The sequence below is a fragment of the Falco biarmicus genome, chromosome 2, assembly GCF_023638135.1.
Source record: "Falco biarmicus isolate bFalBia1 chromosome 2, bFalBia1.pri, whole genome shotgun sequence".
NCBI classification, from domain to species: Eukaryota; Metazoa; Chordata; class Aves; order Falconiformes; family Falconidae; genus Falco; species Falco biarmicus.
The window spans coordinates 31172741-31316400 of record NC_079289.1 but is presented as its reverse complement, the minus strand read 5'-3'; the positions used below and the strand labels follow the sequence as shown (position 1 = coordinate 31316400).

Here is a 143660-nt window from a genome sequence, read left to right as displayed (position 1 = left end):
AATCCCTTCCCACACTTCCCTCATCCTTTTATTGCACCCCATTGCCGGCTAAAGATATAGCTGTCATCTCTTCCCATTTAGACTAGGTCACCTGTCTTTTAAGTGGGTGAGTTCATCTTCTGATCTCCAAAATGCCACTCAGATCTTCACCTGCCTCACAGTAATGCAGCTTCCAGACAGGTTTTCAAATACCTGCAACTGACATCAACTTCTGCCCATGAGATTCAGAAAGAGCAGAACACCAGCCAGAAACAGAGGTGGCTGGCTTAAATTAGCTGTGAGGACTGAGTTCTAAGATGAAGATATAAAGGAAGATTTATTTAGGAACCTACAGGAGCAGAAGTGAAAAAAGCGGTTTCTCTCCTAGCAGTTGGAGATGGATAGAGGTAAAACTCCTTGCGAAAGATGAGTCTTGGGAGAAGTGGGGCAGGCTTTTATTGGCAGCTGGGAAAGCAGTATGATAAACTATTCCAAAAGCAATTAAAGAATGTCTTATGCTCAGCAGCCAAGTAGGATCCCATGGGAGATTCTAAAATCTTACAGACTACTAACAATGCTAGTTCCATGTGAAATGAGGGGCGAGTTCATAGCTATTAAGCTTGGGAAAGCCTATTAAGATCAGTAGTAGCCTGTCCTGTGTGAAGCAGGCCTGACAATTACATGCATGCATCTCTACTTCAGGATTGTGCCGTTTGTTTGGACATTAATAGATCATGCAGAAGCAAACCCTGCTTTTCATTTAAGTGCTGGTAGATTTATGATGTCTGTAGATGAGTTGTTCAAGGGTTGGTGGTGGGGCCAAGTGAGGAGTTATTTCCGTAGTTTTGATCATCCATAAACATAGATACTGAAAGCACATTGAACAGCCATTCTTCATTAGTGACTTAGGTGGATGCTTTCAGGTGGCCAAGAGAGGCCTTTAGAGTCACCTCATCTGCTTCCAAAGTGGATGAAGCCATTCAGCAACATCGTCAGTACAGAATCAGAGACAGCAGCTCAAATTCACACCAAACCTCCCTCCAGTAGATAAATCCTAACTACAGTTCATGTTTACGTGAGTCCTATTTCCTCTTTAGCTCAAACTGCAACATAGTATTGACATGAGATCATTCAAAGCCATGCAGTCGTATCATGCCACCTTGTACTAGATAGGTGGCAGTCAATAAAAATAATCTGCCAAGAGTTCATATGTATCACTGATATTCAGGGCATTTTGAAATTATTCTGGGTGTTTTGCCTGTTAATCTAAGCTTTTTTGTGCCAGGAATTGTCTCTTGTGCCTTGTAAGGACACAGAATGTTGCTCAGATGCAAGCTGCTTGTCAGAATTTCATACGTTATATATATGGCAACACTAGCATGGGAAAATGCTTCGTTAAGAGCCGCTTTGTAGGCATGAACTTGGGCACATAAAGCATATATATGCAAAATGCACTGTGGAATACAGAATATGAAAAGCAACCAGCACAATCTGTCACGTTTTTACAGACCCTGACAACTGTCATTACAGGAAAATAATTTACATGTTGTTTCTCTTAACCTCACCAAATTCCTTTCATAATCCCTCACCTGCCCTGCCCCCACCCCAGTAAGAGATATAGTCATTACAATAGGAGGAAAGGTGGCCAGGCTGGGATCGCACATAATGCTTGTCCCCAGGTGCTTCATAAATCACACATTTAGATTATCTGGTAATAAAGTTGGCAATGAAAAGGATGTTGTAGCAGTGAGTTATAGGCATTTGCAGGTAGTGTGGCAAGGAGTTCACCCCAGGGAACCCTCTTACTCAGTCGTCTGCTGCTTCCTCACAGTATCTCTTGTGCTTCTAATTCTCCCTTGCCTCTGGTTGCTCAGGGCCTGAATCATATACCTTGAAATAAGAGTCACCCTCGTTTCCAAATTCAAGCCTCAAAGACACATGAACAATTAAGATACGTCAAGAAATTAAGGTTCACATTTGCCAAGGGCTGACCTTGTGAAGTGCCAAGCTTTTTTGCCCTCAGTTCAATAGCATGCCTATCCCTGTGTTTAGCTTTAAGCTTTGGACTCTTGCTTGCAATTAAGCACATGTTAAAGCTGTTTGGTAGATTGTGGCCTGAGTATGTAGTACCTGGCAGATTCCAGTCTTGCAGAACAGAGTACTTGGGGACACATTTGTGCTAGGGCTGCACAAATACATTTATTCTAGATGCTGATAACTCTGCCAAGTGGTTCTATACACCTTGCTTTCCAAGCCGTGACATTTTGTCCTGTAAAATACAGTATAGTTCTACTGTTCCTGGAACATTTCCACAAGCATGGAATTGCGTCCAGCATGGATGCAGACAGGATGCTTACGGAATTGTGGGCAGTTGTATGGACTGACTGGGTTGCTGCTGATGCGACCATTCCCCTGTCACAGGAGAATATCCTTCCATTCACCCAACAGCTCAAACTCCCTACACGACCAGTATAGATTATATGTTAGTGCTGGAGATGGCACTATACTGTACACTCCCTGACAGCACTGACTATACTTTTCTGTTAGGTGCAGCTGCAAGTGAAATCAGAGACTCTCATGGGGTATGCCTAAACTCCAGAACCCAGGAGTGACTCCATGGTAGTCCCAAGTCCAGACGCATGCCTCTGGTATGTCAGGGTGAGCCTTGGGTGTGCACCAACCTTTCCTTTTGCCTTACCCACTTCTTCCCACCTTCGTTTTATGGGAAGTAAACTCAGGCTAAAAGACAACCGTGACACATTCTTCCAGACCCCCAAGCAGGGAACATACTGTCAAGTATTCCAGACCTGCATTCTGCATGTAGCCACATGCCCTGTGTTGTTTTAGGGACTTAAGGCCTTCTCTGTTAACTCACACCACCTGTCTTGCAATATGGTTTTTAAAATTTATTTTTCATGAAACATAGGTATTTCATAAACAAGCTTGCTTTTGTCTCTGTGAAAAGGTTATCCTATCCCACTGGGATTTCTGCTTCTCTCAGGCTATCAGATGCCTCACAAAAGTGTCCATGGTTCATTAGGGACCCACATAAAACTCCTGTCTTATGAATTCACACACACACCTTTGGTCTGTCATTTTCCTAGGCAAAGTTGTCTCTGTCTCACCAAAACACACAACCCAGGTACCAAGGTGTGGCCTCACAAGAGAGGACCATGCTAGACTCCGCAGAGATCAGATCCTGACTCCATAACTCTCCTTTTCACCTAGCTCCTCTTCGTGGTCTGAACATAGGTGTCAAGGAAACAAAAAATGCAGAATTTGAAGGAGGGAATAGATCTTTTATAAATAGTAGCCTAATGCTACAGGATTTTGTAAACAAGAGGAGGACTCAAAGCAAGTTTTTAAGATTATTTATGCAAGGAAATAATATAGAAATTCTGTTCTGACATAGGTAGTGAGAAAAAAGATTTCAGATTTGATAAATTCCACTCTTTAAAATCTTTAAACCTTAAAACTTTTGCAAAGAGATTTTAGTTTTTCTTTTTTACATGGTTTTAGTGTCTGTTTGTTGTAGTCCTCATACAAGTATTTGCTGTTAATCCCATGTGCCCAATTACCTCAAGGCTTGTTTTTATCAAAACAGAATGCTGTGATTTGTTTCAACATCTGAACATCAGAGGTAAGTTAGCTGGGGGAGCTGTGCAATGACCCTAGTTTCAGACTGACCTCTGGCAATCCTACTTCCTGGTGGAATAACAACATTAGATGTTCACTTCCAAACACCTGACATGCACTAACTTTCCAGAACTAACAGTATGTAGGAAGGGAATCTAAGACTCATTCAAACCCTGTTGCCTCTATCTTTTGGAGAGATGACAAACTTCTATTAAAAAAAGGAGAACTGAAACAAGTCCTTTCCAATTTGAAGTTTCACACATTTACAGGAATATGCTAACTGAAGTTTGCTGAAAATAAAATGGAAAGTGATGCGGAAGCTAAAGTAACTTCACGTGCTATATCCAAAGCCAGACTGTGAATGGATTTCTTGAAATACCAGATTTTAACTGTAAAAGACCTGTCAGAATGCATCACATGTGAACACAGAAAGACATTGCAGACTGCAGGGAGATTAATATCTTTGATGAGAAAACCAACCCAACTGGCATGCAGAGGAACGCTTGAAGCCTTCTTTGTTATGGCTACAGTAAAATTCCGCATCTATTTTCCTAGAATAACAAAGCATTCATTCTCTCTCCTGTTTGGAGCTGTTGGGCATTTACAGAGTGTTATTAGCAACTGTACAAATGTCTTGTGTTTTGAAAAATCAAAGGAATTAGTGAGTAAGGAGAATGAATACCTTCACTATAGCCCTTACCCTGGATTTGCTTATGCGTTTTGCTTCAAGGAGTCACTAGATAAAAATATGTAATCTATGCTGGAATCAAGGTCTGGCGCCCAAGATCTCTATCTCTCAGGGGAGCACTTCTATAATTAAGGTACAGAGTTGGGTTTCTTATTATTGCTTGTGCTTTTCCTGCCTTTGTGATTCTTCAGTGCTTTTTTGTTCGGTGGTCTCTACTGTGGGAGGGAAGACTCATGCAGCTTAGTCTTCTAGCTCCAGCAGAAGCAGCTGCCCTTTGAGAAGAAGGGAGCTGCAGGTTTGAACACCATCCCTCTGAGGAAAACCCGGATCTCTTTTTATTTGGGTGGATATACAAACCATTACATATTTCTCCGTGGAGGCCATTTTTCAGCAGGACACTTTTGTTCCCCAAGGCAGAAGCTAGTTACTTAAATCTAGAAGTGAATGAAAGGAAGGAGGTCTCAAAATATGTTCCAGTCTCACACATGCAGAAGTCTAAATCTGAGAAAAGGAAGACTCTCAGCTCTCCTTTGCCTTCTCATTTCCCACTGGCTGGTTTCAACAGATGCTGCTCTCCCTTATTCAGAGGTTTTGTTGCTATGAAGAGGATGCACTGCTGCCTAACTCCCTCTCTTCATGGAAGGGGACAGAGATGCCTAAATCAAGGTCATGAATTACAGTCCTTGAGTACCTGCCTAGAGTCAAAATACTCAGCCTAAATCCCTTGTGATCTTCCCCTTTTGTTCCTAGTGCCTAAGCTTGAAAGTATGCCTACGATGCATGTTAAAAAACTAAAAGGTTGTTAAAAAGGCAAAGTGTCTATCTTTCCTTTGTTTACGCCTTCAGCTAAATGTTTGTACCCCTTCCCTTGCATGAGATGGACTTGTGCTGTGGTCCGATTCAGAAAACAGATTCTTGAGGAAGCAAACCACTTTCTGACAGGTTAGATTGTAGCTGGATTAGCTCCCTGAGCTTGGTTTGTCTTCTGGTTCCACTGGCACCAATGCCATGCAAGACATGAGGCCAAAACATGCGGGAAAGGGAGAAATGTGAGTGAGGAGGGAAAGGAACCAGGCAGCAGTAGCCCAAATTTAGAGCAGCTTATGCTGTGCTGGAATCATACTCCAGGGTACAGTTTGGGCTGTTATCAGCCCAGTGGGTTGCCATCATCCATACCTCCTGTAAAATAAATCTGTTTGAACTGCACACTGAGTCCCAAAATAGATTAAATATCACCCACTGTAGGGTTTTGTGATTCAAAAAAAAAAAAAAAAAAAAAGACTTGGCAATGAGCAGGCCCAAGGGTGGGGTTTCATGTGATGCTGAATGCAATTTAACAGCTTGCTGCTGCTGAAAGAGGGTTGCTCTTCTTTTTTTCTCCTGCATTTCCTCCCCCACAGGCACATGCCTCTAATGCTTGCCTTGCACCAACTCCAGCGTTCATCTTGCACTTAGTTTGAGTGGGTCAGTTTGTCTTGCTAACCACATCAGAAAACAAAGCCAGCAAAAAAGTGAGTGGTCCACTGGGCTTAGGAGCTGAATCAGCTTTCTTGATCACCAGGCTTGGTCGGATGAGCATCGCACAGAGCAATCCAGGGAAAGGCCGGTAGGCCCAGCTGGGAGAAGGAGGGTGTGGAGGGAGGTGGGAGTAGGATCACAGCTGGCTGGCAACACCAAGCTGCTAGGTTGGCTCACTTTCCTGCCAAATTGCAGCCCTGCTCTTCTCAGACTTTGCTATCCAAAGCACATTATTAAATGCATGCAATTTCTGTGGCAGAACACTGCCAAACTTCTACTGCTACACATTATGGACCAAATGAATTTCCAGATCCTTGTAGATTCAAGAACTCTTGCTGGCAACTTGGGCAAGTTGTGGAACAGTGCTGCAATGTGCTTCCCCTCCGGGAAATTCTGTTTACTAAGGGAGCAATCTAATTATGTGCTTGAAGCTTTTGGAGAATGTGTATCACCAGCCCCCTGGAGGGGAGCTGCAGTAATCCAGATGCTAGGCTACAATAGTAGGAAATGCTGCGATGAAGCCTGCATGCAGTAGGGAAGAATGACACTTACATGACAAAATACCTACTTGAGAACTTCCTCTCTTTGAGCAGCAGTCTAGGGCTTCCTTTGTTAAGAGGAGTTGACGTTTTGTTTGCTGTCAGGTCACAGTTTTTACAGGCAGCTGTCATAATGGGCATAGCCTCTCTCTGCTAGTATTTCTAAACCAAGAGATTCCCAGATCTGTTTCATAGGTCACAGTTCTGGCCCTTCCCTGTTCTCCAAACAAAACTGATTTCAGTTGACCAAGAGTCAAGCAGGAAGGAGAGCTCTTTTGCCCCTCCGAAAACAGGATCCAGTTTGAGTGATTACGATCTACAAAGTCATCCACATTCCTTGGACAGAAAAACAATTGACTCTGTCCCTGAATCCCAGACACCCAGGCAACAGAATCCACTCAGAGCAGCTGAGACCCACAGTGACTTGGTAGAAGCTGTGGTGGAGACATGGGAACCTTTCTTCCCCTCCCACACAATGAACAACATGAGCTTTCCAACATCCTTTACACTGAAGACAATTTGCTTCAGTGAAAATTCCTCTGTGTGGTATATACACCGAGTTCCTACCAACAGCATCTGTTGTTGCCGAGCTATTGTTGAGTATGTAATGGAGCCATAGGAACCCCGGACTGCAGATTATTCCTTACAAAATCATTCAATTTCTGTCGGTTTATGCAGCCAAGATCTGGAAAAAGGATGTGTGCACTTTCTGACAGGATTTGGGAAGTGCATGTGTTTCAGTAACATGGCCAGGGATTTCTGAAGAGGAGGTGTCCCGGGTTTCTTGATAGGGGCAAAGGAAGCAGATCTGTCATCGGTGATGCAGCAAAGCATCCATGTTTTCATTCAGGAAGGTGGTTGCATTTTCTGGTTTTCCACACTTAGGCCACAGTGTACGTGGTCTTTGCACCCCATTTCAGGATGTGGTTGTGCAAAGGATGATTTGTTGTGGCTGCATTCAGTGCTTGGTGTGGAGCCTGCCTTCTGACAACATGCTTGCCTTAGGCTTGCAGCATGAGTCTTCAGATATGCTTAGCATTAAAATGTGGTTAACTCGGTTTCTAGCCCAGCTGAACTTTTCTAATCAAGGAAGACATTGTGCAGCAAAATCAGACTTCTGTGTTTATTTATTTCTAGCTTCTATGGAAATTACAATGATGCAGTCATGCTCAGAGCATGTGTGTGCTCCTGTGTGTCTGTCTGTCTGTCTGCCCTTTGCAAATAACTCCTAGCCACTCTGAGCCAAGTTTCACTTAAAGCTAGCAGCTTCAGACATACTGAGTCCCTACATGTTTCATGAAAGCAGGCAACTGAATATAGCAGAGGGAAAGCCTACAGCCTTATATGGAAGAAAATGTATACCATCGACCCAAGCCATGTTAGGCATGAAAGAATCTACACAGGAGAGCAATATTCTATGTCCCACCCTCATGAAAAGTTTTAATCAGAGGTAGCAACACCAAAGGATCCCACCATCAGATGAGAATGAGTTGGAAACCAGGTTTCATATGGTTTCATATGTGGTTTCATATGTGGCATATGGAAATACTTGATTACTTGGGAGAGTAAAAAATAAATACTAATTTTGTCTCCCACTCTTGCCTGCTCCCTTGCTTTGCTTCCTTTGCTGCAGGCGTGTAATATAGAACCAGATCCCGTGTGACCAGGAAGTGAGGGTTGATAACTATGCACAGAAGACTTAATTTTAAGAGAATGTTCATGCAACTTATCCTTTGAATTTGAGCAAGGAATATTTTACTTCCCATGGTCTTGTACATCTTTCCCTTAACCCCACATTGGTTAGATCTTAGCAGGCCACTGCATGTTTATGAAGTTAATCTCTGAAATGATAAAATATAGTATCCCCATAGGTGAATTAAAAGGCTTTATTGGAGAGAAACACAATAAAACTGTGCTAGCTTTAAAATTCTGGTAGGCTTCTAGCTACTTTCAACAATCCATACATCTCCTATCTTGTGGTGAGTGCTTTACCTTCCCAAAACTGAATCATTCATACTATCAATTTTCTAAATCAGGACATAGTGAATTACTAACAAAAATATAATATAAATTTCAGTTGCCAAAAGAAATAAAGTAAATGTTATAATGTGCATTTTTGGTGGCTTTTACTGTCTCTCTTTGTCTCAGCCACAGTATGTCAAACCCTTAAGTATGCAAGTAACTCTATGCATGTAAATAACCACCAGATCTTCACAAGTATTTGGAGGTCTGTGGCTTCACAGAACAAATACATGTGAGCATGCAGAGACCGATGTTGTAATAATTGCTAATCATATTGTAGTTTTACATATATAGTGCAACATACTAGCCCTGTACCTTCATTAGTACGAGTTATTCTGTTGACATCAGCACGTTTATTCATGTTAGACAAATGCACTGTCCTCTCTATACCGGTGAAGTACACAGTGAATGTCCCCTGGAACGAGAATTTGAACATCCAGACTATTAAACTGGAAGAGGAATCTCTGGCAAGCGATCTTGCCAGAAAGATCTTATGACACTTGACCTAGGGTGTGCAGCCCTTGCCCACGCAGCTCCTAGCTGTGTGGTAATCAGTCGGGGACCATTCACAGCAAGCGATTTGGAAGCAGCCACCCTGTTTTGGGAGATAAGAGATTTCTGCAAAATAGGTAGTCACAGCGAGCCTCGGTGGGATCATGAGCAGATTTCATTTACTAGCATAGGCACAGACTTAGTATCTTGCAGTTGCTAACATGGATACAGCTAATTTGAATTTGTGAATATAGAAAGAATCTTCTTTAAAGTCTGACTAATTGTTTGCTACTTTGGCTTATCCATTTTGTTCTTTCAAAGATGGTTTTAACATCGGTTCCTCCTTCACCTTGGAGGCCTAGCTGTCAGCATTTCCTGTTTCCACAGCTCACCCTTAAACGAAGGTAGACTCCCTATGCTCCCCTAAGTAGCAGTGATGTCAGACAGTATTGCAGAAACAATGCAGAGCCGGAGAGAAAGGCCTGAACTCATCTTTGGCAGATTTAAAAGCCTGTCATCTCTCAATGCAAGAACAAGCCTGTGTAAGAGAAGATTAGCTCAGAGTGCATTTTACATTAAAATTCAAACACTGTCATAGGAAAAAGATGTTTTTCTTAAGTTTTTTCCCCCCAAAGGAAAACATTCCAGAGCATATACTTTGTTTATTGTTTATTCTGCTTGTGGTAAAAGTCTGTGGAGGAAAAGTGAAAAATAATAAAATACTGTTTAAGCAGGGCAAAAGATGAGTAATTAAAAAGCCAAAATATGCTTTTTATTAGTCATAGATGTATATTAGTCAACAGTTTTAAACATGCTAAAACCTGCTGAGTAATCCTCAATTACTTTTCATTCCCTTTCTTTATTGCTATTTTTTTATATTGTCAAAGCATCTAGAGGCCCAGTCCTGGCTGAGGACTAGGGTCCTCATTTTGTTCACACCAAGGATTTACATTTGATAGGTTTATCTTTCTTTCAAAATGTTTGTTCAACTATGGTTATTACTCAAATGATGCAATACTATGAATATATACTTATGATTACCATAGACAGATGGTCTTGAATCAGTTCACTGTGTTTTGTTGTTTTAATAAATTACACACTTTAACTAAGAGAAATCTCAGCCAGACATTTACCTATCATTTTTCTGATGGCTTCCTTTGCCCTTTTAATTGTAACTGCAGCCATTTCACATTTAGTTGTGCAGAATATCTATATTAACACAACCTTTCATTGGTAATTTTGAAGCTACCTGCAAATCAAGTGCTTACAGACAAACAATTATTCTCTTAGTGCACTTGTTTGATCATGAAAAGAGCTGGTGTCAGCATTCCTTGCTTTGCTGTAAAGTATTATCCCTGTTTTACAGAGGAGGGCAGTAGGAAACACAGTTTAATCCCTAATTTTTGAAAGCTCTTATCAGGCAACTTGTACCCTCTGGGTGTGTCTAAAATTGTGGGACCTGAGACTTTTCAGTTCCCAAAATGTACCCTGACCACATTGTAACTGCATATGGGGATAAGGTTCTGATGTACAGTTTCTTCCCCTTTCCTGCATCCTGGTTTCCACTGGTTTCCTGGAAGGAAATTCAGGTGTATGGGGAAAGAAGGCTCTACAGAGTGCTCCAACTGGTCTCCGTCTGGACAGGCAAAGGATCGCAAGAGTGAGCACAGGGAAGGGGAAGGACAGAGGAGGGACACACTCTGAAACCCGTACATAGTACCCCACACATTGCCTGTCACCTATTATAGTAGATATGTAGGGTGAAAAACTTCCATTAGCGTTGGGGTCTGGGTCAAGGAACTTCCTGGCAAATATAGAACCAGGGCACTTTTAAAAAAAAAAAATAATTCAGTGTTTTTGTCTTATTCCAGAACCATTCTTTCCTTCATTTCTGTTTGTTTGCCACCACAGAACTACCCTGGATACTATGGTATTACAAATTCATATTACAGTTGCAGAATAATACTCTGTGCAATTTAATCTCTCCTTTTTAGAAAGCAACTTGTGATAGTAAATCTGAGAAACCAACAGATTTCCTTCCTATGATCAGTTAATCTATAACCTCTCTCTACAGCCACATTTTCCCTGTCCCTGATACTCACCTATAGATCACGTTTTTTTTCAATTTGTATTTCTGTTATTACTCTTCATCTATGAGAAGTATTTCAGTTTCCCTGCAGCAGACTGGCATTTTTTTCTGGGATGTTTCAAGAGAAGCTGATTTACATCAGGAAATTCCTTCAAGGTGATCCATCCGGGGCAGTGAAAAAGTTTGCATACTCTGTATGTGCTATGTAGGCATACTTTGTTATTTATTTTGTACTTCACACATCACTTTTGGCGCACAAGCATCTCCCCATCATGACCAGTCTTTGCCCTTTTCATGGTAAGTGGGCAACAAACATGTGGTTACCAATTGTGGCATCCCAAGAAAACTGGAGGGAAGAGTCCATCCAAGCTTAATCAATAGTTGGAGACTAAAGGGGGTCCCATGGGTCAAGGCTGGCTTCCAGCTCTGAGAAGTGCTAAGGGACAGAACCAGCCCCCTTCTTTGCCTGGAGATATTGTGAAAGGACTGCTCAGAATGTCCTTCCTTCCTGCACAAGGTTAAATTTTTTTCTGAGTACAAAACCTGTTTATTTTCTGCCATGTCCCAAGTTGGAAATGCAAAACGCTTCATTTACCACAGAGCCACTCAGCATCAAGTCAATGGGTACCATGCAAGAACTTGAAGTGGATTGAATAAAAGCAATTCCAGCAGGGAATTTACTAACACATCCTACTTTTTTGACTGACACTACCCAGATTCAGAGCTAAATATGTGCCTGGTCACAAGACAGGCAAAACACTGCATTTCTGCAAAGGTCCATTTCCCTCTCCCCATCCAGCCTTGATCTCAGCCACAGAGGAAAAAAATGGGATCGCTTCAAAGTGGGGCGTAGTGTGTACTTGCAATACGCTGCCACATTTCCAACCAGCCCATGGCATGGCTCTCATTACATAGCAGATGTGGCTTTTCTTCTTTCTCTCTCCTCCCACCTCCCTCCATCCAACCTCTTTTTTGATCATCAGTTCAACTGATTAGGCCAACAAAAAGCTAGTTCAGGTGTTCTTCAAAGAAGCTACAACAGCCATAACAAATGTATGCACTGAATCTGCTAATGCTGTGGCTCAGTTAGACAGAGGTCTCCGTGCTTTCTGCCCTCACATCTTTCTCCTGGGAAGGGAGAAACATCAGTAAGCTTGTCATCTTACACTATCCCTCAGGTACTTCATTACACTCTTCAAAAAATCCTTTTTGAGAAGAGCTGACAACAGTGTGTAGACTGTCATGCAAGTCTGTCATGATGCCTGCGTTGTTGTCCTGTCTGGTTTGTCTGTTCTAGTCTGTTGTCTCCAGTTTAAAGCTTAACTGCTCAGTCCTGAGACTTAGGGACCTTCTGTTTTGTGTCTGTACAACACATAGCACTGTGGTATCCTGTGTACATTGTTTCATGTTTCTAAAAATGCATGCACTCTGATTGATCCCAATTGCTCTTCTCCACTTCTAATGTTTAATCATATTTTGTGTAATCCTACTCCCACTGCCTAAATGAGTATGAAATTTTACTCAGAGCAGCAAAAACATAGAATCATTTAGGTTGGAAAAGATCATTAGGATCATTAAGTCCAACCATTAACCCAGCACTGCCAAGTCCACCACTAAACCATGTCCCTAAGCACCACATCTATGCATTTTTAAATACCTCCAGGGATGGTGACTCTATCGTGTCCCTGGGCAGCCTGTTCCAATGCTTGACCACCCTTGCAGTGAAGATATTTTTCCTAATATCCAGTCTAAACCTCCCCTGGCACAACTTGAGGCCGTTTCCTCTTGCCCTGTCACTTGTTACCTGGGAGAACAGACCGACCCCCACCTGCCTACACCCCCCTGTCAGGCAGCTGTAGAGAGCGATAAGGTCTCCCTGAGCCTCCTCCTCTCCAGGCCGAACAGCCCCAGTTCCCTCAGCCGCTCCTCACCAGACTTGTGCTCCAGACCCTTCACCAGCTCCGCTGCCCGTCTCTGGACACGCTCCAGCACCTCAGTGTCTGTCTTGCAGTGAGGGGCCCAACACTGAACACAGGATTCGAGGTGTGGCCTCACCAGTGCCCAGTACAGGGGCCGGTCACTGCCCTGGCCCTGCTGGCCACACCGTTCCTGATACAAGCCAGGATGCTACTGGCCCTCCTGGCCGCCTGGGCACACTGCTGGCTCCTGTCCAGCCGGCTCTTGACCAGCACCCCAGGGCCTTTCCCACCGGGCAGCTTCCCAGCCGCTCTGCCCCCAGCCTGTAGCGCTGCCTGGGGTTGCTGTGACCCCATGCAGGACCCGGCACTTCTCCTTGTGGAACCTCATACAATTGGCATCAGCCCATCGGTCCAGCCTGTCCAGATCCCTCTGCAGAGCCTTCCTGCCCCCAAGCAATCAACACTCCCACCCAGTTTGGTGTCATCTGCCAGCTTACTGAGGGTGCACTCGATCCTCTCATCCAGATCATTGATAAAGATATTAAATAGAACTGGCACCAACACAGAACCCTGGGGAGCACCACCTGTGACCGGCCACCAGCTGGATGTGACTCCATTCACTAGCAGGGGTGGGGAACAAAAACTATTTCCTTGGCTTCTCATTAATTTTTAGGGCTATACTGTGTCTCCTCAAGGGCTGCTACCAGGATTTTTGTGCCCTAGGCCTATGAAAGTGCTACAGCCACACTGTAAAAGGCCACTCAAACCTGCCACCACTAAAGATTTCTGCTACTTCACCCCCAAATGGGCAGCCTCTGCCTGTAGCACATACAGGTAGCAAAAGTTCCCAGCCAGATCTGCCTTCCCTGTATCTCTTTCCAAGCATGAATCAGCCAGTTTGAGATGGTACTGGGAGCACAGTCTTGCTCCTGCGCTGGTGCTTCCCGAGGCAGACATGAATCTGTTAGATGAAGTCAGTTGTTACAACCACAGTGTTAAAAAAAGATCCTGTGTCGCTGAGTATTTGGTGGTTGCTCTGTGGTGGAGAGAAAGCTGTCTGAAGCTGTGTAGTTCAGGATGTGTTTTAGTAACAGTGCAAGTATATACCTAAACTTAATATGTTAGACTAGAAAAATATATGAACTGTTGTGTGACAGTAATGCAAAAGAATCTTGAAAAGATACTAACATCTCTACATTGTCAGAGAGACAAAACCGGGGCATACTGGAGTATGGATAGACAGGCCATATGTGCAGGGTTACTAGTGTGGTGGAGTACTGAGAAATTGCTCCCTTCAAACTGTCTTTTCAGCATCTGTTCGTTCTGTTGTCATGTGAATGCACCCTGATAGTGCTGGACAGACTGAACACAACTTGCCATAGCTCATAAAAAATTTCTGTTCAGGCTATGAGCATGTGCTGCCCTAGCAGAGCACATCCTTGCTTACCCTTCTCCAAAGTGACACATGGCTCCTCGGAGGAGATGGACAGCCAGGAGGCAAGTTCATGTTCATGGTGGCTGTGGAAGTGGCTAGGGTTAACTGTCCTGCATGAGGGTCTGTCTGGAACTGTTCCCACCCCAGTGACTGAAAAGCCTTTTGAAGACAGCAGGTCTCTGTCCCCAGTCACCTTAAGGAAATGTGGGGGAATTTACGACAAAGCAAAGGGCCCTCAGAGGAGCCAATTCCTGGAAACATCCAGCTGGACTGGAACCCTGATTTGTCTTGCCTCACTCTATGAATCTGTAAGATTTGTTCCTTATAAAGCCACCTTTCACACTGCACACAAAAACCCTTTCTATGTGACACCTCCCATTTCAGTTTCAGGGTTCCCTCAGTCCCATGTTTCATACCTAAGACATCACATGGTCATTATGTTACCACCTTGCTGGTAGCTCAGTGTCCCTCTTTACCTGCTCTCTACATAAAAAGTACCATGATCACCCCTACCTCCCACCCTCCACAGAGACACACACACCACCGTACCCCAATTTTTCTGCTAGGATCTCAGTTCTCTTCCCACGCCAAAGGCTCTCTGTCCATACCATTTTCCCTTGCCATTTACCCTCCTGTGCAGTGCAAGGATTTTGTCTTCCTCTCATTTTCCTACTCAGAGCTCAGATGACCCTAATTTCCTTACGCTAAGGACTTCATGTTCTTTCTTTCTGTGCTAAGGACTTTTTTTTCTTTTAATTCAGGCTCCTTTCACCTCCTTACCTCCCTACCTCCAGGGCTGGGTTCATACCCATTCCCCCCACTATTGTTATGGGTTTTTTTTCTGTCTGGGAGGGGAATTAATCAAAGTGTGGGTGAGTCCCAGCTGTATTCAAAGGACAAACAAGAAGATGGATGGGCACTGTTATCTTGGAAGCTGTTAATGGAATTTTAGTTCACTATACACTTACACAAAAGTGCCTGAGACTATAGTTTTGATAAATATGTTTTATCAGGGAAAAGCTCTGTGCCCTCTTAATTTTTTTTCTTCCTTCTTCATTATTAACTATTTACTAAAATCAAGGGACTTTTTCCCACTTGTGCCAAGAATACTCCCTGAAACTTGAGCAATAAATGGAAACTGTGTTCAGAAGTTGCTGCTTTAGAGAAGACAAAGGTAGTATGAGGCTGAGTGCAGGGCTCACAAATCAGCCCATAACTTGTACAGAACAGGGGAGAAAACACAGACTCCAGAAAATATGGTAATGTGATTTATTCAAAGATGTTTTCACAGTGAAGAACATCTCTTTAGGCCTCCTAAACCAAAACAAGGCAATAACCCCCATGCATACTGAAAAAAGCATGATATGCCAAAACATGTCTACCCATTTTTCTTAATAAAATACTTATCACTTTCTTCTTAATTTGGGTTTTAAACTAGCATGAAAATTGTCTTAATCTCTGCACTACCAGTCTCATTCAACTGGCTATTTCTCTTGATCTTTTTCCTCTGGTTTATTTATTTTTGGCTCCTCCATCATTCCTGGTTCATATTTATTTGTTTTTGTTCTTGTTTTTCAAATATGGGACCTGCTTCTATTGTCTTTACTCAGGCAATGCTTTATTGAAAGCAAATGGCAGTCTTACTGGGCAAAAGGCAACGGAAATGATCCATGGTTTTCCTATTAGGATCTTGCTTCTGTGGCAAGCTGCATGCTGGTAGAAATAATCACCAATATACAAGTAACCTCAGATTTCATTTCAGACGACCAGTTAAATACTATGTTTCCACTTACAATCTATGTAATGAATTTATGAATGGTTTCCACTCAGAAGGGGCCGGAAGTCTCTCTGAATCTTGGCGTTTCCTTATAAATTACCATGACCTTTATTTTTCCTGCATAATTTATCTCCCTAGTGCAGAGTCTGAGCCATCCTGAATAAGTAGGTAGTCACCTTGCCGCCGCTTGTTTTACCCTGCGTTAGTGCAGTCAATGCACTAACAATGCACTAACAATGTTGGATACAGAGAAGTTCATAGCAACAGACCACAGGGATTTCCTGAGACAGTGGGAAATACTTCTTACATTTCTTTCAGCTTCTTCAGTGTTTCATCCTCATAATCATATCACTACCCCACTAATAAGCCTCAAAAATATAAGGGAAACTCAATTTGTTAGCTTTAAATAATCCTGAAGAGAAAAATGTAGGGGACAGATTGCATGGTACTATTTTTTTTGTCTCTATAATCAGGCAGAAGATGAGGCTTGATGTAGTAAATATCTTTCCACAAATCCATTCAGGATTTGAGAAGGTGGTCTTTTAGTAAATTTTCCTGAAGGAACTTTTAAAACAGGCCAGATAATTAATAATTTAATTATTACCAGATACCTAACTCTCTTTGGCTCAGGGACAATACTTAACAAGCAGTATGCTGCAGCCCACTCCAAATTCTGCTGTTGTTACAACACATGGTTTACACCCTCCCTTCCCTTCCCTTCCCTTCCCTTCCCTTTCCTTCCCTTCCCTTCCCTTCTCCTTTTCTCACCTCATTGTGAGCAATACTGAGAAGTCTGGCTGGGCTGTATGATGTGAACAAGCCACAGACAGGGGATACATGCTTATTGCTCTGCTTTACTAGAATTACCATATCATGAAGGAAACTTCCTTCATGCCAAGCATTCCTGGGGAATCTTTCCTTGTTCTTATTAAGCCAGGTGATCTTATTGAACTTACAGATGGTTTTTAAAATATATAAAATGGGGTGGGCTATTTTACAAGTCTGTAAATTGAGTAGAAAGATAACTAAATGTCCAAGCATCTTAAAAACTTACCTCAAATGCAAGTAGGGATACCTCTGACAACTGCCATGGGACAACTGGTGGATCACATCCTCTGTTACCAGTATTCTCCTGCAGCCCCTCTTAATTCATGTTGCTGCTCTTTCTGTCTTCCAGGACGCTCTGCCTATGAGGAAGACAGAAAAAGAACTGATGAACACAGAGATCTCAGCATCTGGCCCATTCACTCCGTGCCCCCCGCCCCCCATCTTCATTACCAGGCTGACAATGTCAGTTGTTCCAACATTTGAGTGAGGTTTGTATTACATATAAAGCAAAGTGACTGCGCTGCTGCCTGCGAGGAGCCCTGTCACTGCTCCTTCCCTCCCCTTCCTTCCCCACCAGTGAGCTCTGGCTGCTGCCCTGGAGGCAGCTCTAGGGACTGTGCAGCTGAATGGTGCGTGGCTCAGAGCTGGGCCGGTGCAAGCTCATCGACCAAGCAAATGCAGTAATAAAAAAAAAAAAAGAAGCATTTTACTCTCGGGTCCAGTTTATCTAGGACCACACCAAGGCCTGACTTACAGGAAGCAATGGGGGTGCCACTATAGCAGAAGACATGCACAGTTGTCTGAAATTTACTTTCAGGTGATGCTTTAAACAGGCACCGCTGGGTGCAGCCTCTGACTCGTGATGTTCTGATGTTCCTGATGTTCCGAAAGGTTTGTCTTAGGTGTGGCTGAGCAGCAAGCAAAGAAATTAACCCTTCAGCACAAGACATCAAATTTGCTGTCTCCGAGCAGTGTTGTGAGCCAAACACATTGAAACCTGTTTAAACAGGACCAAGCCTTTCAGGCTTTCTGTTGTGTAACTCATGCAACTTTGCAGAAGTTTTATCCGAAAAAGCACAAGTTGCTAGGTAGAACTAATCTTACAGTATCAGGCTGGAAAGGTCAGTTCCTTAGTTTTTTGCCAAATGCTGGTAAGCATAGAAGAGATTTGAAAATCAACAAAGCCAACAGAAGCTTTAGGGAAGGGAAAAAAAAAACCCAAACCAACCTTGACTAATAGAAATTTTGATAAATTTGATAACTGAGAATTTTGTTCCAATCCCACACCACTGACATTCCACCCCCCTGCTTGCTTCAAACCCCCAAAGGAACAGCAAGGATGCTATTTGAATGGCTTGTACCACAAGAGTGCCTAAGGGTACCAGGCTAGCTAGCTGCTGTCAGAAAGCACTGTGCTCACGCTCACACACAGGGTCTATAAAAAGACAATCGCAGGCCCAGAAGAGCCATGAGAACATAGCCAAATACAGCAAATGGGGGGCAAAGGGGTGAAAACAAGGGTGCAGAGCAATGATAAAATGATTTGGACTAGTGACATGAGCAGCCTATCACTTCACCTCAGCAAGAGCTCTCATCTTATCTGCACATCGGCGCACAGGAGTTGGTATCCCGAGTCCCAGGGCTGCAGAGGAACAGTAGAAGTAGGGTCTCACAGTGTGTGGGTCCATCCAGCAGACTCAGTGCTTCAAGTGTGGCTTCGTCTTCTTGTTTGTATTGTCTGCCCCAAGCAAGAGCAATGCTATAGCATTAAGTGCAAATATGTGAGATCCTAGTGATCTGGCTGGGAAGTATGAGATAAGGGCAACCTCACAAATGTGTGGTGACCCAGCTGCCACAGATGTGATTCTTCTGTTGGCCTATGATCACACAAAACTTTAGCAATATTATGGGGTTTGATGGACAGGACAGCTATTTCCATGTGACCCAGAGCCAAAGAAAGTCTGCACCAGTAATGATCTGTAGGACCTGCCATAAAATCTAATGACCAATATGGACAGGGCCAGGTGCCAGCCAGGGAAAGCCTGGAAGGCCAGGTGAGGAAGTCTGCATTTGATGCATCAGGAGACAAAGAACACGTACGAAAAACTCCTGAAGCCTAAACACAGATTTGAGACTATGACTCTCCATGCTAGGATAGATTGTAATGGAGCAAGCTGGATTAATCTCTAACCTCCTAAAGCAGGTGTCCTGGGGTAAATTAACCACCTGCACCCAACAGATCTGGCAGTCTTGGGTGCTAATGGACAAAGCAAAAAGGAGTGATAATAGCAGCTCAATAAAGCCTAAAAAACAAAAGATATTTGCAGCGTGTATTTGATGTGTAAAAAATGGGAAAACAGCATTTATTGGGCCAGTAAGGACAAGGTGGCAGCTGCTAGGATACTAGAGAACAAGGGCCTGCACATATTTTTTATTTCTGTGAACGGAAATGAGGAATGGAAAAGAGCTTAAGGGAAAAGAGAGTGAGCCTTCAAAGTTATTCTGTGCCCTTAGCTTCCCTGAGAATTTTTTCTTTCTGTATCTGATTTAGATTATAAAATCCCTGGGGCGGCAATAGTCTTTAATTTGAGTCTTCTTCACCACTGGTGAAGAATCATTGGTGCTTAATGAGCAAATAAAATGTTGATAAATTAATATAAAGGTTGCCGTTCTGTAGTCTGGCACTTAATAGAACACACCTACTTAGAAGTGAAGTAAAAGCATTTGTATTGAACCTGAGCACAGGATCAGCTTTAAGAGAAGAGCGTGAGAGTCCTTCCACTGCCTTCAAAAGAGGGAGGATCTGGCTCATGTTGCAAACAATTCTTTGAAACTAAAGAGTGTGCAGCTGGGTACTGTACACACAGGTACGTTTCTGCATACTGCATACGGTAATTTCCCACCAGACAAACTACAGACCCAGTCAGGCAAGCTGCTGTGTCTTGGTGGACCCTGGGGTTCCACGTGGGTGCAGAAGCTGGCCATGCAAAGCAGCTTGCTGGATTATGGCATAATTCATTGCTGTGGTGCCACTTACGCACTCTAATGGGCTTTATTCACAGCAGGGATGACTGAGGTGCCGGGAGGCACAAGCCAAGTTGAAATAGATTCGTCAAGCTTATTTCATGCTTTGTTGTAGTGGCTACATTTTAGACAGATTGTGTAAATTATGTTATTTTTAAGATTTAGCTTACAATACTGCCTAGAGACTAATGAAAATTGGGGATTCTGCTGAAATGGTTGGGTCCCAAAATGTGTGAGAACACCGACAGTCTGCAATCCCAACTGCAAGCTAAAGAATGGCAAAAATTTATGTACCATTTAGTTTGCCAACTTCAGCAGGCTCAGGGATATTAATATAGAGGCTGATTAACAGACTCAGATGCCTTTTGATATGTTTTCTTTTCTACTCTATCCAATTTACAACAGTAAGTGTCATCTTTTCACTTCTGCTTTAGCCATCAGGAATTTATGTTGTTTGAGTTGTTACAGGAAAGGTAGATTTGGAGGTAGTAGCAGATTTAACTTGGGACAAAGCTAAAAAAATGCTGCCATGGCCATATTCCGCCATCTAACCAAAACAAACTATCTGGAAAAAATTTCCAAGCTCAACGCATCGAGCAATGGCAAAAAAAATTCCTTTTGCTGATCAACTGCCATTCCTAGTGCAGGGTTTTGTCACTGGAATTATACAGGTAAAAGTACTAGTCTTACCTGTGTACTAACATGTCTAAGATTAAGTCAACTTTTAGTACAAGTTCTTGCAAATTAATTCAGGGATTGCGCAAAAGGGACAGTGTGACAACAAGCTTTTTGTGGGCCATTTGGGTAAGAATCTGGTAGATGAGACTTCTTTCAGGTGGAGCTGAGGGGGCTGTGCGGAGAAGGGGAGGCGGAAGGCAGAACAGGGCAGAGAGGAACAGCCAACCATGGTGTGAAAAGCCTTGAAACAGTGTAAATAGATATCAACTTCCAGCTAAGAAAGGAAGCTGAAGAAATGTCTGTCACAGACACAATTTGTGCTTGTCTCCTCCCTCCCCCTGCCCCAAGAAATGAGAATGATATACAGCTAGAGAGAGATAGACAGATAGGTATAGACATAAAACTGGGAAGAGTGGTTGAGGGAAAAGTAAGACACACCATATCAAAATGTCATGCAGTTAACAAGAAACAAGGATTAGAAGAAACAATTAAAAAATACCATGACACCATATGGAACTTTCCACGTTCAGTTGCATTTAAAAGCTTTATGAAAGAAACGTTAAAAACAACTACATTCTTGTCACCTCAGAATAGTGTCCTCTGTTGGAAGACAGTATCATTATTTAAACCCCCTGCAGTTTTACGTGTTTGAATTCACAGATTGTCTAGTACAGGCGTTAGAAAATTGTGATCCCGGTATAAGAGACAGCATGTAGGCTGATCTTGAATTGTAGATGGGCAAGCAGAGGTACAGCTTGGAGGATCATGGCATTTTAAAAGAAGCATCAGAAAGAGAAAGTGACTCCCAGTTCTGATGGATATAATAGCTATTTTCCACTCAGGGTAAACAAGGAATCAATGAGATGCCCCCTTTTTAGTGTCAGCTGAAACAATGGAAAACGTCTGCCCAAGGACACAAACACACAGATCTAAACAGCATAGGTCATCTGCTCATAGCGGAGGGTCCCGATATCCGATAAACGATGGGGCAGGGGCCTGGAAGAAACGAAGCCTTGTACATGAGACAGAAGGGCCAGAAATGTGAGGGAGAATGAGAAAATTGTCCAGATATAAACTGAGATGCACCTACTTGTCTGAGAAAAAAACAAGGCTGTGGTTTTGAGAGATGTGATGGGCTGATTTGATACTTGTATCTATACAGAAGTGGGGAGGACTTCCCCCCGATTTCCCCCCTCCTCCCCATCCCTGCCTTTGCAAGCCCACTGTTTATACTGGTGCTGGTCCTTATATCTCTGTGAACTGACATAAATCACCAGCCCAGCAGAAAACTAACCCAGAAAAACTTAAATACACATGGGTGATACATGTGGTACAGGCACTGGGTAGGATTGCTAGTGGAAGGAGAGGAGTACAAAGAGTGAGACGAGTGGAAAGTTGAAAGGCAAGAGGAGGAAGAAGATGAAGCAGTATTTCCTTTTGGAGGACGACAGCTATCCAGTTGGCTCAGCTGCCGGTGAAACCACAGCCTGAAAGCAAGCCTGTAGAAGCAAAGCACAGTTTGAAAGCAAGCCGAGAGGTTCTCCTGGTGCTTCTTATTCTGTTCTCTAATAGAAAGAACCCCAAATATCCTAAATTCTTGCTAATCAAAAGGTCTGAACTGGCAACACCATAAGGGTGCTGCTCTAATAGAGCTGCAGTAAGCCGCCATGATTTGTAAACATGATTCAAGAAGCAGACAGAGTATATCTGATCTGGAAAGATAAGAGTGTGTGCTTCCCAGGGAAAGAGTTAGATATACTTTGACACAGATAATAAAATGGCATGCCTTAGCCTTGACTGTCTTTTGCATATCCACCTTTCTGTGAGGAATATCTGAAGATGTCATTAAGGAGAACAAAGCAAAGCAAAACTTTACTGCAGCTTTTGCATGCTAAATATTGTCCTGAATACACAATGCACCTGCACAGATTCCCATTGAAATAGGAGCAGAGGTGTCGCCCATTGCTTTTCTCAATCCAGGAATGGGACAATAAAGTACCACATACAACAAAAAAAAAAAAAAAAAAAAGGAAAAAAAAAGAAAAGAAAAAAAGAAGCCATAGTAGTAGCCTCAGAAACTGTAGTTTATGGTAGCCTTATTGAAGTACTTGATGGTTTTCAAGTAGAATGCTCAAATACTTTTAACGAAAGTTCCTACTAAAGCAAAACCTCCAGGATCATACCAAATATGGTCAGAAAGTGCCTAGTGAAATCTCCATTTCTGTCTTCCTTGGCACCAATGACTTACTATACTTCAGTGAAATATCTGCAAATGATTCAGTTAACTTCTGATGAATTTTAAGGTAGTTAGACTAAATTCTTGGAATACCTGGGGCAATTTGCAGTCTTTGGTGCAAGCTGTACCATCACCTGTTTTGAGATCATGTAAAATTATCATGGTTTGCTTTGTGGACTTTATATCTTTACCAGAAAAAAAATATCCTTTACTTATCCATAGATCTCCGGGTGAAAATACTTTAGGAGGAAAGCATGAATCAGGTTGTTAGCTTTTCTGCCAGTCATTTTAGGTCAACAATTTTAAAGGACACAGATGACCAAGCACACAGCATAAGGACAATTCAGTCATGGTGCCATCTGATACCTTAGAGGGAAAGACCAGATTTTGCCAAAGTCAGCAGAAGAGCACCCGCCGAGCTCAAGGACTGCATTATGCTTGCCAGGTTATCTTACTGAGAGCGACAAAAAAGTTACCCTGCCAAGCTCTTGCCAGGAAATCGACTCTGTCCAGTTGAGTCACCAAAATGAAATCCTCGGAGCAGGCTATAACCGCATCCACAACTCAACTGTGTGCGTCGCAGTTTTACTGAGGAGCACCCTACTCGGCATGGTGCGTTGGGTTCACTTGACTTCTTACACCCACTGTGTCGGAGAGGAAGGGGGCAGGTCACGCCTCCACTGCCCCAGAACTCCTTGTTAAGCCCAAAGGGTTTAAGAGCTGGTGGACTTCACCTTCAGGCTAACTCTATAGGATTTTTGGGATTTTCTTCCTGACTGTAGTGCCCACAAATCTTCTTGTAACAAAACCTATATTAAAACGGCAACGCCAGAAATGCCGATGCTGCACCGAGTGAACCAAACCGCACAGCGCCAGCCTCAGACCCCCGGGGAAGGTGGCACCCCCATGCCCGGCTGCAACGGAGAGCAGGCCCTGCGGCCCGTCAGCCCGCCGCCGAGCCTGGGGGGGACGCGGGCCTGCCCCCCCGGCCTCACCGAGGAGCCGGGCCCGGGGCTGAGGGGGCCGGGCCCCCGCGGGGCTCCCCGCCGAGGCCAGGGCACGGGCACTGGGCCGCTGCAGGCAACGCCGCTCGAGGGCACGGCCAGGCAGCGGCGGCCTGGCGGTCCCCGCGGGGCGCGCAGCCCCGGGCGGCCGGGCGGGGAGCTGCGGGGGGCGGCAGCCCAGCCACCGGCCCCCCTACCGCGCCGGGGCGGGGCGGGCGGAGGGCGAGGCCCCGCCGCCCCCGCCTCCCCCCTTCCCGCCCGCCCTGTCAGGCGCCGCCTCCTCCTCTCCTCCGCCGCTGACAAGGGGCCGGGGGCGGCAGTCGCGGCGAGGCGGCAGCGGCGGGGCGGCAGGGCAGGAGGGAGCGCTCGAAGCTCCGCCGGTTCGGGCTCCTTCTCGTCCTCCTTCTCCTGCGTGCGGGGTGTCGGGTGAGCGGCCATGGTGAAGGTGTCGTTCAACTCCGCGTTGGCGCAGAAGGAGGCGGCGAAGAAGGAGGAGGAGAACAGCCAGGTGCTGATCCTGCCGCCGGACGCCAAGGTGAGGGCGGCGGGGGACCGAGCCGCAGGGGCTGGCCCGGCTGCGCGGCGGCGGCGGGAGCTGCGTTCCGCTCCGCTCGGTTCCGCTGCGCTCCGCTGGGCGGCTCGGCGCTGCCGAGGGGAGGGACGCGCGCTGGGGACGATTTTATTCTTTATGTGCCTCCCCCCCTGCGGCGATGAACCGCGGGCGGGCCAGCAGGGAAAGCTGCGCCGCGGCGTGCCCCGCCGCCCCTCTCGGCTCACGCTTCTAAAATGGCTGACAGGAGAACGAGCTTTATTAAAGCTCCGCTTCTCCCTACTTCGGGGATTTTTTTGGTGGTTTGCTTTTTTTGGGGTTTTTTTTTGGGTTTTTTGGGGGGGGGGTTTAGCCCGACAGCGCTTGGACCGCGTCCAGCTCGGCTTTTAGGGCGCTTTCCTCTCCTTTGAGGCGTCCCGTCCAGACCCGCCGAGCCGCGGCGAGCGGTGGGGGCCGGCCCGGCGAGGGGCTGCCCCGCCGGCCCACCGCGGTTGGGCGGGGGCGCGGGGCCGGGCCGGCGGCGCCGAGCCCGGCCGCCCACCCGGCCCCGCAGCCGGTGCCCGGCCGCTGCCTGGGGGGAGAGGCGGGGACGGCCCGTCGGCGCGCCCGGCTCGGGCGCGGAAGTTGTGTGGCGGGGAGGCGGCGGGGCGCGTCTGCTCCCCGTTCCGCCGTTAGTCCCCGCGGCTGAGTGCGGCGGGCGAGCTGGGGAACGCCAGAGGCTTCAGGGCAGAGAGCGCTTGGCGAGGGTGAAGTCGGAGGTGGGCTTGGCCGTGCCTGTGCCGCAGCGTGTTTGCGGAGCCTGGTGGTTGTCTGTGACGGCGAACTTCGCCTGGAAAACTTGGGCTGGTTTAAATAAAGAAACAAAGAGCTGCGCCCCCGCCCCCGAAACGGCACCCAAAGTCCAGTCGTCGTCGCCTTCCCTCCGCGCCTCGGAACAGCAACGGCTTTTAAAGTTTCTGAAGTGCAAAACCGCCCAGAATGTAAAGTTCTTTGGTTGTGATTTCTGTGCTCCCATAATCAAACCAGTTTTTAATTAAGAGTACCGTAATTTGCTCTAAGCTCTTGGAAAAGAGAATGAAAACTTGAAAAATGGCCAGCTGCACATAAACAGCATGCCTTGCTGTTTTCAGTTGTTTTCACAATCTTTTGTGCATCAGGCTCCTGAATTACCTGACTGGATCTGCAAAAGAGGTAGTGTTAATTAATTTCCTAAATCTTTGTGATTAACTTCTGCATGGGAAGACAATAGCTGTTGAGTTTTTTGGCATGAAATTGTGCCCTGGTGCAGGTTTTCCTCTGATTGTGATGGGGCCAGGTTCTTAACCTGCACAATCCGCTGTCCTTTCAAAGCTAAGGGGGGAACCACAAGATGTTTTCTAGTGATATATTCCTGGCACAGCAGGTGGTTAAATTTCATGCTTCTACTGGTGGTATGGCACTTTACAAAGCTGGGGGCAAAGCTTTTCAGTTCTTAGAACGGTGTGCCACAATAAATGAGATGGTATCATTACTCAAATTGCTTGCAATTACGGGAAATCCGTTAGGTGATCTGTGTGCCTAACTGTTCCTAGTGGGAGTGCCCTTCTCCTGAAGGTAATGGATTCCCTGAGCCCAGCTTGAGCTTTGGAGTTTCTTCCTGACCCTAGTTTTGGTGATTGGTTTGACATTGAGCACGTCAGCAAGACACAGACTACAAGTTCCAGAAAATGGGGTTTTCATACTACCTTGGAATCCAGATCTGCCCTGGATGATGTTTGTTTCCAGATAGCCTACCAATTTTGGCTTGTGTTCCAACTGCTAAACAAACAAAATACATCTGGCTAATTGTACACTGGGGAGCAAATCCTCCTGACCCTGTCCAGATACTAATGGAAGTGTGTTGTTCCACTGTGATTTCCTTAACACAGAGCTGTAAATTCTTGCAGCTGAGGGTAAGATACAGGATCTGCCTTAACTTTGCCCTGGTACTGCTTTCCTTGCCTAGCAGTGGGACTTGCAGACGTTTATTAAGCAGGTCAAAAGGTGGTCTGGTCTCACAGTAGCTACTTCTAAGTTCTTGCACTGTTATCAGGGGATGAACATGCATGAACAAGGCTTAAAACAGTCCTAAAATAGCATGCTAGGAGCGGATGCTCTGTACAGATGAAAATTCCAAAAGCAAATGACTGCTCTTAAGGGACATCGAGCCTTTGACGTTCTCTTTGACACATTTCCGTCTTTTTTTTCAGCAGAACTGCAGACCTTTACCTACCAGTGTGCAGAATTCTCTTGAATAAGCTTTTTTCCAGCTTGCGTGTTTTAGAGTGTAAATAAAAGCAGATCTGAGTACAGTAGCGTCATCTGTAGTTTAGTAGAAAAGGCTATGCAATCTGTGCAGGATTGACAATACTGAAACAGCTCATGTCATGTAGCTGCAGAGGTATTTGAACCTCTGAGTCTGGGAATTTATTCTTAGATCTCAGACAAAAAAAAAATGGAACTGAGGGCCATTGTAAAATACACCTTTGAGAGAAGTGCAAGATATGCCTTTTGACCTTTGCCCTCTTTAATGCAAATGCATTAGAAACAAATCTTTTCCCATCCCTCCACAAGGAACTTCTACTGCCTATGCAGTTCATCGGAGGGAAGGGGAAAAATAAACCACATCTAACAAATGTATGATCCATGTCACTTCATTGCTGGAAAACCCTGAGCCTCAGGTGAGGTTTGAAGGCAATATGAGGATGTATATAGAAGAGTGAATTCCCCTTTCCAGTATCTTTACCAACATTGTATCTGTAGGACAATAAATAGATCTGGATCACAAGTGTGAATTTGAAAAAATATTACAACATCTTATGATGAAAGTCCTGGGAGGCATTCTGGACTGAAGTAAAGGGAAAACTTTAAGAATGGAAGAGGATAGGCAGAATTGCACATTCAGAATTTTATCATCAATCACTTCCAAAGATTTGAGCAAGAGATATTAATTAATAAAGCCCAATACTCTGAAGCATCCAGAAAACAGATTTGTGGAATGAGCTTTTGGACTAGTCCTTTGAACAGCCTCGTTCTGCTGCTTTTCCCAGCACAGTGTTATGAAGACTGCTACTCTGTCTGCCATCGTGGGATTACTGTCAAGCAGATAATCTTCCTAGGGCTTATTAAACAGTGTTTGCGGCCAAAATATGCTGATGATGTGCCACATAAATACTCTGGTCTCAAGCAAAATTTGCCCAGTAACCTCTGATGCAGACACCAATAGGAAATTAATTGGGGAAGGGAGGAGAGGAACATGGGAGAAGAGTACAGGATGTATCAGGGGAACAAGAGCTTAATAAAGCTTTTGCAAAAGGCAATGGTCTTATGCATTGGAGTATGCTACTTAAAAAGGAGTTTAAAAATCAAGAGTGCTAATCCTATCTCAGCATAAATCACCTGTCAGTATTATTGTGTGTTGTGAAACTGGCTTCATACTGTAGGCAGCCATTACAACTCTGCTGCTGCTGTTGGGGTGATACTTCTGTGCCTTAAGTCTTGGCCAAAATACAGAATACTCTTAGTGAAGGTTTTCAGGCAGCATTTAATTTTCCACTTTGCTCATTGTCAGTACAATAGGGTGTTTTATGACCCAGTTTCCCAACAAACAAACCATGTATGGTATTTTAACATTTCTTCCTACAATAGATCTTTGGAGAGCCAAAGATGGTTCTGAGCATAGTTGAAGTTTCCAGACATTTTGCAGAGTCCATTCAATAGATTTAAGTCCTCCCCCAAGCTCTTTGGGCACTCAGTAACTCTCAGGCAGTTGCTCCCTTCTGCTGGGGTAGATGGCAACCTTTTTTTTTTTTTTTTTTTTTTTTTTTCTTGAGGTGCTCAATTCGGCGCATACTTGCCAAATACAGCTTTGCATGCAGAAGCTGTGGATTCACACGTATGTATCATATCTGACCTTTGGGTCTGCAGAGAGTTCAATGTGAAAGTGTAAGTGTTAAGAATTCTGAAAGCAGCAGCTTTCTGTGTTTATTCCTTATGAGAACATTATTACTCTGCACTCTAATCTTACTTTTTTTCAGTTTAGGTTAATCTTTTCTAAAGCATACTAAAATAGGCACTTGTATCAAAGAGTAAGATGGTCCACTTAGGAAATACTGTTGAGCAACTGATGAGCACTATTTTTCAATGTGGAAGAATCCTTAGATTTTGTGTAATTGACCTTAGATATTTCTAATATGAAGGTATTATGTTTACAGTTGCTATACTCTGTATGTGTGTAAAAATATGTAAATACTATATAACATGTGTGCTATATATGTTAGTATACACACTAATAAATCGTGACTTTTTTATTGTTTTGCTGTCAGGGAAGCAGCCTTTCTCACCTCATGGGATATGTCTGCAGATGGAGGCTTTGGGGTTGTTTGGTTTGGTTTTGGTTTCTTTTTTTCTTGGAGGAGCTTCCTTATTCCCTTTATAGCCTTCCTCCACTCAGATTTTCTATAGGCCTTTCATCTGTTGCCGTTGGGGAAGGAGCAGTCTTTGCATTTTCCTGTATTTTCTGTCATGCAAGTGGGTCATTAAACCAGCCAGCTTCTGCTGTCTGTCAGGGGATTCTGGATTAAGGCATGATTGTTTAAAAGAGGACCAGAAGTAAAAAAAAAAATCGTAGCAAACTTAATTCTCTCTCCCTTCTCCTCCCTGACTTTCGCTGAGATTTTAATGCAAAGCCACCAAACCTCAAATGAAAACCCTCCAGTTTCAGAAACAAAGGGTACCCAGGATTCTGTTACTTACTGGGCTTTATGGGTACCTGCAAGCATAAATTCAGGGAAACAAAGCTTATGTAAAGAAGATCTGTGGCAGGTGTTGATGAAGAATTCTTCCTAAGAAAAGAAGCCTTGTGGCTGATGTCACCCCCTGCATCCTTTTACATGGTGAATCTGTGCTACTGGCCAAGTAGTGCAGCTTCCTGAAAATAAGATGGCTGTGGTCTTGAGGCATTTGGCTCCTAAAGCTATTCCATAGAGGTTACTGGTAATTGAGAGGACAATGCTAAAACCCCAAGATCTTTAAAAATTTGTGGTACTCTTCTGAGAATCTCTTACTATTTTGAAGCGAGTTTTGGAATTAGAAAATCCAAAAAGCGATCTGGAAGAGCTTGTGTCATCCTCATCCCCCCAGTGATGGAAATGAACTTGTGGGACAGAGGAGTTCTGTCAGTGATCCCTATCTCATTTCCTTTTCTGTTTCTCATCGCTTCCCAACCTGAATAACAAATACAAAACTTTGGTTGGGAAATACAGCCATTTCACAGAAGAATAATATTTCAAACAGGATGCATTCTACCAGACCTTTGTAATAACTGCTTTGTCAGTTGTTTGTATCATTTGTGGTTTTGGCTGACTGAGCAAGAGCTGGTGTCTGTACATTACAGCTTATATGAATTCAGTGCAGGGATGAACACAGAGACAATGCAAATACTTTATGCAGTTCTAAATAGTTTGTTTTTTCAAATTAACAAATTTATATTTGGCTGAGGCTCCTTGCCCTAAAAAATGTATTTGGAGAATTTTTTGTTTTCCTCAACATTGTCATGTGGAAAACTCTGTAATTAGTTGAAGCTATATACAGTGCAATATCTGGAAAAACTGTCCTGTGCTGTAATGTATAGTTAATGCCATAAATACTTCTCTTGTGTTCACTCCTGTCTTTCTGCGCTACAGTACTCTTCTTTCTGATAAGCTTCAAGAAACTAGTTTGGATATTAACATTGCGTAGTGGTCTGAAGGATACTACTTAAACAGAGGCTGTTGGAACCAAAATTTCTGTTCAGTGGGAAAAGTTAAATTAATTCATTTCTGAAGATGTGGATCAAGATGAAATGCTGAACTTTACAGGAGAGACAAACATTTGAAAGAAAATGTTCCCGGAATCACCAATATTTTCAAGGGAAATGGTTTAGACTCCTTCCATTATAATGAATATTTAATCCAACACATGAATGTCTATTTCCAGAAAAGTTTAATTTCAAAATACAATGTGTATATAGGGTTTTTTCCCTGTTAAGTATTGTAATGAAATGTTTACATTTGCAAATGTAATCTTAACAGTTGTTTTTTTATAGACTCAAATAAATTTTCTCTGTTATTTGGGTGTTTCTTTCCATTTTTTTTATCAGCAATTTAACAAGTTTTGATGCTAATGGTTATTTGAGGGGAGGTATAAGAAGGGTAAGCATACTTGCCTCCAGTAATGTTTTCAGCTAACTCTTCTGCAGTTGCAGTTTTGGAATATTTGTCAGCATTATACATATTTTCTATCCAGTAGCCACTAGCTACAGGCACCACAGAGCTTACATACAAAGAAAATAGTTCTTTCTGTGACTCTCAGGAAATATCTTCGAAAGCAAACACTGAATTTTTAAGTCCTATTAATTTTAAATGTTCTTTATTTTGTGCTTCCAAAACCATAACTACAGCTGGGATAAGTAGTGGTGTGTTCTGTTACTTATTGCATAAGTTCCTTTTTTTATTCCCTGCCACCCCCCGGCTATGATTGACAAAGGTTAGCATTATCTGTTTTTAGTCTCCTGATCCATATGAATTATACAACATTCATTTTCTTACTATTTATGTGCTGCTTTTTATCCTCAGTGGAAATTACTTTGAATCTACAGATGAAAAGCATGCTAATTTATAAAACTCAGATATCTGTCCTAATTTTACAGATGTGGTAAACCAAAGGAATGAGATAATTAATAAGATTGAGCTCTGCAATAAAGTCAGAAATGGTTTTGCAGCAGACATCACGTGGCCTAGGGTTTGGACCACAATGGACGTACAGAGAGACAGTAGCTCCTGAGCGATCCATGCGTCATTTACAAGCAAGGGTCCTTTGTGCAACTGCCGTACGACATTGACCATGAAAAAAAAGTCAAGTAACATTTGCCCAACAGTTATTATAGAGGTCGTGGAAAAAATAAGTAGATGCTTTGCTTGTCCTTTCTGTAGTGTCTGTGTGTGTACACAAGTATATTTATAAAGTTTATATATTATTAAGTATATAGTATTTTTATATATATACACAGAAAAATAAAACCCACAGGCATTTTAAGAGTAGAGTTCCTTGAATGCAAACCCTTGGATAATTTGTGTTTGTCTTCCTCCTCGGGTTCAGTAAACTCCTGCTTTTGATGGCAGCTTTCTGCTGTTTTGAGGGTAGAATGAGGCAATGGAATGGCTGGCAAAAAAGCACACGGAGATCATACCTGGGAAGGGGCTATATCTGTCAGGTGGATCTTGCGTGGTTGCTGAATCACAAAGATTTATTTATTTATTTATTTTAAAAGATACCATCTACGTAAAAAACCCTTGCATTTACATGTTTGAAAACGCAGTACCCTTTGCAGAGCGGGAGGCTGAACATGACTTTCCAAGGCTGCCGCACAATGCGGTGAGTTGTCTTGCCTGAGGTTTTTGGGAAGCTCTCTTGCTGAGGTGTTTGAACACTGGCCAGCATCTGTGTCTCTGCAGGGTGTGATGCTTCCAGGTGCTGGGTAGTGGAGTGCGTCCACTTCAGGCTTTGAATAGTCTAATTGCAGTGAAACCGTTTAGATTGTTCCAACAGTTCCTTTAGAAAGAGAGCGTAATTAAATGTGAGCCTTTCAAGGTCAGCTCTTCTGTGCTGATACTCCTAAGTGCTACAATTAAATGCTATTCTGTATTTGCATGCAGAATGGCTCCCACTTGGGGAGCTCTGCTTGCTGTATAGGTACCACGCATCTTAATTCACTGATATATGTATTAGTAAGGTGTGTTGGTTTGAGGGCAGAACTGCCATTCAGAGGAACCCCGACAGGCTACAGGAAGGGACTGAACAAAACCTTGTGAGTTTCAGAAATAAAAAATGCAAAGTCATGGACCTGGAGCAGACTCATGCCCTCCATCAGGACAGCATGCGGACTACCTGGCTGGGAAACTGCTCTGCTTGAGGAAGACCCAGGGCTCCTGATGGACAGTCAGCTGGGTGCTAGTCACTGGTATTGCTGAAGGCTGAGAGCTTTCCAATCCAAAAACTGACATTGACAAACTGGTGTGAGTCCAGTAGGGGCCACTGCGATGGTTGGGGGTGACAGCATATGTGAGGCCAAGGGCATGGGGCTTGTTCAGCCTGGAGATGAAGTGGCTTGTGAGTAGACTTCACAGCAGCCTCCTGGCACCTGGGGAGGGGACTGAAAAAGCAGTGGCCATAAATTGAAAAAGGAGACCTTCTAACTGAGTGTAAGCAAAATACTTGTCAGTATGAGGAGAACTGAACGCTGAGCAGGTTACCCATAGAAGGTTTGAAGTGTCAGTCCTTGGAGGTTTTAAAAACTTGACTGGACAAGAGCCCTGAGCGACCTGGACAGGCTTCAGAGTCCACTTTCCTTTTGAGCAAGAGGCTGGAGTAGAGACCTCCCCAGTGGTTTCTGTGATGCTAGACTCTGCTCTTGAGAGAAACTGAGACACGACGTTTGTAACTTGCTTGAGATGACATACCATCTGTGGCTGAACTGGGAATAGAGTTATTAAATTCTGAGGCTCAGTGGTGCATATGTGCATGCTAATGAGATCTCTTGGGTGAAAGAGCCAACACCGCTTGGGAAAATAGCCTTGAGAGAAATCTAGGTTAAATTCACATAGCGTTCCATCATATTGATGTCTGAGATTCAGGCAGGGAAAAAAAGCAGAGAAATTTCAGACATAAGCGAGCAGGATAAGGAAGAGACAGGAACTGGAACGATCAAGGTCAAAAAGATAATTTAGTATTGATCCATTTTAAGTGGAATAGGAACCTTCTAGGTTCCTGTTTTCAAACATTGATCTAATTCAGGATAAAGTCGAGAGGCATATTGCATTTAAAGTTACAGATTGATTTAGTGTAGGTTTTATAAGTATGGTAGAATGCAAGTTGATTATAAATCAAAGAATGCAGCTGGAGAAAAGGATTTATTTTGGCAATGTGTAAAAAATGAAGCATTTTTCAAAACTGGACAGTTTAATGAAATGCCGTGTTTAAGGTGCTGTAACCATAAAGGGTGTAGCGATTTTTGTTTTCTAAAATCAGAATGCATTCTGAAAAACATCCCATATAACCTCTTAGGTTTGCAGTTTCTTGTTTTTAAAAAATAAATAACCCTCTGGCACCTTTTGCCAGATATCTGTGCAAGCTTTCATCTGTGTGTTTTGGTCTATGACTTGGAAAGTGTTGCACCAGAACACTTCTCTCTTCTTAAAATACTTGAGAAAAATAGGCGTGGAATGCAGAACAAGTTTCCATCATTCTAATTTATGAAAATTACAGGTAAACTCATCAATGTTTATGTATCATAAAAAAATCTGGCTTCCACCACCTTTTCACTAGCCAAGCTTACGAAAACTTTTTGTATTTGTTACAGTACAGTGACAATTGCAGATTTCTGTGGCTGTTAGAGGCACAAGAACTTCTGAATTCAGCATCTGGGCATTTAAAGACAACACTTCTTCCAAGTGTTGTAGGTTTTCTTGACGTTTCATTTTGGGGGCAAGGGGCCAGTGGGGGAGAAGGCAGAAGAATCATAAAGCCCCAAAAGAAGTAAAGCATGTATGGAGCTTTATTACTTGTCTAGTAGAGACCCAGTGCTCCTGGGGTTTTGTTTTTTAAATGAAGCAAGTGGTTAGGCTTGTTAACTCTCTGCCTGTTGTAGTATCAGCGTTACTTAAAAAACGTCTTTGTGTATCACAGAACGGCTGTGATCGGAAGGGACCTCTGGAGGTCACCTGGGCCACCCCCCTGCTCAAGCAGGGCCAGCTAGAGCTGGTTCCCAGGACTCTGTCCAGACAGCTTTTGAATATCTCCAAGGATGGAGACTCCACAGTCTCCCTTGGACAACCTGTGCCAGTGCTTGGTCACACAGTAAAAAAAGTATTTCCTCACATTCAGAAAGCATATAAGAGGGTAATAAGATCTTGTGCTAATTGCTACACAGAAAGGAAGGCAGTCCTTGGCACTGAGTGTTTACAGTGAAAATGCAGGACAAGAGACACGGGAGTGCTGGCTGGTGGGCAGGATAAAGCACTTCTGTGGCCACAGCCCAGCTCATCTTCCTAAGAACGTAGGACACTGATACGGTTTATCTTGTAGCAGTAATGAAGGGAGGAAATGGAAATAAGGTGTGCCTGGTACTCTGGCATGTGGCGGAGACCAGAGAACTCTGCTTTGGGATGGGGAGAAGTACAGGGGGCATAGACACAGGGCAGGAAGGAAATTACAGCAAGACCTGAAACCACCGGGCTTGGTGGTGAGCGAAGGGAGTTGGTGGGTCTTGGAACTGAGCAGAGAAAAGAGGAACGATTTGGGGAACACAGTTTGAAGAAAACTGGTAATGTATCATCTGTGGGTTAGTTGTACAATTGCTGTACACAGCCTGGGATGAGGATATAGCCAAAAGCTGTGAGTGTGAATCACCTGAAGAGAGTCTTTGCCTGGTCTGCGAAGACAGAACTTTCAGGCCATTTAAATAAGTATGTTTGGTTTGTGGGTTGTTTGTTTGGTTTTTTGTTTCCCCCCACTTTCTTGTCCCATGTAAGACCAAAGCTAACAAAACCAATACTGCTCCCAGTTTCAACCAAAGCAGCAGACTAAACAGAGTTCTTTTCCTCCTTTACCCATCCTCTTTAATTGTTGGCTGCTAACAAGTTTCGTAATCTCTTGCCTCTGAAGTTGAAGGCAGCGTTTAGGTAAATCGGGATTACTCACATCAGTAAAGAGTTGCAGGATTACTTTTCCAAGATGCACTTCTTTTATTGTCCCACTAGCGTGTAGCTCTGTAAACACTGATTCATATCCTTTACATTCACTTTATAGTTGTAATCTTTCTTGACTTCCTGCAGAGAAATGGAACTCTTCATGTTCCATCACGTTTCTCTCTAGTTTTTCCTGCCTCCCTTTTCTCACCTGTTTTCTAATTTGTTTTTCACCCTTTGCCTCCATCTTTCCCAATACTTGCAGCTGCTGTCCTACCTGCTAGCACAGATGCCCTTTTAAAGATGATCTTGACCTGGCTGTTTATATTGATGTTTTTATTCCATGATGGTTATGATGTTTGAACCATGACATGCATAATTTGACAGACACCTCATTTTTTAATAAAACACCCCGGTTATTTGGTGAAAGGTAGCATTCAACTAATATCAGAATGACCTTGGATTTTGGAAAGCTCTTGGAATGTATATCTTTTCCCTGCTGGATTTCCTAGTGCTGTACAACAGACTTTGTATTTACAATATTATTTTATTGAACACACACAGATACTAGAAATGCAGGAAGAGGTTAATAGTACCAGCTGCCTAACAGATAATTCTAATTAATGAATCTCCTTGGTTATCCAGGCTACGTGACTACAGCAGGCAACCAGAACTGAGGTCTGGTTTTCATGATATTCTGTAGGCAGAGAGCCTTTGGCCAGATGGACAAGTCCCTGTCCGTCTTGACAGAAGAGGAACTGGCAGTACTGTCACAGAAGGGTTGCAGTGTTCAGATATCAACTGCACGTAAACAACCATAGCCTGTTTCCAGGCTTCATCATCTGAGTAGAAAAAGTACGTCACTCCTTGTGATAAGCGAAAAATCTCTGAAGCATCTATTGTATATAGAGTCTGTTTTTCCAACTAGCAAGTTAAAAGATCATTGTACTTAAAACTTAAATTTAATTTTATTAGGAAGCGTAAAATTGCTGCTTGAGGGGCAGATCAGTATGATGGCCTTCCAGATTCACAGCATCTGCTAAGTGAGGAGTCTTGCAAAAGCCTGACTTAATTTCCCATCTGCAACAAGTAATAAATAGAACACCCGGCTTGGAGCAGTCTTCAGGCAGGAATACCACGGGAGGAATGCAGAGCTCTTTCTAAAATAAGTTCATTTTAAATTCACTGTCTTTTAGGAGGGTTTTCTACAGATGTCAGATTTACAAGTCAGAGGAGGCAAGCCTGACCAACAAAATTCAGTTTATGCAGCCATTGGTCAGTACTTTAGTTGAAGACTTTTTAGCCTCCCTCATTAAAAAGCACTTTAAGGGAATCATCAGTAACTTCCCTTCTCCCCATTCCACTAATTAAAGCTGCAGTTGGTCAACATTTGCCTTTAGGAAGCTCAAGTCTGCCCCAGTGCATTCTGTCCAATGCATTCTGTCCATCCATGTGAGCTAAAGCACCTCGGAAGAAAACTGTTCTGAACAGCTTCCAGCCAGTTCTACCCACATTAATTGTAAGCTTTTATATGCGCGTGTGTATATATATTAGATGTTACTCTCAGATGCATAATTATGGATGGCTTGTGTCGTATGCTGCAGACATTTTTAGTAATATTTATAATGCTCAGTAACACTCTGCATCTGGTTTCTCTGTGAATCAAGGACTGTGTGTTGGTTCTGAAAGACTTTCCCTCCTCTCAAAATTATTTTTATTGCTGTCGTTACCTATTTTTAAATTTGGGCCATTATCTTTTGAATAGTGATGGTGATAGAATATTCTGGACTCCCCACAGCATGTCCACCGTATCTGGTTAGGTGATTCTTACCTAATTGATCCATATGATTATTTTTTTTAGTCATATAATTGATGTGTCCTTAATTTCTGCAAAGGAACAAGGTCTGATAATCTTCTCACCCATTTTAGTATGAGCTAGACATATGCCTTGTAAGTTTTTAGACTTGCTTTACTTTTAAAATGCTAAAGCAATTATATTCCACTATGTACAAAAAGCCACAAGGGGAAAATCTAAGTAATTACCAAGTCTAATTATACACATTTGTGGCTCAGTATTGGAGCTTAACAGAAGAATTTTGTGAGATTACCCCAAACATGAATTTGGTCCTTCTGACATTTCAGCATTTATTAAAAAAAAAAAAAAAAAAAAAGTAGCATTAAAATTGAACTGAAAAGCGCAAGAGAATATATGGCTAGTACCCACTGATAACTGCTAATGTTTGCAGATTTGGGGATGTGTGTGGGTGTGTGTGGGTGTGTGTTAACTTTTTTTTTCTTTTGATTCACTCCAGAACAGTTAATGTTAGTTGTCATAAATATGTTCATGTGAAGATCTCTCTGTAGTTGAAAGGTGCTTTGGTAAATAGTTTGTGTTATTTGTCCACCTCCAAAGTGTTTCATGATTCCGGTAACAAGACAGAGTGCAGCTTTACGTTAGCTGCTGTGGTCACTGATGAAGGAATCTTTACTGAAAGCTACAGTTATCTTTTAACTTCTTTGTGAGAAGATGACAGTTTTGAAGCTTGCCAATCTCAAATAATAGAGAATTTAATACTTCTCATTTTCTGTCTGCAGGAAGATTGTTCCTGCGGAGCTTGAAACTATTCGGGTTGGGAAGTTCTGAACCATTTAATTTTAACACTGTAGGATGTAGTGTACAAGTGGCAGAGAGATGCTTCTGTTTCATGTCTTGTCCATAGGAAACAGGCTAATCAAATGTTTTCCAATTAGAACAATCATCTCATCAAGGGAAACAAGCCAGTATTGGGCTTACATCCAGTTCCTCCTAAGGCATTTTGCATCAGAGGAGATTAGTTCTGTGGCATCATCTTAAGGTTGAGGATTCACCAGGGAGTTGAAGTACATGGGGCAGGGATGAAGCAGAAGAGGGGAAAGAAAAGGACCAGAACAGCAATGATTAATTATTACTGTTTACAGAAGTAGAGAGGCGTATTTGTAGAGGTCAGTCTTCACTTCAAGTGTATGATGCTTTCTGTTGTCAGACACTTCTGGCAGTGGAAAGCTGACCTAGAGAAATATTAGTGAGGCTGCAGTCTCATGTTGTGCTCTGGCTTCAGAAGCCAGCGCTGCTATCAGGGAACAAACTGGGGTCGAAACTATGTGGGGAAAGGTGCTAATTCAGCACTGTCCCTCTTAGTGGGGATCCACTTTCACTTCAAGTTTTTTCTTTCAGAACATGAGTCACCTGGAAGGAGGCCGAGTGTCCATTGCACTTTCTTCTCTTGCAGTGCAGAGGGTCAAATTTATATAGCGAGGGATGAATTACTCTTTTGGGTCAATTCAGCCCAAAAACTAAGCTGTCATGACAACAATACAAAAGCTTAGCAAGCTTAGCCACAGCACAGCTACTAATAAGAGTGTAATTTAGCTTTAGTAGGTTATTCATAATATTTTAATTTAAGGTGGTTTTAAAATGCTTGATAATGTACTTAGTTTTCAGATTCAGAAGATGACATCAATTCAGTGTTCTCCTTCAACAGCATAAAATGTGTTCAGGGTTACCTAATGCTTGTGTACTGAGGTGTAGAACTTCCATGCACTCTCCTAAGCAAGAGGCTAAACTGGGTTGGAACTCTTGCTCTAAATTTGGTGTGCTGTTTTCAGAAGGCTGTGGACAAATCAATGCAACAGGCAACTACAAATACAAAATAGCTTAACATGCCACTGCTAGGGATGCCTTCAGAAATAGCGGTAAAGGACGAGAGAGTTGTATTAAACTTGTTGTGTAGATCTGTCATCTCGTATATCAAAGCAAAATTATTTGGGGTGGAATACTGATAAACCTGTCCTTCAGGTTCCCCCTAACATGGTAAAAGTTACTTTCCTTTTTCTGATTATTTTTGTGGCCTATGCAAAATTAATTTGACATTAATTCCCATTTCCAGGTAGGTGTTCACACTGGTCTGTGCCTTCTGCGCCATTTCCCAGATGCATGTTTTGTTAGTCTTTCTGAATTTACAAAATGATATAAAAATGGAAGAGGCAGTTATTCCACTAATGGATAATTCTGCTTAGAGTGAAAAAAGGTGGGGGTGTGGGGGGTGGTGAATAAAAGCAGCACTGGGAAAGAATAAAGATACTCTTTATATTCTTCACTAGGGAGTATTTTGGCATTGTATCCTGGAGCCAGTCTGTTTTCTGCCATTAACTTACAACAGTTTTAATGACAGCTATTTAAAAAGTTTCAGTCGGGTGTCCTTTATGCTTTGAAATATCTAGGGAAATAGTTACCTAATGATACAGGGCAACATAAAAATAAAAATCCTTGTTTTACCTGGTTTAGATTTATAATTGAGGTGATTTATAGAAGAATCCACAGTGAATCTTAACCTGACCTGAAAGTTAATTAGATTACCATGGGTATTATGTCCTATTTGCAAACAGCCAGGTTAAAAACCACACAGCTAGTAATCCTGTAATTCTTTACGCTGAATTACTTAAATAATTAGTAGTGTAAAAAATTTTAACAGCTGTTACTTGTCTTGTCAGTCCACAGCAATTGTTTTCTAGCCACGCTCACTTTGCCTTGTAATGTATCCCAGAAAAGTTGGTTGGAAGGGGCCTCTAGAAGTCACCTGGTCCAGCATCCCTTTAGAAACAGGGATGCTTGCCAAAACAAGATCACCCATGGCTTTGTCTAGTTGAGTCTTGAAAACCTCCAAAGATGGAGATTTTACAATCTGATCTACTGTGGTAGTTTGCACGCTAATGTAAAACAAAATCTGTGGAGTATCTTCAGTTTGACTCTAAATATTTCTGAATCGGATTTTGGCAGCTGTTGCCTGGCAAAGAAGCTGCATTGCCACTTCTGCGTGAAAGATAATTGCAGTGTACTGTAAAGGTGGGTTTCGCATAGCTCAATTTTAGCTACATATGAATTTACCTGGTTTGTTAACCACGGAATTTCCCTCGATAATCCGTGAAAAAAAAGTAAGTCCCTCCAAAAGACTGCTTGTCCCTCTCAGGGGTGGTTGGGATGAGTCGCTCTGGGGAAGCTCCTCTTTATCCCCACCATTTGCAGGGAGGGGCCCCTTTCCATTTGGTGTCAGATTTGCTTAGATGGCTTCGGTCAGATGAGGGGGAATCCCTTCCCCGAGGGGCCCAGGCAGTGTGGGGACTACACCCACTACTTTGTTTAAGTGGGAAATCACCCTAATTAACAAATATGGCAAAAGCCTCACATAGGCAGAACATTCACTGACAGCCATTTTTCTGGTTTGGGTTTTTTTGTTTATTTGGCCATAATGATTTTGCCCTGGTCATCGTTCTACCCTGTTGGCTTTTTGGTTGCAAAGGAGCAATGAATTGCTTTGTCTTTATTTTAACTCTTGTATTTTCGCAGGATTATCATGGCTTGGAAGAGGGTGACTCAGTGATAAGGTTTACTTTGTTTTTGGTCGTGGGTTTTGGGTTTTTTTTTTTCGGATGTAAGTTATGCAAACACTTGGGGGAAGAAAGAGCATTGTAATGTGGCTGATAGAGGAAAGATTTTGCAAGCAGCAGTTCATTGCTTAGGATGCCTGTGGGGACTGCATGGTTATGCAAACTAGTTCCCCAAAGGGGAAACATCCTGTCATTCCTTTAGCTTAACCAAACAGCAGATAGAGGCATGGCCAATGCTGGTTTAGAACAGAAAGCTACCTTAACAACAACTTAAAAAGCACTTTTTTCATTCCCAGTCATATTATTCCGCAAGCAAAGAGGTGGTAAAGTCTCTTTCGTCCTGATGAAAACATAGAAAAGGTTATACTTTGCTGCTCTTATTACCTTTGATCTGTTGTTGGTTCTTCAAGTTCACTTAAATTGCATATACAAAGATAAAAAATAATCTGACCTTTCTGAATTGACTTCCTTGCTCTGCTGTTGTTGCATGGAGGTTGCCTGAGAATGGATATTTTTCTGTCTGCAATCTGTAAAGTGGTTCACTGTGTGTTATTAGGTGTCTTGGGAGATTTTTCTCTTCCTTGAGGCTGCTGATTTTGTTGGTGACAATAGCATTAAAAGTGAATGTTGGTACAAGTCTTCGTAAACCTCAAGTTGAACAGATCTTTTTTAAACTTTACCAAATAAAATAAGTTTCCAACCAATTGTGATAAAGTGCATATAGCTTTTTCTGATGGATGCAGTGTTTGTACTTGCTGGGCCTGAAGCATTTGCTGTCATACGTGTCTTGAGAACAGTGTGTTGAAGGTCTTTCTCCGGTGCATTGCAGGACCCTGAGGATGCTGTGCCTGTTGGGCAGAGGAGGGCCTGGTGCTGGTGCATGTGCTTTGGATTGGCCTTTATGCTGGCTGGTGTGATCCTGGGTGGTGCCTATCTGTACAAATATTTTGCATTCCAGGTAAGTCAAATACATTTTGTTATAGGATGGTTGTATTTTTCTCTGTTATGCCTTACATTCAGAAGAGGAGCAACAGACTAAACCAGATAGTCTTTCTACTCCCCCCCCCCCAACACACACACCAAAAAAAAAAAAAAGTTCAGCTTTTCTAAAGGCAAAGTGATGGCCTGCTCTGAAGTTACCTATTAGCAGGTGAGGGCAGGAGCAAAGCTGGCAAAGAAAAGCACTTTTGAAAACCTTACTTTGCAGAGAAAGGATTATATCTAAATAGGACTTGGGTTTAGGAACTCCAGTGGTGTCCCAGATTTTCACCTGCTCTCTCTCCTGTTTCAAAGTGCTGCATATTGGAAGTGCATTAACCCCTCCAAAGCTTCCTTGTTTGATCCCGGATTTCCTGGACGCATGCGGATGCATGCGGTACTGCTCATGCACAGGAAAGGGACTGCCTGTTACAGCAGTGCTTTGGCTCTCCTTCCCGACTTCCATAGGGATAAGAAATACAGGCCCTGCAGGGGACTTGGGAAAGCACAGTCAAGGTAGTTAAACATGCTCTGTCAAGTCTAATCCATGCTGACAAGATTAGACCTCTGAGAAAATGTATTTTCAGTCTTGAACAAATGGCACTGCTGCAGGAGGAGCCCTGTGAAGGCAGTGGTGCCAGGGAAGTGGAGCATTTACCTGAAACATGGGAGATCTCAGTTAAATATTGTCTTCCTCAGGGTGAATTGTCACTGGGCAGCACTGGATGTGCTGAGCTGTCACCCAGATGGCGTAAGCACACCCTCCCTCCTTCAGAAACTGCTGGGGTTACAAGATTCATGGGGTCAGAAAGGGAGAGTATAAGCAAAACATAAATCCCTCTAGCCCACTGGTTATTGCACTTACTTATAAGACAGAAGTTCTGTGTTCTTGTCCCTGCTACCAGGATTATTATTTTTCTCCATTTTAGTAGCTGCTGATGTGGAAGGCAAAGTGAGACATGAGAAATTCTAGCTGAACTTGCAGTTTATAGTCTCGTTGGCTATCATGTTAACATAATTTACAGGGGAGCACTGGTGCTGCAAACGATGCTTAAACAGCATGTATCTTGGTGGATTTAACGAGATGAGAGTAGCTGAAGGCCTGCTGTGTTACTAATGCATGTTTCAGCTGTGCTTAGAACCATGGTGCTCCACCTTTCACATGCCATCCACCTGAAAGTGCCATTTAATTCAAACCTGTGGTATTTGTTTATGAGTCAGATCTGGGTTGAAGGAAACGTTCAGGAGTTGAGCTAATATTGCACTGAAGACATGTTTTCAATGCAAAACTTCAAATTAATGGTATGTGCATATGCATATGTGTAAGCTGCATGTTTCTAAAACTGTCAGGCCTATAAATTTGGTTTATGACTTCCTATCTATGACACAGAACTGTACTTCACATGTCACATAGGTAACTTGCCATGTGTACTGTGACAGAAGGACACAAATTGGTTGGTTTAATTTCTTTTTATTACCTTTTGGGGTTTAAAACTGGTAAAAATTAGAAACTAATGTTCAAAACTTCTGAAGCATTGCAAAACTAAGCAGCTTCACAGAATAATTGAGGTTGGAAGAAGACTCTTGAAGTCATCACTTCACTGCTGCAAGGAGGACCAAATTTAGAGTTAGACTTGCTTTTTAAAGGTCAATTGGATGACCGGTTTCTATCTTTTAAATTGTAATTATTGACTGCAGTTAAATAATATTTTATAATTAATCATAATTAAATTATAATATATTAAATAATAATATGCATGCATATAGATGTAGGAACTTCATTGTCTTTCTAAAAGAAAAATACAGTGTGTCACAGATAATGGATGCAAAATAGAAGACTAGATTTTAAGATCCGGCTTTTGGAATCCTGTTTTCTTTGAATTAAAGGGAAGGACTCCCTCTGGGTTCAATACAATCAAGGTTTTACTCATGGTCCTGTTGTAGATAGCAACTGGCTCCTACTTTGGTGTATGAATCAAATTAGAAGGAAAACATTTAATCTAGTCTGACAAGTTTTTCGTCTCCACAGTGCTTTGAGAATATTAAACTCCTAGGCGACTGATGTTTTTCTTGCCTGGTTGTTTACTTTTTTTAGCAGGGTGGCGTGTATTTCTGTGGAATAAAGTACATTGAAGATGGCTTAAGTTTACCTGAGCCTGGGGCAGAGGCTCAGAGTGCTCGCTACCACACGATTGAGCAAAATATTCAGATCCTGGAGGAGGAAGATGTTGAGTTTATCAGTGTGCCAGTCCCCGAGTTTGCTGATAGCGATCCTGCTGATATCGTCCATGACTTCCACCGGGTAAGAAATATTTCTGAAAAAGTTGGAAGCATTTAAAACTTGAAAAATGTTCCCCCTCAGTCATGCTGCTAAATGTACTCCTTAATTATTGTGGTGGGGGAAAGCAGAGGGTGGAGGAGGCAGCAGAAATGTTTTGATCAGCAGCAAGCAGTTATTAACTGGGCATACAAAGTACAGCATTATAGAGTCGTCATGAGGTAGTATGTAAATCACCATTTGCAAACGCAGTTCTGGATTTAGAAAGGGAGAAATCTTAGAGGTATTTCCTTTCCTTAGTATGGGGAAGTAAAGAAAATAAAATTCTTGCTGTGCTAAGTCCACTGAGCCAGAGTTTGACCAGTTGTTACGGTGTTGAGGAAAGTTTGGAAAGGGCTGTCATAGCTTTGACCTCAGCTGGAAGGGATTGGTTGTGTCTGACACCACTGGGTGTGTTGAAGCACCCCCAGAGGTGCTGTCCTAGCGTGGCTCAAAAACCCCAAAGCAGCAGCAGAAAGGGAAGGAAGTGACCGGCTGACTGACCATGGAAGAGAGCTGGTTTGCCAGATGCTGTAGGAAGCCTACCTGAAGCTCATTTTATCTTGTGCACGACTCCTGTGTTCCTAAAGGCACTGAACTAGGGTATCAAAGCATTTTTAGTAGTTTCTTCCTTTTTTGTAGAAAACTTGATAAGAATCAATGGTAATGAATTTTTGCTAAGGCAGTTGACAGGCCTACATCTCTTGGTATTAACGACAGCCGTAAAACAATTAGAAGCCCTTCTTTTCTGTATCAGCCTGATGGAAGCTGTCTGATAGCGATGAAATGTTCTACAGCTGGTTTTCAGAAAGCTAAATTTCTGTGAATGTTTGAAGACTTCACTGAACAGCTTTTTTAAGCAAGGCTGGAAAAGAAGAATAGGGAAGCATCCTATTTTTTTTATGCAAGCTTCAGTTTAAAGTTTTCCAGGCAAAATGAGTGCTATCTATCAAATATTCATAACCAGATTTGGAGGAAAACATTGCTTGCTCAAGCTATGTAATTTAAAAATATTCCTGAATATTTTTAGGGAGCTTCTGTTAAGAGTTAAGAGCAAAGAGTCTGAAGAGTGAAAACCAGAGAAAAAAAAAAGCAGTATCTTAAGAAGTGGACAGGAACAATATAATATTACAAATTTACTTTTTGATTTAATGGGTTAAAGGCTTTGCTCTAAAGGTCAGTGTGAGGATAATTTGCCATAGGCTCAGCACTTACTTCCATGTAATGAGATTAGTTGCACTGATGGTTGCTGTCCTGGTACTATTTTGACTGTTGGGTTCTTGATGCTCAGTGTTTCATATATGTCCGCAGCCTTAGAGCTTTCAGCAGCTTGAGATAATGTCTTCTTTAGCAAGAACAGATGCAGTAAAACACAGCTCACTGAACAGAGTCATAGGATTCATCAGGATAATTCCCTGTGCTTTTATGTCTCTGTTTTTATCACATCATGACAAATATTGCAGTTCAGGTACTATAAAGATAATAATTCAGCTATGAATAATCGTTAACACTTCAAGTCAGTAATATTTTTGAAAATAAAAGGATTTTTATTGCATTATGTGTAACAGTCTTTTTTTTCTTTCTATATTTTGTTCTTACCAGCAGCATTTCCCCTTTACACAACAATAAAAGTGTGGAGATTAGAGCAAGGCTTTTGCTCTGTTGTTTCAAAACGCAGGCACTAGGAATAAATGAATACTGTACTGGATTCCGTAACAGTTCAGATACACCTTTGTAATTTCATTACTATAGTGTATTTGAGGTACTCATTGCCTGCTGCCTTGTGGGAAAAAAAAAAAAAAAAAAAAAGATTTAAACTCGTCAAGACTGCCATTTGTTTCTGCATTTACCTACTCTCAAAATTGCAGTTTGTTGGACAGACTTTATAGGGAACAAAACAATAATCTGAAGAACAACATGAGGCAATAGCAGTTAGCAAAGTCTGTGTGTGAATTTTGGGATGTTCATGTAATTTTGATTAAAATATTTCCTCAACAGAGGCTCACTGCCTATCTTGACCTTAGCCTGGATAAGTGCTATGTGATTCCTCTGAACACTTCAGTTGTTATGCCACCAAAAAATTTCCTGGAGCTGCTCATCAACATCAAGGTATGGTTAAATCATAAGTAATTTGTTCTTAAGACAGAGAAAAAGGAGATATTTTTTTTTTCTGCACACACACACCCCCGCCCCTGAACTGTACCTTTCACACAAGGTGCACGTGTTAGAAAATTAACTAATCACTAGAGATCTTTGCAAAGCAAGGAAAAAAGTCTATAACCTTAGTTAATGAACTACAATCATGAAGGAGTTATTAATTCAGAGGAAGGTAAACCTGATTTTATTCTTCAATGCTACAAATTTGGCTGACAAAATTGCGTAAATGTGGTGTACTTAGACTCTTTGATAGTAGTCTGTGTGGTTTTTAATTTATAACGCATTGTGACTGAAGTTTCCATAAAGCATATATGCGCTGGACTCTTAGGCTGGTTAGCTGAGAGGCTTGAAGTAGATATACTGGGAAATTGTTTTGACACGGGCATTGTCTAAAAGCATAGGTCCCTAGCGTTGGCCCCCACTTCATACTGTTCCCGTGGCTTGAGGGTAGTGTACGTGAGGTGTCTTGGATCTGCGCTGTGTGCTCAGGCAAGTCAGATGTGGCACTAGGTATGATGGACTCGCACTGCATGAGTTCCTGAGGCTTCCAGCAGCCTTAAGATGGATCTTCCTGTTTCTTGGGAGGTTTTGTAGGAGTGATCAGGATTTGGATTGTATGATTAGTGAGGGCCATTTAAGCAAGAGGGTTTTTAGTATAGCCAGATTCCTGGTTCTGCAAGAACCAGACCTTTAGAACAAGGTTTGTTGTCCTTAAAAACAAGAACTGTGGAAAGGACTGAGGTACCACAATCGCTGAACAACCAAACACGAATTTGCAGTATGATGTTCTGGGAGCTCCTAATCACTTCCCAGCAGAGTGTGATAATTGAACACTACTGCTGGGCTTGTGGTGCTGGTGCTGGCTGGCTTGTTGCCACCACAGGGACATGCTGTTCTGTTAGTAGTAGTAACTGGGTGAAACATAATGGCCTGTGAAATTGAGGAGGCCCAAGCAGATAATCTAATGGGGTCTCTTACTAATTTAGTATGAATCATCCTTTTTTTTTTTTTTAACTTACGTATGTGTGCAGATTTGAATAGTATTTACCTTGTTTTTCAGCCCTCTGGTTTCTTTCCAGAACAGCAAAACACTCCAGGTGGGGAAGAGAGCTAATAAGCTAACTTGTGTGTAAGATTTGGGGGGAGAGTTTTAAATTTTATTTTACTGGGCTTTTGTAACTTTGGAATTGTTTATAACATCTTGGGTTTGAATCTTTCAAACAAGGCTTTGAAATTAGGACTCCAGGAACCATTTTAGCCATTTCTGAGTGGTTTGTGTATATAAATAAATTCCATGTGAAAAATGCCTTCACAAGTAAGGCCTCTGCTGCTTTTTTGCTGCCGGTTTTGAGATGAGATTTTGCTGCCTGTTTTGAGATTTAACCACACTTTAATTTCCTGTACATGAGGATGACGTGGTAACTCTCTGTAACACACAGTGACCCCCTATTTTTTTACTTTGTGTATGCAGTTTTGTTTCCATTTTTAGTTCACACAAATTGCAGTATTAAAATCTGTTAATTTCCTGGTTTGTCATTAGTACTAAATCAAATATGCTTGTGGATTGCAAGTAAGAGGGATAACCAGGCATCATGCATTTAATTGAAAATCTGTGCAAAAGCAAACTGTTTTGATCATTGTCCCCAGCAGTGAGTGCCCTAATTTTGTGAGACATCTGTTTAATTCTTATTGTATTAACAAAAACTGGTGGGCGTTTGATGTCTCACAAAATCAGGCTAAATGTTTTGTAACTGAAATTTGGGGAACTATTCTGCAGATGCATAAAGTGAGTAAATTTCTGTTCACTGTCCTGCAGTCACATTGGTTGCACAAGGAAGAAAAATGCATGAATTAAAGGACTTGTTTCATTCAAATGAGCTCTGAAAACATGCAGAGGACATTTTATGCAAATGAAGGTGCTCTGACCTCTTTTTTTTAAAAAAAAAAAGAACCACATTTCTGTGTATTGATGCAGTTTGGTTGAATGTGCAGACAGTGAAAGGCCTCCTTTCCTTGGGAAATGAGGCTGAAAACCCAGGTTTATCTGTTCATCCACCTTGTTCCCATTGTTGAGCCAACCGGTTGATTTTAACCGCATCTGATGCACAGGATGTCTCAAAGGTGACGGATGGTATTTGTGGCTGTGCTGGGTCCCAGCGCTGGGTAAATGCTCGTGTAGCAGGTGGGTAGAGGTGGTTCCTGCACTGAGCTCCCTTTCCTTTGGTACCCTCAGGGAGGGCTGAGAAGGCCAGGTCCACAGGATGGTCTGGGAGATCCTGGGAGGTCCTGTGGTTTGGAGAGCAGGAGCCCAGGAGTGTCCTTGCAGGCTGCTCTAAGTCCTCGGTACCACTGCCCACCCTGCCGGTGCCCTGCACTGCTGCGTTTCTTTGGGGCTCCCTCAGGGAACCCTCCTGAAATTGAAGAGACTAGGGGTTAAGATACAGTAATTTACAATGATTTAATTAGCAAGTAACGAATGGGATAATTCGGGAGTGTGAAGTCTTCCAAGCTGTCATTTAAAGAAAAAAAAAAAAATTACTGTTGTTTTCCTCGTAGTATGCGCTGAAGAAAATTTTCATAATCTAAAGTGAATTTTATATGATCCTTTCTTTACTGAAAAGAATAGCATTTAATCAGCTTCTTCTCAACATGTTGCTTGGACTGAAAAGATAGTCTTGTTTTGCAATGGAAATTTCAAGTGTTTATTGTCAATAAAAAAATACAGCAATCTTTCACTGAAGAAGCTGAATTTGTTTCCATAATAAGTGATCATTTTACTTTTAGAAAGCAAGCAACACCTTCTCTACTGCCATAAATTAGAATCACACTACAGGATTTCTTAAATTAAGTGATATTTTTTTAAAGTTGATGATTATTTACCAGTGCCAGTATTAGGAAATTGGCTGATAGCTAAGAATGTGCATCTTCAGCTGTGTATGGTGAGGTGTGTACGGAGACGGATTGCTCCATCATTTCAGCTGTGGCAAAATAACCCTGAAGGGACTAGAAAAGGCTTGGGAAGCCTTTGCATGTCGTCATGGCTTTTCACTTTTTCAGTGTATTGCCTTAACGCTGGTATACCGCTATGGCTCTCTAATACCTTTCCGTATAAACAGTTGTGGGAGCCGACATAATAGCTAGGTAGTCTTGTCTTGCATTTGGCTTGAGAGCTGTGAATATGCTCAAGGTTTCCCAAACCCTGTGGACTGCGGCTGGAGTACACTGCAGCTGGCGTGCTTCATCAGCCAGGGTGTCTCCATGTAGAACGTGTTTATGCTAACTCGGGAATAGTTCCCACTGAGATCTGTTGGGCTGTTAATTAAGTGAGAAGTTTGGATGTTAAGTGCAGGACTTACCCATGACAGTGGGTGCTCCTGGGAGATAAACCTTTCTTCTCTGATGAAGATTGACGTTACTGTAGCAGGAGGGCAGTAGGCACAGGCATCAGCGAAAGTTTTATGACCTTTTTGAAGATCATCATTACATATTTCTGTAGTGCAGTGCAGTCATGTTTGCACATTTAGAAGAAAATTCTGTAGGTAATACATATTTTGAAAAAAATCAAAGAAAACATGTCACAGCCATGTTCAAGAAACACATTGCAAAGTATTTCGTGTCTACTTAAGACTATGAAGAGATGGCTTTTGACAGAGCTGTTACATTTTTGTTCAACAGGCTGGAACATACTTGCCTCAGTCCTATTTGATTCATGAACAGATGATTGTTACTGATCGTATTGAAAACGTGGATCAGCTGGGATTCTTTATTTACCGCCTCTGCCGTGGCAAGGAAACCTATAAACTACAGCGCAAAGAGGCCATGAAAGGTAAATGTTCCTCCTGCGATCTTTTGTGTTGGCAGAAATTTCAGTGCCACTCGAGTTCAATAAATAGGCTTGATTGTGTTGAAAGGAATGACTCTTATTAAAGCCAGCATTGCTTATTGCAGTAACCAGCTCTGTGGGCTTAAGTACATCTGATATTTTCTGTGTAGGTATGGAAATACGTCTTTTTATTGTGCAAAAGTGCTCAAGGGCCCAGTGAGCTAGGAGCTGCTAGAATGTGTGTGTATGCATGGGTTTGTTTTCTGGGGTTCAGGCTTTCGTTGATGCTTTGCTTTAATCTTGTTTCTTGATCCACCCCAAAACCAAAAAAACCTTTAATATATGAGAAGCCATAGCCTTGTAGTCCAAGTACAGAATTGCAGGTTCTTCTTGTCATTAAAGGAATCTATAAATCGTTCCACGTCTTGCTATTTGCATCACTGAAATGTGAGTAAGAGTTGTGTTTGCAGGAGAATTGTAGTGCTTGTTCCTCCTTCATGGAAAATGTTTGAAAAACATAATTTGGAGGAATCTTGACAAGCTATTAAATACTGCCTTAAAATTTTCACTCAGACTTATTTAAATAAATTAAAAACTCTGTGATGTGATGCACACTGAAGCAGTTTAATTGCTTTAGTCATATTGTTGGAGCTGACTGCTTGGGAAAAGATGGAAAATAAGTACATTTTATAAAAATAATTTAGAAAAATGTTTAAAAAGTAAAACATCCTAATAGCAAAATCCAATTCAACATTCAGTATGCTGATCCTGTGGTAATAAAGGATGACCATAGGCTGGCAAGTGAGCATTAGTTTAGCTAAAATTGGGTTAAATTCTGTCTTTCTGCAAATCCAAGGTGGTGGTGTTTAAATACTTCTAGTCCACTCATTTTGCCTGTAGCATTTATTCCTTTGCTGTTCCTTCTTTCACGTCCCCACAGGCATTTTTACAGATACACAGAGAGGGAGATTGGGCACTGATCTGGGTTAAGACTGGCCAGTGGGGGGGTGTGCGGCAGGTTGGTTTTAACTGAACTAACACTGCAGTTTGGTTCACCACACCTTCAGGGTCATTGCCTGCTTATTGACTTCCTATGTTTGAATGTGTGCCCGTGTGTGTTTCCTCTGAGAGGGGGATCAGAGAGGGCGGTAGTTCTGATTTTGGGTGACATCTTACTATTATGTCTGTGATGCACCTCATCACTTCTTCTGTTTACCCTCCATTGCTCTTTACTACTACAGGAATTCAGAAGCGTGAAGCCGTTAATTGCCGAAAGATTCGACACTTTGAGAACAGGTTTGCTATGGAAACAGTCATCTGTGAACAGTAATGAGGAATATTACTGTTACAGGAGACTTAAAAACTACAGTATGACCCCACCCTTTGTATTGTGTGCAGTGATTATTTTTTAAAATCTTCTTTTATGTAAGTAGTGGACAGGGCTTTATTGCTGAACATGTTCCATACTTTTCATCTCATGATACATGTAAAATCAGTATGTTTTAGTTTTTTCCTTATTTTCAGGTGTGGTGTTCTTCTTATATTTGAATAGCAATTGTATAAAGACTTAGTTGCTAGTGCATTTCATGTGATGAATCTTGAATACTAGGAAGAAGAGAAAGTCTTCAAAATATCCACCAGTTTTTAATTAAGTAAAATTGAAAAGAATTATTAATGTACAAATGGACTGCAAGAGCTACTTCTAACTGTAATATTACCTGCTATATAGTTTGTTACAGCGTATAGACAAACCTGTATTTGACTCTCCCTAAGTGCAATTTGTTTTGGTTTTAAAATACTGTCATATTTACCTTTTTAAGATTGATTTCTGACTTGATGTTTTAAAATGGCAAGTGTTTGCTGTAACAATCTTTTAGAAAATTAAGAAGTAACTTATGTTACTAACTTGTATATAATCCATGTATGTGCAATGGAAAATAAACCTTATAAACCTGTTTGTCTAAAACTCTTGTGTTTTCTTTTGCTGTTACCCAGGGTGGGTTTTTTAGAGGAGTGGACTAGGATTAAATTTAAAGTCAAAATCAATGCTTCTTGCTTGCAGTGCGATCTTGAAAAGTGAGAAGATTAAAACAGAATAGGTGATGACTGAGAAACGAAATACGAGCAGAGAAGCGTGTGTTTTCTGTTTGTTTCTCATTTAAAGGCAATATTCTGCTGCTTGCTTAAATTCCGGGTTGGTATTTCCACAATAATTAGAATTAGACTGTAGATTCAGAGCTTACTTAATATATTGTTAATATCTGATATCCCTGTCCTGGGTATTTGTCAAATGGTGTACATAATCTAGAGCATGCCATGATTCAGGCTGACCCAGCTGAGAGCTGGGAGTGTTCACTGCAAGCAGGACGTTGCATTTCCCTTTGTTCAGCTTCATGGTGTTCCTGTCAGTATGTCCGATTGAGCTTGGCCAGTTCATCAGGAGCTAGCTCAAATATCGCTAATACTGTTCTTTATTGTGCCATTTACACTTAAAACTGCTATTCTTAAAGCAAGTTTGGGGTTTTTTTCATAGGATTGGGATTTTTATAATGGCAGCTTTTGTTGGGGAGAGTGTAGGGTAAGTTGTATCATAGTACCTGCTGTTTTGAAGCTGGTTGCAAGAAAAATTATGGGAGAGAAAAGAAGGGAGTAGCACTCAAAACCAAGGCTGGAAAATCTCCAAAATCCACTTCTAAGCCTCCATGATAGGGGAACTGACTTGTCTTTCTGATCAAATTTTGAGCATAGATTCATCAGGAAAGTAGGAACGTTTAATAGACTATTTGCATATTTGTTTGCAAACCCCCCCCCTACCGTTTAAAGCAATTTTAAAATAATATGCACCATAGGTGTCCAAATCTTTTGTCTTGGATTAATTCAGTCAAGAGGTTTTGGACTAATCTTATTTTTCATCTTTTAAAGGATCTTTTCTTAATATAGTGGGAGGATGCTTTACTGGTTTTGGAGCTATTATACAATTTTAAACATGCTATCATCCAGCTTCCTGCTATTGTGAATGTCTGGATCGAGATAAAATAATTTGTTTTAAAGGAAGTTTCTTAAATACACAAGACATGAGATTTTTTTTCTCCATCAGCATTTGGCTTAGTTTGCAGTTTAGTCTTAGTGTGGGTGCATTATATATAAAATGAAAAGTCTAATTGTTATTTTCCAAAGGCCAGACTTCTTTAATCCATTCTTTGATGGTGCATGGCAGTCATGGATATCAAATAAAACCTCACGTAGGTACAAGTTAGATGCTCATATATAATTTATACTTACATAGCTACACTTCACTATACATGTAAGCAAGCTGGCAAATCCACTGGGAAAACTTCAGCTACAGACGTTCAGGATGTTGCAATTGTGTGCATGTGTCAAGACAGGGTTACTGGTGCATTCTATGGAGCCCTGTATGACATGAGATTCATGCTGAAGTACTTTATGTTTTCTGCCTTTTGATGAGCGTACTGTTGCTGCTTTCTGTAAGTGAAACATGAAACAAATTTTTATGTAAGCCTTGCATAATCTTTAACTTGTTTTCAAAATAGAACTCAGTAGGAAACTTTGTGACCTGTGGTGTGGCCTGTAACAGAGACACCAGCAAACGAGGCTGCTGAAGAGGTGGTGGGGCAGGGGAGGAATAGATCTGTTCTTACAGGCAGGAGGTTTATTTGATCATGCTGCATGCTTGTGTCCCTAATAACTTCTGAGCCTGTCGGATGGTAGAGGGAAATTTATTTCTATCAGTAGTGTGAAAATAAGCATGGGGAAGGAGGGAGAAACTTGTGTGCATGGAGGGAAAGCTCCCAGCATGTGCTCACATCTTATTAAACACCAGGCAGTTTGTATGGGAAGAAGACTTAAAACACCCTGAGTGCAGGAAAAGCTCTCGTTGGAACTTCTGCCCTCTTAGACGAAGTCGAAGCATAGGACACAAATCCATGGAAAAAACTAGCTCTAGGAGCTGCTTGGGCTTTTTTCCTTTTTTTATTTTTTATATATATAAAAAAAGTGTAATAAACAAACATAGCTATGCTATACTGAAGAAAGCCACGTTTCTAGCCCAATGAATTCCAGAAAAGGGTTAGTATAAAAATTACCTCGCTGGACAATTATCTTTGCAAATATTTCTAAAACTCCTTGTAAGAAAGAAAATCAATCCTAATGCTGGGACACATGTTGTCACTGAAGCAGCAAAATCATAGTGCCGCTATCCTATGCTACTGTATTTATTTGGTGGAGGGGGCTGTGTTACTCTCATGGGTCCCAAGCAGCCTCTGATGTTCAGTGGGTCTTCGCACATGTATGGCTGATGTGGTCAGTCAGTGTGTATGATCTGGGCTTGCAAAGCACAATAAAAGCTCTGAGTCTTCCCTCCTTCTGTAGTTGAAGTCTTGCAGCTTTAGTAAAGAGCCACAGGGCGAGTTTTGGCTTGAAGAATATACTGAAGGCTTGCAAGACAGAAAACGCAAGAGTTAGGTTATCTGGCGCAACGCTGTCCTCCAGAAAGGTGGGTGCACGCTTTTGTTTATATGAATTGGGTGGGAGGATGGAAGTCTTGACGTGTCTGTGCTAGCAGAAGCTTGTGGTTTGGAAATACTAGCAGAGCTGTACTTTCACTGTCATTGCTTGTTCTGGTCGTAGGAGAACATTTTACTATTATGGAAGGAGCAACATAGAAAAGCCTATAGTGCTGTTGTCATACTATTGAGTTTTTCTGGAGTACTATAGACAAATGTTTTCACTTAATAAGAATATTTCACTGCCATGGCTTGGTAAAAAATGTAATCTCTTTGGTGCACTCCTAAAAAGAAAAAAACAACATCACAGGTTGGTTTAGTTCAGAGAAATGTGTATGTCTGTTCACTGCAGGCTACGGTTGCTAATTTTTAATTGGTTTTCAGGTTGTTGGTTAAGATTAATTTGATTCCTGAGAGCTGCTTCCAGTAGAGCATATTCTGCTTCTGGTGGGCTTAGGAAATCTTGGAAGAGGAGTCATGGGAAACATCCTCACTGGGGAGACCGCCAGCAGCAGGACAGGGTGTTGCCTGTGCCGGTGCACACTTTCTCAAGCAGCGAGAGGAAGCAGAACCTGGGACTGAGCAGGACGGGAAGGGAGGGATCACAATGGGGTCATTAATGTGACTCTGTAATTGCAACCAACAAGAGGGTTGTGGTTTGTTTGTTGACCTTTATTTCATTAACAGCTGGCAGTACCAACCGAAATGAACTGCCCTGCAGAGGGGGCACAGGATGTCCTGCACACCCCAGGGGCAGAATGTATCTGGGGTTAGAAGCGCTTTGCCTGCTGGGGACACGCAGGACTACCTGCCTGACAGAGCACATGGTGTATTGCTGCTGTGCATGCAAAGGTATGTTTTATACTCATGTTTGGAAACTTTCCATAAGCAAGGAAAGCTGTAACAGGAATGATTAGGTTTTTCTGCTGTAATTACACTTGCACCAGGGCTTCACCTGATGAATTGCATCAGCCAGGGATTTTATTTTTTAGTACCCTGGTCCTTAGTGCTAGCACAGCTCTGTACAATAGACATGACTCCAACAGCCATTTTCATTTACAAAGAACATGCAATGTGTAAGGTCCTTACACAGTTATAAGTAGTTCAGTTTTTCTATGAACAGGTAAATAGGCTTATCTGAGTAAAAAGAGGAAAAAAATGACAAGTCTAAAAACTTCAATCAGCAGAAACCTCTCTAAACTCATCTCAGAGGGAGAGAACTAGAAGTATCCCTGCAATGGCCTGGGTTGAAGTTTTGCATATAGGCGTCATATGTGCAAGCGTTTCTCCATCCAGCAGCAATAGTCACAGTGTCCTTTTAGATCCCACTAGCAATTTGGTCAAACACTATTGATAAAGATTCCTGCCTTAAATTCATCACTGCAGTATCTCAGATTCCAGCAGTTCACTACGTAATGTTCTAAGAAGAGCATATCACAGGTGCATATAAACGTGGAATGAAAATACCCTTTATTAATAATGTTTGTGTGTGTATATATAATATATATCTAGGCTTTGAACTGTTAGGGGAGGCAATATCTAAGAAATACCTCTGTTTAGCAAGAAATGGATTGAACTTTTAGAAATGGTTTTTATCCTTCATATTTTGAACAAGGTCTTTATGTAGGATACTAGGGGCCAGGCTGACCAACAAGGGGTGCAACCAGCCAGCTTTGCCCCATCACACCCATAAACCATTTCCAGTTTCAAAGGCAGAGCTGATGCCAGTGCAATCGCAAGGCAGTGTTACCAGCGGAGTTCACAGAATCATAGAGCATGGCAGCAGGTGGAAAAGGCCTGGTTCAAACCATGGCCTTGGTGTCCCTGAGGCACTCCTGAAGGGACACTGTCACTTAAGTCCATCTGTTGCTCTAGGTGGTACTCTAGGGAAGTTGTTCTTAAGGCCTGGGGCCTGTAGGGCGGCAGCCAGACAAGAGCTGCCCCACAGGGCATGGGGCAGGTCCATCACCACTTTACTCCTGTTAGCACTTGTGCTGGGGCTTTGAGAGGGACAGGTGGGCTCTAGATGACACTGATAGCAGGGGGCTGATGGCTGCTGCATGGTGCAAGGGATGTCCGCGCACAGAAGAGGCTGGCCAGGAGAGCTTACACCCTCTCCCTGGTTAATCCTGCCTGTTACAAGCAGGGAAATGAGGGGTGATTCAGGCAGATGTTTTTACAGTCCAGGAATTTTACAGCCTGTGGGCTTTATTCAAGCTGCAGTACTTGGACTAATATCCAGAAGCTCCCAATTTAGCGGTTTTAGTGCCTACATTTCTGTCATCCATCTCCAGAACTGATTTTCTTATAATTGCAACTTAAGTGGTAGAGGTCTGTGATAATGTAGAAATAAGCAGCTAGTCTTGAGGTCTTAATAAATAAAGTTTTCCCTGCATCACAAATATTTCATTTTTATGAAGACTAAAAAAGTAGCAAGCTTCTATCATATCTGAGCAGTAAAAGTAAAAATAAAAAGGCTTAGTTTCATTTGCAGTGAAAGCATGACTTCTATTCCCACTTGCAATTACCAAGAAACTATAGCAACAGTTTTAAGTGGGAAAAATTAAGATAATAAAATTACTTAAGACTGTGTAACAGCTGGAAACAATGAGTCAGGACTGTTTGACTGGGCAATGTTTCACAAATTACCATCTGTCTATGACCTACACTTTAAAAGCTGTTGCAGCAAGATGTTTAGAATATTGTCAGATCAGATGAGAAATAATCATTAATACTATATTTAACTTTGCAGTGTTTCTTTTTTTTTCCCCAGTAGAAGCTGCTTTTCTTCTTTCCTTTGTCATTTTATTCCAAAAGCCCAAAGGCTCCATTTAAAAGAAAAACATTTTTGAATACAGGATTAAAACATTCAAATCAGTGTATCTAACAAGGGGGGAGAAAAACAGCGTAGCAATTTACATATGGTTTTAGACATGCATGTGCCTTTCTTTGGAAGTACATACATACATTTTAAGTCTCACTACAGTTTAGGTGTAGGTAGTTACTACATGTGAGGCTCTGGGACAGAGGATTCAAGGTTATTTGAGCTCGATTCATCTGCTGCCTCCCTTCTTCTCCCTCCAGTTGTAATTTGAAGCATTCTGAGATTGTTTTGGTTATACCTGCTTATGGAGGGGGGAGCCCGAAATACCTTGCTTGATGAAAAAAGGTGCCTAAAATTTGACTTGAGAAGGTGCTTGGCCGACTAACTATTTTAGAAAATTAGTATTTACACTGAGGCTGGTTGTCAACTGTTTCAAAGGATATGATGTTCCCTAAGCATTAATGCACAGGGTGTTGTAAGAGCAACACAAATTCTCTGCCTATCATTTGGTTAATCTAGGGCCTGGCTCTAAAAGCATGTTAAAGCAGCTGTGAGGGAAGATATCCTGGAGGGTGTGTTCCCTTCTTGCTGACAGCTGGGAGGGTCTCCGCTGGCTGTGACCATTTTCTGAGATGCTTTGCTCTCATTTTAAATTCATCTGTGCTCTTTCAGCCAGTTGGAAGGAGATGGCAATGGACTCATCTGTGGTTTAGGGTTTTAGCTCACTTTTCCAAGCTGGTAGAACTGCCTCGTTGTCTGTGGTTCAGCTATAGATTACATGTATTTCTAGACTCCAAACCTTTCACAGAATCTGGTATTATCTGATTACAAGAATTATTTAAATGTGCTTAGAAGAAGGGTAAAGTTACTGTCACAGTTTTACTAGAATCATAATAAGGAATGTCTAATCCCACTACAGTCTACAACTCAGACATTTAATTTGGAGTTGATGTGCTTTGATTTGCCTCAGAAATCCCATTTGTTGTCCTCACTTTACTGTAGTTGCTTTAATTCTAATTATGAACCAGAAAAATACTGTTTCCTATTTTAAATTAAGTTAATGAATATAAAGGAAAAGCCTGAACAAATGAATAAAGTGTGTGAATCTTTAAATACTAACGAATTTTTATTGTATGCCATAGTTGTACTCATGTTGTTTTTTAAAATCTGAAGCTTTGACAGCAACCTCACTAAAACTAGTTGCTTTACAGACGAAAGAAAAATACGTGCATGTAGGAAGAGTCCTTACAAATATTTTTGCTTCTTCCAAGAAGTTGTAATCATAAAAATATGAAATTAAATGTGCTCGCTTGCAGCAGCAATCTGCCTTCTAAACATGGACTGCGCAGACGGCAGAGTAGATTTTTAAGATCTGTGAATTGGGGCATTGGGGATTTGAATCTCATTGGCTTAAAATCCAGAAGATGCCCAAAGCCTGGAGATTTTTTTACATTAAATGTAATTGCAATGCACAGCGTTAAAAGTTACATTTTATTTAGGACTTGGATGAATTTCAGGGTGAGAGATGGTTATAAAGGATTTGAAATTTCTGTCGTGCTCTACACCCATCCGGTTACTTATTTCTAATGCACGGGCTCTGGTTCTTCCCACGTTACAGAAGAGATGTTACCGGCTGCCTCCAGCTTGCTGAGCACCTGAAATACCCGCCATAGCCGGATTGTCGTCCCTGGGGTGACCGAAGGGCCCTGAAGGGCCTGCCCCGCCGCGGGGGCAACTGCTCGTTTTGCGAGGAGGCGGCGCCCAGCACCTCACCACGACGTCCCTGCTCCCTCGGTCACCTGTCACCTGTGGCAGTCAGATGCCATCGCTCCTGCTGCCTCTTCAGCCGTGAGTCACCCCAGCCGCGGAACCCAGCCTGGGAGGGCGAGAAGCCCCAACCCCGGGACCGGTACCCACCCGCCCCGCCGCTCCCTCAGGGGCCCGGCCCGGCCCCGCCCGCCGCCGCCGCCGCCCTCGAGCCGCGCCCTCACTCCAGGTCGCCCGTCCGCCCGAAGCGGAGCGGGCTCCTATTGGCTAGCGCGGAGAAAGGCGCGCGTTCATTGGCTGAGCCGGCTGGCGCGGGCAGCTTCTCTTTCCGGGTGCCGAGGGGGCGCGGTCGCGGCTCCTCGCCGGCGGGTGAGGCGGGGGAGCGGCAGCCGGGCCGGAAGTGACGGCGCAGCGGTGACGCAGTTTTCCCGCGGTTTGGGCGGCGGGCAGGGGAGCGGTAGCCGGCGGCCCGTCGTTACTGCCGCCCGCGGCGGGCGCTTGAACGGCGGGGCCCGACGGCCGCGGGCCGCCATGCCGCCCAAGTCCCCCCGCAGGGCGGGCGCCGCCAGGAGCCAGCGCGCCAGCCCCGACGGCGGCTCCGCGCCGCCCGCCGCCCCCCGGTGAGCTAGGCGGGCCGCGGCGGGCCGGGCAGGCGGCGGGCCCGGGGTGCTGCCGGGGCTCCCCGCCCCCGGGGGTCCGCGCTGTGCCTCCCCCCCGGGCTCCTCAGCGGGGGCGGCCGGGGCGCCCCCCGGCAGCTGGCGCGGCCGCGCGGGGCTGCGGGCCGGTGTGGGGCCGGAGTGCCGCTGGTGACGGGTTTTGCTCTCGCTAGGCTGGAGGTCGGCGAGGCGGACTTCGTCGCGCTCTGCGATGCGCTGAAGGTGTCGGAGGGCGCGAGGGAGAAGGCGTGGCGGACCTACGAGAGCCTGTCGGCTGCGGACGGCGCCCCGGTGAGTACCGCCGTGTAACTCGTCCCGCTTGTCGCGTCTGGCCTGTGCCCCCTCAGCGAGCTGTGACCCGGCCGGGCTGGGGGACGAGTGCCTCGCAGCCAGGGCTCCTGTGGCATGGCTTTGTTTTTTCCAAGGGCGGTTAGGCTGATGTTGGATGGTGCCGTGCACGTATCTGTATAAACTGGTTTCTATACATCTCCCTTTTAATATTTTCCCTTAAAGGTCTGGACTCTAGAATTCTTGTAGGTTACTACTAAATGACAGTAGACGTCACCACCATGTGATCGGCAAATTCTTCGACCCGCAAGTTATTTCAGATATGTCTGAGTCACTTTCTACAGGTCATCTCATCATCTCTTTCTGTGTATTTCTTCTTCCTTTTTTATGAGGCTGCAGAAGGGGTCTGGAGAAGGCTATTGCAGAGAAAGGGATGTTTGTATGCTAAACTGTTGTTTTTTTTTTTTCTTTCTACTACATAATGTTAATCTGTACGTACTTACTGTCGCGGTATTTCCGTTCAAAGTTAGTCATTGGGCATGTGTAAACAGATTAAAGTGTTATGCCCTTTCCTGATTCCCCGCCCCCCCTTCTTCTCAGTGTATTAGTGCTGACTCAGAGAACAGCTACAATAGAGTTAAATCATGACCAAAGCTTTGTTATACAGAACTGAATTAGATTTAAAATACTTAGCTGGGGTAGTGTTTGCGCTGGGTGGTCCAGCATCCATGTATTTGTTGCGACCTCTGCTTATTCTTCTGCAACTTGAGCTGACCTGCCACAGCTATGCTGTCACTAGGAATACCTTATTGTCTGTGGTTTTTAAACCGCAGTGTGGGTATACCAGCTCTTGGGGCATTTGGGTTTCACAATGCAATACAGTAGCAGTGTGGGAGGGAGACTGTGTACAGCTCTTTCAGTAACAGGTACATTTCTGACCATGGATGTTCCCAGAGAACATTTACTTAAAAGCATAGTCAAGCTCCTCTGTATGAACTAAATTAGAAGTTTTCAGTTCTATTGAGTGAAAAAAACAAGGCAGGTTGTTGGTGTAATTCTGCAAGCTTCACTTGCAGGCGGAATTTTGTTTTTACTGATCATTACCTAGTGGTGACCAAGCAAGACAGAGGACATTTGAAACCCTTCCTTTCAGCATCTGAAGATGACCTCCTTTACCTATTCAAACGTGGCAATGACTAGATAGTCATTATGACATATAGCTAATATGTATTGTCTTGCAGTTGAAATGCAATTTCATTTTTCTATTTCAACTATGCTAAGAGCCTTTCAGTGTATAGGAAAAAATCTGTGTTACGTTGTGGTTCAAGGCCTTTTCCTCAAACTTTCTAAAGTGTCAGCAAAGTGTTGAAATGACAAAGCTGGCAAGCATGTGTTTCCCTGGGGACCTGGCAGGCATAGGAGTTGCTGCTTTAGCTGAGACCAGTGCAGGCTTCCCTTGAGTGTTGGTGAGTCAAGTAAATTAACAGCCTGATTAAGTGCTGCTTCTCTTTCAGAGTCAAGCTGTTATCACCGGGAGCCCAGCTCCTCAGGGTGACACTCTGGTTCATGTTGCAGGGACTCATGAGAGGAGGCTGTGTTTAAATACCTACTCCTTTCTCCCCTCTGGTAAAGGTATTGTGTTGGAGGGGCTGTCCCAGTGTTTGTCCTGCAAGCACCAGCTGTATGTGTTTAAATCAACATGGTTCAGTGCTAACCTGTTCACCTCTGAACTGGAACAGAGGCTGATTATGCAGCAACTTTCTGTTCTCAAGCAACAAGGGAAATAGCAGGATGCCAGCTGTCCAAATACCTACAAGATCATGTCTGTGTTCCTCAAGTCAAACCAGCTACAGGGTTAGCTTAAATCAACAGACTGCTGATGGAATAGAGGTGGCATCTAATGATCCCACTCTCAAGCCGTTTACAGAGCATAAAGACCTGAAATCTTACTTTACCTGGTGCACTGGCCTTGTTCTTTGTGGTTGATCTCCGAGTTGCGTTTGCCAAGCCTCTGAGGATGTGGAGGAGACTTGCAGTGCTAAGTAGGAAGTGGTGTGGCCCAGACATTAGGTGCAGTGGTAACTGGCAGAGAATCAGGGTGCAGATGTGGGCTTAGACCTAGTCTGAACGCCTGCTGTATCCTTGTTCAATGAATATTTAGTGACTTAAAGTGAAAACATCTGTTAGTACTTTTTGGGTCACTTAGGGTACACGTAATCATGTGCAAAGAGACTTTGCAAGCAAGGTATATGTAGCTTGCAAGTATAAAGCAATTGTTTTTGGCACACATACGCAAAAGATTGTTAGAGTGTAGTAACTTATCAGCCTAAGTGTGCCTGCACTTCAGTCAGACACCTAAAAGTCTTTGCTGGCCAGGTGGGCATCAGTCAGGAGAAGAAAGGTTGGTGTCTGCTGCTCCCTGGAATGAATCCTCTGTGCCAACACCCGCTGAAGCCACTGGTGCCGCTGGAACTGGCTGACTCGCTGTCTTTTTTTCCTTCAGGATGTCACATCTTTCCACATGGATAGTTTTTCTTTTGGAGTTGCTGATGATCCTACTTCTCGCTGAAATATCTTTCTTACTTTGCATAGCTCTGCATTGTAGCTTTTCTTACTGTGCTCTCAACTTACCTGTTTCTGCAGCAGTTTGGGTTGAGGATAATACAGCTACACCTTATCACAGCTGGGACTTGAATCCTTAAAACAGCTGAACCCCTGTGAGAGGTGTAGAGGAGGAGAAAGGTGACAGGAGAGAGATGGCTACGCAGTCTTTCTGGAAAATGAGGCTGACTTGTAGTTGGAAAAACTAGACCTGCAGAGAGAGATTGTTTAAAACAATACAACTATCTGTTAAATATGGTGGTGTTTCCCTTTGTAGCTGTAGAACATAAAGCTTCCCTCTGTGACAGCGAGAGTTTAATGACACACTTCTACAATAAAATAAAATCTCTTGGATAAAACCCCAAATGCTAGTTCCAGAAATGTCATACTGAATCAGTGCTGTTGGTGTATGGTATGAAGGAAGGTATCTGATGCATGATTGGGAAGGTGTTTTATTTTTAAATCTGGTGAACTCCTGCACAAGTTTATTGTAACCCTGGAAGTGTACATATAAATAAGAGCTTTTACATTAATGTTGTACAGAGACTTTTGTTCTTTCTCTCATTTCTTTTTTTTACCAAACCAAGCTACCTAGTTAAACAAAATGTTTTCTTAAAGTTGCAGTTCTTACTGTCTTAATTTCAAAACTGTTGCATACTGACAGTTGTTGGCTTAACAGCTGGCTCTGATGCTTGCTGCTGTTGTACTTTTATTTTTTTTACAACTGTCCTGAAATCTGTATTATGAATCAATAGTGCCTGTAAACTCTAGATGGAGTGAATAGATTCAGAGGAATTACTAGTGTACTTTGAGCAACATGTGATTGTTAGAGTAAAAGACTAGGAGAGGTCCAGGAAGCCATACTAATACTGCTAGGAAAAAGTTCAGGGCATTTGTTACGTTCTGCTACTGTTTGTTTTGGTTAAGAACAGCAAAAGGAGAATCTGAAGTAGCATGTTGGGTGATGTAAGCAGGAAAAAGAAACGTGAGTGAATTGTTGTTTAATACATTGGAAAGAACCAACATGAGGAACATATGACATGGCGACTAAATTGGAACCAAACTTCTGCAAACAAAATTGAAGTGGTTTAGGAAATTGATAGAAATTAGTCTGCCAAGGACCTTGAGGCGTAGGGTCTGGTGTGCTTCAGCCTCCTCAGTGCAGCTTGCTGTAGCATGTGGTGTGTGGGCAGGAGCTTCCTTTTGTTGTTTGCTCTTCATAGCAGTGTTCGGGAAGTGTGGCCCGCTGTTGTCCTGCTGCTGCTCAGCTGTTCAGACTCATGAATTCCTGAGTCACTTTTATTAAGTGTCTGTCTAACCCACTATTAAAAAATTCTGATAATGAAAGATGTGCAGTCTGCATAGTTAGGCCTTCCTAGTTTAACTTCCTTTGCTCATGAATTTTTTCCCTAAGTACTACACTCATCTGTTTCTGTGTTGTAATTCAAGCCAGTGGCGATTATTCTGTACCCTGTGGCTGTGAGGAATTTATTGCTCCCTTCCCCCCACCCCCCCGAAAGACTCTAGCATCTGAAGATGTTTCTGTCATCTTTCCTTCTTTCTAATTGCTCATCTTAAATTCTGAAGTTCTCTCTAACTGGTGACTTACACTGGTATGCAAATGCTGTAGAGTGTTTGATTTGCACAAGAGTTGAAGTATGGTCTTAGTGAAGAAAACTTAAAAGATGAACTGTAGTTTAAGTGGAGGAATGAAATAATTAGTTCCTAATGCTCTGTATAGACCAAAAAGTTTGTGATCAGCAGGTCAAATGTTCCCAATCCATAAAATTTCACATTTAAGTTAAATCAGTTCCTTTTGGTTGTAGTTTCTTATGAAAAATAAACCACTGTAGCTGGTAAACCACCTATCCTCATGTTAAAAGACACGCAGAGGCTTCTGGCTTTTGGCAAAAGCATGAAATGCATAGGAATTGTCTTTTTCCACTGAAGCTTTGGATGGATGACCAAAATTACATGTATTTTAGGATCCTCTGTTATTAAAGAAAGAGCTACTGAAAGTCCCAAAGAAAACATAAATCATCACCGTGGCCTCTTGCTGGTCATACTCAGTATCTTCGAAGCAGATGTATTGCCTGTATGTGTTGTGCCCTTGTGCTTTAAAAGCATAACTAACTGGCCTACAGGGTTTTTTTATTCATCTTCTGCCTGTCCTGGGGAAAGACTGATGTACCCTCCAATCCTGCTACATGAAGAAAAGTGTAATGGGAAGTTTTCATATTGGAAGAACTAGTTTCATTGGTTCAAAACTTTCTGTTGACTTCCATTAGTTAGTATTATATTTGAATTTGATTTAAACTGCTGCAAACAAATAGTAATCTTCCATTCTAGACAATGTTCAATAGAAAATTTAAATCCATACTTGCTGAAAAGTGGAGGATCTAACTGTCTTTACGCAGAACTTCATATGTGTAGGTGGTGCATACAGTATTCACTTTCAGAATTTTTTACTAAGATTTTTTTCATGCTAGTTTTAATTCTGATCAGTTTTCTGTCGTGAATGCTTCTTGATTCTTTTTTCCTGCCATCTTTCCTGCCCTGTAATCATAAACATACCTGTGAATGTTTCTTGTATCCTCTAGCTAGTTCTCTATATTGATAGGGACGTGGTAGCTGAGGTTTCAGTAAGTCAGCAAGTTCCACACCTTCCCCTTCAAAAATTCGTTTTTTAGTATTTATAGTGTGACATCCTCTATCCCATTTAATTCAAGTGCGGATCTGTGTTTGCTGTTTCTCATGTACATTTCTCTTGACTTTCATTTACGCATCGTCATTTCAAGTTCCTATTCCTGGATCACTTTTGCAGGCTGACATCAAAACTGTTATCAGTGTTGGCAGAATAATAAACATCTTTAACTGCAAATTAGAACTGAGACTTCCTGTGCCCATCTCGTCATGAGTGGTTTAGCACTGGAGAACCTCTTGAAGGAGAGAACGGAAGTTACTTCTCTCAGTGCCTTTAACACCCTGCCTCTTCTTTCCAGACGTTGTTGCAAGAATCCCAATTCACAATAGTTCAATTTGAGCATTTTAAGCCTGTGACTCCTGCAGGTTGTTTTCACTAGATTTAGGCAAACTGGCGATCTGATGGATTAAATAGTAGTAATAGTAAGTCCAGAATGAGAAACAAATACTTCGAAAGAGTTTGTAAGAGATCTTTTCCTACAGAAAACTGTACTGCTTCAACAGAACTGAGCTACATTGCCCAAAGTTATAGCATTGGTTCCCCAGAATCTGAAATAAAAACTATGTAGACTACTAGGTACTAAATAATATTTGAGTTAGTGATTGGTAGGCTTTGATTTGAAATAAGGTCACTGGAAGTCATCTTAACTGAAACTGACTGACAGTCAAGGGCAAATGTTGAACAATTGTCCTGCCAGTTTTCTGTAGCGGTGCTTTATCAACAAAGATCTTGAGTCAAGCGGTGGTCAAGAGAAAAACCCTCAGAAATGCATTTCTCGCTGTGAGTTTGTCTTACGTCCATTCCTATGCCCTCAAGTCCATCTGGGGTGGATTTTTTGACTATTAAAAACTATTAATTTGTGTCTCAGAATTGGCTCCCCTGTAGTTATGACACTGGCAAAATAGTTGAGTGGAGTGATGCTGCTGCATTTTTGTTCTGTGGTCAGCTTTAACTCCTTTTGTAGGAAAGAACTTGAGAAATGTCTGTGAGCTTTGGGAGGGAAGGGATATGAAGAGAATACTCAGGAAGACCTCCTTAGCTCTTCTCCCCTTCTACCCCATGATGTTTATGGTTTGTATATTAAAAATCACTGAAATCCTTATGCACAGGTATGGGCAGATAATCTTGTTTCCTGAGTAACGTGCAGTTCACCTGCATCTTTGGATGTTTTAATCAGCAGTAGCTGATGGGATAGTCCCAGTCTGGTGTTTTTTCATGCTTTCCTCGCTGCCTCAGCTGATGTTAAGCAGCAGGCAGGCTTAGGCGTGGCTTACCTTTTCTTTGCTACTAGAAAAAAAAATTAATCTGTTTATCCTGGGTTCTGTGTAATTTATTTTTTTTTTGTTAGGCCAGCAGTCATTCAGCATCTTCTGTCTGGTTGAGAAGGTGCCCAAAGCATCCTGTAACGCCAGCAGTCGGTATGGGAGTAGACCCAATACGAGTTTGGTTTGCTGTACGCTGTAATGGTTTGAATCTAGTAACAGGCTGCCTCTGGGGCTGCGGTCTTGTTTAATGGTAGAAACAAATGAGGTGTTACCCCCGACCATACTGGATAAGGAGTTTAAAGATTGTTCTTGCAAAACCAGACCTCACTCTTACCAAATAAATCATTGCTATAGCCTTCAAGCATTCATCTTCCAGGGTAGAGCTAAGCTGCCTAGCAGAGATAGGCTTGTTTGAACAGGCAGCAAACCAGGAACAGTTTCACTGCTTCCTAGCACTCTGTCCTTCTGCCCTATGAGATGATTTACAGAGCGGCGTCATGGTCCGAGTTTGCAGGAGCACGAAGTGAAGGAAACATTTATTAAACAAGGTCAACCGACTCCAATGGCAGTGGTGTTCTTGGTAAGCAAGTAGTTGTCCTCCTTCTCAGTAGGTCATTACTTAGCTTCAACACTCAACGCTTTTTATATTATGTCACAGATACACTAATGCAGGAAGACAAGACATCCTCATCCTACAGAACGTTTTTTTGTTCTTGCGTGCCTGGTAGCTTGTTGTACCTGTCAGCAAAGGATTGTTGAGACTGGCTGAGACTGCGGGAGTGCATTTCTTAGCAAAGTTTTTCTTCGGTGCAAAGACCCCTCGAGAGCAATATTTTTGCCTCATCTTTAGGTTGCTGGTGGTATGTGATGGTACATAAACAAAGAGACAGTGACTTGGATATTAATATCCATTCCTTTATGTATTATCAAATGCATCTGTCTGTTAATAGCTTCTTTCAAAATCGTTTTCTGTTGTACAACGTGTTGGAATGCAGGAAGAAAGTAGTAACTTAAATAACAGTCAGTTACCATGTTGTTGAAGGTGGCTCGTTACTTTAGCATTGAAGCCTGTACTATAACTCATCAATTGCACAAATCGATAAAACTACATTCTCTGGAGGAGGCCCCAGCCAGTCTTCATGGATGTATAAACAGTGGTCCCAAGAAAGAAGCAGAACAATTGAGGAAAAATATAACTGTTGTTGACGGTGTTAGTAGAATTGTTGTGTCATCTATGGGCATGGCAAGCTATTTGTTACAGTTACACCTCTGAGTAAGTGAGGACATGATCAGGTGCTGAAGAGCAGAGCCTTTCAGGTTAGTTTTGGAAGACCCCGTAAGATGGAGGGAGCCAGGTCTGGTGAAGTCTTATTCTTGTTTTGGGCGTATTTTCTAGTCACCTGGCCCCTGTGGCTTGCAGGGGTGTTGTCTAGGGGGCAGCTAGGTGGAGCAATCGGGGAAAGGATTAAAAAAAGCAGGCCAGGGAGTGAGCTAAGGCTAAGCAGCATAGAAAAGCATAGAAGTTTGGTATTTCAGCTTGTTCATTTCTGGGGGTCTGTTTCAGCCGCACCCTCTAACAGATGTCACATCTGACCTATTGCTGCTGAAGGACATACTCAAGTGCCGCTCCTCTGCCGTAGTGCTGTGGGCCTGGGTGGTGTTGGAGGTTTCTTTACAAGGATGCCAAATGTCCGAAGAATATTTTATGAGTTTTCTGTTCTAGGAGTCTTGCAGGGCTGCACCCACACCTAGTCTGTCTCCAAAATAGCTTTCTTTCTGAAACCTGTGATATACCTGCTTAAGATTTTAATTCCGTGCTTCTGCAAAACGTCGCGTTCTAGAGGATTTCTGTTGAGATGCTGTTTTCTTGGAAGGGTACTGGAATCAGAACTGATGCCAAGTGACCAGCTTGTGAACCATCAAGAGTGATCTCCCTGTGGGTGGCACGCCTGTCACTGCGGGGTGGCTTTTCTTTGTGAAGGATGGTCGGTGACAGCCTGTACTTCTAAGCAGTGGAAGACAGACCTTAAGTGCGGATGTATGGTAGGAAAATGCCTGAAGGTGCTTGTTACTATCAGGCTTTACTAAGCAAAGAGACTTACTAAACAAAGAGATTGGTTTGTGGTTCAGCTGTGATAAGTGGTTGAGACCTAGCTGGAGAAGGAAGTGTGTGAGTACGTATTGCCTGCCCTTGTAATGATTTTGGTTTTCTTTCTTATGGCTTCTCTCCCGATTCCTCAACCGTCAGTGTCTTATATGGTCAAATATAGTGACTTAAAAAACAGTCATGGTTTCTGCTTTGCATAAACATTTAGTGGAACCAAAGCTTCTATTTCAAAGTTTTGCTGAATTGTATGGGTAAAATTGATCTTGTACTCTAGGAATAAGTGTTGAAGTGCTTGGTCTTTCATCTGTAATGTGAAACTTTTAATGGTTTACAGTTATCAAATAATTGCCTATTACAGTCAAGTGTTGGCTTGAGGGTGTTCTGTTTTACCGTTTCTAATCCTGTTTGGACAAATGATTGCTTTCCAAATATTACCCACTTTTATTGCATAATAAAAATAAAACCTGTTTTCTCTTTTTCTAAAAGGCTTATAACAAAAAGAAAAAGGAAACATGGGGAGTCTGTATCTTTATTGTAGCAATTGACCTGGATGAAATGACATTCACTTTCACAGAGCTTTTGAAAAGTATAAGCATAAGGTAAGTGAATTTATATATACAGAGAATGTTTTTAAAGCATTGTAAATCTTTGTGCATAACAGGTTAGTTGATTATAAAGTGAAGGTTACTTATTGGAATTCTGAATTCTTCGATAAACTAGTGAGTCTTGCTGTCATGTTTTAGTTGAGGGAGCAATGGTACTTGGCTTGATTCAACCATGATTGGCTTTGATTGCATCACACGGCTGATTATTGTTCTTGTTTAACCTAAAGTCTTCATCAATTGAACTTGGTGTAAATTACACTTAAAATATTTTCCTTTCTTTCCCTGTATCAAGATTTCCTGTAAAAACCTTTTTTCCAACATCAGGCTTAGGCTAAATCAAGAAGTGGGGAAAAAACCACACCTTTACTCTTTAGTTTTCCAGCATGCTGCTCTTTTTCAAACATTTTAATACCACTCTAACTTTCATACTTTTGTACATGCTTTTTGCTAGGGGATTGTTACTGTTACATTGTACATTCACTAAGTTCATAATACAGAAATTAAGATTATAGGACAGTATCTGCTTTTAAGGTAAATTTAGGCAGCAACAGCAATAGGCATACCTTGTGTTTAGATTTATCTAAGAAAAGAATTCCCGTGCTGTCTGCCTGATAACTCTGCCGTGTGTCAAAAGCATGTGCAGGAGGCAGAGCTTTTTGATGCTCTAGGGTAGGGGGCTAAGGCAGAATGCTGGGCACATCATGGCAGTAGCCCCAGACTTGGGCCAGAATATTCTTTTCCTGGAAGTCATCTGTTACGATTAGATTTCTCCATACCTCTTCTGCCTTGCACAATCTCAGCACAGTGGTCAGGTCCTGTGTTTAGACTTCATCTCTTCCTTGACTGACTTGGAACTGCAGGGATGAAATCCAATTGCATTTGTGCAGCAACAATCAGCATGTTCCACCTGAGTACAGACCAACTTGTGCTGCAAACTGAAAGAGATTTTTTTTCCCTTAGGGTTTCAGAGAGTTAAGCTGTTACTCTGATTTTGATTCTAGCAATACTCAGTTGTTTGTTAGCCCTGGGCTTTTCGTCAGCTATAAAGCCAAACTGGCAGAGATTTCTACCAATTTTCTTATCCTCTAGAGTCACCCAGATATATTGGAAAGATTTTTCATTCCACAGTAAAAGAATTCCTAAATCGACTTCTGAACTGGTTTTATATTCTGTTTTTTAATCTGACAAAGATCCAAAAATCTCTCAGAATACTATATTGAACATATTTGATAGCTTCCTCATTAATTTTTAGCAATCTGCTCATTTTGGTTATGAACATAACAATAAGATGCTTTCTTGATGGCCATAATATTACATGGATGAGTAGGGAAAACTTTGGTCCCCTGTGTAATGGTATTTCTAAAGGGTAGAGATGCCCTTGCACCCAGTATCTGTTGCAAGGCTTGAAATTCCATATAATTCAATGCATTCATCTCAGTTTTCATTCCCAGGTGTCTCTTTAATGTGGATGGAGACAAGGTTCATGTTCTTAGAATAGTAAGGACATTTCTAAAGCAGAACTTTTAGGTAGAAAAGGAATTGAGATGTCTGTGTTGGATATTTGTAGTTTTGCTGGCAGGGCAAGGAAGAAAGATGTGTCTAGTTAGCAAATTCTGATTGCCAAGGATAATATCTGTGCTTGCCAAGAAAATTATCTTTCGGTCTAGAGCCCATATCGCAAGATGCCTCTGCCACCTAGTTACCAGTGTTCCTACATCTGGAAAACGTAAAGGTGGGGCTCAAGGTAAACGTTTAGTGTTTCCCAGCCGCTGCTAGCTGTAGGAAGAAGATGCTGGAGTCTAGTGAAGTAAGGCAGTGGGTTTGGTTTTTTTGAAGAGCTGTTTCAGAATACTCTTTCTCAGAGTTATAATAATCTGTCATCTTTTTCCTTTTTTTTTTTCACCAGTGTATGCACGTTTTTTCAGTTTCTGAAAGAGGTGGATGTTAACATGGATACTGTAAGCACTAAAGTTGATAGCACTGTATCAAGGCTGAAAAAGAAATATGATGTATTACTTGCACTATACCACAAGTTTGAAAGGTAGTATATGTTTTTCATTTTGAAATTATGAATTCTTTATGGCTGTCAACATTTAAGTATTTAGATTTTTCAAACTGTATATTAGAAGAGCCCATTTAAACTGTGCACTAATATTTACAGAATAGTGAAATGGAACTGTTTACATATGTTGAATAAATATATCTTACATTTTACTCCGTAACTATTACAGTGCTTTGTTAAACAATCTCCTTGTTGCAGTACAAACAATAGTAAGAGTAGCGTGACAAGTGATTGCTAGTCCCTTCATTAATCTTTTCACAGATATAAAGAGGATTGGTTTACTATCTAATACTGTGTATAATAGACTTTACATTTCCACTTGCCCACCCCTCCCTAAATCTCAATCCAGAAGTTTCTTTCTAAGGAGCTTTGGAAAGAAAAAAAGCACAAATAAGATGGGTCTTCTCTCAGATCTGGAACTGAAGGCTGTTTCTTCAAGTGTCTAGGGGTGTTGCAGAGCCTGCTCTATTAGTAGTTCGCACTTGTAATCAAGGTAAACCTTCCCAAGTATTTTCGCTGACTGTACCATGAAAATCGAGGGGCATTCTCTTTGTACAGAATCAATTGAATGTACTTCTGTCAGACTGCTAAGAGCTTTCTGTGTGTAACTGAAAATCAGGAGATTCTCAAATGCATATTTTTTGAGTTGATGTTACTCTAAGGTGATAGGTTGCTGCACTGTATGTCCTTTTACAGGCTAATATGTGCTAGCACAGATGCATATTGGCCAGATCTGATATCCTCTGAGGCAGTTTTTAATCAGTCTCAAATTCTCAGTAGCATATACCAGTAGATAACTGTTTCATATTATGAAACATTGAAGCATTATTCCATGATGCTTGTATTACTTGATGCCATTGCTTCAGAATGCTGTGGTGGTATTTTTCACCTACAGGACTGCCTCGCAAACCACAAAAGACTCTCCTATGTCCCTTAAGTTACCCTTGAAAGCAGGTCACCTCTTGATAATTTGTAGAATCAAGGCATAAATGTGATAGAACTTTCATTTGTCTGTTCAAAGTCTAATCAGTCATACTTAGCATTATCCTGGGTAATGTTTATATCTCTATTTTTGTGAAGTTTGTAGTTGCCCTAAAGCTATGAAGTTCTATGAAAGTTGTAAATAATTTGGTTTTACTAATTGCAAGTCCTTCTGTGCTGTAATAGTGTCATTGCGATTTACACAGGCACATTTTTGAGTTTTGTCCCTCCTCTAGCTCTTTTTCACTTGCTTACTTTTTTTCAAACTTGAATTGCAGTAACAATTTTCTTCAAACAGGATTTGAAAGATTTTTTCCCCTGCTTTGTTTTTGAATAAACTGAATTTATTTCTTGAAATTGCAGGTACCTAGAATAATTAAGAAGCAACATTACACCACAAGGTTTGCAGTGACACTGCAGAAATAGTACAGATTTTAAAATACTGTTTTATAGAATGTTCCATGCAGCTGTAGCACTATTGTGCTGTGTTTTACAAGCCACTGAGTAACAATGTACATATGAATCTTGTCTTTCTGGAAGAAAACAGTAACAAACTTTATTATACCAAATTAAGATTGTTTCGCTTTTTAAGCTTTGACCTAAACACACAAGCAACAGCATTAGTTCAGCTCTGGCAGGGCTGTAGTTGGTCTTTTGTTAATCTGTTCATCAAGAGTCAGCATTTTTTTAAAGTTAGAATAATGTTTTTTTGAACTGGCGTATTTTTTGCTACATTGAAGTCAAAGATACTGCATAGTTTGCTTTCTGAAAGGTGTTTAAAAATAAGATTTTTTTTTTTTAATTTTCTAGGACTTGTGGCCTTATTTATTTGGAACAACCTAGTAGTGAGTAAGTTTGAGTTTCTCTTTGAGCGTTTGTCAAGATGTAAAATGTGTCAGCATTTTATCTTTTACATTAAGATTGACTGAAGTCATAGTATGTCGTATGTTTAATTGGGGTTTAGTGTGGACTTTGAATTTCAGTGAGATGATGAGGGTGGCAGAAATGAGATATATATTTGATCGCTTCCTCCATGGAGGATCGCCACCCAGTGGCAGGTGTCTCAGCATGGTGGAAAGGAACATTTGGAGAGTGAGCTTCCTAATCACGGCAGCAAATGAGTGGATGAAAAGGTGCCTTAGCAACTCCCAAATGAGCTTGAATTCATGCTGTGACTGGAGAATAGGGCATTAGTCAAAGGCATAAGAGAGAAAACAACTTGTAACTGTTAAGTGAATTACCTGCATTCACTTTATTTTCCAAGGACAATATAGATATTTCCTGATTCTTGAATAGCTTTACAGAGACTTACATAATTACATAGGGAATGGAGTGAGATTATTAATAAACCTAACTATATGGGACATGTTACACGTTGTCTTAAGTTGTTCCATAGACTGAAGCATGTTTTTATTACATTATTATTACAGAACTGTTAATGCAAAGTCTTTATTTCTGTGTGTCTACAGGATTTCGGCTGAACTCAGTTCGGTATTAGTCCTAAAAAATTACTGGATTACTTTTTTGCTGGCAAAAGGTGAGTTCTGATTAAAAGATAGTTATTTTAATAAATACTGTTGAGGTGGTTTTATGGGTTTGTTTTAAATGTCCAGTATGAAACTAGCATCATTCCTGGACTGTTTTGATTGTGTGGCTTTTGTAACTACTTAGTTAATATTTTCTTTTTTTAAATGTAATCTGGCTATTCTTTTCACTGGTAGTACTTCCTGCATGTAAATATATAGATATTGTTCAGCTTGCCAAGATTTCTTTTTTTTTTTTTTTTTTTACTTTAAAGGTTGGTATTCTGTATTTTAGTGTATTCTGTGATGCTTTATAGTCTGCCAGTATTTTAATAATGGGTGATTACCTGAAAAGACTGGCAGATTTTTTTTAAAATAGGCTTTATATATATCATATATAAAATCTATAAATAAAATACAAAATACTAAGTCCCTGAGATTATTCTTTGAATGCTACAATTCTTCCTTGAGAAGCAGAAGTTCCACTTAAAGCTGAGTGATGAAACAATTGTATTAGTCCTTGGAGTCCTGTCTCATTGCACTACTGCAAGAAGAACTGAATTGTGTATCATAATTGCTACTTACTCCAGATCTGTTATCAGTGAAGTGTACACATCTCTGCCATCAAAACTGGTCTTGGATCAGCTGAGTTTTTGTGGAGCTTTTTTCACTGGAATTCTCCAAGCATAAGCATAAAACAAAACCCACAAAACTTTTCTAGCCTGCCTTTTCATTGAGAGTAAGGGAAGCTAAAATTTACCAGCAAATAGTTGAAGTCACAGGAGAGCTTGAATGATGCTTGCTCATTCTGATAGGAAATAAATACAAAACCTGCATGTGTAAATAGAGCACAGTGTAGTGGTCTGTAGCTGTTTGGAATCACTACATGGATCTTCTCTGGCTGCTGTTCATAATTTGGGAACAGCTGGAATAACGTAGTTTAAAAAGTGCTCTTCATGCTCATATTTTTGTGACTTTTAAGTAATTTCATATAAATTTGACAGGCTGAGCATGTAGTGTGAGAGCACGTTTTGAATTTCTTTTCACTATATACCAGCAGCTCCTCCTTTCTGAACACAAAGCTAATGGAAGACCACAAAAACGAAGGTGAGGAAGAATTGCACAGAAATAAGATGTACATGTAGGTAAAATAGTCTACACAGTTACTCCACTATAGTAAAATGCAAAGGAAATCAGGAAGGAGGGCTGAGAGGTAAGAATTCTTTGCACAGTATATTTATATATATGGTATATCTAAAGCAACAAACCTCTTGGGCACCATGTGATTTAAAATGAATAGCCTTTAAAGAACACTGGCATCCTGTGTGATGCTTTGTGAATTCTGATTGTAGTGTTTTATTAAGTCGACTTATTTTATTTTTTCAAAATTACTTTTAAGTCAAACATCTTACAGAGGTTTTCTTTACCTTTTTAAATGTTTGCAGGTAAAGTGTTGCAAGTGGAAGATGACCTGGTGATTTCTTTCCAGTTGTTGCTGTGTGTCTTAGATTATTTTATCAAACTGTCACCTCCTGCTATGCTCAAGGAACCATACAGTAAGGATTTTAGTTCCGTATTCTCTAAAGTAGAAAGTAAATTGGTTAAATTTCTATTAGAGTCATGCTGCCATTCATAATTAACATAATAAAACTTCTTAAGCTTATTAAAAGGGGCTTAGTTCAACTTAATTTAATCCAGGTTCACGATTACCTATCTGAAAGTGGCAGTGTATGTCGTATAATTTTTTTTTTCTATTGCTGCTATCCATTTGCTATGTCCTTTGCCCATACAAGTTGTTCAGGGGCTTGTTAAAACAGTGGTTTTACTTTGGTAAACGAATTCAGCTTCTGAATTGATGATGAACAAGAACTATTATTGAGGTTTGCTTTGAGTTACGAAAGGAAGAGATAGTGCTATGACTCTGTTACTGCATTGGCGTATAACAATATGATGACAACAGAAAAGTACAAGATACTGAACTATACAGACATTTAAAACAAATACACGCTGGATAGAAAACCTAATTGCAGTGGTAGCTCAAAATAAAATGGTAGAGATAAAATGTAGATAGCTTAGCTTTTATTACATCCCCTTTGTTCTTAACTAGTATCTCTATTTTAAGTAAAAAAATATATAATGGGTCTTCACTATAGAAACTTCTGTTCCGCAGTAATTTTTTGTACATTCAGTTTTTATACATAATACCTGGAAAAGCTCCCTAAAAGGTAGAGAAAGTAAGCGTTTATGGTAACTTTCAAAGATAGGATTCTATTGCTGTTGAATATTTTCTTCTGCAAGCTGTGGAATCAATATACTGAAGTATTTGGAGACACAGTGTGTAGAAAACAGGTTTTTTTTATACTATTTTTTTATCCTCTGATGGGTTTGGATGTGGTGCTCAGAGTTCAAGGAGTGTCTGGACAATGCTCTTAGTCATGTGATTTAGTTTTAGTAGTCCTGTGAGGAGCAGGTAGTTGGACTTGATGATCCTTATGGGTCCCTTCCAACTTGAGATATTCTATGATCCTAGGATTTATAGCCTAAATCTACTTGCTTTATTTCTTTTGTTTCACAAATAAATATCCACTTGGGTTATAACGTCATAGAAGATGGAATTTAAAGAATATAGTAATGAGTACATGTTTTGGAGGATATTTATCTGACATAGTAATTATTTGTTGCAAGTAAGAACAAATAACCTCACTTTTAATCTAATACCAATACAAATAAAGGGTGGGAGAGGATGGGCTTTTGGCAAGCAAGTGCCTGCCTTCCTCCTGTATCATTCTGAATTTAAATTTGTCCTTCATAGCAGGACAAGCATATGCTACTGCTTATTTCATATGTTATAAAGCAGGTCTTTTTCTAAGAACACTGAACTGAAACTACCGGGTTTTGAACTCTGTTTTTAAAGGTTTTTTTTAGTGAAACTGTAAAGACTACGAGCTCATTATTGGAAAAAGTTTGGGTTTATGCATTGTATTACTGTATTTTGAAAAGAAATGCTACCACTTCAGACTGAATTGCAAACGTGGGTATCACATCACTGTCATAGATGTAAAACATTTGATTTCTAACTTAAAGCTGTGTGATATGTGCAGGTGCTGCGTAAACTGTCGAACAGCACTTCATTCTTTTAGCAAACAACACAATGTATTGTTCAAGCCCACGTGACCAAGAGGCTTCACATTGTGGTGAATGATGTCAAGCTTTATAATCTGACTAAGGCTGAGGGGATTAAAATGCAACCACTCGAGCAGTGTAGTTTGTCAGACTTTTTCAGAACAGTTATCAAATACAAATGAGGTTACAGATGAGAACAGCCTGCTGGTTCGAGTGTCAGTTTTAAACCAACAACGTTTAATGATCTTAACATATGTTATTAATATCATTCATGTTTCAAGCTGACGATACTGAAGCCATCTACTTTGAGCTTAACAAAATGGAATCTTTTTACCTCATTGAATTAAGGTTTTTCAGTATCTTCTTCAAGGTGAACTTACTTGTTCCTGCTTGTTTGCCTGGGGGTATTTGGAGAAAGGAAAAATCCCCTGCAGGACTGTATTGCAGGCTCCCACCAGCACTTAAGGCCTGCATTGACTTTATTAACCTTCAGACACGTAAAGTGAAGTTACTCTTTCAGCTCCTTGTTTTACACTTCCATAAAAATAGAAATAATACTCATCTGTGACAAGACAAGGCTTTCCTGGCTCTGCGAAACAGATGCTGCTTATTCAAAGCTACTTTAAAAGCCATGCTATTGCATTCCGTGTTGGATAGCTTTTTAAAAACAAAATGTCCAAATACTGATACAGGATTTTAAAAATTAGATTTATTTTTGTGTAGGTTTTCTGTAATGAGGGTTTCTTACCCAGCTGAACAGATGAAAAAGGAAATACTTAAGAAGAGGACCTGAAAAATCATATAAAATTTTAAATTTTTAGGTTTAAAAATTTAAATATCTTCTTTCTTAAGATGGCTCTAACTTTGTGATGGGTTCTAACAATTTTTCCAGAGTCTGCTGTGACTGCAGTGACTGTTAATGGTTCAGCTCGAACTCCAAGAAGAGGTCAGAACAGGAGTACACGGACTTCAAAGCAAATTGATACCGATACAAAAGTTATTGAAGTCCTTTGTAAAGAGCATGATTGCAATTTAGATGAGGTAAGCCTGTGTTTTAGAATCTGTTTGATCTTGCTGCTAAACCCCATCTGGAATATGCATTTATTTCAGTGGTCTTCTTAAATCTCAATACTTGTGCCTGCTTAATTGTTCTGTCATCCTCGCATTCAGTAGCAAAGGTATTCTACCATTCTGTAATTTCTCTAGTAGGTAGTTTAGAAAAAAACCCAAACCAAACAAACAACACACTCCACACCACCCCCAAACAAGCCCTTTGGTATGGGTGATAACTTTGCTAGGGAAAATGAACTGTGAAGAATGCAGTACAATTTTATAGGCTGATCACAGTGTGTGGCATGTGGATGCAGGGCTGCTCTGATGGGGTTTTGCAGCTGCATCCCGTGATGAGAAAATGTACACAAGCACATTGCTTCTGTGTGGGATCTTAAAGATCTCATTCCCCTTTCCCTTCACTGATAAACATATTTCTGTGTGAAAAGGACTGATTTTTTTTGAATATCCAAACAGATGATGGAAGCAGAAATACAAGAGGGCTGGGAAGAATGCAGTTTTTTCCAAGTTTAGTCATTTAATGTTCCAACGATGGATTATGCTCTGCATGCTTACATATCACTATGTTTTGGATATATAAACAATTTCACTTGTACTTTATTGAAAACAAACCACAGTGTATTACAAAAATGTATAGTTTAGTTTCTTGATTCAAAGACATGAAAGTAATGTATGCATGACTGCCTTATAAATTGCTAATGTTATGTTTTTTCTTCTTTTAGGTCAAAAACGTGTATTTCACAAGCTTTATTCCTTTCTTGAATTCTGTGGGTATTGTAGCTGCAAATGGACTACCAGAGGTAATTGGAGGAATTTAAGACAGTTCAACAACGGTTTTTACTTCATGCTAAATCATTTAAGATTCCCCTTACGCATCGATGAAGTTCTAATAGGTTCTCCTAAAATCATCTAGAAACAGACATTGTTTTTCAGGAATGTGTCTTAGCAGGGATTCCAGTATTCATGGAGTATATTTAGCTTTCACATTTGAATTTTATTAAATTAATTTCCTGAGGCTGAACCAGTGCTTTTGCTCAAAGCGAAACACGACATAAGAGTTACATATCCACAATCTCGGTGAGGCCATTAGTCTAAAATTATTACAATATCAGGTGTCTGAAGTCAGTCAATAAATATATATAGCCTTAAATTACACAACTTAATTTAAATTATAATTGAGACATGTTACTGTAGTCATTTTGGAGAGATACCCAAAAATTAGGCTCAGTTTCACAGCTGGCAGAGTTTGGACTGCTGTGTTCGTGCAGAATTACTTTCATCTGAGTTACAGCCTGGCTGCAGCAGACTACCTCTGTGCAGTGGCATGCAAGAGTGTACCTTAGTAGGTAACTTCTTGCAATATATTTACGTTAATCATTCCTAAAAGAGTAGGTTTAGCTGTCTGTTGCCAATAGATGCGTTAACCTGAAAATAAGCAGTTCTGAAGCTTATCGGACTGAAGGTCTGCAAGGTTCAGCCCAGTATATATTCTGTTCGGTTTCATAGTGTGTTGGGTGGGGGACAAAATACGAGACCTGCTAAAGATCTTAATCCCTTCCAAAATTAATTTCAGGATATCAGTAGTCTGTTTAAACTTTTTCGTTTATGGGTATAGCTAGGAAGCCCTGTGTGAACTTCTAAGCAAAGGTCATTATGCAGCTTAATCTCAGATTGAGTGTTCTCATCCAAGGCTGCTCAATTTAAGCATAGTATCAAAATTAGCAGTCTAAGACTCTGCTGATGAGAAATCTATAAAATGTTGCATTTGAAGAAAAATCCAGTCATATGATCCTTGCTTCTGAAAGTTCAGTGCCTGAGGGGATGTTCTAAAACAAAGCAGAAAGTTACAGCTATTTTTCAGAGGTAGCCAGTTCATGTATGTAATTCAGCTACCCTTCAATCATAGCTGAGCTCATCAGTACAATAGCTAGTAGTATGGGACACTGAAATTTACTTTCATTGTCATAAAAAACTACTGAGCTTTTGCTAAATTTTTACGTTTCTAAAGTCAGAAAAGCTTTTGAGGCTTAATGTTAGTATTTCATTTGTTTTTACTGTTAGTATTTCATTTGTTTTCACAATGTGTTTGATGGTAAGGCTTTATAAACTGATGAATAGATTGATTCAGCACTCTTGTTTTTGGCTGAAGGTTTCTTCCCAGTTAGCCTGATACAGCCATTTTGTCTGAGCTGCTGTTTTTTGCAGTGAGAATCTGAATTTTCTAGAAATCCATGAAATACTGAAATATTCTGGACAAAAAGAATGCATAAACCATTAGGAAGATAATGAAAAGATGATAAACTTTTTAAATAAAAAAAGATAGTGATAATAGGAATTGAAAGATAATCTTTGATTTCATAGTCCTGATCTCAAGGTTTTAACTCTGGGATCAGTTTGGAGCAAATTTATTTAGCAGTGGTAAGAGAGGATAAGGAGCAAAGCTGTGTAGGAGGTATTTGCAGCTTGCTCTTTCTTGGGAGTGGGAGGGACTAATTTGGGTTCATATGCACTGTTGCCTGTTTTTCTAGCAGGAATTTGCCAGAGCACAGCATCATTTAGCACGTTTAAGGGCATAGGAAACAGATAATTGAGGTGATTGCTTACTTCTGCAGGAGCACAGCAGCACATTTGAAGTGGAGGCTAGTATCTGGCCCTGATAAAAATTTTCCAGACTTGTAGTTAATGTTAGTCACTCAAAATAAAAATATAAAAAAATCCACAACCAAAACCCAACAAACTTTTCCATGCAAAATCAAGTCATATCAATATGGATCTAATCAACTGACTTTTAACAGTAACGTTAAAAATGACAATGTGGATATGAAATAATGGTCTATGTTTTTGTAGTCATAGGCATGTCTCAAGAGCTACACCAGTACAGATATTAATATGACATGAGGAAAATTCTTAAACTCGGAACAAGGGTTGAATTCGGGTCTTGGCCTTCATCTCCAAACTAGCAGAGACAGGGATCGAGCCAGTTGTCCAACAGCTGTTCTAAGAACAATCGTTTTACATTTCCTGCTGCTGGAGACACCCCTTCTTTCTGGAACGAGAGATATAAAAGCCTGGAAGTGTTAGTTTGATTTGCAAGTCTGTTTCTCCCACTCTAGCTGTTTTTAGCTCTTTTACAGTGTCAAGACCTACATTTCTTCAGAAAAAAAAATCTCATGATCATGGATTGTTTTCTCTTATAAAAGATTATCTTTGTGTGTGGGAACAATAATTTTCCTCTGGGTGTGTTTCAGCTGCTGTTAAAAAGTGGCTTTGTGAGCTCCAAGGTAATTAATTCTCTTACCATTTCAGCATGGTATTAATGAGGTAGGACTAGCTTACATTATTCAGGAAATTGTCAAACTTGTTCCTATAAAATAAAGTGTTGTGTGGTTTGTTTTTTTTTCCTCCCAATGTTCTTTGAGGTTGAGGTTATCTCAAAACAATATAACGAGCTGTATCTCAAAAACAAAGACATAGATGCAAGATTATTTCTGGATCACGATGAAACTCTACAGCCTGATGTCATAGCATGGTAATATTTCCATTTACTGCTTTCATTTTATAATAGAAAATGTGAACTTGCATTGTTTTCTGCCTCCTCATGTTATAAATGCGGATCTCTCTGTCCTGTTGACCTCTAATGTTTATAGTTCAGGAAGGTATTTGTGGCATTGCCGGCATTACTTTATATTATCCTTAAATAATTAGAAAATATATGACTGTGACTCAACTTAGAATGCTTTGGAAGCTCTGCTTTAATTCTTACTCTGTGCAAACCCCATTTGTCCAGGGGAAACTGAGGAATCGTGAGGAGGAGGCAGAGGCCATGTCATGTCAGTTGGCTAGATGTGCCTGAGACAGTGTTACGGCTCTGAGGCCAGCTGCCGTGGAATAGCTTGCTTACGTCCTCCCTGCCTAAAAGATTCTCCTGCCTAAAACCACGTGGTGACATTAGGAAGCTGCCCACTGGGAGTGGCCCTCAGCCCATTCTGACTTCTGACCTGTACCCATGAGTTATTTGGGTGATGGTAGCCTGCACGGGACATAAGTGTGCCGTTGATGGTTTAGCCAGAGCGAACGGTCCTGTGCGCTGGCACGCTGCCTGGTGTTGCTTGGTAATATGGGAACCATGGACCTGCTGAGCCGCAAAAATGGCCAGAGGGCTGGGGCGCCTCTCCGGTGGAGACAGGGTGAGAGCTGGGCTTGTTCAGCCTGGAGAAGAGAAGGCTTTGGGGAGACCTGGTTGTGGCCTTTCAGCTCTTAAAGGGGGCCTATAAGAAAGATGGGGACAGGCGTTTTGGCACATCCTGTTGCAGTCGGACAAGGGTTGTAATGGTTTTAAACTAAAAAAGGGTAGATTTAGATTAGATATCAAGAAGACTTCTTTTTACAGTGAGGGTGGTGAAACACTGGTACAGGTTGTCCAGAGAGGTGGTAGATGCCTCATTCCTGGAAACATTCAAGGTCAGGCTGGACGGGGCTCTGAGCAACCTCATCTAGCTGGAGATGTCCTTGCTCATTGTGGGGCTGGGAGGGTGGGGGGTTGAACTAGATGACCTTTAAAGATCCCTTCCAACCAAAGCTATTCTCTTGTTCTATTTGATTATTTTTTTTTCATCATTCACTGAAATTCCAGTGGTTCCTGACAATTCAGCATTTTTGTAACTTGATGTGAGTCTGTGACTTTATACTAGAAAAATACATTCATTACAATTGGATTAAAATGGAGCTAATACTAGCTGTAAATAGAAATTAGGCTGTTTATAAATAGAATTCTAGAGGGGGGAAAAAAAAAGTTGGAAAGGAACTTTGGAGGTCATCTAGTCCAACATCTTAATCAAAGCAGGTCTACTTGGGTTTTTAAATTACATTGTTCTAACAGCTGGAGTGGTTGGGCATGTAGCTCTTCTAACAATCTGTTCCACAGTTTTCAGATTACAAGTCTTTATAGAAAACATACTTCTTTTGAATTACATTAGTTCTTCATAAGTTTATTTTCCATTTCTGTAGCTCACAGTTGGAGAGGACACCACTAAAAAACAATCCAGATGAGGAACTTAATCTTATACTTCCACAGACTCCTGTTCGGTATGAGTTTTTCTTTTAAAAGCTGTGTTCTTTTGTTTAATATCCTAACTAGAAATATTCCTCTTTAGAGCAGTTATTTTAACTTTAAAGCAATTGACTTTGGGGATTCTTTTCTTTCATAAAACAGACCGTAGTCCTGGTCACTAATGATCACTGAGCATGTACTGAGGGGGTGCTGAATGCCCTCAGCTCCTATTGAAGTTGGAAAACAGAAAGCTTTTTATTGAGTTGTTGAAGAAGTGCAAGATGTCTGTAAAATAGATTACTGTATTTGTTCTTGTGAGAATGCAACTTCATACTTCTATGGTAGTAGTTTTGTTTGTTATACATCCACCTTCCTTTCCAATTTCCACTCTAGCTCTGTATCTTCTGGCTTCCTTCCCTGGTACCAAATTGTATATGCACACACATTTCTTCTGCCATGATCTTTTTCTTAGTATTGTTTTTTCTGTATGGGAAGATTAACATTTCAGAGTACCACCATACTTTGGTCTCTTGGGAAAATGAACAGATGTGGTAGAAATGTGGTATTAATTGGAGATTGATCTACAGTCAAATGCAGAAGAACTGCAAGCTTGAATTCAGTTAACAAAGGAAAGGAGATTTGCATGGAACATTTTTCCCTTGTGCCACACAGTTGAGTTTTTTGACAAAATCGGTATGTTTTTGCATGATGGCGCTTGGAAATTCCTGGATGCTCAAGAACGATCCAACTGTGTTACTGAAATGCCGTGTGCTCTGTGGACAAACAGTAAGCATCTGCACAGGCAGTCATTCTTAAGGTATCGGGTTTAATAAAATCAGACAGTGAAGTTCTTGTTCCATGGTTGCTGTATAAATACCTTTCATTTTAGCATGCTGTGGAGGTGACAGAAGTTAAGATATTATTACTTCAGTTTTCTCCAATGAGTAAAATTTTTGTTTTTATTAAAAATGCTTCTACAGCGTTTATATGCTTGCAGAAGAATGGATTGGGCACTGGGCTTGTGTATCTGCTATACATCTACCAAATGCCGTCTGTGGAAACTAATTGTTTTCTAGCCAACAGAGCAGCAAGGTTCTGAAAAACTGCTTCTTAAAAAAAAGACATGCAGCTGAAGAGACATATTGATCAGTATATGGAAGAACTTTTAATGACCTGTGACTGTGAAAGGCTTTATTTGATTGCCTTAGTAGTCCCTTTTAGTCATATGCTTCAAATCTTTAACTGTCAGTGATGCTTTTTTACCCATAAAGGCAAGTTTGCCTTTCAGTTCCCAGATTGAATGTGCACTATCAGGAACTAGACTATGTACAACATGCAGTCTGTATAACAAGAAGGCCATTGACAACAAACCCCTTTTTTTGACAAATATGGGTAACTATTGACACATTTCAATTATACTGGAATTAAAGCCCTCTAATGCTGAGAAAGAAGCATGATTGAAGTTCTTGACATGGAAGTCTTACTAAGAAAGCTGGGGAGTACCAAGTTTCTGCATTGCTAAAAATTTGAAATGTGCTAAACCAACTTTGTTCTTGAGAGGAAGTCTAGTGAGATACTTAGATTCTCTCCATCTGCACTTGGGCTGTTCTCTTGAGTTTTCCAAAACTGGTGACTTTTAGAGACGGTTCGTGTGAAGACTTACTCACCAGCAGTGACTTGGGCTGTAGAAACTGTTTTTCACAAAGCCACAGCAGCGTCACTAGATGGCAGTAAACCTTTGATCACCGGCGTGGAGTGAAAAGTGTATCGTTAACTCGCTGTGCATTAGAACTCCTTATAGGTTGTGTTGAAAACAGCATACTTACTACTTTGAATCTTCTTATACTGTCTTCTTTCTGGACTTAGACACTTGGGCTCTGCTCTAAAGCCCGCTGAAATTGTTGAGAATCTAGTACTTTTCATCAGTGGATTTGTATCTGGTTGTTTATATAGAATCATATAGTTTGGAAAAGACCTTTAAGATAATTACGTCCAACTGTTGACCCAGGACTGCCAAATCCACCACTAAACCATGTCCCTAGGTGCCACATGTGTGCATTTTTTAAAACACTTCTGGGGATGGGGATTCTGTCACATTCCCTGGGCAGCCTGTTCCACTGCTTGACCACCCTTGCAGTGAAGAAATTTTTCCTAATACCCGATCTAAACCTCCTCTGGTGCAACTTGAGGCCATTTCCTCTTGTCCTATTATTTTTTATCTGAGAGGAAAGACCGACCCCTACCTACCTACACCCTCCTTTCAGGTAGTTGCAGAGAGCGATAAGGTCTCCCCAGAGCCTCCTCCTCTCCAGGCCGAACAGCCCCAGTTCCCTCAGCCGCTCCTCACCAGACTTGTGCTCCAGACCCTTCACCAGCTCCGCTGCCCGTCTCTGGACATGCTCCAGCACCTCTGTTCCTCCTGATTTGATAGTAAATAGCAAAGGCAGAACAATACATGATATCCTCAGAAGCTGGATATGTGGGCTGTTTAGATGCTAGCTCATGTGTCTGTTTATCCCGTATGATGAGGGCATTACTGTTCTTATTTTCCCACATATGGATAGTTCAGTCACCTCCTGGATAATTCATGCTATTGGAGAAGAGGCCATGTTCTGTTATCTTAACATAATGATCCCGAAAGTCATGAAAAATGTTTATCGTTAGTATTTCAGTCATAGAACAGAAACTGAAAAATGCTTTCTTCAGAGAGGTACCCACTCACCCTAAAAAGGCATTTAACTTTGTGCAATAAAACCCAGCATCCTATGCACTTGTCTTCAACGTATTCTTATTTCTTTAAATTATTACAGCTTTTCTGAAATACTACTGTTACTTTGGGTTAGCTTTAGTTTTCTACATTAAGATGTTGGATATGGATCAATGGTTATTACTTGTGGCTCTGAATCTGGTTTTAGCAAGAAAATTCTAGGCATTAAGTAGAGATAGAAACACTTTTGATGTCATTGGGTTTTTTTGTTTGATTGGTTATTTTGTACTTGTAAAGTATTGCTAATAAGTTCATATATGGAGGCATACCTCAATACTTGATGTTCTTCTGGACCTGAAACTTGAGTGTTTGGGGGACTGATGGAATCTATACACCAGAATAGGCAAATCAGTGTTTTGCATCTCAGACCCATGCCATTCTTGACTGATGAGTGATTTTGGAACATCACTTGCAGCAATGAAGACCAGAATGAGGTTCAGGCTTTAGCCCATGGCAAGGCTTTCACTTCACCAGAGACAGGCTTATGTCTTCAGGGGAAAATGATAAAGGGAACAAACAAGGACATAGAATCATAGAATAGTTTGGGTTGGAAGGGACCTTTAAACGTCACCTAGCCCAGCTCCCCTGCAATGAGCAGGGACCTCTCCAGCTAGATGAGGTTGCTCAGAGCCCCGTCCAACCTGATCTTGAATGCTTCCAGGGATGGGGCATCTACCACCTCTTTAGGCAACCTATTCTCGTGTTTCACCACCCTCATCGCAAAACAAGTCTTCCTTATATCTAGTCTATATCTACCCTTTTTTAGTTTAAAACCATTACCCCTTGTCTTATCACAACGGGTCCTGCTAAAATGCTTGTTCTCATCTTTCTTATGAACTCCCTTTACATACCAAAAGGCTGCAATGAGGTCTTCTCCTGAACCTTCTCTTCTCCAGGCTCAATAAGCCCAGCTCTCTCAGCCTGTTTTCACAGCAGGGGTGCTCCAGCCCTCTGATCACCTTCATGGCCCCCCTCTGAGCTTACTCCAACAGGTCCACGTTCTCCTTATGCTGGGGGCTCCAGAGCTGGAGGCAGTACTGCAGGTGGGGTCTCACAAGAGCAGAGCAGAGGGGGAGGATGACCTCCCTCAACCTCCTGGTCATGCTTTTTTGACACAGCCCAGGATAGTGTTGGCTTTCTGGGCTGTGAGCGCACATTGCCAGCTCGTGTCCAGTTTTTTGTCTGCCAGCAGCCCCAAGTCCTTCTCTGCAGGGCTGCTCTCAATCCCTTCATCCCCCAGCCTGTATTGATATGGGGGGTTGCCCTGACCCAGGTGCAGGACTTTGTACTCATGAGTTTCCCACGGGCCCACTTCCTGAGCTTGTCCCAGTCCCTCTGGATGGCATCCTGTCCCTCAGGCGTGTCAACCACACCACTCAGCTTGGCTTTGTCTGCAAACTTGCTGAGGGTGCACTTGATCCCACTGTGTCACTGATGAAGGTATTAAACAGTACTGATCCCAATACAGACCCCTGAGGGATACCACTTGTCACCAGTCTCCATCTGGACATTGAGCTGTTGACTGCTACCCTCTGGGTGGAGCCATCCAACCCATTCCTCGTTCGCTGAACAGTCCCTCCATTAAATCCATAGCTCCAATTATGTTGTGTGAGAGTGTGTCAAAGGCCTTACAGAAGTCCAGATAGACAACATCTGTTGTTCTTCCCTTGTCTAATAATGTCACTCTATCATAGAAGGCCGGTAGACTGATCAGGCAGGAGTTGTCCTTGGTGAAGCCGTGCTGGCTGTTTTGAATCGCCTCCCTGTCCTCCGTGTGCTTTAGCATAGTTTCTAGGAGGATCTGTGCCATGATCTTCCCAGGCGCAGAGGTGAGACTGACAGGTCAGTATTTTCTTGTGGCTGTCATATTTTACTTACATCTTACTTATCACACTTGTGAACAGGTGACTTGAAACATAAAAGCTGTCTTCATTTACTAGTCTTGCGTCTTATTTTTCTACAAAAGCCAAAGCGTTTTCTTTTTGTTGGGAGTTGCTGGATTTAACTGAATATTTTCACGTAGGATTGCAGTTCCACCATTTTACCGCTTTTAAAACTGCTTGTTTGTGTTTATTACTTAATTTACATTCTTTTGGTTGTTTACTTATGGGCTGTAATCATTCAAATAATTAAATTATTAGATAAATTAGATTATTAGAATTCACAATGGTTAACAAAGTACAACAGTTTTTTCCCAGCAGGTTGTTTGATAACTGGGGCAAGAACTAAAATAATATTTTTTTTCTTTTGTAGAATTGCTGTTCAATTTCTGGAAAACTGTCATGCCAACATTAATGTTTATTATGCATTTTATGCATTGTATTTTTCCAGAGCTGCAATGAATAACATTCAACAATTGATTATGATTTTAAACTCAGCAACTGATAAACCATCGGATACTCTCATCATGTACTTCAATGTAAGTGACTAGAAGGAAGATTTGTGAAAGATTCTTGGAATTATCACACAAGTAGAATATACATCTGTAGATCTGTTGCACATGTTTTGGGAAACTCCTTTACTAACAACTGTTTTTTGAAGAGGTACATTTTAACTGGGATGGTTTAAATGCGATTATTTTAGAAAGCACTTCTAACTGATGCATACTAGAACCTTAAAAGTTTTTAAATAATTTTTGTTACCGCACTAAATATTAAGATTTATTTGTGTATGTATCAGGTGGAAAAAGAAGGGAATATAAAACAGAGACAACAAAGAGAAGGAGCATGTACTCACAGGATTTCATGTCTACATGCAGCAACTTAAGCATATTTCTAAATTTAAAGACATTAACATCAATGTTACTGTAAGCTGTTCGCATATTAGCTGGGTTAGTTGCAGCTGGTTGCATGTGAGACATGAAGTTGTAGTTACTGGAAATTGTTGAATGTGTATAATGATTCTCTTTCTTTAAATACTCCTATGTATGAAGAGAGATGCTACAAAGTGAAGCAGGACTCATATGATGAAATCATTAAAATGTTTTTGAAGTAAAATGTTCTTTCTTTGCCTTTCCTTCCTCTGTCCTCCTTTCTGTACTCCATAGAATTGCACAGTGAATCCTAAGGATAGTGTCCTCAAAAGAGTGGAAAGTCTTGACCGCATTTTCAAAAAGAAATTTGCTGAAGCAGTTGGACAGGGATGTGCTGAAATTGGCTCACAGGTAACTAGCACTTTGGTTGAGTGTTACTCATTTGGCCTCTGTTGATACTAGCTAATGTGAGATCTGACTTACGGACTGTCCTTCTTCAGCACAGATCAATAATGGTAGAAAGTAACAATATTGTATTCAACCATGGGAATGGAGTGGCATTTTTTTCTAAAGCACTGTAAAGATAATATTCAACAAATTATTCTTCATATATAAGGAGCAATAGGAACTGGGTGGAAATATGTGGGAAATACATTAATGAAGAGTGGGAAAATGGGCACAATACATTTAGTGAAACGTATTTGCATTTGTTAAGGTAACATCCTAGAACTGCAGAAGGTGACTCACTTCCTTATGAAATCAGTGGGCCAGCTGTGCTTCCAGCAAGGACTTTGGAAAACAAATCCAACCACATTTGTACTTGACAGTATCCTGTCTGTCAGCCTCGCTTTTTATCTTGTTAGCTGTGAATCAACATAAACACTTGATTAAGTCTTCATGTGGTTGAGAGTCACAAACCTTAGTAGCCTTTGAAGCCTCTCCAGTGCTTTTGGCAAATGGAACTGGGGACAATGACTTCTTTGTTGTGGTTCTTCCAAAAAATGGAAATGTTCTGAGTTGTTAAAACGTGAGAGTCTGCGTATTGTAGTCTGTTAAAACTTCTTGTAATGTTCTTCAATTTCTTCTTTTTTTAACAGAGGTACAAGCTTGGAGTACGTCTGTATTACAGAGTAATGGAGTCTATGCTAAAGTCGGTAAGTTTAGTACTGGTAGCTTAGTACTGTCACTGTATTTACAAATACAAAGAATATTCACAAGTTTGGTTTATTTCAGGAGGAAGAGCGCCTTTCAGTGCAGAATTTCAGGTATGTGCCCCTAATTGTTAATGAAGTCTTCTATTTTATTGTTAGGACAAGTATTAATAACTTTCTTTCTCCTTAGCAAACTTCTGAATGATAACATCTTCCACACATCTCTTCTGGCGTGTGCTGTTGAGGTTGTCATGGCGACATATGGTAGTAAGTTGAATCTAAAGTCCTAAATAGCATTGTTTTTTATTGATAATTATTGCCATTTTTTCTAACACATGAAGTAAACAGCAAAAAATAAAAAAGTGCTTGCTGAAAGTTCTGAACTAGCAGTGATTCAATAAATACAAAAAAGAAAAAACGTCAGAAGTGAAAGAATGTAGCACTCCTGACAATTTTAGTCTGTTTTCCTTGCAGGAAATGCTTCACAAAGTGATGGTACCAGTGCTGAAACAGACTTGTCTTTCCCGTGGATACTCGATGTATTTGATTTAAAAGCTTTTGACTTCTACAAGGTGATTGAAAGCTTTATTAGAGCGGAGCCAAGCCTAACAAGGGAAATGATAAAGCATCTAGAACACTGTGAACATCGAATTATGGAGTCGCTTGCGTGGCAATCTGTAAGTAATGTTTTAAACTAGTATTTGTCCTTATACAGTGAGCACATCTAGAAAAAGGAAGTCACGCCTAACTCTGTCAAATAAGTTGTGGTCTTGCTGAGATTTATTTCTAGCAAAATAAGTTACAAGAGCAAAACAAGCTTAGTTTTGGCATGTCTTCAGGTTTTGGAAAAAAGGAGTACATAAGAGGAAGAAGGTGACATAGCTCTGCTGATTTATGTGATTGTAAGCCAACATCATCTTACTAGTCTGGCCTGAATCATAAGGGTAATACCCTTAAACGGTATTTCGGTGTCAAAGACAAGGCAATAAATTCTGTGCTTTTATTTGTAAGTTAATTTTTATCCAGTTGCTATTCCCACTTGGCAATAGGGCCTTAGTTCTATGCATCTGATATGTTTGTTAATAGTGCTTTAAAATATTGATTCGCATTGTCCTTTGTGCTTCAGTCACTTCGGTATTTTTGGATACCATTAAAATAAAATGCTGGCAGTTGGCATGTTTTTTAGGCTGGATCTTAATAAATCAAACATTGTTTCTTTGAACTGCGTGTTACATATAAGCCGAAAGTAGGCTATTTACGGCACAAAACAGGAGGCTATCAAGACAGGTAAGTTTGACCAGAGAGACATAAAGAAACTGTTTAAGAGCCTATCCCATATCAGTTCTGGGAAGTTTAAAAAACATGGTGTGCTGTAGCTGATGGGTAGTTTAATTGTGAAGCAAGTTTTTCTTTTCAGGATAATCTGTGTTTGGTTTGTGTATGACTTCAGAGTGAAAAATTTAGTTTTCTAGTATGGGTGATACTCTACCAGGCTGTGGGGTTATACTTCTGGATTCAAGGAGGATTGTTGTGCCTGAGCAGTGAGTGCCCCATCCATGTTCAGCATGCTGACTCAGGGTTGTATGACAGCAATTGCCATGCTTCAAGCTGAGTTTAGTGGACCAGCTTGTACCAGCCAGCTCTTGCCACTGGATTTTCCTTGTGGACAAAGTCAGTCGGCACATGTGGCGCTCTGAATATGCCGTGTTACAAGTGACTTTTCCACTGGGGGACCCAAGGCGTGTGTATCCAGCTCTATGCTCATTACCACAACACTGTAATGTGCCCCAGGGTTTCTGGTGCAGTGCTATAGCAGCTGTACCAGAGTGTAAATTTTTCCCTTTATAATGCTTTTGCATGTTTGTGTGTTGTCTTGGGAAATGCACATGGTCTTTCCATTGCTGTATTAATTTCTTCATGATTTTGCCATTCTTTGAATAATACCACTAAAAGCACGCAAGAGCTTACAGAAACAGGGAAAGTAAGGCAGTATTTCAAGAGGCAGGCAATATTTTAAGAAGCTTGCAGGCCTATAAAAAGTGCTTATTTGAGAGTTGTAACACTCAGAGGACAAAAGACAGAGGTACAGATTCCAAAGTTTGACTCTACAAGCAAAAAGTGGCGCCTGGTACCTTCTGCAAACCAGTTTGAAGTCAGCTTACTGATCAGCAATAAGCCATATCTACCAGTTTCCACCCAGTAATTCAAGCACTGCGTGCAGATAACCTGATTTGGGTTTGGGCTTTCAGACTGGAAAATCCAAAGCTTTGCATTTTCAAAAAATACGGGCGTAGTTGCAGGCTTTTGTGAAATAAATTGTAACATCATCAACAAGCACAGGATTATTTTCTGTTTTCTGAGTGCTCTGTTTGAATGCATTTTACTGTGTTGAATCTATCTTCTTGAGTTTCCAGAGGTATGTTTGGTACTGTTTTGGGGTGGCTGATATAGCTGATTTGAGTGTTAATAGAATAGTTCAGGTGGAAGGGACCTAGAACAACCATCTAGTGCCACTGAGGTATGTGGAGTGGAGCGCAGTGGAGGCGATAAAAAGAAACGTGCAGTACAGCTATCCAAGGGCCTTTCTGCTTCATTGACCTGTGCTTCATGTCTCACCTTGATGTCCCCAGGTGCAGGACAGCGTGCAGTCTCCTGCTGCCAGGGGTTTGTCAGCGGTGGGCAACAGCTGAGGGACAGCTACAGGCAGCTGGAGCCTGTGTGCGGGCACCCTGTGATTCTGCACTGGCCTCCGTTGCCTCCAGCTGGCCGTAAGGGAAAAGCTGTGAGGTGTAAGCAGCAGATTGCATAGCGGTGGCTCAGGAGACGACAAGTAGTGGGACATTATCTATGTTCAGATGTCTTGCAGGGACTGTGGGCCACTGCAGTGAAAGACCCAAGGCCCGTACGTTATAAGGCTGCATGTAGAAATATAAAGCCCTGAGTCCTCTAGTACAGAAAATCCCCCCGTGCCTCCCATCTAAATATTGGCTGGTTTAGTCTGAAAAGTGTAAGTTATTAGCAACAGGAGAAAAATGCTTCCAGGGCTGACTTGCAAGGCTGTTGAGGTCAGATGTCCCAGACAGGTTTAGATAGCGAAGGAAGGAGTGGTGTTTACCGTATTCTTTTGCAGTTCATTACCTGCATATTGTCTCCACGTAATGGTGTCCAAGATTTACGTAGTGTCTGCTTAATTTCTAATTCCCTGAAGAAGGGGCACGCAATTAGAGAAGTGTTCATACCAGGAGTAGCTCATACTAGTATATCTCTCTTACCTGCAAACACTCAATAAAGGAGGAGAGGCAAGCCAGATGACTTCTGCTTAGTCATGAAGAGTATCTCACCATAAGTGATTGCTTTGGGTTAATCTTAAACTACTTGATAATCCAAAACAGATGGAATCTCAAGAAGGTTCAAGTTTCCTAATACAGTTAGAGAATGTATTTTTTTTGAAAAGTGTTAAAATGTAGGGAATTGAAAAATATGGCATGAGTAAAGCTTATGCAAAAAAGAAATTCTAGCTTGGTAAATAAGAATAAAAACCTTTGAAAAAATGTTTGTTTATAAATATTTGCATAATGCAACTTGGTTTCCTCCAGTTATTTGCCATGTTTTTTTGTTTTGTTCTTACCTTCCCCCACAGGTAGTACATTTCATTACAGGGCTTGTCTGCTCTTTGGAAAGTCAGGCCTGTATTTATCCAGTCTTTCCTCGTTCTCCTGACTGCTCTAGGAATCAGGATTTCAGTATGATATTTAAAGGAACTGAGCAATTGAATACAGAATAGCTTGAATTTATTTTAGTTTTACTTGTCACAGAGCTTTTGTGAGGAAAACTGCCTTGCATAAGTTCTCTGAAGAAAAGAATCTTAAATGCATCTGACCTTTATTTGACTTTGGAGGCTGTATTGAATGAATGTGAAGGATTCTGTTTCTTAGTACCTGAAGATAATATATCACTCCTTTGCTAGTCGTTGTGAATACATTTATTGCTTTTGCATAGCTAGCTGATTTAGTCATCTGTGCTTGAAGAGGAAGATGAAACTTTTCTAGGTCATCCTTTCTTTTAACAAAAAAAGCATAAGCACGCAAAATAAAGGGTGGAAAAAAGTTGAAGGTTCCTCTCAATAATTCTTAGTTTTGAAAAGGGGCAAGTGTTCATACTGAGTAAATCATGTGGAAAGTACTTCCTTTTCCTTAAATCTTTATTGTTGAACCCTGAAGGGAGAAGCGCCGTTTATCCACTCAAATATTATTTACCAGTGAGGTTATGGTGCTTCCAGATGCAGATTATGTGGAGATCAGTTCAGAATATGTTAATAATACTACATAGTTTTTATTAACAGAATAGAAATATACTGTATAATATTCTTTTTCTACTGTAGAACATTTGTGCTTCATCTCACTGCAGTATTTTGGGCACTATTTTAATTTCACAACTTTATTTAAAGGGAACTGAAATTATTTTAGACTCAAAGATGTCTATAGCCTTTGCTTAATTTTTAGCATAGTTGTATAAATAAGATATAAACTTTGGCATGGTTAAAATCTGTTTCCAGGAAGTGGTGGAGTCACCATCTTGGGAAGTATTTAAAAGATGCGTAGATGTGGTGCTTAGGGAAACGATTTAGTAGTGGACTTGGCAGTGTTAGGTTAACAACTGGACTCAATTTTAAAAGGTCCTTTCCACAGAATCTAAATGATTCTGTGATTCTACAAAAGAGATAGTTACCAGCCAGCCTGGGATTCATGCTCAGTCTTTTCCATAGTTCTGTCAAACTGGTCTCTCTTGTGGCAAGCCAAAAAAGTAATTGTTTTGAATATCAAATTTGAAAATCAAATGAATTTGAGTTGTTTTGAAGGTTGTGTGAACAAATTCCGGGATCTGAACTTCCCTTAGAGAAAGCCCTGTCAACTGCCATGTCATGTATTTGACTAAAGTGTTGCTGCTTACTGGAGTATGTTGAGAAGAAACAAGGAAGAGCAAGGTTTTCAGCGTAAGCAAATCAGATACAAAGTCTATCAACTTTCGTGGTCTATTTTAAGAGTGATATAGCTGTAATATCTGAAATGCATTTGTTTCTGGGAACAGCATGACTTAGGTTTGGTGGATTTTTTGCTGGCTCATTTAAGAAAGCAAACACCTATGGAGTATCCGCCTTTGCTATTTGTGTCTGCAAAGCAACCCCAGTTCTGTTTCCCCTCCTCTCATGAGCTTGCATTCTGCTCATAAGCTGTGAATGGGGAGGAACAAGCAAGGTATTAGATTTCTTTCATAATGCTGCATAGAGAATATGCTTCCTGCAAATGCCTTTTCACATGTACAGTAGGTGAAAGAGTGGGGAGCGTACACGTTCTAAATCCTCCCATTAGGCATACTTAAAATAGTTTGGGCCGTGCTACAAAATACCACTTCTGCAAGCCAGCCTTTGGTGGGATGTCAGAGAAGAGGTGTGTGAAGCCCTTCTGCTTTGTCAAGCTTCAGCTGCCCAATACTGAAGTAATGAAAGGGTCTTGTTCTGCTTCACGGGAGTTGCAGACCAAATGCAACCTTGTCCAAAGATGAGGCAGTACATGCCAGCCCTGTATGGCAGGTTAGAGAAAGCACAGCCACACTTTCCTGGTTAGCTCTGCAGAGGGTAAAAAGCTCCATTGTTAACTTGTTAACTCATCCAAATGAGTGCCAGGAGTCCAAGGGATATTAATTCCTCTTTGGACTGCAGTTTTCAAAGGTTGTGTGGTAGCTTTTGCTGTTAACAGGGATGAGAGGCAGCTGCACCAATTTCCACAACCCCCACAACAGCCCAGAACAGAATGGGGAGTTGCACTGTGGTGGGCTATAAAGGAGTAATTCACAGTCTGATTTGCTCAGTTAGCTACAACTGTGGTTTTTTGGTGTTTGTTTATGTGTGAGGGACAAACAGATATTGAACCAAAGTAATGATTGCACTACAGCTGTTGACGCTGTAGCCTTATTTGATTGTATTGCTCTTTAACACTTGCTATCCTAATCAGTATTTGTATTTTTCAAAGGAGAAAGAAACACCAGTATTGATTTCTGTTGCGATTTAGAGTTGTAGTGTGGTTTGGAGTGTTAATGACTGATGCAAGATAAAGATGGCTCTACAAGGCTACCTCTCTTAATGGTTAAAATTTGATTAGTAGACAAGTGTGCTTTGCTTTATTCATAACTTCTTCCCTGTAGCATTGCCTAAACTGTGCTTCATAATGCTTCTCCTTTATCAGCTCCCTCTTCTCTGTGGGTTTTTTTTTGTCAATTAAACATCTGCAGTGAAATCTACAGTACTGTTTCATCACGTGTCGAATTAACATGACTCAGGGTTTGCAACAAGTATTTGTCGACTAACTATGCAGTTAATATTTATACTCAGATACCTCATCCCACACCAAAGACTTCTGTTGGTTTTAAATTATGCAGGTCATTGTGGCAGAAATGCCTTTCTGAGGAAAATCATGTATTCCCAAAGAATACATTTTATTGCATAAATATGACAAACTCACTGAGCTGGATTAACAGCAGACCTATTTTGATCGTGCAGCAGGGAGAAAAATATTAAACAGGTATGTTTAAGTTGGACTTGGCAGTGTTAGGTTTATGGTTGGACTTGATGATCTTAAATTTAGATTTCTAATCTAAATGATTCTATGATTTGCTTAAAAAGTGTTAGACAAATCCAGGTCAGTCTAAAGCTGTAAGAAGTTACAGGTAAGCAAGTACTCCTTAGTGCTTTGGTGTGGTACAAGCTTAACTATGCAGTCTCCTGGTCTTTGATTGTACAAGGACACAATGGAGCTCACCGTACTCAAGTGCTTAGTGCCCATTTTCTCACATGCAGTGTACGATTTTAAATGAGGTTTCTGTGCTCCTTGTAAGGAGGAATTAAGCATCTAGGAATGGGAGTTGATGTATTTTCCTGTGGTATGTATCCTTCTCAGTAGTGTTTTCTGTTGTTTATGTCTGAAGTCCTACACCTCTCCTGGAGGGTAGGTGTCTATATGCAATTTGAAGTCTTGTCTTTGATTTCGATGTCTTAAGTCATTTCCTTTAAATCTGGACGAAGTAGGAATGGTGATGCCATCAACATTTTATACAGTGGGGTACTGGATAAATACTTTACTGTTGTATTAAAAGAATGACGCTAAAACCTTGTTGAAGGACCGGGTATCGGGACTGCATCTGTTCTACTGGCCTCTAAGGGACAATAGTTCAGGCTTGAGTATTGCCCCACCATCATCAGTGGTGTTCTGTTGGTAACGTGTTCCCTGGCATGTTTTGGCATGTGTCAGCAGTCCTCTGGACAAGGCCTAGGCAAAATTTGGGGCATGATGCAGCTCAGGGACTATTTTCAACTGCTGGCATGGATTAGAAGTTGAGAACGTTCAGCTGTGTGGGTGCAAGCTGTGCTTTGCTGCTTGGCCTCAAGGCCTGGGACCGGCCGTGGCTTGTTGTGTTACCAGCTACAGATGTAGTTGTGGGTTCAGCCACGAGTGACTTCAGCGCTGGCAAATGAGTCACACGTTCCTTTACTGTCTTTGCTGTAGGCTCCAGGAGCTGTATGTGTTTCTGCACAGCAGCCGGTTTCTCTTTGAATGGCTAGTGTATGTCAGACATACTCTTTTCATACCTACTACATTTGGCTTTCCTTAGATATGGGAATACCTAATTTGTGAATGGGGGACAGCCTTAGGCACAAAAAAACGCTCAGCTTATCCAGAATGGTATTTGCAAACACGGTCACTGGCAGAATAAGAACTACATAGGGGACTTCACCGGTGTAAAGACAGGCAGCTCAGGAATTGCAGGCATCGGATTGCTCTTGCAGACATCACTTATGTCCTGTGATCTTCTGGATTTTAGGCACCTATTATCCGGTCTCAGCATGGAGGTTGCTGTGGACCAAGATTTTTAATGTGGAATTTTATAGGGTTTTTCATACAGGGGAAAAAGTGTGCTAAGGGTCACCGAACTATGCCATTTCACATGCTTGCCATGCTCCTTTCAAAGAAGGAGTGTTAGGATGGTGCAGCTTTAACCTTAAAGGAGGAACCGAGAATTGATTTGAGGTTTTCTGTCTGTACATACTAAATATATTTCTGCTTGCATTGTGAGTGTGTTCCAGAAGCGTGTGTGATGAGAGGGAGGTCACTGCTACCACTGTTGCTTGGCGTGATAGTGCTAAAGGATCACACTGGTTCTGCTGTGTGTGCTTTTTTTTTTTTTTTTTTTTTTTTTTTTTTTTTTTTTAAGGTCATGAATTAGCTCTGACACTTCAGTTGCCACAGCTGTGGCTGGTAAGCCTTCTGTGATTTTTGCCTTTATCATACAAGGCACATTCTTAGAAGTCTGTAAGATGGTTGCCTTTTGGGTATTTGTGAATACACCATATAATACCATATAAATACAAACATATTTATGTATGTTTATATGCTTTTTTAGTTTGAGCATATATAGACACACACACTTTTTCAATAAATGCATAAATAAAATACATGAGTGTTTCTCCCATGCCCTTGTACTCCTGAAGAGTTTCCTTTTATGAAAATCATGCTGTGCTTTTTGAAGCTTGAAACTTTTATCTGAATGATAATCTTCGCTGTCTGCACCATCACTTTGAAAATCTTCCCTGCCACTCCTATTTATCGTGAGGATGACTCAAGCTGTTTTTCAGGCTTGGGTGTTACAATCCAAGCAAATCCTCTAGGCTGCTGGAAGAGAAACCAGAACACGTAAAGCTGAGGTCCTGTGTTTCCTGCTTTTGTCTGTGTTGGCAATGTATTCACTTCTTGGTAGGCACGCACTAAGTGTACAAAACACTCGCTAGGGTTGTAAGGTATTGGCTGTGTTAGCACAGTATTAATGGATTTATCTGTTGCAGGTAGACCCAAGTCAGCCCAACCCTTAAGATGCTATTTTGGTTCAAGTACAAACACGACTGAAGGGATTACCTAAGGCACAGCAACTATGTGGAGTTTTCATTCTGTGAAATTTGGATGCCGATTTTGATTAAGGATTTAAGTTTTCCTCTACTTCATCTACTGCTTTAAAGTAGAGTTTCTCTTAGTAGGGGAATGTGAGTCCTGCATTGTTAGACTTCTATAAAATAGGTATTTAGGCTCCCTCTATACTTGAAACAGCTGTACTTCCAATAAGCAATTAATTCTATTTAATTTGTTATTATGTATTTTACAATGTGATGATTCGCTTTTTCAAGATACCTCTCTCCACTGACTGTAGAGAGCATCTGTCTCAATGACAAAACTAAACTAGATGTATAATGTTTGTGAGTTAAGGTTAGTAGAAGTGAATCGTATGATTAATATTAGTTTTCATAACGATGTTTCCCCCTTCCTTTCAGCATTAAGGGGACATTAGCAAGAGGAAGTTAATTACACCTTGCTTTGCTTTAGGTGGTTACTGGTGCTATGTGTTTCACTTATAGTCACTGTTGTGGTTTCTGTTTATGTAGAGGTCTCGTACTGTTACCAGCATGGCTACAGAAGCTGAGGATGTGTCATGATCTCTCTGGCCATGGATGTACAGCTGTAAATGGGGATCTGGATTTTAGAGCTTGTGCTCAGTGGAGCTTCCAGCTTTGTTGGTGTAGTGTGAAGATATCGTGCCTATGTCTACATTGGTCCCAAGTACAAAGTTAGCCACAGAAATAAGACTTGTTTAACGTGATATACTTTTTTTTTAGTCCTTTTTTTCTTAAGTTTGCCCTAATTATTAGTAACATTTTAACAAAACCCAGTGAAATAGTGTTTTGTGAATGCCTGGTTTTCAGGTTTTTGTTATATTGTCCAATGTTTTGTTGGTCATACCACAGTGGGATGGGATTATGCTCTCTTAAGTTTGCAGTTTTTTAAATCATTGTAGTGAAGCAAAACTGGTGAAATTACTAGAATGGAGTTTTGTTTTGTTTTGTTTGGAGTTAGTTTTGATCTTGCTTATTTTGTCTGAGCCACAGTCCCAAATAACTGTCGTAAGCTTTTATTGCTCTTTCTATCCTTATTGCTGTGTTATTTGACCCATTCTGTAGTTAAGTTTTCTGTGGAAGAAGGAATTGGCTTCTGTTAGGAAGCAAAGTAGGTGCCAAACAAATAGTCTAATGTGGAGGTTTTTTTGCAGCTATATGCTCAGTTTTCAAGCTCTTAAGGGTTTAACAGTATCTTGTCAAACTCAAAACTGCCAAATTATATGTCCTTGGCAGTGGGTTTTTGTCTCTCTGCTCCATTTTCTCTGAGTTACTGCATGCATAAATGCATGGGGTTTGGTTTGTTTTGGTTTCTTACTATTTTTTTTTGGAGCCTAAATAAGTGCTTTTGTGCCTGCTTTTATACTGTATAAATGTACAGTATTTCAGTTATATGTTCGTATCACTGAATAAATGTCTTACTCCGGTAATAAAAAGTCCTTGTCAGGGATGAGAATCTTCCTGTTTACAACTGTTGAGTAGCCATAGTGTTCACAATCCTCCAGAAAGTGAATCCCTCTAGGTTTTGTTGAAGCTCTTCCTTTGGGTTGGGTTTGCTTGTCAGAATGGGTTAGATGCAGACAGGTAGGTGCCTGTGGTACGGCTGAGTGCTGTGCCACTAATGCCTGGATCTGTGTGCATCGTGTTCACCTGAACCCCTGAGCAGAGACTTTGGGGCCACCCAGTTAGTCTGAACTTGGCTTAGTTAAGTACCTGAACTGTCATCGCCCTGTCCTTCCCATTTGGGAGTTAGCCTGCCCAGAACAGAGCCTGTGCTTGGCATGCTCTGTCTGTGCCTGTTGCACCTTCCAGCAGCTTAGAGGAACTCACAGATCTTGTCTGCTAGTTGGGAGTGGTTTTGTTTTGGTTTGGTTTTTTTTGCACTTACCCACCTACAGGAGCATGTGAAACACAATGTGAGTGTGCAGTATATATGGGAAGGTTTCTTTCACACCTAAGAAGTGTTAAAAAACTTTAGTAAGGGAGTAGACAAAGAGGTTTGGTTTTTTTTATTTTTTTGAAAGGTGTTTTTGTTGGGGCTGAAAAGGCAGATATTTCAGTACTTGCTATACCATCCGTATTCTCAGTTTCATGTATTGCTATATACTTAACAAATTTCTCCATTAAGAAATACCTGCAACGCTGTGGGTACTTTTTGCATTACCTCATAAAAGCATCAGTTTTATTCTAGATACTTTCAACTTTAGTCAAGTGTAGTTCTTGTTGCTGTGATGAATAGTAAATTTTTTGCAATGCAGTATTGCTTCTTAGTGGCCAGGAGCATCTTCAGTTTTTATTACATTAATATCTGCTTTTAGAAAGTACTTACCAGGATGAACTTCCAAAAATTAGTAGATCTAATGTTGCATAATTTTACAGAAGGGTGAAGACTTGCAACTAATGTGTACAATTGACTTCCTTTCATAAAGCAGCAATTTTTGCAGAATTCATTTGAAAAGCAGAAGAGTTTTCATGCGAGATAAGCTTGATAATATTCCCAAGATAACAGCATTAATCTTGCATACCTCCTATTACTAGCATTGTTATTTAAGATTAAGGCAGCAATTCAGTGTTTGAAAAAAGGGGGGTTAGGGCAAATCTTAAAGCTATGTGTGCGGAAAAGTGTTCTTTTATCTCTTCAGGAAAAGACAGGAACTTCTTGTTAGAGGCTGGCCTTTGCTTGTGCTTAAACTGTAGAAAACTTACCCCTTCTTAGTGCAGGACAGCTTTTAGTTTTGTTATAACTGGAGTGAACAAGACTGCTTGTTAAATTAGGAATAATAATTTAAAATCTAAATGCTTAGTTCTGGAATTTTTAGTTTTCCAACAGTGTGGTAAGACCAGATTATATGTGCAGTGTTCTTTTCATTTGTTTTAATTTTGTGGTAAGTTCAGTTTTCTTACAGGAAAAACTGGGCTTACTTTTTAAGTAGTTGTGTAACAGGAACTGGATGGGGGGGAGGTGAAAAATGTGAAAGGCTTCAGTGTCAAAGCAGGATTAGAACAGACTTCTCCATCCAGCTTCTTGCAGAAGTATTAGACTGTGCAAGTATATCTTTCTGAATTTGCATTCATTTTAAATGAGCTCTACTGAATATGTTTGAAAATGTGCTAATTCAGTGTTTGTCAATTGCATTTATACAATGTTTTTCAGCACTCTGATAATCGGATAACAAATGCAGCCCAGACATTTGCAACTTCTAGATGTAGAATTTTTCTTGTTTGCATTTTGTCTTAGCTCTTGAAATGTATCCTCTTTCATTTGTCAGTGATGCTCAAATACCAGTAACCCTGAGGTATAAATGGTAATGGTCTAGCAACAAAGGGAACTTGTCAGGATTTACGAGTCTACCCAGGTACAAGAACCTTACAGTATTACATTTACTGCTGGAAAAATATGAAAAATCACTCTTCATTGATAAAACTCTTAGAAAATAAAAGAATAAGTAATTCTAGAGGATACTATGCTCAAGTAGAATTTTCAAAGTTACCAATCTCAAAGTGAACCTTGCTGGGTTTGTTGCAATTTTAGCTGAATTCTTTATGTAATTCTGAAAATGTCATCTTTGGCAAAGATGCTGGTTGAAATTACAAATTAAAATCACTTTCTCATTGGCAAGGGGTGGTGGAAGACACTATAATCATGAGTGATATGGAAAGGCTGAGTGTCAATCAAGTGTTACTTGCCTCTTCCAAAAGAAATGAAGATGGAGCAATGAAACTAGTGGATTTGAAACAGGAGGTTTTGTTTTATTTTTTTCGTTTTGCTTCCCACACACACACATGCAATGTGAACTTTTTACTGCAGAATACTGTGGATGTTAAAAAGTTTATGTGCATTCAAAGGGAGACGGGACAAGCTCACAGAAGAAAAATTTTAGTGTTGCCGAAATCACACACACATCTGACAAAGAAAGTCCTGAGATACAGCTGAAGTGGGACAGCACTTGGACAGGAGAAAGCCCTGTATGCTCTCCTGCTGTTATCTTCTTCCCCAGGCATCCAGCCTTGGCCACTGTTGGAGGCAGGATTGTAGATTAGCTGAATGTTTGGAATCTGATCCAGTAAAACCATTCATATCTTTTACCTGATCTTGGGAGCTCTCTTTCAGTCTTTGCATTCCTATGACTGAGGTTACTTTCTTAAGAAATTGAAGTTTGGAGGCCGATTTCAGTTAAGGGTTTCACCTGCCTGAAGTGCAATTCAAACCTGTGTGGTTTTTTTTAAGCACTTTTAGATGAAAAATATAGAAGATATATTTGACCTAGTATTGGTATTTCTTTAAATGTCAAGTCATGTATACTGAATGAAACAAACTTTGACTTGCGTTCTGTTCCTGAGAAAGCCAGAAATTAAAATTTCAAGTCGAACATAAAAACTATAAAACGGGAAATCTTTTGCTTTTAAAGTAATGGTATGTTGAGGTAAATCAGAGATCGTGATAGAAAGTTTGTTTCTTTTTCCTTGTCTTTTGAAAGTGCTGGTTAATTATGTAGTTATCAATGGCTGCCTATCCTGCTTTAGATGAGAAAAATGCTTAGAATCAACTACATTTCCACTGCTTTTATTTTTATGGTAAGTGTACAGTATCTGCACTCTGTAGATGAAGAAACCAGACTACAAAGAACAAATTCGTAACTAAAACTGAACTCCTAACCCCCTCTGCATAGGCATATGAGTAAAAATAATGTACTTTTAGGGAAGTACTGGATGCAACAATTCACATGCTCAGGAGCTCTGATAATATAAGCCTTTTTTATTTGAGATGCCTGGACACGACTTAGGAGCATATCCCCTCATCTAAATTTAAATGTTGGCATAAGCTCGTACCAGAGAGACAGAAGAGTTGATACTAATGGCAGGAGCAGAGCGAAAGGAGTGCAACTGTTCAGGAATGTTCCAGTGAAAGCATTGCTTCATCCACAGCTCTCCAGGATAATCCTGCTGCAGAACCAGAAAAGGTGGAGAAAACCTTGTCCAGTCCTGAATAGCTGGTAGCTTGGCTTTATAGTGGCTTGTTGTGGGAGGTACAGGTTCGCTCCCCCTCTTCTGAATCAGTCTGATCAGGAATTTCTCAAGTAATGGTCAGATTCTCTAAATTACAGATGTTGCTTTTTTGGCTGTGTTCTTTTTTGCTGGGGCTTTTTTTTGTTTTGTTTTTTGTTTTTCCTTTTGTGGAAAGAGTGAAGTATGTTTAATAATTAAAAATACGAAGCTTCCTCAAACAGTTTCAAGGTATCAAGCTGTTAACTGGTTGGAAAGCTATTGCACTGAGTAGCTTCTGCTTTTTGCAGTAGTGTAGTGCAACAGTCCTAGAGAGCGAGCGCCAAGCAGAAAGAGCTACTCTCCATGCTTCCCCAGGCTCTTTGAGCTAATACACCAAGGAAAGCCTAGTTTAAAAGGGGGTACCCATACATGTGACTATCTGCTTGTTCTACTTTTAAGCCAGTGATTATTTTTCATTTTTCTGGAGTTTTGTAATCTCAGAAGGAGTAGCTTCTGTTTACCAGGGTGAAGCTCCGGGGTGCTTGCTGCCGTAATACAGAGGTGTTGCTGAACAAGTTGTCACTCAGACAAGTAACAGCTTTGATAAGCTTGGGAAGAGTAGTAGCCTAGAAAGAGCCCAGCAGTGACATGAAGAACTTTTAGTCTCAAAGTCTTTAGAGGGAGTCTTCTATTAAACAGGCTTTTTAGAGATAGATGCATTGAGATGTCAGAGATGAGTGCCTGGCTTTTGAACTTTGGAATTGTCAGTGACGTAGGATTTGTCAGTGGCATACGGAAAATGTAAAGAGTTTCTATTCATGCTGAGAGTTTCATGTGTTTTTCTGAAGTCTGATATGAATCAGAAGAGTTTAGGATGCCCAGCTTAGATAACTGTCTATTTTCAGATACAATGCAGACACTGACTATCCTTGTAGCTTAAGCTCATGCTATTTGAATTTCCTTTCATAGGTTGTGTGCATAAAAATTTAGCATGCTGTTAAATTTAAAATCCAGTTGGCATTAGTTTCTAGCAGTCTTTGAGTAACTCAGGTTTCCTGTAGTAGTAAGCAGTGTACAGTTGATTTATAACAATTAAGCAAAAGCTTTGCAAACTTTGAAACTCACAGGTAACATGCCATGTATTCTGACAGCACAATATGCATTTCCTCCAACATTGATTCATGCTTCTGTATGCTGCTCTGAAGTAAAAATGCCTCAGTGCTCTATCTGTGTTGCAGATGACTACTTTAAATCCAAAGTGCAAATTAATTTTTAACTCCATTTTCATTCTTGACTCACTCCATTGTTTTTGAGGAGGAAAAAACCAACACTGCTTACTTTTACCCTTTAAATATTTATTTTATTTTGCTGTAATGTTAATTTTGAGGAAAATGTACACAGTGTTCTAATAGCTGGGAAACATACATAGCAGGACGTTTTAAAGCACTTTTCTCTATATATTCTGGTTTGTAACAGTAATGTACGTAGATTGTTCCTTTTACATGGCTTTGACTTTTCCAAGTGTCTTGATTGATTTTGCCACCACATAGCCCCAGGTAGTTTATTTTTAATACCTTATAAAGTTTGCAAGAAAATAGCATTTGAAATTTTCAATGCTCATGTTAAAAATGTTTCTAGGACACAAAGACTTGAGAGGAAGTTTCATTCTAAAAATTACCATGTCTTTAATTTGTTTATGGGACATAAAAGAGTTTCCTAGAATTAATTGGGTTGATACAGATGCTCATTGATAGTTAGCGAAGGTCACGTTTTTCTAAGAAACTACCACTTTGAGATTGAATTCCCTTATTTGGAGGATGTTATTTTGCTCAGAAGTTGTGCTAAGTCGAAGAGCTTCTCACAAAAGAGTTTAATAAAGTGTTACTGTACCTAAAGCACTAACTTCAGTCATCAAAGGTTATTTGGTTATAATTACACAGACATCTGAGACAGAGGTGAGAAGAAAAACCAGTTTGTCTGAGTTGTTTGCAGATGCCCTCAACTACCAGAAGATTTAATTGCTTTATGGGGGCCAGGCTTGTGCAGAGAAAATGTATTTTTATCAGATAAACCTGGGAGAAATGAAGTTGTGTAGCCCAGTCATCAAAGCCTCATATGAACGTAATAGTTCCTAAGAAGGAAGCTGCAAGGAGAAAAGACAGGAGGGAAGGGTAAGACAGAGGAAACTCCGGAGCAGGCACAGTAGCTGAGGCGGTATGAACGAAGTGGTGCTGTTTTCCTCAGCAGCTGGAACCTGCAGTGTAAACCAGGTAGTTTCACCCCCATCCTCAGTAACTTGGAAACAGACATCATTATTACAAATTAGCAGTTGTTTTAACTTTAGAAAAAAAACCCACCTACTTTTTCATCTATGTTTGATTTGATAGACAGTCTTTAGACTTTGGTTAATCTATTCCAACCCCGAAAGTTCATTTTTAACATACAACCTGTCAGAAAAGACATTTGACATAAATTCTTAAAACACTTTTTCTGTGTACTGTTATGCCTAACACTTTTACACTCATAAACTTTTCTGATGTGAAGGAAGCGTAACATTTACATATCAGAACATATTTCCACGGCTGAAGAAATGTGCAGGCTTCTAATTCCAGTTTAGTCCCAGTAGTCTTTTAATACAGTTTATATTGTAGAGTCACTGTCAAATATTTTCATCTTTATGGTCTGAAGGCTGTGTTGAATGAAGTTTTCAGAAACTGGCCTTTCAGAGAATCTGATGTCCCGTGGCCTAGTGGTCCGGTTCTTTTTTATGGAATTTTGAATTGTATCTGATGTAAAATAGTAGACTATAGGGTCAAAACAGCAGTTTGAAACGGCAATGCACAGAGTGACGGGGTACATAGTCCTGACTGCAGTTACCACTGAACAGTTAATCCAGGTCTGTGTTCTCATAAGGGAGTAAAGTATTAAGGTAATGTTATAAGGCACAAAGCAGAAGCAGAATATCACCAAATGGACAAAAATCATTTTGAGTACCTTTTTCTTGCTTAATTTATTCCGACTTAATGTAAGAGGTTTATTCAAAGTCCGTAAGACCATGGTGGAGCAGGTCACGTTCAAGATGAGTGGAATAAAAAACCCAACTATTTCAATGAAGATAACAATTCGAGATAGGTAGGTTTTCCATGTGTCCTCTGAAAAGTTTTCAAAACATGTTCTTTGTTCAGTATTATTGCGGCGGTTTGTAGACTGGAAAAAGCTTGCTGGTGTGCTGCCTGCTAACACTGTTATCCATACTGCAGCGCAGACAATTTTTGCATTCCTTTTGGTTCGGAGAGTCTTAGATCGAAAAGGGTGTACTATAGCCAAAAAGCGATCTACACTTATGCAAGTCAGAAATAAAATGCTCCCGTACATATTTGTATAAAAGAGGGTGACAGAAATCTTGCAAAGAATGTCTCCAAAAGGCCAGTTTCTCGCTACAAAGTAATAAATCCTGAAGGGTAATGTAAACACAAAAAGCAGATCTGATATTGCTAAATTCAGCATGTAAGTTGTAGTTTCATTTCGCACTTTTAAAGTACAAATAAAAATGTAGATAGCAACACAGTTTGCTATGAGGCCAAGAACAAACACCATGCTAAAGATACATCCATATAAAGTATATTTAAAGGAGTCCTCAGTGGAGCAATTAGAGCTTACCATTATAATGGTATATTTAAAAAGTCCTGTGATTTGGAGGTTTCTCTAGTATTTTTATCGCAACTTTTTTTAAATTCCAGAAGAACTTGCAGATGTATTTGAACCCTGTGCTTTAGTAAGTTTGTTGCAGGGTAAAGCTTCAGAGGAGAAACATAATCTCTGTGGCAGGGGAGTACATCTCCAGCAGTGATCACCAGGAGGTCGCTCCTCTCTTCCCAGTGGTGTTTGTAATCACATAGCCAGGCTTCAAAAGTCAAAACCCATATAATTTGTGGCAGATGAGGTCATCCCAAAGCTTGCTTAGCTCCCTTTGCTCCCTCAGTTCGATGAAGCTGTTGTAGAACTTTCTGCCTTGTTCACGGCTGCGGATCATGGTGTTGGAGTTTTGTCGGTGGGGTACGGATGCTTCGGATGCTTTAGAAAACGCTCTCCCCGATGCCACGCAGGGTCGGCACTTGGGTTTCTCCCTCAGCCTTCTTTCTGTGAAACGAGCTTTTTGGCTGCTCCGAGCGCTGGCTGGCTGGCTGGCCGGCCCCACGGGGTGGGAAGCAAGCTGCTTGTGAGGGCAGAAATTAAATTCCAGAGCGTGTTTGTTCCTGCAGAGCACGGCCCCGGCGTCCCGCGCCCCTGCAGCCTCTCGCCAGCCCGGCTCCTTCTGGGGAGGAGAGGAGAGAGCTCAGGCAATTTGTAGCGTGACATCACGGGAGGAAGAGGATGGGCTGGCTGAAGGATGGTTTCAGTTCAGTTTGTTTGCCTTGCCCGGTCTGATAGCGTGTCTGCTGGGGCTGTACCTTGCAGGCTGCAGGCAGTCACCAGCAGAGCGCTGCTGCTGCAGCCTCCTGTTAACTCTTTCCGAACTCCCTGGAAGGGCCTTGTCGGCAGTGCTGGAGTCCAAAAACTTCATCACAAAAATCTTTTTTCTTCAGTTGTGAGGAGACTTTCCAGTGTCTGAAATTCCCCTTTGGCTTTGGAGATAGTAGTGTCATTTTACATATTATGTGGGACTGAACTAACGTTAAGTTTTTTGACAGATACCTTTGCTCACAATGCAGAACATTTTATTCACCAGCAATCAGCTGAGTGGTTCTATCTCAATTCCCTCAGTTACACCTCAGGAGGGACAAAATAACATTGATAGGTAATTAAATAAATTTGCAAAATAATTGCTGAAAGAGAGAAGCATAAATATTATGAACCTGTGGGTTGCTTTTGGATGTTCCCAGGACTGAGATGCGTTGCAGTGGGAGGAGAAAATTTTAACTCGTTCCATATTAGAAACCAGGGTGTACTTCTAATCAGAAAGATGGTTCTTTTTTTTTAAAAAAAATCTTCAAATTGTTTTTGTAAATTTTGTGGTAAAAAAAGTATTTTCTTCAATAGATAAGCACAGAATTATTATACCAAAATAAATACTGTGCTATGCAGTTGTTTCTCGTGATTTAAAGGGGGCCAATTACTGCACATATACAAACTACTCCCATTGGTCACTGATTAATGAAACAAAATGATGTTGCAACTAATTAAATTAAATAAATATAAAAAAAGAAGCTCTTATTGCCTTTAGGGGCAGATACAAGATAAATCTTTGTTTAGACAGATTCATTTATTTAACAACAGCTTGGGTAGACTCACTTCTGGCATCAAAACCAGTCTATTTCTAAGTCTTAGAATAACAAATCTCTTCGTATCTGACTGGGTGGCATGGTTCTTTTGAACTAGATTTTAATCAGTTGTACCTAAGCAAGGCTCTGGGCAAAACCTTTCTAGTCTGCTGTAAAGAAGAGTAAATAATAGCTCTTCACACGTTTTTGGTGTAGTTTCTTAGTGTAAGGTATGTCAGACAAAAATCAGAAACATGCAGAAGTGGGTCTTGCTTATTTTATTTCAAGTTTTCTTGGTTTCTTCTGTGAATCTCTTTTCACCTTAATTTTGTGGTGAAATCAAGCAGCTTCACTTCAGTAGGCTAGAACCACAAGAAAACTTTTTGACTGTTTTTGAAATTCATGCTCAACTGTAAAGTGTAGTGCATTTTCCACTTGAAGGCAACAAGAAATGAAAATGTGAGCATGGCAGAGTCTCTTGTGTGTCCAGCTTAACTTGTACCTTAGCATCAAGTTGCCTTACCTGGCTTTCATCAGAAAAGCAGTCATAACATGTGGTTAACTTCTGTGTCTATTCCCGGCAGCCTTGCATGATAAAAGGGGTTTTCCTGCAAGAGTCCTTGAGTTCTGCATTGCACTGTTGAGCTCTGAGCTCTGTTTTCCTGCTCCAGCTTCGTTTGCACAGGAAAATTGTGTGGGGCAGGCTCAGTCACTGGAGTGAAAATCCCTGAAGTACAGAAATTTGACATTGCATGTCAAAACCTCAATCAATAATTCACCTTTAGAGAGTGAAACTAATGGAAGTGTGTCTCTCATATTCCTTAGTACTTGAATTTCCATTTGGGCAAAGGTGTGGGTGCATAGAGACAGAGCAGGGATGTCTGACCAGGGACGCTGTCCATTTTACCGCGGTAAATGTGCTTTAGAGCAATTGTAAAGGTGTGTCCTCAGCCTTCATTTTGTCCATTAGAACCCCTGCCTTGCTGTGGCCCTGTTGTTGCTCCTGTTACGAACTTAGGCACTACTTGGAGCTGTATTTTAGGGGCTTGGGTATTTGCTTGTATTGCCTTTAGGACCTTCTTTTGCCCCTGCAGCTTTTTGGTGCAGAACGGTACATGCACTTTACAGTAAGCGAAGAACCAAGTGATATTTGTGTACTTCCAGAAATAGCATTGAACTGCAGGGTTTTTCCAGATGCAGAAGAAAATTTGAAAACTGCAAGTTGACAGGTTTTTACTTTGTATCGCGTTTCAGTGAGGGGGTATATGTCTGAGCAGGCAGTCTGAGTCATTTTAGTGCGAAAGCGTGAATGGCAAAGGTGAACTGCATACCCGTTTTCTTGAATTTGATGTGCCTGAATGTTATCGAGCAGTGTTTTAATTTGTGTGAACCGCTCAGAGTTGAAGAACCTGCGTTAGTGCACCGCGAGCCGTGGGAGCTGAGAGCAGCCTCCCTTCTGGCCGGGCTCCTGCGTGGGTAGAGAGGAAACCTCATCGCATGCTTTCCTTTCGTGGGATCATCTTTCAAGATGTTGGGTTCTGTGCTGTCAGATTTGGGAAAGCCGTTGGTAAGCCCCAACACTGTAAAAAGTTAAAAGAAGAGGAAGAATTGACGTGATAATGACCTTGCTTATGCTCCTTCACCACCAGCAGATTTTCCTTTGTGATGAGGAGGGGCTGTAGGCAGGAGGAAGCAGCTGCAGGGAGGGACCTGTACACTGAGGGTTGTTTTTTCTCCAAAGGAAACAAAGCTGCCACTGCAGGGAAATGCTGTGTTAAGTCTGTCTGCCTTTCTCCATCAGAGACGGGAATGAGTTAGGATCTGTCATTTGTTGCTAGTGCTAAATGAGCAAAGACTGTATCAACAGGTTTCTTGTGGCTCCTGGGCTCCTTAAAGCTGAGAGCTGATGAGATGCTTGAAATCATCTTTCACTTCAGCAGCGAACAGATTTTGTACACTCCTTCAGTCAGTTCCCACTTAATTCTGCTTGTATTAATTTAGATATCCAGGTTTAGATATCTAGGACTCTTTACACCCTTGAGTGATCTTGGATTTGTGTGGCAAACCTATTCCTGCATTGAACAGGGGGTCAGGAGGAAAAGTCCTTACAACTCTCACAGTGTGCTAATAAAGCAGCTGTAGGATGCTCTGCCAACCCACAGCTGCTGCTTTCTCCTACCCCTCAATGCCACAGAGTTACAGAGCTGGGTACTTGCTGTTACCTAGGACACTGGGGCAGGGTCCCTTAAATTCCGAAGTCCAAGTTGAGTGCTGACGAAATATTTCCACTGAAACAACACAAGTACTGGAAGGCTTTCCAAACCTTTGGAGTTATTTTGGCCAGTGTTTTGTGTTCCTCTGGCACTACCCTAGTCTTCAGTGCTGGAATCAAACAGAATTGTAATCAAAGGTGAAATGAATTTTGAACTTGTTCTTTCGTACTGCATTTAGTCTGGCACTGATGATACTACTAAAAGCTCTTACTTTAGAGGAAAAAGCCAACTTCAACATTAATAACATAATAAATTCTTACAATGCTTCCAAAGCCAGAGTATGCACTGTTAAAAGAAGGTTGTCAAATGCGCAGAACACTGTATATAACTCCGTTATTCTATAACTAATATTACTGCTTTTAGAAGCATGGCTATCATGGTACAGGCATTTGTTCTTGCTCCGGTTAAGCAAGCTTAGGCAAAAGAGCTCAACAAGTGCTACTGTTTCAGTAAGACAAATCCTGTCAGGACAATGTTTTCTTTGCACTAAATGTTATTACTTATTCAACCATTTTCATGAGTTTTAGCATTTTTAGTCTGTTTACTGGAGTTTCTCTTTGAGCATGTGTATGTACAGGAAGGAATTTATTATGGTTGAGAAGTAGGGCTGCGAGTCAGGAAGTTGTTTCTGGCTGCGCCACAGATTTTCTGTTCCAATCCTGGCAAAGTTTTCTATGACTTTGTGCTTTTAGCTTCCCTTCATGTAAGAGGTTGTTCACTTCCTCACCGGGGTGTGAGGCCACCTTAAATGTTAAATATAGGTTGAAGTCGTGGATGGAGAACCCTTTATTAAATAGGATATTGAGATAATTACAATGGCTAGTGAATGCCATAAAAATGTAGGAAGATTAACACTTTGTATTTTTAGATTAGATTCTTGCCAAGCAAAAGGACCCTATTGAGAGACTTCATTTAATTCAACTCCGTAAGTCTATGGGGGAAGTAGGTGCAGAGAAAACAGAGCTGGGAACTTTGACCCTCTCAGCTACCTTCCAGGCACTGCCTTGCAGACACTCGTCAGTCACTGCGAGACTGCCCCTGGTAAGCGGCTTCCTGCCCTCTTAAAAAGGAGCAATGGTGTCCACTTACAGAGACAGTGTGAAGTAGTTAATGCACTGAAATTCTCTTTTTTTTTTTCCCCCCCCTTTAAAAGTTTCCAGCGTAGTAGGCAAGTCTTTAAATGAGCATTTTTAGACTTAGAGTGAATGGACTATTTTTATTTAGCCAGACTAATCCTGCAGAGCTATTGCATAGCCAGTTAAAGACTCCTCCGTATCAGGAAACTTGTTAATTTAATGCAAATAAAGATACATCTACAAATTGTAAGTAAAAGTTAAAAGGAAACTGTAAATATTTTCTGCTGAAAGTTTGACTGACCTAGAACCAGTCTTCCTGAGTAGTTTTTGTTTTACTAGCTATGTTTTAATACACAGCTGCCAAAAATCTTTCAAATATTAAAAAGTAATTAAAAAAGCCAAAAGCAAGAGAATCTAAAGTATTTGGGCTCTGAGTCTGTTAGGTTCTCTTAAGTCAAAATAGTTTCTCTATGTGTGTAATTGCTTAAAAAGGTAAAAGGGAGCTCAAAAGAAAATGAGAGGTCTTAATTCCTGTGCGTTTGAAATGCTTCTCTCTTCTCTTTATAATAGTTTCAATTTCCTTTATAGGAAACACAGCTGCTCCTCTCCTGCTTACTGCTCCTCTCCTGCTTGCAGGAAGAGGAAAAAATTTCTCTCCTTTTGTATAAATTCAGGCTGCTAGGGCCTTACACCCCCCCACCCCCCCCCACCCCCCATAGCCTTGGATTCATGGAGGGAAGGGGTTTTAAACCCCACATACATTTATAGCAAAGGTATTTTATTTTTGCAGTCTCTCTAACTTGAAAACAATGGATTGCTTTGGTTCTTTGTCCTATTCACTGCACATATTATTAAGAACAATCATACTTTAAGAAATGCTACTTTTAGTCAAATTCTAGTTCTGAAACACATCTTCACAGTATTTGTGGTATGTTTGTGTGAGTAAGCAGTTTCTTTGAACTTGAATTAGTTCTATGAAGTCCCTTCATTGGTGTTTCCTATACTGTCCTTTATATACTTAGTATTACAAAGAGAAGTGGACTACAGACAATATGTTTTTACTTAAGGAATGCCATGTAAAAGCTGATATAGGTAGAAAGGAAAACCAAGATGTATTGGTGAATAATTTTCAAGCAACTAAGAGCCAAGTAAGTATATTCTGTTGCTTTCCTAGCTGGAACCCTCTCCTGTGAAGGGGAATTTCAGATCTGAAGTGCTGCTGTTGGGACTGTGTTCAGTTATCTCAGTATCCCTTAGCATAATATAATCCTTCAGCATACTTACAAGTCTACTTGAGGCTTTCTGAATACTCTGTAATTTACAGGACAAGTTCTTAAGAAAATGAGAAGATGGGAGAATCTTTAAAAATACTACTAATTTGACATTCTTTTTCTGCTTTCATTTTGATTTTGCACAAAAGTTTTTTTTGAAGCAGGGTTTTGGGAAAAGCTTTCCATGCACAGTGATGGAGAAAAGTGCAGAACTGTGTCCTGGAGTTTGTCATCCAAGTTCTGAAGATATTTTTAGAATATTTCATTTCAGAAAGTATTATATGTTCCCTCTGCTTACATTTTAGAGCTTGTTCTTGGCATTATTTGGTTTGTTGACCACAGTAGTTGAGACAGAGATTAAAAATATGGGATTCATTTTTTAAAGCACAATAGTTGCAAGTTTGAAAGTAGTTTTTGTTATAGCACAAACAGAAATGTGCGGTTTCTAATGGTAAAAGCAGCTTTGTGATCTCAAAGGTCCAGTTAATGCTAATGAACATGTTAGGTTTACCTGGAATTATGTAAAGGGTATCATGGAATATGCAGATTGGTTGTTTACATTGTAAATACACATGAGCAGTTACAGCAGTGTTTTAGGCCGCTAACAGATGACTGATAAATATTTGCATGAAGGTTCTTGAGTTACGTTTTTTATGTAACTTCTGGAAAGTCCCAGCAGCAGGTTTTGCTTACATTCTCAAATGTTTTGATGTGCAAAGTAAATTTTTCTGAGAACATGATTATAAAGGTATCCAGAGGGAGCAAGCAAGAATTGGGTAAGATGTTACCGCCACTTGTTATCTGATACATTTTAAAATGGTGACCCTCACCTCGCTCTAATATATGCAACAAGAACAGGTAAGAAATGCCACACCTACTTACCCCTCCCTGCAGCCTCAACTTTTAAATTCTTCATTTTCTGTAGTTATGAATAGCGTGTGTGTATGTGCGTTAGGGGTTGCTGATTTAAGCCTCTGACCCTTTATACCAGGGGTCCTCACACTTTTTAACCAGGGGGCCGGCGCGCGGATGCAGTGGCAGGCAGCCATCTGCGGCTGCTTGGTTTCCCCCCCCAACCCCCGGCGGGGGGGTCTGTAAATACCGGGGGCCGGACTGAGGACCCTGGGGGGCTGTATCCAGCCCACGGGCCGTAGTTTGAGGACCCCTGCTTTATACAGTCTCACTTCAAGGGAGAAATTAGTTTGGACAAAGGACAAAATCACCATTTCCATTGCATCTTTGGAGTAATTTGATGAGGCCACTTGGCAAGATAAGGAGCTCATGAAAGGTGATCAAAAATGGTTCTGCTGCTGTGTAGTGCAGTATTTCTCACAGGCCCTAGAATATGAATAGGTAGGTGTTGTACAGAGGTTTGTTCGGGACGGTGACATGGAGAGTTGGCAGTTTTTAACAGCTATCCAGATATGTCCTGAGGTGCTGTTCAGAGTTGTGCTTTATAGATTAATTCAGGAAAGCTTTGTGCTCTGCAGTGTATTCCCTTGGAGAAGAGGCAGCATGGCATTGAGCATTAGAAGTGCATGTTAGGCATCAGATGATTATGACATGTAAGTCTAGTTGATCTTAGAGTAGGCTTGTTAAGAGGTTGGATAACATGGAGTCTTTTTGAGCTTTAATGGATTGAGTAGTTTAAAAGGGATGGGCTAAAAAGCAAAGTAAATGATCATAAAATGAAAAGCTTGAGAAATGGACATTGATATTGTTCAGAGGAAAGAAAAATGGAAAAAGGATCAATAAATAATCTCAGCAACATGATTTTCAATGGATAGGAATAGGATGAAGGGAATTCCTAGAATGTCAGGTAGGAAGAGAGGTGCCTTAACTAGAACGAAATACCTGAGTTCCTGAACTCTTACATGGATTTTTTCAAACTTTTTGGATAAAGTTTATTCAATTACTCTGCAAACATGATTGAAATAATGGCAGTATTTGAAATTTCTCTCCACCTTATATGCAGGACATAAGTTAAATGGCTTTCCCTAACATTGTGGCAAATCTGGCTATACCCAAGCTTATACTTTCTAAGTTAAAGGATTAGAAATTAAAAGTTTAATTGGACTTGGCAGAAGTTTGCCAAATGTTCCTTGACTAAACATTCTTATTCAAAATACTCTGCAAGTGCAAAACATGACTGTTTCAGAAAAAGAAAGAAATCTGCTGCTGTAGTAAGCAAATACTAGGAATGATAGGAAAAAAATGGAAGAAGCGTCATGAATTATTTTAGAGCTATTCCAAACATACAGGATGAAACGGGTCAGGGGACAGAACTTGTAGAAATACATTTATAATTTGTTTAGTTCTAAGGCAATTACTTTTCAGTTTTCAGGTCTTTAAGTTTTTGCCCAAGATACATTCTCTGGCCAATACTGAGGTAGGCTGGTTCCATGTCAGGATCACTGGTCTTTATCCACATAGCTCTTGAGGATGTATTTCACTTCCATGCCAAATTACTTGCAACCACCACATCAAGTGCTTGCAACCTCTTGCAGTTTTGGCTGAATGGAGGCCCCTCACTTTCTAAGAGAAGATTTTAACCTCTACTTGTCAGGCACAGCAGAAAGCCCACAGTCCCATTCCTAGTCCCTTTTTTATAAAGGATAACATTATGAAGCTATTGAAAGAATTTACCGTAGTCATTCAATAAGATTTATATGAATTCATATATTTTAAAACCCCAAACCTATGGTATTAATTTGGTTTCCTTCACAAAACTGCAATGTAAGAAGTTAGGGGGGAAAAAAAGGTTTCATACAAGTTTTTCAAGCTGGTAAGCTAATTAGTGTAGATAAATACTGACATGAAAATGCTTGTCAAGAGAGAACTGCTGCCAAAAAGCAGAACTTGGACTTGATTAATGTGAAGAACTATAATGTTCTAAATGTGTAAGTCAGCAAATAACCTCTTTAAATTCTGTATTGTAAGATCACTTCAATGATTATTTAGCATATCATTTACAAATACTTCAGCTTAGTTCCCCCACCCCAACTTCTTTTTCCTTCTAGCCTTTATCCTGGTTTTATGAAACAAATTCAATACTTTATGAACATTTTTATTATTACATTGTTGACCACATTTAGCAGTTGTATTTTTAGTGTGGCAATCAGTTAATACCTAGAATGTAAGAAAGGAAATGTCAAAACTTTGGAGGAGGGACAAAGGACATGCTTCTTGTGATATTTTAGAATTTTCTGCTGAAATCTTGGAAGGAGTGGAGTGAGGCTGTTAAACGCAAAAGACATAGTGTACATTAGAAAAGGAAAAGCCATTTTTCATCAACTGAGTTCTGCAGAGGTCTGAAGGCTGGTTGAAAGAACATTTTCACAAATGAGCCATTTTCACTTGAATCTGTGAATAATCTTACTGGAAGTGTTTGGGAGACGTTAGTTTGACCCTGGCAGGAGAGGGGATGCTGGAACCCACACTCACCTTCTGAGCAAGTGCTGTCATTATGAGAGATCCTCATCCTTTTGCTGGAAGAGTGAGTCCTCTGAAACAAGGTGTTTAGCACCAGAAGGCGGCACTACATTGGGAACAGAAGCTTTCCACTGCAGTTCCCAGTGAGCTGCCATGCAGCACAGTTTGGCTCCTCCAGGTACTTGCAGTGGTGGTCTTGCAGTGAGATCCAGGTTGTGGCATGCATACCCCTCACTCAAGCTTCTGGGTTTTGTCACATTTTTTCAGCTGCTGTGTGTGGTGATTTAGTGGTTCAGTGGTGTAGATGGAAAAAGTTAACTTTCGGCTATGCAAGTTCTTCGAATCTGAGGTTCTGATACGGTTTTTATGATTGACAATTTAAACGTAGGCTGTTGCCCGAAGTAATCCTACTGTCATCCCTTCAGGCCTCTCTCTGCTTCTTCCCTTGTGCTGTGTGCATATACATACGTGCTCAGCTGAATGAGGAGAACTCTGGTTTGAAACTAACCATAACAAATTCGTAACTGCCACAGTCATAGCTGTGCTGACACTGAAGCAGGGGATGAAGTAGGAAGTGCAGTTGTGTAACTCAGAGAAGCTGCAGTGCACTTAAACTGATGTAAGCCCAACTGTGAAACTGAGCTGTAAGTGTTGTGGGCAGAATGTTCAACTTTGAGGCTTTCAAATCTTTGTTTTTTTGATTCTTGGCCAGACGTTAACTTAGTGTTGGTTTTGTGAGGTTTAAAAGCCTCTGCTAAGCTCAAGAGTGAGATCTATGCTTCTGGTCTACTACCCTCTAATCTATTTTCATGTAAATGGTTTGAAATAGTGATATTTATAACATAAACAGGCATGCATAGGTCTTTTTTATTAATTTTTCCACAAAGGAGGATAAAAATGAGCAGTAATACAGACAATACTGTGCATGGTCATGCTTTCCTATTTGAGATGAATAGGGATGATAAAGGATGACAGCAAGGCAAATACCTGATCTGAATTCAATTGAACGTGCTGTAAATTTTCTTACTGATGTCAGGATTATGAGTGTTTAGGGCCAACTGTCTTCAGTATTGGTATTGGTTTCCATTTTCCTTATCATGTCACAGTCTAAGGACTCATTTCAACTAATCTGGAGAGTTAGAAAATCACAGTCAAATATGCTACAGGCGCCTCACATCACCTGCAGTTAAAACAGACAGAACAGAGTCAGGTAGCAGAGAGATAAATTCAGGTTCTTTGAGATTGTCATTTTTGGGTCTAACTTCAGAAGTGCATTAATTTGCAGCCTTTGGTTTTATTAGAAGTGAATGGTAAAACCTGTCTTGTTTTTGCTGTGGATTAGGTATTAATTTATATGCTTCAGATTAGCCATAGAGGATCCCCACTGAATGACAAATGAGGGACTCATTAGATAATTAAGTTAAAAAAAAAAAAAAAGGAACAGAAGCCTACATAGGAGAAGTCCTACTGATGGATTGTTGCATCTGAGTTGAGGTGCCTTGTACAAGCTTTTCTTAAACAGGAACGTTTATATGTAAGGCGTCTGTCTGCTGTTTTGCTGTACTTGTGGGCGCACACTGGACTGTAATACTTTGTGTATTTACTTTGGTTTCTATGTGAGTTTTATATCAGTATATTTGTAGTGAAGTCAGTGGAGATGCCCATAACAGATACCACACTAACCAAAAGCAGAAATGGGCATTTTCTCTACAGTGAAAGTGAAGACAGCAGAGTGAAATTGCCAAAAGTGAAAACCAAAGGAGCTCCTTTAAATTTGACATTTATTTCCATGTGTTCTTTGTCTTCCTCTGAGATATCAAATCTAGAGTGTATAGATACATACAACTTAAATGTATGTACCTCAGTCAGTGTGATTTTTATTTTTTTTTTAAGTGAACCCTTTGTTTCTGTTCCCCAGCCTTTCTTTGAAATTATTTTCAGTTTCTGGTGGGAGGGAGAACGGTGTTTGGAGATCTGTATAACTGGGATTGGAAACTGTTTATTTAATCGTCTGAACATGCTGTGCATCAGCACTCTTCTTCCTGCACAGACCTGTCAATCACAATGCGCTTTTAGTTGCTTTTGCTGTGGCTGTGCTAGCTGTGCTCAAGGCCGTAGGTGTAGCTCAAGCCTTCATGCCTGTAAGAGGCAGGTTTTACTCCACACCTACAAAGTCTAAGCATGCTAAGCTGCAGTTACTGCACGGTGTGCTGATGGCGGGAAGTGGTCACAGCAGAAAGTATGTGCAAGGTGGGTTTGGAAGAAATGGCTAAGCTGCTTGGTTCAGGTTTGTTTTTCTAGTGCAAATAGTAGGAGAAGCTGTAAAATTCAACAGGCTTCAAATTGCATCATTCTCTATGTAATGTGTGACCTTTACACACTCTGGAGTTTGAGAGCTGAAGGAAAACGTTCTGGGGGGCTTTTATGAGCCTGGCCATTTAAAATTCCTTGGAGGGAGAGGAAAGCTTCCAGGTCATCCCAACCTTCCTGCATTTGCTCAAGTCATAGGAAATAAACAGTACCAAGGTTGACATGATTGTGTGAACTTCAGTAAAAGTGTTCAAACGTTTCAATTAAGTCATGCACGATGTTAGTTCATGGCATGATCAAGTTTTAAAATTAGTATGACGCCTTTTAAAACACCGATCAGTGATCTTCTACTTTGAAATCACTAAAAGAGATACTGCAACTTGATTGTAGGACTAGCAGAAAGGGTTTGAAATGCTTTTTGTCAGAAATCATACTGCCAACATGTAAGGTTTCTGTAGTAATAATTTTCAGTGAAATTTCTTCCAAAAAAGCCAGCTGATTTTTTTTTTTAAACAACTTTAGAAGCTAATTTAATTTTCCTTAAATTTCAGGAAGTAAAACTAGGAGCAAAAGACTTCAGTTTCCTCAAAGTAGGATGTAAAACATAGTGGTTTCATCAGAAACATTGAAACTGTGGTTTTGCCCTGTTTACTAACTACTCAGAGTTTCTCACAATAAAAATTCAGAGAGCTTGAATAGAAAAGCACTTTGTTACTGAAGGGTTTTGCAATTGTGGAAACAGCAGGATATTTGTAATTTAATGAGATCAAGAGAAACACAGGTTTTGATAATTTTGTAATTCAATGTACTTTGTCAGCTAAGTCAGTTTTACTGCTTTGTTGATAGGTGCTCTTAGTATTGCCTAATGTCACTGATTTATTGCTTCAGGGAGTGTCACATACATTCCTTTCTGTACGTGTTGCTGTTTTTCATTATAGGCCAATAGAAAGATAAGCAGTCAAGGAGTAAGTGTTGCACAGAGGAAGGAGACAGCAGAGGCCACGCAAATTTCTTGGTTTTCATAAACACATCTGCTCTCTACACTCAGGAGTATCTAGGCATCAAAAGCGTTCTCAAAATTTTGAGATTTTTTATGATATGTTACTTTTAAGATATGCTGCTATTTTAATTTTGCAGTTATAAAAGGAAGGTTAGCTTCCTCATCATCCTCCTAAAGACCCAAGACCCTCACGCCCGAGTCTCAGCAAGGTTAAAACCTTGCTTTTAGGTCCCCAGCTGGGCACGTGCTCCTTGACCAGCATGGCTTTTGCCAGGCCCTTCTGAGGCAGCTGGTTGCCCTCGTGGGTCTTACAAGGAGCCTCCAAACCCAGTTCTGGCTTCAGGTGCCAGAAGGGGTGGGCAGAGGGGCTGCAGATGGGAAGGCTGGATGCTGAGTATGGTTCCTTCATTGCTTGTGTGTGTAGCACAAGGCCTTCCCATGGGGAGGGAAGGTTTTGCATCGGTGCTATTCAGATGTGACGTGGGGGATATGGTGGGTGGTATTTCAGAACACACACACACACACACCCCCCACCACCTCCCCCATGATCTTTGTCTTTTGTAACTGTTGATTTTAAAACTTGAAGCAGATTAACTTGCCTTCCTAGATCCCTGTGAAGTTATCTAGATAAAAGTGCACTGAGTTTTAAATGCAAATTTTTGTCTTTTCCCTGGGCATCAGCAGGATGTAATTTGCTTTTGTACTTCAGCACTCAGACACTTGTGTTCACAAACACATTTTCTCTAAAGTTACTTACGTTTACATTCTAGTCCTGTAGTTATGTAATTCAGACAGCTTAAAAAAAACCCCCCAAAACAACCTCAGTCTAATTTTTAACAAGCTTGAAGGAAGCTAAACATGAGAAGGTTAAGTTGGCAACAAAAATTTTATGGTACTGCCACCTGACTGTGCTGCAGCGCCCTATCTGTTATTTGTTAGTCAGATAACTCAGAATGATGGTGTGCCGTTATTTGCAACCATGCTTTCTGCTATTCCCTAAACTGCCGAGGTGAATGCAAGTAGCGCATTTTATACAATGTAGTGGCCAGCGATTGTCCTCTGTGACATCCAGTAGTCAGACATTTCGTATTAGGCTGTTTTATTTACATATAAAAGCATTTAGGCTTGACCTTATGCTGTAAACTAGAAACAAAGTGTTGTAAAGCACTGTATAAATCAATAATTTCCTGCATCTCCTTTTCTGAATACCTAAGGGGGAAATGTTCTGCCTTTCAGCATATTTTGCAGAGCCTGAGCTAGTCTTTACTGATCAGTCTTCAAAAAAGATTTTTGTGTATGGACATGAGAAAAGGCACTGAAAATCATGTCTTATAGTATTTTCCGAAAAATAATACTGGCTTTATTTGGGGAAGTATTAGCACAACCTTCTTGCAGATGTTGCTGAGGTCCAAGTGACCATAGCTGTAGCTAGTTTACCAGGTAAATGTACTCAGATCTTGTATAAATTGTTCAGATTTTCTTCCCCTTTTTATTTTTTTTTGCCCTTCTTTGCTAGTTCAGCTACATCTTTTGTTGTTAGAAAAAAATTGAAGCAGATATATTACATTGTGTTAGGGTTTCTTCAGTCTTTTTTAAAGATCCTAGAGTAGCTCCATGGATACTCCACGTGTTTTAGAGTAAGATACTTCTGACTTTTATCATTAACTAAGGGACACGCATATGTTTGACATAATTAGTTAGATTTTTTCCATCTCAGATCTATGAAAAGCCAGTGCTGACATACTAATTTGAGAGCTGTTTGTGGCACGGTTGTACAAATTTACAGTTTGTAGTGAAGGAAGCCGACTAATGCTGTAAATCAGTGAAATTGCCCTCAAGGAGCGGGGTGGCATGAGCACTGTAATAGCTACCTCAGAACTAGCTGCAACACTTCGAGACGAAACAGTAGGAACAACAGTCAGGAAATGTTCAAATACTAGATTTGTAAAATTACTAAGAAATAAGTATGAAATTGGTGTAACATCAAAAAATACTGATACCAGTGTCTTCCAAGTTTTTGTTTCAGATCTGTTCAGAAAGGATATTGAAAAGTTTGGGGTATTTTGAGTGATTTTTATACTGTTCTGTATCACGCTGTCAAAATGCAATTATTGATTGTGAGATTGGGAAGAATGTATTTTTAATGAAGACTACACAATAGCCCAAGTGGGTTTTTTAATCATCTTTTGTTAATGTGATCTCCAGTGCACTACTCCTTACCTCTCTTATATTTTGTCTGATCATGAAATAACTGCTTGTAAGGCAGAAGTGTTTAACTGAAGACATCTTGTTAAATTCTGTCAACTGAGCACTCAGCAGCCACTTTTAGAAAACATTTCAATCTGAAGAAAATCACACATGACGAAGAGAAGAAAGAAAAAACTAAAGTTGTGACAAAACTATCAGTGTGACAACATCTTGGGCATGAACCCATGCCATAAAAGAGTTTTGATCTAAATTTGAGCCAATATTTCTGTGACTACCTTTACGGAATATCTCAAGCTGTTACCTTGGTTTATACCTAGTATTTGCTGAAGGGAGACAAACCTGGCAGTCATCATGCTGCACTCAGCTTTCAATGCAGAAACATATGCAGAGCTTCTAAGTCCACTGTATAAAACAGTTTTCATGCTCATGTTGCCATATTTTGTTATGAAACATGGCATATTAGTTTTGGAATTCCAATTTCTTTGTCCTGTTTTTAAGATTATATGAAGCACATTGCAAGATATTGATAGTCTTTTTGCTTTTAAATATCGTGGTCTGTTCTTAATGGTTTCAGGACATGTACCGTCCCCTAGCTAATATTACTTTATCTGGAGAATTGGTCTTTTTGCACATGTAGCTCATCCACATCCTCTTTAGATTGTCAGTTGGTTTCCTTTTCTGTTCATAGTATGTTTACTCCTTGGTCATGTTGGTAAAAGATACCATCCTGCTCTTTCAGAAACTGCTGCCTACAAAGTTTCCTGGCACACTTGCCGCTTTTAGCTGGATTAGGAGGGGTGGTGGTGGTATGTTGTACCTAAATTTGTCCAGCTAATGAGAAACTGGATAGAACGTGAGACTTGAAACTGAATTACTGGCTGTCCTGTTTCAGCTGGGCTGTGGTTTAACCCAGCAGGCAGCGAAGGACCACACAGCTGCTCACTCATCCCACCCTGCCCTGCCGTGGGATGGGGAGAGAACTGGGAGGGGGGGGAATGTAAAATTCATGGGTTGAGATAAAGATGGTTTAATAGGACAGAAAAGGAAGGGAAAATAGTAATGATAAAAGAATTTGAATATACAAAGTAAATGACGCACAATGCGGTTTCCCACCACCCGCTGACCGATGCCCAGCCAGTTCCCGAGCAGCAGCCCCCGGCCAGCTTTGCCCCTGGTTTATATGCTGAGCATGGCACCGTATGGTATGGAATAGTCCTTGGGCCAGTCCCGGCAGGACAGGGTGTTAAAAGTAATCTTTACAGTGCAGCCGGGGAGAATGCTTTTGTCTAATTATTTTTATCTAATTCTTTATTGTTATTGTTGTTGGTATTATTTTCCCTTCCTTTTCTGTGCTATTAAATTGTCTTTTATCTCAACCCATGAATTTTACTGTTTGGTGGGGTTTTTTTTTTTTCCAATTCTTTCCCCATCCCACTGGGAGGAGGTGGAATAAGTGAACGGCTGTGTGGTGTTAACTGTCTGCAGGGTTAAACCACGACACTGGCTTTAACCAAGTATCTCAGAGGCACTTCGTTGTTGTCATGTCTGCACTTGTACTTTGAAAGATAGTTCCTGGAACTGCCCTTTATTGTTCTTCTGGGAGCCAAGGCTGTGTAAGTCAATTAGAAATGAAACTTCTAGAAAGCTTGATGTGATACCGTGGCAATCTGTTTGATTGTTACAACAGCCATTACAGAAATACTTTTTACTGAGATAGGCATTTTGTGACCCCAGAGTTCTTCTGAAGAAAGTAAGTGCTTGAGTGCTGTTTTGTGCCTGAGTGTAATTTTTCATCTGTGGAAATAACTACAGAAGTGGTTTTTCTTAATACTGTGTAATGTCAGTTAACGTAATAGTTCTCCAAAGCATCTCTTCTCTAATTCCTGTACGAAAAAGTCTTCACACTTTCTAATGTTTTCCTAGTTGAAGGTTGTTGGTGTAATTCTCAACCTCAAAACATTTGGCAGGACATTGTGTTGCTGACTGATGAAGTATCATTTCTGACAGTTAAATGATTCACATTGGGTAGGTTTTAGTTTACATATTGTATGTGATTTCTTGCGTGGAAAGGGGGGAAAACTAGTATCAGCTCGGTTTGTTTTTGAGACCTTTGGCTTTCACCCAAAAGTCTTGAGAAGTAAACTTTGTCCAAGAATTAGTCACGCTGAAGCCTGGTTACACTGGGAAGCTAGGTAATAAACATGTTAATTACTTCAGATATAGATTATTTCGGTAGCACCACTGCTAGTGCAGACCACAGATCCATCTGGAAGAGGCTTGTAGCAATTGCTTTGGGGAAAAAAACATGTGGAGGACAAGCCTACTATGCTATTTTCTTGGATAATGTTCAGCAAACAATACACAGTAAGGGTTTTTGTATTCTGTAGTGCTTTGTGGACCTACATGTGCAGTTTTATTTAAAGGCGAAGTGGATTTTCCACATTCGCATTTTGTAGTGGTTACTTCCACAGCTGAACACTTGAGCTGTACAATAAAGTAGTTGGTTTTGGCTATTGCTTGATAATTTCGTTTGGTGACTCTAATAATCCATGGGCTACTATACTGGCATAATGATAACTGTTTTATTATTTTTCTGTTAATTCTTTAAGCTTTGGCCTTTGAGTGTTGAGTTGGTGTTTTCAGAATTACACGTACTCACCCTGAAAAAAATTTTTTTTTTTTTAATAATGGCAACATTACAGCCCTTTTTTAAAATGTAAAGTTAAGGTCATTTCCCCCTCTTCGTTGTTTTTGCTTTTATCATCACTGACACTTACAGCAATTTTATCATTCTCATCTGGTCACTGAAAATCATGTAGTGTGTTTGTTTTTCCTAAAAATAATTTTGTGCTTCTAGCACTTTTGTCTTCCCTGCCTCACCAGATTTTCCTGTCATTTGTGAATGTTAAACAGCAGCAGTCCCAGCAGAGAGCATGAGACTTCACTCATAACTTCTCTCCACTGTGAAAATTGATCATTTATTCGTACTTTCAATAGCTGTCATTTAGCCAGTAACTGCATTGGCATCTGCCCTGTGGCAGCACTTACTTTAAAGAGCCTTACCTGAACGACCCTGTCAGAGCCTCAGATCTGAAGATCTTCTGCAGGATCACCCCATTCAAAGGTGCATTGACTGCTTTAGGGGAGAAACCTGGGAATTTGCAAGGCATGTCTTCTTTCTCTGCCCTGGTACTGCCACTGAAAGGTGGTGTCTGATGTTACACTCCAGCAGCTCGTTCCTGTCTTGTCATTTGACAAAACGCAAACAGTTGCATCGCCAAAGGTGAACTGGGTAGGGGAGCTGCTCTGAATGTAAAACTAAGGACTCCCCTGCCAAATGTGTTTACATAAAACAACAAAAAACCTCCAACTAAATAAAAACAGCAACAAAACATCAGGTCCCTTGGCCAGGTGTCAGAGCGTGCTGACAGAAGAGGGACTGGGGATGTTGGGGAGGAGGGAGAGCAGGCGCAGGTAGATGGAGACGTTTGGGACTGTCTCTTGGTGGATGACTGGCTTGTACTGACTCAGAGTATTTGTGTAATTAAGGCTTTAATGTGCTGAATATTAACTCTTCAGTTACTTAGCAAGAAAAGGAAATTTTCTTTATAAAAAGCGCTGTAAGTTGTGTGAGTCTTGAGCAGATGAACTACTGAAGTGGTGCAAGAGCCAGCTGCAAGCCATGTAGTAGCAGTCCTCTCAGGGTCATCCCGAGTAGTTTAAACAAAACAGTTGAATCAAAATGTAGTTCCGCTTGTTGACGCCTTTTGAAAACTCCTTTTTAGAACTTTAACTTTAAAAAGTTAGTCTCACAGACTTGGCAAATAGGAGCAGTCCTGGTGACCATGGTTTATTTTGCTCTTCAATATTCAGCTGGTGATTAGTTTGCAGAGCTACAAAGCAGTAACTGTGTCAGTAGTTTCCCTATTTGCAGAGCGTTATCATCAGTCTGTTATAATTTTTAACATACCGATAGTGTTAGTCACTGTCAACACAGAAGGTCTGTCATCTTTACGGTTAAAATTTAAAAACTGAAGAAAAAAAAATTGAAGTTGATGAAACCCCCAGGTTGTCTTAAATTTGTTTCACTTTTAAATTTATCTCAACTTTGTTGCTGCTGTTTTTTAAAAGCAGCTATCACTCCAGATCTCTCTCTGTGCCTGTCAGCTGTTTATCTTGCTCTGATATGCTGCTTGAGTTGTTTGTTTTTTTTTTCATCTGTCCCCACACCTTCCCATAATATCGAGGGAAAACACATGTGGTGGGTTTTCAGAAGTTTGATGGCTGTTTTCACATACATCCTTCTCCATTGCTAGGAAGCATATTTTGATGATGCCTCTGTATGCTGCAGTGAGGTGGCCCTGTGGACCTTTGCTGAGAGACCGGGTAAAACATAGAGGATTGGTTAATGAAAAACCATCTGGTGACGAGCAGTTTTGGGGGTGGAGGGGCTGAAAATTGTGGTATTAATTATTCTGAAATAATGTATAAAATTTATCAAGATTTTCCAGGTCTCTCCAGAGGCTTTTGAGGAAGACTAAATTATTGCAAAATGGTAAAGAGAATGGATTTGCAGCATCATTTAAAGCAACACACTTTTAAGGTGTGTACCCAGGTTGTGGTGACCTGGCTTTCCTTCTCTGACTGGACAGATTTGAACTCCTTTTTGCATTAGGCCTTCAGACAGCTTTTCATAAGAAATCTCGGTTTCTCCCATTAGAGATGCTTCATTTCATATTAATAAGTATCTATATTCACTAGAGACTGCCTGAATTGGTTCCATGTTTCCACAACAGGTCCTGTGTGCCAGACCAGGAGCTGTTACTCTTTTTCTGGTGCGATAATTATTTTTTTTTTAAAATTTTAGAAGAAACTGGAATGTAAAGAGAACTGAACTTGAAAATTCCGAACAGACTTGAGGCTAGGGCATCTGCTTTCAGGTCAGCTGCTCACGTGCTTTGCGTCAAGGACTTCAGATAAACACATTTGTGTTATTTTGATGTGTATCAGTATGTGCTTGTCACTTCCTCTGTAGCTTCTGACTTTCTAAGCCTCTTGTGTGAGGAGGAAAAGCCTGTCAAAATATTGCTGTCAAATGACCAGAACTAATTAAGTCAGTGTTTCTTTTCTGCCTTTTTTTCTCCCTCTGGATACTACACGTTTAGGTAAAAGGAGATCCTCACAAAGCTTGATGACAGTATTACTTGATCTTAAATGCTGGAGATGAGTAAAATAGGAATAGGATTTGTGTTAAACATGTATTTGCTCTAAGGAGTTAAAAGCAGATCTGTCACTATTCTCATATGAATTATATCATTAACACTGAAGTTGTTAATGTTTTTCTTCATAAATTTGGTAAGAACAAGCCCCAGTAGGAGCATAGTTTATATATCACAACTCTTATGTATGAAATTAAAACATGGTTCTTAATCTTACTGTTTTTTCATGGTAAATACTATTTAAATGTAGACTGTGAAATATATTTTGTTTTGGCAGGCCTAAATTATTTCAGAATTCTGAATACTAATTGTCACTTGAAGCTTTCAAAAATACAATTGCAAGAAAAAGTCAACTTTCTGAGCATGCATTCTGTCATGGGAAAAGGGGTGGAAATATCTTGTGCCGATCCAGTCCTTGTGCTTCCATGCCAAAGGTGTCAATGCTAAATAGGCGTTGTTTTGCCTTGCAAAATCACAACCATCCTTTAGCATATTATCAAGAAGAACACTTCTTAATGTCATGTATTGTATTGACTGAATCAGTAATTTGAGGTGGTGTTAATTATTTAAAACAAAAACCCACAGAAATGAACAACCCCCAGAACAACCCCAAGGGAGCGTGGCAGTGAGATACATACATCGTTTAGTGATAAACACTGCATTAAAATTCATTGTGGACAAATAACTAAAACCTGAAAATTGATTAGGGAATCATTACAAAGATTAGAAACATAAACCAATAGAAAACAAAGACAAAAGCAGTTTTAAAAACTACGAACTGCTAATTAGCACTGCCCAGAGTAAAGCTGCTCCGGGACTGCCTTTGTAGTCAGTGGGATACACCCAAACCCCAGGGTGGCTGTTCCCTGTATTCAGGGGGTTTTGTCTTTTGTTTAACGTTTTCATGGAAGCCAAAGTCCAGTTAAACATGTTGTTGGGACAGAGCTGGTGTAAAGATCAGGAAGCTGGGAGGCACATGTGTGTCCTGTAGTTTCACCATCGCCAAATAAGTGTTAGCCAACAAGAAATTCTGCCTGTTCTGGCCATGGAAGGAGCTTTCAGACTGGGAAAAACCACTGCAGGCGCGCGCGATGTTGGTGTTGCTGCAGAGGAGCACCCTGCAGCTCACTTAATGAAATTCCGCTTATTTCATGGGAGTTTAGCGTTGTAGAGTTACAGTAAGTCCCGAGTAGTGTGAGAGAGACTTGAGTCAAATTTCAGTCTTACTCTTCATTCTGATGCCAGTGGCTGTTTGACCCTGAGAAATTTTAGGCCTTAATTGCTTTCTCCCTTTTTGCACTAATAAAATGGGGCTTCTCTAGGCATCACAGGGAGGTCTCAAGTGAAAAGCAGCATTTCACTTAATCAGTAAAATTTATTTTGTGTCTGCATCTAGAAACATTAATCACTTACTGAGAATTAAATTCAAGTAAAACCTGCAAAACTCCTTTCATATGATAGGAATGCATTGGAGAGGACCTGAAGTGCGGCTTAAAAGCTTTGAAAAGGAATATGCAATTTGTAAAAGATGGTGTGCATAATGCTGCTTTAGAAATGAGTTACTGAGAAACATTCCTGTTTGATAAAGCTGGACCCGGGTGTTAAAGTTCTTCTGTGACTATTAGAGGACTGATAGTTGTCTGGTTAATGATATTGTATTTTGCTCATTCGAGTGAGAGGTAGATTGTTGAATACCAAATAGTGGGATGGAAGCTGAACAGACTTTGCTGTGATAAGCTTGAAAACTCCTTGCAAGCTGCAGAATGTGCTTCAGATTCACTAAATAGAAGTCTTTTTCATGTTTAAGTATAAAGAAAGGAGGCAAGGATGTGAATGAAACCATCAGGTTTGCAAGGTAGGGGGTAAATGCATTTGAGAAAACTTGTCTCTGTGTATTTCTGCGTTATGGCATCCTCATTTCTTTGTGAGGCACCATTCTCCTCAGTGTAACACCTGCTTCTCCAACTGCGTGCCTGTGTATTTGCAAAGCTACCAGTGGGAGTGATAGGGGTCTCTGGGGAAAGAGCACGGAGTGCTTCATCTAAAGTCCTTTCAGGTGTAATGTGGAAATTGTGATCGGCAAAACACCCACCTTCAATTTCACCAGGTTGGAAAACTAAATAACCTTTTCCTGCCCGTGGAACCACAGCGCTAACAAAGTTCCTGCAGTCAGGTTAGGCGACGTGACCATGGTTTGCCCAAGGGCATGGGTTCAGTTGGTGCCTTCCAGCATCCCACCATTGCCAATGCTGGCTGGTCTGCGCTACTGGGGGCCAGCTGGATAACAACACCCCATTTATCTTACCACATTTTTAACCACAGTGTCAATTAGTATTTCTGGGAGCCAAAAAAGATGTATTGGACTCTATGTCTGGCTACTTCATGTCTATAAGTAGGTGTTTCTACACAAGGAATAGCCTTTTGCTAACTGTAGTTCATCTAACGGATGGAAAGCAGCAGTAGGTTTCCTAAATTGTTGCAGGGTAAAGTTTTGCACGCCGGTCAGCTGACTGAACAGCTTGTGGTAGCTAAACGTGGGACATCTCGTACTCCCCGTTTTCTGCTCTTTCCTGCTTTGCTCCCAGCTTCCATGGTGTTGCTGCCCTGTGTTAATGCTTGTTCTGGCTCCGCTTGTGATGCTCTGCAGAGCTGGCTTAAATCTCGTTTTACTTTCTCTGATATCTTTCTGCTGGTTTAGTGCATCAGATTACTTATGTGGAGGTCGACTAATTTCCAGGCTGGCAAGTAGAAGAGGAGGAGTGGAAATGATGCAAAGGTAGGCAGGTCCCTTCCGTAGGTAGCAAGCTTCTGTGTCCCCTCATCTTATCTAATGAAATCACACTCTGGGTAGTGAAAATTGGAGCAGGGTTGAGAGGACCAGGAACTGCTGGTTTCAAATGGTAACTTCAAAAATATAACTTCTGCTTCTTTCTTGACCTTTCATTCCCCTTTATCAACCCCTTTTCCTATTACTAATGCTTCATTAGAAACAATACTTTCCCAGTCATTAATAGCTAAAATGTGAACTGAATGAATTAGGATTCACTCTTAGTCAGGGAATCAAGTGGTGTTTCAGCAACGAATTAGCGAATGCTCTAGGAAAGAAGCTTCGGTTCTTCAGAGCATAGTGAAATGCTGATGGGAATAATAAAAAGGAAGAGGCCAAGTGGCCGGAAGAATGAGAAATGGAGACGGTCTTGTCTGCATTTCCAGCAAGGGCAGCACTGAAAGAAACAAGTGAGAAGTGCAGGCACTGCTAAGTACAGGGAAAGATGATGCAAACCAGCTCAAGAGCTAATCTGGTTGAGAGATGATGGAGAAATAACTGTGTGGTTATGAGTCATTAACTATTTTTTTTCTATTATAGAAGATATAGCTCCAGTATTGCCAAAATAGTAATTTAAAAATTGCACAGTGTGAAAGATTTTAAATCTCATATCTCTCTCATCTTGTTGCTGTGAATTTTTAGTTGATGCACTTCAGAGAAAAGTTGTTCTTGTTTTAGAAATACGTGTAAATGAGGAAAGCCTTAATGCTAGTTTTAATTCTAGTAAATCTTGTCTACTTTTACTAGGCCTTTTCTTACTGCCTTAGCCTGGTGATGCAGGTCGCTTTACATGTGTGCTCTGCTGTTTATCATTGTAGCTATGGATTTGTCATCTGTGCTATCATATTTTAATTAGTAACATGCATTTGTAGGATCAAATAGACCTTGTACAATTGGACGATGCTTTATGTACAAAGTGCTGAGCTGATTGATTTTACTGCTGTGTTTTGGAGGATCATCTGGAGGAAAATGCTGAATGTCTGGTTTTGCTCACCTCATTCCCAGTCTTACGGATACTGCTTTCCCCCTGAAAATGCGGGTATTTGCTAACGAAGTGTTCTTGTGTTGCTTCTGGAGTACTGATGCTGCGTGGTTAGAAGGCAACATTGTGCTCAAGGATGAGTTGCCTGTATAAAGAAAACAAAAAAACCCAGAAGCCAGCAACTCTGACTTCTCAAAATTAATTATAAATATGGTGCCAAAATATTTTCCCATGCACTCTTGCTGTGTCAGCATAATTCCGTTTTGTACGTGACATGTAAGCAGCAAAAGCCCGAGATCTTGTTTCTGCAAGCGTGCTCTTTATTACTAACATCAGCAGTAGTACTAACGTTGCTTCAGCCAGAAGCTTCTCCATTCCGCTTACATCCTCTCTGCATCTGCATCTTAGTAGGGTCACACTTGTTCCAGCTGCCTTGCCTAAAGTACTGATAATTGACCTAAAATCAAAATGGGTTTTTTTTTGTGTTTGGGCGTGAGGGCAGACACTTAAATGTATTCAAACAGACTGTAACTCTTGGCAGAGATAGATCTAGAACATGATACTGCAGAGACTGAAATAGTCCCAGGTGCAGTTAGATGAGTTATGACCATGGTTCGTATGTCATTGTATGTAAAATATTGGGTAGATGTTGTAGGAGAAATGGATTGACACTAGGTATAGCAGGAACTTTCAGTCACCAACAGGTTGGTTGGGGTTTTGGGGTTTTGTTTTTTTTGTGTGCGTATGTGTGTATTTCAGTTTTTTTTTGAAATATGACTATTTATGTATTGTCTTGTATTGTTTGCTTTTCTTTTCAGGAATGGCTATTTAATAGGGAGTAATGAGAGACTCTAGAACACAACTGTGTCTCAACAGTTAGTCTGTATCTAATGAAGTGCTGTTGAAATAGAAATCGTTTGGTGTATTTAAAATGTAGATTAGAATTTTAATTTGTTAGAGTTTGTCAGACAGTTTAATTTTTTCTGGCAAAATGTGAGTGTTCTGAAGTATTTCAAAGCATTAGTCTTCTGTTTAGGCTCATATTTTGGGGGTTGTTTTTAGAGAAGGAACAAAATCCATACAATGTCGTTGTCTGTTCTCAGTACAATGTACTGTTACTGTCATTTTTCTAGGGGTCACCTCTGTTTGATCTAATCAAGCAGTCAAAAGAACGAGAAGGCCAAACTGACCAGCCTGAGCCCACTTCCACTCTTAATCTGCCTCTCCAACATAATCACACCGCAGCAGACCTGTGAGTGCTATGCATGCTTGAGGTCTGGTAAAATGTGAAGTTAATATCACCCTTAATCATTAAATCCACTTGTATTCTGTTTTTGTACTTGTTAAGCTTGGTGCTTAGGTTATGTTGAACTGTTGTATTTGCTGCTGCTTGTTACACATGTACATTTCACTAAATCAAATTCTGAAATATTTTTTTCCAAGCCCTATCAAACTTGTAATTGCAAATTGTTGCCTTTCTTGCCTAGGAATAAGTAAGTCCCTATATCAGGTATTTAATCAAGAACCTGAATGTTTAATTCCTGATAAGGGAATAGCAGGTTACAGTAGAAATTAATTTCTTCTTATGGGGGAAGAGGGAAGAGTTCCTGCAAGTACTATTCATAGACAATTGTTCCTTTAACCTGTGATGTTAAATGCTTAATGTATGTTGAATCTCCAGCTATCTTTCTCCTGTGAGATCTCCTAAGAAGAAAGCATCTGGACCTCCTTTAAGTGCTACTTCCACTCCAGATGCTCCACCAGGTGTGACCCCCCAAACACAGAAACCACAGAAATCTACCTCCCTCTCTCTGTTCTACAAAAAAGGTTTGTTGCTTCTGTACCTGCTGAAGTTATGAAGTTCTCTCTTGTTAGAGATTCTTTTTGGGTTTTGGAGCTCAGTATTTCTTAAGAGATTATTGTAGAATCTGTAGTAAACACAATGCAAACCCTCAGCTGCCTCTGGAAGAAACAGTAAAACAGTGCCAGCAAGTTAATGCGTACACTCTACACACTGCAAGTTCAAACTGAAAACTAACTTACTGATTGTAAGAATAGCCATGTGGGCTCAGGTGGAGAGTTCTTCTGTTATAGCATCCTTTTTCCAGCAGTGATCATAAATAGACCTCATGGGAAGCTTAAGAATTGGGCAAGCATATGTGGTGCTTCCCCTGAATCTTTCCCGAGCTCTGACTTTCTCCAACTCAGGGTTTTTCCTGAGCATTTTGCGACGTGTCTGCTTAGTAACTCTCAGTAGATTCATGTTCCAAATGCTTCCTCAGACTCTTTTGGAATCAACGTAGATAAATATGTGCAGTATCGTTTGGTGTGGGCTTTGTGGGTCCGCTGGCTGTTGTACGAAGAATCTTTCTCATTTGTTTTGAACCTGGCTTTTACTACCTTCATTTGATGGCTTATAGTTTTTGTATTGGGAGATGGTTCACGTCCAGCTGCTGTCCATCTTTCATCATGTTCCTTTTATTTTGTTTACCCCTATTATTACAATTCGGTTTGGTATTTTTTCTGTTTCTGAAGTGTATCTACTGGCGTATCTACGACTGCGTACCCTGTTCTTTCGGCTTCTCTCTGAACATCCTGACCTGGAACCCTTGATCTGGACCCTCTTCCAGCACACACTGCAGAATGAGTATGAGCTTATGAGAGACAGGCACTTGGACCAGGTAACATTAACAAAAACGTTTTAAAAAGTTTAAAAAGACTCTCCTGAACAAAATGTTCCTTATGTGTTTGTTAGCCATTAGAAGTTGTCTTCTGAGTTTTTATCTCTGTATTGATCACTCAAAGGAAAAACTAATTTAGAGTGAAGTCTGTCATCTCAGGTCTTTTAAAGTACTGGCAGTTACTTATTTTGGGATCTTCAAACACCATTTACAGCTATTTTCAGAATAGTGAAGACACACCAAATCTTCTAATAATTTACGTAAGAAAATACTGATTTTCTTTGGGAAGACAACATGTGTGGCTGATAAATGTATTGCTATTCTACCCTAAAACGGCAACGTGTGAGATGAGTTCGAGACGATATTACCAGCTCAAATTAGTTGATTGTCATATAGAAATGGAGTGAACAGTAGTTGTATTCTGGAAGTTCTTACGAAGTTACCTTGCATGCTAGTTTCTAGAGCACAGCCAGTAGTAGAAAGCTCATCAATTGATTTCTTGACTTGAAATGAAGAAGCTGAATTAATTTTCTGCATTTCTAGTTGTCTTGTCTTGTTTCTTTAATAGATCATGATGTGTTCCATGTATGGCATATGCAAAGTAAAGAATGTAGATCTTAGATTTAAAATAATAGTTTCGGCATACAAGGAGCTCCCCAACACAAATCAAGAGGTATGGAAATTGTTTAACATTATCCCTCCATAAAAATGTAATAAACTCGTTATTTCTCTGTCTAAACCAAACCAAACCAAACTACACTTGACCATACAAAAGAAAACTTCTGCTTCACTGCATCTCTGTTTTGTGGAGGAGGAAACTGGCTCTAATACTAAATGTGTCTTTAAACATCTCGCACAAATAGTTTGGTAACTTTCCTCAGAAAGTAGACTTCATTCCACCTTTTTACTTTAAGATACTAAATAATGGTTTATGATTCTATTTGGAGACTAGATGAAAGGCTTGGGTCTAGAGCCAACAGGATTTTCAAAAGCAACCCAAGTTTCTTTAAGAGTTACCTACTTCCATGGAGCATTAAGGGGAGAGAAGCAGATAACTTTCTGTACCAGCTTTCAATAGAAATGTGGTTGGATATCAAATAGACATGTAAGGTTATATATCAAATAGGTGTTCCAGTCTTAATTCTAACATTAAGAAGTTCCTTTCTTTGTTAAGGGCCTTACTGTACTTAAACTTTTGCACAAAACAGTGATTAAATCAACAGAAAAAAAGCTCACCAAACAGTTAACTGAACCGTGGGCATCCTTTTAGTAACAGAATTTCTTATAGTGTGTTTGTGCACCTTGGCTAAACTCCAGACTTTTGTCTCCAAATGTGTAAAGAATTATTTTAGCCACAGCAGTTCAGTAATGATTTTTTTTAGCCTTCCAAGGCATGCAGAGTAGGGAAGCCTTTTTTTGACAGTTGTGTGTGTGGAAGTAAATGGAGCTTAAATCTGGAAAATGTTGATAAAGTACTGATGAACTGTTTGCACTAAGGGGCTGTGCCAGTTAATTAAGTATATTTTTCTGCTGCTGTTCATACACACTAGGAAAAAAACCCAACAATTTAGGACAGTTCTAAATAGTAGTTAAAATGGCTCGCATACAATACACGTGCCATTTTAGCTGTTATCTAACACAGACTTCATGAATGGCTTTATGAGTTTGTCAAATGTAAATTTTTTTAATCTTTTTTTTAAATCTGTGTATGATTTTCTCACCCTATGTAGACTTTCAAACGTGTTCTTATCAGGGAAGAAAAGTATGACTCCATTATAGTCTTCTACAACTTAGTGTTTATGCAGAAGCTGAAAACAAACATATTGCAGTATGCCTCCAACAGGGTAAGCTGTTAGCTGTGTTCCGTATTCATTATTTAATAGACTAGGAATATAGAGACAGTAAAACCTTGTGATTATTTTATTACTTTTATAGCCTCCCACTCTGTCACCTATCCCACACATTCCTCGGAGCCCTTACCAGTTTTCCAACTCGCCTCGGCGTGTCCCTGCTGGCAATAACATCTACATCTCGCCCTTGAAGAGCCCATACAAATTCTCTGATGGGTTTCAGTCGCCCACAAAGATGACTCCAAGGTCTAGGTAGGTTGTTGACAGGCATTTCTTTGAGTAAATTAAAGGTATTTAGGGGATTTTAGTGGAAGCAAAAAGAAATCCACACAGTCTAGTTTGCCAGTGGTCTGTGGTGGTTAAATCTTTTCTGGTTAAAAGTTTGTGTCCTGTATTTGGAATCTTTATTCATATTTGAGCACTTCTCTGTTTCAGTTTAGTCAGTGTGCTCAAGGAGTTTTTTTTTGTTTTTTTTTTCTTTTTTTTTTTCCTTTTCTTTTTTTTTGAATAGTCACATCCAAGAGGGGTTTTCTGACCTAGGTGCTTAAATGTTGTTGGCTTTGACTCTGGATCACACTCCTGAAAAACATAGATGAGCTTTGTACACTTGTTTAAAGAGAACATACTTTTTTGGAACAAAATGGTCCAGAGCATTTAGTTGACTGCGCAGAACATTTCAAACTGCTGGTTGCTAGTTCTTAGCAGGCGAGGATGACAGCAAATGTGCCAGTTTCCAGCGGACTTTTCAAACTAGGATCAAGTGAGTCCCATTGCACCTGGCCCACTGTGTACAAAAGTTAAAATATTATTTTATTTTTTATATTGAAGTCCCGCACGGTTTTGATGAGCAAACACTTAAAGGTAAAGATGAGAGAATGATTATCTGGGTACCCAGCACTGAAGTGTCTTCCTGCTGATAAGAGACGGACTGCGAGTGCCTCTGATTCTATCAAGCCACAGTTTCTTTTCTGTCTATATGGTACGGCTGATTTGGTGATTCAGCATTCACTGGCCTGAATAGAAACGTAAATGCTCCCAACACAACAAAGCGTAGTGTGGGTTTGCACTGTTAATGCAGAGAGGGAGGAAGACTGTGTTAACTTTGATAAGCTGTGCAAATCAGTGGATGCTTCTGTCATTGTTAAATGTAGCTTAATCTTAAACATTTCTCTTCTTTATTTGGCAGAATTTTGGTGTCAATTGGTGAATCATTTGGGGTGAGTTTTAACATTTTTAATGTCTGGTCTTGAATGCATGTAACTTTCGGAGGAATGGGAGAGCTTGCTGACACCTGTAGAACTGGCCAGTGAGTGCCTCTAAATTAATGTATTGTTTTATGGAATCTGCACGCACAAAGATTACAGGGGTGTTCTGTTAACTCCTTTCAAAAAAATATGTAGACTTCACTTTTAATATGTTTTGCATTTTATTTTAGTTGTTTTGACAGAAAATAGAGTTCTTAAGCCACAGAGTTTTAGGACTCCTAATTTTTTTAGTGGATAATCTGGAAAGTTTGAGCAGTTTCAGGATCTATAGGAAATTCTTTCCTTATTTTCTTGTCATTTCAGACTTCTGAAAAGTTTCAAAAAATAAACCAGATGGTATGCAACAGTGACTGCCAGCTAAAACGCAGCGCAGAAGTAAGTGCTGCTCCTAAGCCACTGAAGAGGCTGCGCTTTGATATAGAAGGACAAGACGAAGCAGATGGAAGGTGAGAAATTGTTCTTGGCTTTTCACTGATCTTACATATATTTGGTTCTCGGGGCCTTCAACTTTTTCCTGACATCCTAACTTCTGTTCATTTGTGAACTTCAGTAAATACGTTACGTGAGGGATGGTAGCATAATGCTTCTCAATTAGATGCTTTGGTCTCAGAAGCAAGGATGATTTTCAGTGCTTATATATCCAGCATCCCAGTGTTACAGCTGAGCGCTTAACCATCTTGTTGTCTTTAGTCAGTCTTTTAAAAATCAAAAACCAAATCTAAGACATGAGAAATCAGCAACTCTTGAATTTTGTGTGGATGAAAAAAGAGTTTGCATCTTTGTAAGAGGCGATAGCACTGAATTGAACTAACCTTGATTTAAAGTTAGGTTATGAGAATAAAAAGGTTTTAACTTCTGCTTAATCATATGCTTTCTGTCTGCAGCAAACACCTACCCCAGGAATCCAAGTTCCAACAAAAGCTTGCAGAAATGAGTGAGTACTATTTTTTTCATTATCTGCACAGCAGTGAGTGCCTTGCATAAAGCAGTTTGTGCTCACTCAGATAAAAACATCCCTCACCACTGATGTCATTTTGGTAATTTGCTTAGTTCTTTGTACTTGTTCCATTTAATCTTGAGAAAGCAGATTATAAAATGGAAATCCTCAGAAGCCTTTTTGAGGATGTTAAATGGCACAGCAGCACAGACGATGCTGTATTACATGTGAATAAGAAAATGAGCATGACACATTCTTCCTAAACGCTGGAATTCTTGAAATGGAATTCAGTGCATGCCAAGGCTTTCCATTTGTTGTCATGACAGACCCTTAGCTGAGAGCTCACAGGTAGAAATCAGTGGAAATTGCAGCAGCATTTAGTGGGCCGTAACACCTTTTCAGGCGATTATGGCATAGTAAAGGAAAATTATATACACAGGAAAATTGTACGTAATTGTGTGTGTTGCTTTGCTGTCTTTTATACTAAAATGCCTGAGACTGCTTTTTCTTCTACTGTGGATCAGCATTTCTTTCAGATTTTATAGGATCACTTTTCTGTTTCTCAAACGAAACTCAATTGTGGCTCATGAAAGGCAAACCAGCCCCATTCCCACTTCTGAGTTGCATTTTCCACTCCTGAGAAGGAACACGCTTGGTCTGACCAGGCATTCTCACTCGCTGGTGGAATCTGAGCTCTGTAGCTGAGCAGAGTTGCTCATTAAAAATTCTTACTTAGCAATTGTTTGCTCATCAAGATAGGTATAAGTACGGATCCAGGCACGTGTTGTTTGTTTTAGGGTAGGGGAGATGTTTCAGTGTTTACTCGTGGCAGAGGTCAGGAGGAGGGGGTGTTCTGTCACATGTCCTGTTGTGTTAGTGTGGGGAAAGGGCATTTCCTGGGCAGGTGGGCTCTGGGATGCAGGGACTGCTCAGCCCGCGGCATCTGCCTGGGCTGAGCCCACGAGATCCCTACGTGATGCAGTCCATCTGCCCACCTTGAGGGTGAAAACAGACCAAGTGAGGGTACGGAAGCAGTGACAACTTGAGTGAACAGGTGGAATGAATTTCTTAAGATGTGTGAGACTGAACAAGAATTGCTGAAGCAACTCAGAATTATGTGTTTATTTTAAAATGAGGATTTTTTTTTATTTAAATGGTGTACTTCTATTCCTCGCGCCATTACAAATTTTTACAATAATCACATTCAAAGTAATTCTGAAGAAAGTATTTCTTTTTTGTTTGTTTTGTGGTTTTTTTTTGTTTATTTGGGGTTTTTTTTGTTTTTTTTTTAGCATCTACTCGAACAAGAATGCAAAAACAGAAACTGAATGATGGAAATGATACCTCAGCCAGTGAAGAAAAGTGAGATTCTTCTCAGGACCAGGGGCTGCACTGCAGGCCCTCTAAGATTTTGTTTTACAGCCGCTATTAATGGAATTGCTTTTTTAGTTGCTTTTTATGCTGAACTGCTAGTTGAAAGCATTTGGACTTTTAAAATTTTTAAATGGTTTTCATGATACTTTGCCTTATGATGTAGCATATATACAATGTAAGCCACTGAATTTAATTTATATTTTTTTTGAGGATTTAAAAAACAGACTTGGAAGGTGTCTTAGTTTCCTATTGCAACATTACTGATTTAGGCCAATTCAGTCTACGTGGATTGAATTTGTCTGTCTAAAGACAAGATGTTAGCTAGAATGATTTGAAATGCACTAATTTTGTTTCTTAGATTTCATTTCTAGATTTTCATTACTTGCAAATTTTGAAAACGAGGGGCCAGATACTGCAAAGATTTCTGTCTCTGTATATAATTAGCGCATCAAATTCCCACTACCTTAAACTGCATAGGAGTCGTAGGCCTCGTGGAGTCAGGGCCTCACATGACAAGTACAGCCTGAATTCAAAGTGAACTCATTATGTAGTCATACTACTGAAACCAATACTTAGCGTCCTGTAGTTTTCCTTCCCCAGCTCTCACCCCAGTGGCCTTTTAGAGGGCCACTGTCCATCAGCTTGAATTTCATGGAATATGAATCCCACAGAGAATCTTTCCAGAAGCCGAAGCTTCTTCTCATGTGCAGAGTACCTTATGTGCACTTTCTTATCTTTGAAGATCTCAATTATTTTAAAAGACAAAAGAAAGAACCCCAACCCTAAATCCCACCTCGTACGCGCAAGATTTCAAAATTCTATTTATGCAGAATGGTCTTGATTTCTTCCAATTTTCACCTAACTGCTGTAGCCGATCCAAACACCTTGAGGAACAGGCACCAAACCTCTTTCCTGTAGCTGAAAGCTGGGTGGCTCCAGTTGGGTTCCAGGTAAGAGTAGCCTGGTCTGTAAAAGCACAGGGCCTTTCCCATTGGCCTTACTGCAGCGTCTGCACAAAAGCTGAACTTGATGAGCTCACACTAGGAAAAATCAGTCTGCCTTATTTTACTGAAAAGGCAGAGTTTAAATAGGCAACTTGTGAACTCGTGGCAACTAGCAAAAAAAACCAAACCCCAAACCCTTTTCATCTTATGTATTTCTAAGTTACTGATTCCAGATACTGGAATTTTTCTTGCAAAGGCAAGTGTTTACAAAATAGCCTGTTAAGGAAAGCACATGTTTTACTTCCAGTGGATTAAAACATAAATAAACAAATTTAGTCTTGCTTTAAAATTACACATTTTTATGAATTTTAGCTTATGCAGCTACTTAAAACAGTTATAGTAGAAGAGCATGCCATTTATTCATTACACAAACATTTTAAAACGAAGTCTTCTCTGGGTAGCTTATTTAGAAATTGTTTAGCTGATCCTAGAATACTCACAGTAGTACATTTTAAAGACCATGTCTTGTGTTGAATGGGAGCTAATCCTAGAGCTACTAAAATATCGACAAGCAGCACACTTGATTTGTCAGTGAATTTTAAAATAAAAATATTTTTTTAGTCTCTGTATGGCTTCAACTTTCCTCCTGCAACATGTACAGAAGTGTTAAGAGTACCTTGTTTTATTTTTTCACTTTTTGCAGAGTTTTACAGACAGAATATATGTTAACATTAAGGTACACTGACCATAAGCTCTGTTACAGCAGTTGAAGTTCTTCCATGATCCTTTAGCTACAGGGGTGACATTACGGAGTCTAGTACCTAAACAAGATTTATTATTTTACTGTGACAATGTATTTTTTTTTTTTTGTTCAAACAGATGGAAGGCTTTACAACAAACGTATGATAATGTTTTATACAACTAATCAGTTTCCTTTCAAGGTAAATAAAATAGCTTTAAAAAGATTTATAGTTGGTAGTAGTTTTCTTTTATTAGAGAGAAGGTGACGTCATATGGTAATGAGGTCCTTCTGTCATACTTCCACCAGGATTCAGCAGCTTGGTACAAGCAGAGGTCACTCCATCTCCAGTAATTCCCTCTTGGTGCAGAGGTCCAGGTTGGGCTTGCAGTTACCTTCAGGAGTGTCCATAGGACATTCTGGAAATGTTGTTCTCACCAGGGCTTTTGTTTCAGGGTCACCACTGGTAATGCTTCTGGCTGATGCAGGCCCCTATCATGGTCTGGGTCGCTGGCACAGCCCTCGTGGAGGCGCATCAGGCAGTCCCGCAGAGAAGCTGGTGCCTGCATTTAGAAGTGTTCCCATCATTTCGCCACCCTGCTTTTCATAATAAGGTATTACGCAGTGCTGGTCCAGAGAGGCTGTAGTAAATAGCGAGTTCCTCACAGGTACCTGAACAGATGCAGGGAATGTGTAAACTGCGTCTTTTGAAGTGCACGAGTGGCTGGAGGAAGATAACCTGTGTCAAATGTGAAACAGCTGAAGATGATGATGGCTGTGTTTGCTTCAGAAACAATTATTGGTGTTTTGAGGATGGTTTTAGTAATTAAGTCACAAGGGCATTAATTTCTTTGAAAGGTGGAAATACACTTATGCAAATTCTCCAGCTTTTTTTTTTTTGTGTCTCAGTTTTCATTCTGCATACAAATGCTTTATCTGGTGGCAGTTACTTTCTCAAGAACACAAATAGTCTTCAAACTATCTCTCTGAAATATGTTTTATCTCTCTTTTCCCCCCACGCTACTAAGCAGTCAATTCTGTTTACAAGCATCACTTACTGAAAAGGAAGGAAAAAACTTCCACTCGTACTTTTTATATATTACAGCATTTTTATTAATGGTCTGTTAAAACCAGGCAAGTTTATAAAGAAACAGGAAATGAAAACATAGTTTTATGTTCAGGTTGTAAACGTTCTACATCATTAGGCAATAGCCAATGAGTCCTGTCTCTATGGAGTAAGTAAATGCTTTGTCTTATGAGGAAAACCCCACAGAAATTGTTCAGATCATATACACCCAGCAGTTTACATAGTTATCAGGCATTGTAACAGAACTCTAGGGGTAGGTACTAGATGACAATACAATGCTGGCTCTTAGCTTCAGTAACTTAAGAGAAGCTTTGAATGACCCTATTCCTGTAATTTCTTTTTCTTTCAAATGCCATTTGATTCAGAAAGTTACCCACCTGGTTCCCTTTCTGCAAAGTGGAACGTCCCTCTGTTTAAACCCCAGATGAGTTTACACTTGACATTATTTTCACTTTTTAATGAATACCTTTTTGTCTGTGATGTCCTAGAACAGAGTTACACATACTTAAATACTTTTAAGTGTTTAACCTGCAAGATCCACAAACTTAAGTTTGTTGCAGACCATCTCACAATGGTAAAATGCATGCCTAATTTCTTCTAAAATGTCCTGTGATCAGGTTTCAAGCACATATTTATATACAGGTATCCACATTTAACCACCTAAGCCAGTATGTTTTTTTTTAAACATTGACCTTTAAGTGCCAAGGAAAGTGCATGCAATGAAAGTTTAAAAAATTAAATAAATAAGTGCCTCTATGAACGTAATACTATCACATCCAGGTCAGATGATACATATAGCATGAATAAAAGCCAGCACTGACACAGGGGATCTTTAGAACCACCCTCATTCAGTCCAGAGAAGCTTTTTCCTCAACATTACAGGCTTTGTCAATTACTCTGAAATTGCACAGTAGGTTGGAAATTATGAACAGGAAAGAAATGAATTGGGGGGGGAAAAAAAAGGGCACCATTGGTTATATGAAGTCAAAAATGCCTTGCTAAGAAAGCATGCCATTGTGACTACAGTAGTTGTTGAATTACTGTGTTAGGAACTTGAGGCAGCTTAGAAGAGCTGTATCACTCCCCAGCACTATCACTCCGTGGAGCGGTGTCTCCAGGGAGCCAGGCTCTTCATTGAGCAGAGAACATTTCTGATCAGATAGCGAGTTTAAAACGATTATTTCACATTGACAGTTTTGGATTGGTTCTTTAAGTAAAGCAACAGAAAGAGTTGGAGAGACCTTTTACAGTACATTGCTTGGGAGGGCCGG

The 143660-nt window shown here is 40.7% G+C and overlaps 3 protein-coding genes across 7 annotated transcripts; 2 read left to right on the top strand and 1 right to left on the bottom strand.

Moving 5' to 3' along the window:
* The first annotated feature begins 24143 nt into the window (after window positions 1-24143).
* Window positions 24144-51821, top strand: ITM2B (integral membrane protein 2B). Its single transcript, XM_056328629.1, has 6 exons — window positions 24144-24399; window positions 41410-41538; window positions 43654-43860; window positions 45874-45984; window positions 49708-49858; window positions 51097-51821. Exons 1-6 carry the CDS (start codon window positions 24301-24303, stop codon window positions 51183-51185), a joined length of 786 nt encoding a protein of 261 aa, XP_056184604.1. The 5' UTR covers window positions 24144-24300; the 3' UTR covers window positions 51186-51821.
* Window positions 51822-59340: 7519 nt separating this feature from the next.
* Window positions 59341-141528, top strand: RB1 (RB transcriptional corepressor 1). 5 transcript variants are annotated; one of them, XM_056329256.1, is made up of 27 exons: window positions 59341-59589; window positions 59799-59916; window positions 69077-69189; window positions 71102-71236; window positions 73049-73087; window positions 73708-73775; window positions 75207-75317; window positions 77777-77925; window positions 78678-78755; window positions 81375-81484; window positions 82963-83040; window positions 88104-88191; window positions 88819-88935; window positions 89622-89678; window positions 89758-89789; window positions 89866-89942; window positions 90150-90352; window positions 132646-132764; window positions 133194-133339; window positions 134048-134193; window positions 134762-134866; window positions 135924-136037; window positions 136129-136295; window positions 137230-137260; window positions 137612-137754; window positions 138193-138242; window positions 139538-141528. In XM_056329256.1, exons 1-27 carry the CDS (start codon window positions 59501-59503, stop codon window positions 139609-139611), a joined length of 2757 nt encoding a protein of 918 aa, XP_056185231.1. In that variant the 5' UTR covers window positions 59341-59500; the 3' UTR covers window positions 139612-141528. The 5 variants fall into 5 exon arrangements, 4 of the variants coding, with proteins under 4 accessions (XP_056185231.1, XP_056185232.1, XP_056185233.1 ...); XR_008820322.1 differs by lacking the exons at window positions 132646-132764; window positions 133194-133339; window positions 134048-134193; ... (5 more) ...; window positions 138193-138242; window positions 139538-141528 and adding exons at window positions 99160-102954; window positions 103077-103651; XM_056329257.1 differs by lacking the exons at window positions 134048-134193; window positions 134762-134866; window positions 135924-136037; ... (3 more) ...; window positions 138193-138242; window positions 139538-141528 and having other exon boundaries at window positions 132646-132786; window positions 133194-133313.
* On the bottom strand, window positions 104992-107994 carry LPAR6 (lysophosphatidic acid receptor 6). The gene has a single exon (XM_056329284.1). The coding sequence runs from the start codon at window positions 107314-107316 to the stop codon at window positions 106294-106296; it is 1023 nt and encodes a 340-aa protein (XP_056185259.1). The 5' UTR covers window positions 107317-107994; the 3' UTR covers window positions 104992-106293.
* Window positions 141529-143660: the final 2132 nt, after the last annotated feature.

What these genes read in the sequence shown, in the direction of transcription:
- ITM2B (XM_056328629.1), top strand. Translation starts at nt 24,301, where the DNA reads ATGGTGAAGGTGTCGTTCAACTCCGCGTTGGCGCAGAAGGAGGCGGCG. An exon ending in TCCTGCCGCCGGACGCCAAG is followed by an intron (nt 24,400 to 41,409) that starts GTGAGGGCGGCG and finishes GGTGCATTGCAG; the next exon opens with GACCCTGAGGATGCTGTGCC. An exon ending in GCGCAAAGAGGCCATGAAAG is followed by an intron (nt 49,859 to 51,096) that starts GTAAATGTTCCT and finishes TTACTACTACAG; the next exon opens with GAATTCAGAAGCGTGAAGCC.
- LPAR6 (XM_056329284.1), bottom strand. Translation starts at nt 107,316, where the DNA reads ATGGTAAGCTCTAATTGCTCCACTGAGGACTCCTTTAAATATACTTTA.
- RB1 (XM_056329256.1), top strand. Translation starts at nt 59,501, where the DNA reads ATGCCGCCCAAGTCCCCCCGCAGGGCGGGCGCCGCCAGGAGCCAGCGC. An exon ending in TACTTTTTTGCTGGCAAAAG is followed by an intron (nt 73,776 to 75,206) that starts GTGAGTTCTGAT and finishes AAATGTTTGCAG; the next exon opens with GTAAAGTGTTGCAAGTGGAA. An exon ending in ACAAAAGCTTGCAGAAATGA is followed by an intron (nt 138,243 to 139,537) that starts GTGAGTACTATT and finishes TTTTTTTTTTAG; the next exon opens with CATCTACTCGAACAAGAATG.